At 36.6% G+C, this 121896-nt stretch overlaps 4 protein-coding genes across 4 annotated transcripts; 2 read left to right on the top strand and 2 right to left on the bottom strand.

Moving 5' to 3' along the window:
* Positions 1-9145: 9145 nt before the first annotated feature.
* LOC113058569 (serine/threonine-protein kinase NLK-like) lies at positions 9146-69177 on the bottom strand. The gene is made up of 11 exons (XM_026226576.1): positions 67470-69177; positions 41411-41540; positions 41134-41189; positions 29516-29622; positions 28906-28991; positions 26559-26768; positions 24564-24665; positions 15158-15244; positions 14452-14650; positions 13326-13419; positions 9146-12059 (listed from the first exon to the last, which is right to left on the bottom strand). Exons 1-11 carry the CDS (start codon positions 67946-67948, stop codon positions 12005-12007), a joined length of 1605 nt encoding a protein of 534 aa, XP_026082361.1. The 5' UTR covers positions 67949-69177; the 3' UTR covers positions 9146-12004.
* Positions 69178-77351: 8174 nt separating this feature from the next.
* On the top strand, positions 77352-79340 carry LOC113058911 (uncharacterized). The gene is made up of 3 exons (XM_026227171.1): positions 77352-77486; positions 77670-77740; positions 77891-79340. The coding sequence occupies exon 3, from the start codon at positions 78372-78374 to the stop codon at positions 79338-79340; it is 969 nt and encodes a 322-aa protein (XP_026082956.1). The 5' UTR covers positions 77352-77486; positions 77670-77740; positions 77891-78371.
* An 8614-nt stretch (positions 79341-87954) lies between these two features.
* On the bottom strand, positions 87955-100128 carry LOC113058568 (nuclear fragile X mental retardation-interacting protein 2-like). Its single transcript, XM_026226574.1, has 4 exons — positions 99748-100128; positions 95184-96842; positions 91700-91732; positions 87955-91509 (listed from the first exon to the last, which is right to left on the bottom strand). The coding sequence occupies exons 1-4, from the start codon at positions 99890-99892 to the stop codon at positions 91457-91459; spliced, it is 1890 nt and encodes a 629-aa protein (XP_026082359.1). The 5' UTR covers positions 99893-100128; the 3' UTR covers positions 87955-91456.
* Positions 100129-109867: 9739 nt separating this feature from the next.
* On the top strand, positions 109868-111629 carry LOC113059003 (class A basic helix-loop-helix protein 9-like). The gene has a single exon (XM_026227243.1). The coding sequence runs from the start codon at positions 109999-110001 to the stop codon at positions 110785-110787; it is 789 nt and encodes a 262-aa protein (XP_026083028.1). The 5' UTR covers positions 109868-109998; the 3' UTR covers positions 110788-111629.
* The last annotated feature ends 10267 nt before the right edge of the window (positions 111630-121896 follow it).

Here is a 121896-nt window from a genome sequence, read left to right as displayed (position 1 = left end):
AATTTAGTATGCTGTGATATCCATAATCAGACAATGATTTATCATTAATATTTTACTGGACCACAGTGGTACTTCTCTGGGGCAAACGTGAACTTTGAGGTATAAAACTTGCAGAATAGTTTTATTTAATAGCAACCTCTATATAGATTTAGAATTTCTATTTCATGACATATTTTATAAAATAAACTCTAAATAATCCTTATAAGAAATAAAACTGTAAGTAGATTTAAATCAAACGTAGGCTTAAATTTGTCACTTCCTCTAAATTATGACTATTGTTATTTTAGGTGAACTGTTATTTTAATTTATTCAGTGGGTTAAATTGTTTGGTTCAATATACCTTGTCATCCTAAAGCATTTTTGTGGTGTTTTCTGGAATATTCCTCTCCCTCAGAAAAAATATTAATTCGTCCATCCAACAATTATAGTTATATAATTAAGCTCTGGATGCAAACCTTATTTCACTCAGTTTGTATGCAATGATGGTAAACTACTTAATATTTCCAAAAGTCCAACACAAAATAAATTGACATGAGCTAGTATTATGTGATAGTAACCAAACATTGAAATTTTATATAAACCCGATTCCAAAAAAGTTTGGACACTTTACAAATTGTGAATAAAAAGTAATGGAATAATTTACAAAAAATCTCATTAACTTATATTTTATTCACAATAAAATATAGATAACATATCAAATGTTGAAAGTGAGAGATTTTGAAATATCATGCCAAATATTGGCTCATTTTGGATTTCATGAGAGCTACACATTCCCAAAAATTTGGGACAGGCAGCAACAAGAGGCCAGAAAAGTTAAATGTACATGTTAGGAACAGCTGGAGGACCAATTTGCAACTTATTAGGTCAATTGGCAACATGATAAGGTATAAAAAGAGCCTCTCAGAGTGGCAGTGTCTCTCAGAAGTCAAAATGGGCAGAGGATCACCAATTCCCCCAATGCTGTGCAAAAAAATAGTTAAAAACAGAAGCGTAGGTGTTTTCTCTGGGCCAAGGCTCATTAAAAATGGACTGTGGCAAAATGGCAAAAACTGTTCTGTGGTCAGATTAATCAAAATTGGAAGTTCTTTTTGGAAAATTGGGACCTAAGACAGTTGAGGAGCTAGAAGCCTGTATTAGACAAGAATGGGACAACATTCCTATTCCTAATGGGGTTGCCACACAGTGGTAAACATGGCCTTTTTTTGCAATTTTTTTTGCATTTTTTTGAGATGTGTTGATGACAAGAAATTTAAAATTTTTCCCTTAAATTATACATTTTCTCAGTTTAAACATTTGATGTCATCTGTTGTATTCTGAATAAAATATTGAAATATGAAACTTCCACATCATTGCATTCTGTTTTTATTCACAAGGGTCCCAACAGTGTCCCAACTTTTTTGTAATTTGGTTTGTACTTGTCCAAAGTCTTCTATAATAACATACGCATATCATAAAGCTGGTGACTCCCGTGTTCGGTTTCTTTAAGAATCACATATGAGGAGATCTTGTGGTTTCCTATAGGTTAGTGCTTTGCTAGAGTGTCATAATTCTGAGACAAAAAAAGTCAGAATTGTGAGACAAGAAGTCACAATTGCGAGTTATAAAGTCAGAATTCTAACTTTTTTCTCGCAATTGCGGCTTTTTATCTCACAATTTTCTTTTCTCAGAATTGCATGATACAGACTCAAAATAGCGAGATATAAACTCGTAATTCTGAGAAATAAAGTCAGAATTGTGAGATAAAAAGTCGCAATAACATTTTAAATTTTTTATTCAGTGGAGTAATCGGTTCATGTGTTATTTCAAGATAAAAGTCATCGCTCTGTTGTGAAACTGTACATCATTATAGTTCATCATTATAGTTTGTTCAGTAGAATAATGCTGCAATTATTTACAAATATTACAATAGTGTAGTAGACTCTTACAAAAGTGTACAGTGTAATTGTCCGAGTCCCCTTAATGAAGCACACCTGATTCAGATCATCAGCTCATTAGTAGAGACTCCAAGAAAAGGAGAGATGCAAAATGTGCAGTGTTGGGGGCATGGGCGTGGAAGTGGGGGGAAAAGTGGAACTGACTACCCAGGGCCCCATCTAAGGAGAGGGCCCTTGAAATCCCATCCTTTTTTTTTTTTTTTGTAGCCTAATTCAAATTTATTGGGCCCTCCAATTGATGTCGTTATTCATTTCAAAATGTATTCATAACACCAACTGAGAGAATTAACTCAGTGCCAGACACTCTGTACCCATACCCCCCCAGGTCTAGAGCCTTGGAGCCTGCCTGATCATGCTGCGCAAAAAGCCCAAATAGGGCTTTCAAAAAAAGAAAGACAGGAAGGAAAAAGAAAGGAGGCAGAATGAGGGGAAACAGCTGATGACTGCTTTCTTTCCAAAAGGTGAACTGAGTTTGATTGTTATGCACCTACATCCAATTAAAGTTAACGTAGTCAACTCCAGACAGCTGCTGCTAATGTATGTATGCTAATGTTAAATCTTTAGCTTAGTTTGTCAACCAGGCTGCTTGTTGTTGTAAGTAAATTATGGGCCAAAAAGACTCGTCAGTGGGCATTTACTGGGATGTAGATTACATCTCATTTGACTTTTATTTATTTTTTTATAGTTGAAATTTTTTTTCCATTATGGCAGGCTTAGCTTATTTAATTGGTTTCTGAGGGTACAGTTGTCTCGTTTTCTCCTGTTCAAAAATAAATGTTTTTAATTTAAAACTTGCATCAGTATCATGGATAAAAAAGTTAGTAAACAAACCCGATGTAGCCTAAGGTTTAAATGTATTTGAGCACAAGTAGGCCAAATAGAAACACTATTTATACTTGTTTATATTCAGATAATAATAAAAAAAAAACTTTTTTATTTTGCTAACCCGCATCGTACAATGGCATGTGTAGGGGGCCCACTGACATTGAGAGTATACAGGGCCCAGAATTTGGTGCTATACGCCCCTGGTTGGGGGGCTTCCAGGAACGGGGTTGGGAACCACTGGTGTAAACAGTGGCTTAGCAGAGGGGGACGTGGATCACGCACTACCTATAACCTCCCCATGTTGCGCTGTATCACGTGGCCTGAGATATTGTCAAAAGCATCAAATATTGGCAATAATAAGTTTAAGAAGACATCACATTCTTAAGAGAAATATCATAGGAATAATTCAAGTCAGTTATATGTTCTTAGCAGCATACGTTGAAGTAGATTCTTCTCTGTTGCCTCTGAGAGAATATGCGAGAATGCATTAATGCAGTGTCAAATGATGAAAGTGCCGTCAGTTTTTTTTTTTTTTTTTACTTTTACTTTGTATAATTGACTGAGGTGAAGACGTTCACTGGCACAACCCTTGCACATCAGCCTTCATGGTTTAAAACAGGAATAGTTCCAATATTGCAATGTCTTTGAGCCAGTCACGTGACGGAAAAATATGATTAACATTAGATTACCAAGAGGAACTGTGGAAGCTCTTATTATTTTAAATGCAGAACTTATGTAAATGAAAGTACAGTCACTGCGGTGGTTATCCTTATGTAATTGATGAAACACACGATAGAACTTAACAGATCAGATGAGTCATTCCATGAAATTCTTTTTTAACTTTTCTGAACACCCCACAACATTAATGAAAAACATTTTCCCACCTCAGGCATCAAATCCCTATTATTATTAGTCATTATTTTAAGATATGGGCACTATTAATCTCCAACCCCATTATGGACACTATGGGAGCTCTCTGAATATGATAATAAAATTAATTTGTAATGAAATCAACATTTTCCTATTAATCAGATGTCCCTCACACTAATTCAGTAATTGTAAATATAAGTTACATGAAATTTCACACGTTTGCTATTCTTTTGCCTGAGATTGATTTTTTTATTTTTGTGACAGCAACCTCATCCTTTTTTTTTTTTTATCAAAGAAGAGGGTTAACTTCAGAATTTGAACTGAAATCAGTTTTCTTATTGTTCTGAACATTTCAGACCGAGTTCAACAAACATTAAATTACTTTTTAAAACTTAAAAAATAATCATAATTAAAAATGTAGGTGTGATGGGGTTGACAGCTTAACATATAAATAGATTTTATTTATTTTTTAACTCAAATTCACTGTAAGATTTTCCATGATGTTCTATAAACACTGTATTTCATTTTGTGACCAAGAAATACGACAGATATAAATTGCAACTGAACTGAGTTTGATTAACCCGACTGCAGGAAAAACAACAATAGCATATTATGAATTAGAAGATTATAAACTGAATTGGTCATCATAAGAAAACATAAAACTTGTGTGGCATTCTATATCTGGCCCACATCTCTTTCAAGATCTCCACATGGAGAAGCACGAAGCACACAGGCTCTGGTTTTCCACCAACATACAACACCCCTGTACAGTGCATCCGGAAAGTATTTACAGCTCCACTTTTTCCACATTTTTGTCAAGTTACAACCTTGTTCCAAAGTGGATTAAATTATTTTTCCGCAAAATTCTACAAACGATACCCCATAATGACGATGTGAAAGAAGTTTGTCTAAAATCACTGCTAATTTGTAAAAAAAAAATATATATAATTCACATGTACATATGTATTCACAGCCTTTGCCATGACACTCAAAACTGAGCTCAGATGCATCCTGTTTCCACTGATCATCATTGAGATGTTTCTGGCCAAACTGAGCAACTGATTGAGAAGGGCCTTGGTTAGACTGGTGACCATATCATCCTCCACCTCCATGATTATACATAACGATAGGAGGAACCTACAGAAGAACAATCATCACCGCGACACTCCACCGATCTGGGCTTTATGACAATGTGGCAAGACTCAATCCTCTCCTCAGTGAAGACACATGAAAACACACTGGGCATTTGCAAAAAAGCACCTAAAGAACCCTCAGACTACCTCAGGCAAGATTTTCTGGTCTAATAAACCTCAATATAAAGTATCATGTTTGAAGGAAACCAGCTCTGCACATCACTTGCAAAGTACCATTCTGCCAGACTGGGCAGAAGGTTCACCTTCCAACAGGACAATTACCCTAAGCACTCAGCCAAGATAACAAAGGAGTGGCTACATGACAACTCTGTGAATGTCCTAAAGTGGCCCAGCCAGAGCCCAGACTAGAACCCGGCTGAACAACTCTGGAGAGATCTGAAAACCAATGCACGAACACTCCCCATCCAACATGATGGAGCTTGAGAGAAACCATCAAAAAAAAAAAAAAAAAAAATTTATATATATATATATATATATATACAGTATTGTTCAAAATAATAGCAGTACAATGTGACTAACCAGAATAATCAAGGTTTTTAGTATATTTTTTATTGCTACGTGGCAAACAAGTTACCAGTAGGTTCAGTAGATTGTCAGAAAACAAACAAGACCCAGCATTCATGATATGCACGCTCTTAAGGCTGTGCAATTGGGCAATTAGTTGAAAGGGGTGTGTTCAAAAAAATAGCAGTGTCTACCTTTGACTGTACAAACTCAAAACTATTTTGTACAAACATTTTTTTTTTTCTGGGATTTAGCAATCCTGTGAATCACTAAACTAATATTTAGTTGTATGACCACAGTTTTTTAAAACTGCTTGACATCTGGGTGGCATGGAGTCAACCAACTTGTGGCACCTCTCAGCTGTTATTCCACTCCATGATTCTTTAACAACATTCCACAATTCATTCACATTTCTTGGTTTTGCTTCAGAAACAGCATTTTTGATATCACCCCACAAGTTCTCAATTGGATTAAGGTCTGGAGATTGGGCTGGCCACTCCATAACATTAATTTTGTTGGTTTGGAACCAAGACTTTGCCCGTTTACTAGTGTGTTTTGGGTCATTGTCTTGTTGAAACAACCATTTCAAGGGCATGTCCTCTTCAGCATAGGGCAACATGACCTCTTCAAGTATTTTAACATATGCAAACTGATCCATGATCCCTGGTATGCGATAAATAGGCCCAACACCATAGTAGGAGAAACATGCCCATATCATGATGCTTGCACCTCCATGCTTCACTGTCTTCACTGTGTACTGTGGCTTGAATTCAGAGTTTGGGGGTCGTCTCACAAACTGCCTGTGGCCCTTGGACCCAAAAAGAACAATTTTACTCTCATCAGTCCACAAAATGTTCCTCCATTTCTCTTTAGGCCAGTTGATGTGTTCTTTGGCAAATTGTAACCTCTTCTGCACATGCCTTTTTTTTAACAGAGGGACTTTGCGGGGGATTCTTGAAAATAGATTAGCTTCACACAGACGTCTTCTAACTGTCACAGTACTTACAGGTAACTCCAGACTGTCTTTGATCATCCTGGAGGTGATCATTGGCTGAGCCTTTGCCATTCTGGTTATTCTTCTATCCATTTTGATGGTTGTCTTCCGTTTTCTTCCACGTCTCTCTGGTTTTGCTCTCCATTTTAAGGCATTGGAGATCATTTTAGCTGAACAGCCTATCATTTTTTGCACCTCTTTATGGGTTTTCCCTTCTCTAATCAACTTTTTAATCAAAGTACGCTGTTCTTCTGAACAATGTCTTGAATGACCCATTTTCCTCAGCTTTCAAATGCATGTTCAACAAGTGTTGGCTTCATCCTTAAATAGGGGCCACCTGATTCACACCTGTTTCTTCACAAAATTGATGACCTCAGTGATTGAATGCCACACTGCTATTTTTTTGAACACACCCCTTTCAACTAATTCAACTAATTGCCCAATTGCACAGCCTTAAGAGCGTGCATATCATGAATGCTGGGTGTCATTTGTTTTCTGAGAATCTACTGAACCTACTGGTAACTTGTTTGCCACGTAGCAATAAAAAAATATACGAAAAACCTTGATTATTCTGGTTAGTCACATTGTACTGCTATTATTTTGAACAATACTGTATATATATATATATATATATATATATATATATATATATATATATATATATATATATATATATATATATTTAATTTATATATAAAATGCATATATTTTTAACCCTTATTATATGAGACATTTCAATTAATACAAAAAGGTAAAAATAGATTTGGGTGACCCAATAGATAAAATACACTTAAAGGGGCAGAGGGACTCAAAACTTACCGGTTTCGTGGAATGACTCATATATATTTTTTTTATTTCTGGACAGAGCCTGGAAACTTCCGCACGCATGTGTTACATCATGCAAGACAATGAAATCTCGGAAATTTAACATTTTTTTTTTTTTTTTTTACAATGTACTAAATTTATAATGAATCAAAATGGAGATGTTCCTCATTGAATCTTTTGCTTTCAGTCTGTCATGACCATGCCAGAGACCAGCAAACAAATTACAAAATGTTTTTATAGACCGCACCTTCTTCTTAGTGTTATTATTTATACATTTAAAATGTTTTAATTAATAAAAAAAAAAATGTTTTCATGAAGAATTCCTCATGCATCAGCGATAATATTTTGTAAGCTTTCAAGATATTAAATCAAAAAGTAAACAACATACAGTACATCTCATAATAAGACATTATAGTCTATATTCCTGACCTTATAATAAAAGACGGTTAAGACTGCTTTGTTATGTGTGGGCTGATGGGTGACAGTGTTGTTTTGTACTTAGACTCTCCAAAAATGTAATAAACAACAACTGATTAATAGTAGTCATTGTTAATGTATCCCTTGCACCTTCACAATTTATCTTATCATATTATAGCTGTTGTCTAAAATATATATGACATTAGATCTGCACTGAGCAGATCTACTTCTATCACAAATTCCTTGGTAAAGGAATCTAACAATACTAGCATTAACTGTATAAAAATAATTATCATGTTTCATGATTCCTCTTGACACGTATTGTGATATATTATGGTAACAGATCATGTATTGAGTAGGGAAGAAAAAACAAAACAAAAAAAAACAACAAAAAAAAAAAAACATGACGCATAAATCAAAGTTGTCCTGAAGAAGGATCATTTAGAAACAAAGTTATTGAAAGGGGTGTCAACCCTTATAATGAGCTCAAATTTCTATAAGATGTTCCCCCAGGATCTGATAGCTTTTCTAATCTGTTTTTACTCTTCCATGATCACACTTATACATCTTGATTAGATTGAAACTTCAACAAAACCTGGTTAGACTACAAAAACGTTGCAAAAAAAAAAAAAAAAAAAACCAACCAAAGTTTGGTTCATGTGAATGTATCAGAATTAAGTGAACATTCTATTTTATCTCTACAATTTTTACTTCTTGGATAGAGAACATGCCAGATTATATGTATATTTGCTTTCAAGTTTAATACATTCCTTGAAGTCTTTCCTTTAATCTAATCAAGCTAAACAATTTAACAAAATAATGTTTTAATTCAGTGGTTCTCAACATTTTTCACTCAAAGGCCCTCCATTGTCCTTTATAATATTCATAGGCTCTTGAATTTCCAGTTGGTAACGATTTATTCATTAAGAATACAAATATTTTTACTCACAACTTCTGATAAAATATTGGCATAGCTAGTAAAATGAATATTTATAATATGTATAAAAAATAGGTTACCTCAGTTTCTAAAGAGTGAGGACCCTGGTCCTTCCAAAAAAAAAAAAAAAAAAACACTTGTTGCAAAGCGGACATAAAATAATAATATCTTAATTTTTATGTGTTTATTCCTTTTGACTTATTTTAAATCATTTTTAAGAAGCAGTTTTAATTGGTATTTGTTTTATACTGTTGATTATGTCCTGCCCTCAATTTCAGTCTCCTGACTACATCCTCTAGGAAGTGACATCATTTTGGTGTGAAAAAAAATATAAGCATAAGCATTAGCATTGTTTTACTCTGAAAGATTTGTATGACAATTTCAAAGTATGGTTAATATTAAAATTAACTTTAATTAGGCACCCTCATATAAGCCCAACTTTAACTTTCTATTTCCTTTCTATGAGACATCCTTGTTAACATAAGCACATAACAATAATTTTTTTAGAAACCAATATAAGCGAACACATTTTTAACCCTGAAAAAGAGAAACGAACCACCTTTCCAAATACTACCATTTGAAGTTCACTATTTGCCACTCGATTTAACTTGGTCATCAAATTTCCCCACAATGGAAAATGCATTAGTTTGAAGTTGTAAGCAAAATAAAGACAGAAACAACACACTTTTTAAAATGTCAACATTTAATGAGCTTCACCACTGTACTTCAAATCTACACTCTGAAAAGAGACCAGTGATTTTTCAAAACACACAAAACATCCACAGAGTCCTTCCGGTCCCTAAGAATCACCTCATCCGCTTTCAGGGCATTGAATGTGAATGTTATATTATAGTCATATATGTCGTAAAATGTTTTCAAATACCATTAACTTCAAACTTCCTCATAAAAACTTAACAGCAAGTGCAGTACCTTCCCTGTTTGGCCCGATCAAGCTTGTGTGTTAGTCTCTTCTCACAGGCTCTGTTTGAATCCGCGCGTTATCTTCGGTTCGCCCGATTCTTACGTTCTAACATTGCCATGGATTTTGTATGTTTATCTCATCCGATGGCTCTCGGTGAAGGATACCATGTTAATCGTCGTGGGTATGCTGTGTGATCTAACAGTCAAAGAACACTGGGGTGAGAACATGGTACTTTGTACAAGGGTATGATGATGGGAACCACCTCTAACCAATCGCAATTTTAATGACTTGATTTCTTTATACAGGATTTGATAGGAATATAAAAGTTGGAAGGGACATTCAAGTTTTCAATCTCCACATAAAAATAAAAGCGTGGAGGTAAACAACCAAGTCATTGAGCTCGAGAGGTAGAGACCAACAATGTGAATCCATTATATACATATACACAAACAGTTCAGTGTTTCTTTAAAGGAAGTTAATAATAATAATAATAATAATAATAATAATTAAAAAGGGCTCTACTTCAATACTCGTATCCACAGCTCTGCAGCACACAAGACACAATTAACATAATTGGTTATGTGTTTTTTGTTTGTTTTTGTACTTATACTGATTTGGATTATTTCTTTGTCTACACTTTCTAGTGCAGGGGGAAATAAAACGAAGAAGAAAAGAGAGGACAAAAATATGTACATTTATATTTATATAAGTCTAAAAAATAAAATACAATTTCACAGCCCTAAAAAATGTGCAGGCTAATTCAACTTCTATACAGCAGTATTACATTATTATTAATATTGGTTTTTTTGGCGATTTTTTTTTAGGGTTTTATTTTTCGTGGATGTTTCATTTCTATTGAAACCTATCTGCTACTCATTTATTTACAAACCAAAGTCAGTGGATCATGGGAAAGCATGCCATAGCACATTGAGGAAGAAATAAAAAATTATTCTCTAAAAATATATTAAATATTTTCCATTTGTTTTCTTTTAGTCCGAGACAGGGACAGAAAGCATTATGGGAAATTTAAGCATGGTACAGAGAGTGAAAACTACTCCCGATTTCTTTCCAGGCCAACAATACACGCCATTTCCCAGGCATCCTTTTCAGATCCATCATCGCCATCGGGCTCTGGAGGAGGGCTAAAGTAGACGACACTGAACTGACATCTACAGGATCCCTAGCGTGATGCCACACTCAGTTTTAAACATGCACGGGGGTCCATACATGCACTCGCAATGGCGTCACTTGTCTTCACAGACAAAGTTTTGTAACATACCATTGCAATTATGGAATGGTTTGATAGACCAACAGTTCAACCTATTATTCATAGGTTTGCTAATTTGTATACATTTTTTAGGCTTTAATTGGGTTTGCATGCTATTCTAGATACTCCATCAGGAAGAGCAGGGTTCAAAGGTCATCTGAAAACAAACCTCCGCATGACATTTTGCTACATGCTAGATGGGTTTTCAGTCTCAGTAAAAGACAAGCAACTGCGAGATTGCTGGACACGCTCACTTCAAATAAACCCTTTTAGTACGAGCATTTTGCCTCGGGCCAATTGCGTGCTTTGGTTCCTTTTGAGTCATTGTGCCGTTTAATCACCCAACCAAAGCACTAAATACTGACACAACACATCCAGATTCAGGAGTACTAAGAGAAGCCTATGAATCAGTATCTGTGCCAAGTGCTGCGCTAAGGAATACTCAATTTGTTCCTGACGAAGTTGAATATGAGACTGAACGCGAGATTCGAACAAAGACAATTTGATCGAGAAACAAAGAAATAATGCAGATGACAGCAAAAATGAAAGAAAGTCATAAAAATCACACCTCCGTCGAAGGCAAAAAAAAAAAAAAAAAAGCAATGAGCAGCTCACTCTAGAAGAATGAGTGGTCACAGTTGTTAGGATGCGGTCACATTAGTGATATGACGATTTTTACATTTTTCTGTTTTTAATAGCGTAGATGTATTAAACACACAAAACGCACAGGTTCCTGAAACAAACGGATTTTGCTCTCAAAATTTGGAGTAGCGGTTAATGTGACCGCACCTTTTTAACGAGGGCCGTAACCTTAATTCACAAGGCCCGGGACATATTTATATGGATGGTCCTTATGAACAGGCTACTCATGAGGACAACGTTTTTTTCGCCCCAAGACGGCGACCCTGGTTCTATCATGTCGTGAATGAAAAACAGATTCAGAGGAACTTGTCTTTCCAAACTGCATGAAGCACTGCACTTCCTGTTTCCATGAATAAATAAAGCATGATTACTCGCAAACATAATCATGATGAGATTTCCTTCAGGGATACTGCACAGATTCTGCCACCCTGCTGTTCAAAATACATTCAAGTCCACAGGGGTCAACTTCATCTGCCGAAAGTACAGGTTCGTACCCTTCACAAACCTTTAGTATACTACTACAGAGCAGTGGGTATGTACGAACGGACCCCCCCCGTGACATGGGGGACATGGCTAGTCCTAGACTCCAGTGAAATGCTACGCAGGTTTTGGGGATGTCTGGGGGTCAGTAGTCCGGGGGGCGAGGTGGTGGGCGCGGGGCGGGCTGCAGGAGGGATGTCCACCACCACTGTTATCAATGCCGCCATCCTCAGCTACTCCCAAACTAGAGGAGATGGAGGCATCTCAGAGGGCTGAGCTACTGTTGAGCTGTGGACAGAAATAAAGGGGATTGTTATGTCTTGCTTTAAGATTAAGAGGATGTCTCCATCTAGTGTTGAAACACTGAGAAATAAGTTTTAAAAAAAGCTCTAGATTTGTTAGAACACAAAAAGTTGCAGTAGGTGTAAGCAATAACAGTTAGAAACTATATGAAACACAGTTTTATGCAAAAGGTGTGCCCTAATATTAAACAATGGCATGTTGCTTTCTACCCAAAGCACTTTAAAAACATGGCTCCCCTTCAAAAACTTGACATTCACGCTCACTGGCTTTGATTCGGCATGTATGTTAAGGTGAATCTCACAAAATGTCAACAGCTGTCTGGCTCTAATTTCATTTCAAAATTAATAGTAATAATTAAAAGAGTATGTTGATTATGAAAAATCATTTGTTGCAATAAAGAAAACTAAGCTTATTTTTTGAAGGCCCAATACATTTTTGCATTACAGTATTTTCAAATGGATCACATGTAAACCAATACCACAATTGTCAGTAGCTTTTGTAATGTAAAAAATCGAATTCAGACTTCTGAAATTAAAAATCTAAATGTTTTAAATAAAAATTAAATAACATATGTGACCCTGACAACGCTGAAAGCTGAATAAATAAGCTTTACAATGATGTATGGTTTATTAGGATCTGACAATATTTGGCCGAGATAAAACTATTTGAAAATCTGGAATCTGAGGGTGCAAAAAAAATCTAAATACTGAGAAAATTGCCTTTGAGGTTGTCCAAATAAATTCTTAGCAATGCATATGACTAATCAAAGATTGGTTTTTGATATATTTACAGTAGGAAATTTACAAAATATCTTCATGGAACATGATCTTTACTTAATATCCTAATGATTTTTGGCATAAAAGAAAAGTCGATAATTTTGACCCATACAGTGTTTTTTTGGCTTTTGCTAAAAATATACCCCAGCGGCTTAAGGCTTTGTAGTCCAGGGTCACATATTATAAAAACAACAACAACAAAAAAGTTAATATGTAAATAACAACGATATGTATACATAGAAGCTGTCATACCTTTCCTGAATTACATTTATGTAAATTATGCTATATATATATATTCATATTACAGTGATGAGAAGTTTTGTGATGAAAAAATATCACAGTGCGAACATTTTAAAGGTCCTAAATACAGGACTGATTTCTTTATGCCATTTGTTTTGGGTGCACATTATAACCTGGACACGATCATGAGATCACTCATAAGCAGCAGATTATGTAAAGTGGAGGGTGGCCTCACCTGATAAAGCTTTTGAAGGCAGCTGATTGGGGGTTGATACAGAGCGGTACCCGGTTCCCCTTCTGCTGCTCCAGGATGAACTGATGAATGATCTCTGTGTGGGGAATAAAATAGAAGAGATGATGAGAAATAAGGAATAATTTATAGTTTACAGTTATAAATAACAGTTTAGAAGTTGCATGCTATCATGGTTAGAAGAAGAGTTAACAAAACAATTCAAGCACCTCTGCTGTATTCCTGTTAAATAAAATCTGACATTAGGCTGAGTAAATGACAGCTAGACAGCAAGCCATACCTCAGTAGTTCACACAATTTTGTCATCATTCCTTGTGACAAAAAAAAAAAAAAAAAAAGTACACCTCACAGATTTGTATCTAAATTTAGATCTAGAATTTTGTATTTTTAGGGACAAATCTAAATTATGAATGAAACACTGAATGAAACAAATCTATTCTAGCAGTAACCTTACAGGTTAAAGAGGATTCTACAGGCAGACAATACTATCTGTAATATCTTTTAAAGCTCTTAACTCTTTATTTTAGCATACAAGCGATTAAGCTTAAAACTAGCTCGGCCAATGTGGAAAGTCCTCATGTGTCGATCCAAGAGGGGTTCCCCCCGCATCCAAACACGGTTGCCTACCCTAAAGCGCTTTAATTCTCCAGGCGGTCGGCTCCATCCACACTGACTAATCCTCCGGTGGAAACACGTTGCACACAGGATGGAGGAAGAGGAGGGAGGGTGAAGGGCAGAGTTATTTTGAGCCGACGGCACAGTAAGCCTGCTTTTAGCGACAGGCTCTCACTAATACCCGCTGACAGTGGAAGGCAAGCACAGTTCCAGGGCCCCCGAATGAAGGGTGAAAACAAGGGACAAAAACAACAGGAGCAGCGGGGGATATGAAGCTGGAGACGCTCAGCAAGACTTCTGATTAACACGCGGTGACATGACGGGCACATGCTCTCAAATAGATCTTTAGCTCCTGAACACGCTGTCTACAAACCGAGGGTGGTCAGGACAAAAGGTTAAATGAATAGACCAACAATGCTTGTCTCAAGTGTTGTATAATATGTACAGCAATCAGCACAAGGTGTAATACAATTGAATTGATTATAAGCGCGCTCACCTTTGACCTGCCGAACTGACGTCAGGTTTTTCTCAAAGCCGTCATCAAACTTGGGGTTCGTGACAGGCTCAAAGTCACTGGTGTAGACGCGGCCGGAGGAAGTGGTGTAGCAGCATTTACACATGCAGGTGTGGTACCGCAGACGCCCCTCGTCCAGATATGGGTGTGCCAGTGCATCTTTTGCAGAGATCCGCTTCGACTGTATTGGAAAACAGATTTTTTCGAATTGAACGTTCTTTTTAAAAATGCAAAAAAATTATCTGTTTTACACAGTTTTATATAGTTTAATTTATTTTTAAATGAAAAAAGTGTATATATATTTCATATATTTTAAATTATTTACATAATATATATTTTCATTTTAGCAATATATAATAATTTATAGTAAATTTTTAAATTTCAAAATGAAATGAACATGAGTATAAATCTTAGAAATAGATTAAAATACATTTTAATAATAAATAATCATTATATGAATTTATAATATACATATTAAAATAAATATATAATAATAAAACAGAAATATATATTTTTTATTTAGTTTCATTACAACCTTGTCAAGTAAACAAAAGTGTGTTTTAAAATATGAATCTAATATGGTCTACTGTATATTGATGAATTGTAGCATGTAGTTTGGTTTGTAATGTTCCACCACTTTAGATTGTGATGTTACAGTTTATGTGAATAAAGTATCAAGAACACTTACTGGGTCAAAGACCAGCATCCTGCAGAGGAGGTGAACGGCCTCATGGGTTGCTTGACTGGACAGGGTGTACAGGACAGGAAGCGAGGGCTGCAGGAAATAGCATGATCAGTATAGTCTCCAAGTATCTGACCCCTTTTACCAACCAATATACTCAAAGATTGGCAGAAACAAACTAGTATGTAATCACTGTTTCAATTTTGGGAAAGACCACAAGTAAAAATGTAAAAAACCTATATTGATCAATTCATGTGACTAAACAAATGTGGAAACACTGTATAAAGTGTGGGAACGAACATGATTTAGAAACATGACCAGCTCTGAACATTTTCATCCTGTTTTGAGAAGCGGTCAAAACATACGAACAGCTTCCTATAAGCACGTCATGTGATCCCGAGCGGTTGTTCAGCTGCACGTAACAGTCTCAGGAATGTAAGACATTCCTCTCAGTAGCACTAGCACATGATCCTTGCGCCAATAGCCGCACACTTATCTGAGGATGTAGGACAGCGAAGACAATGTGCCGGGATATTTTTAACTGCGTCTAATTATCCCCCCTCCCATGCCAAGCCCCCAGCCGGCTCGCCAAAGAGTTGATTGAAAAAGCCCACTGGTAATTGCATGCTTTCCCTGGTTAGGTTCTTTGAGCCGAGAACAGATGTGAACAATGTCTGGTGATTCACCATTTAAATAGGAATGACGTATTGTCAGGGCTGACTGTGTAGCTGATGGAGGTGAAGGTGTCGGGCGAGAGATGGAGGAAGAGGATGGGAAAGGACCGAAAGCTCTCAGACATAACTAGAGCCAAACGGAAACGAGGTGTTCTATTATTTAAAGTGATCAGACCTTCAGGGAAGGAAGAATCTGAGTCATATCTACGGACCAAAATAGCATAAAGACTCAAAAGTGGGCAATATCCCATAAATTGCATAGCAACATGCTAAAAATCACTCTGAACACCTTAGCGTGTACATAGCAACGTCATGGCTACTACCCAAAACACCCTAAAGATACATAAATATATTTCTTTACAAAAGAAGGGAAATAAAAACACAAATTCACTGGCAAATGATAAGATAATTTTAATAATATTCAAAGAAAAATATGTGCACACACTACTTTAGGCAGGTGCTCGATCAAATTAAGTACTTCATTATAAGTGAACAAAAATCGGCACATTGTCACTGCTTGCTCCCCAAAATAAATTAAATGTATTTGATTTTAATAATACACTTTAAACATAATACATGTAATACAAATAAAACATAAAACTACTAAAAATAATATAACATAATAAAAATATGAATAATTAAAAACATTAAGTTTCACACTTAATTTCACACTATTGTTCAAAAATTTGGAATCAGTAAGTGCTTTTAATTCCTTTTTTTTTTGAAGATGCTCAAAATATCATTATATTGTAAATTATAATAAAAATATTGAAATTAAAAATGTAATTACTGATTAATACCTAATTACATTTAAATAATACAAATATTTTCCTTAAAAATGCCTTTTTGCGTAAATGTATTTTAAAATGTAATTTATTCCTGTGATGGCAAAGCTATGTTTTTTAAGAGACATACAGATTAAGAAATCATTCTTATATGCTGACTCGCTGCTCAAGAAACATTTCATATTATTATCAATGTTAAAAACTGTTGTACTGCTTAATATTTTGCATAACATGTCTTTGAGTTTTTACAAGAATTTTACAAAAACACAACACAAATCATCAGAACGTACCCAAGACAGGATTAAAAAAAACAAACTAAAAAAGACTAATCATGTATTAATTTACATTCTTAAGTTACATTCTATAACTTCACACATCTAAATATTCTTTCTTAAGTAGACAAAGAGACAAATTGTCTGCTTAAATACTCAATACACACAATACAGGACATAGAGGAATTAGAGACAAAGTAAATTGAGAAACATATCGAGTCAGCTGCTTAAATATTTCAATTTAAAAGTCTTTACTGTCATTTTTAAATAAATTAAAGCATCGTTGATGCAGTATTAGCTTCAGTATTAGTACATATATTTACATATACATATATATATACATATATATATATATATATATATATATATACATATACATATATACATATATATACATATACATATATACATATATATATATATATACACATATATATATATATATATATATATATATATATATATATATATATATATATATATTACTGACCACAAAATTTTGAACTCTAGAAAAAGATCTAAAAAGATCAAGAGTAGTTTAGTAAAAATTTTCTGTACTGTATAGTTTTAATCCACAAAAAAAAAAAAAAAAATGCTTATAAGAGCTACACATACAGGAATTGGACTAGATTGTGTCGTATGATTCTAATATACTAAAAACAACTCGCTCCTTATTTGTGTTGGAGTATCTGTGCCAAACACGAGAAACTGAAAACCACACTAAATCCTTAACCCACATATGTCCAAATTGTGATAAGAATTTTACATACACATTCATAATCTAACAAACATTCTGTGCATGCATATCATTAAGTCTTGGGGCAGTATTTTTTATGATTTTATTCAGGAGACATAAGGAGACATAATATTGTTCAGTCACAGAAAAGACATTTAGAATTTTACAAAAGATGTCCATTTCAAATCATATCTGCTCTTTTGAAATATCATTTGACAATAAGACATGTTTTCTGAGCAACAAATCAGCATATTCAAATGATTTCTGCTCACGTGACACTGAAGACTGGAGCAATGACTGCTGACAATTCAGGTGTCATCACAGAAATAAATTATATTTAAACTCAAGAATTATTTATTTTGAAAGTGACACAAAGAAGAACTAAGACAAAGAATATTGGAATTGGAATTTGGAATTACAAAATTGCGTAATTGCGTAAATGCTGCCTGTATACACTGTGCTTTGTTTATCACCTCAGCAACTGTAACCATCTGGTTTCTACATTCAGTGCTTTCTGTTTGCATGTTAATGCACAGTTCTGCTAACGCACAATTTCTAACCATTTGTGGACTTCCTTCCATGCCTGCATCTGTAATGGCAAGAAATTAAAGAAAGCACTTATATGGGGATACTTAGGGGCGTATATGCTAAACACTACTGCAGGCACACTGTCCCTCATTTACAATAACACTGATTCATCAACAACTCCTGTATGAGACTCTATTCTGTGCACATACTACAAGTGAAAACATTGAAATGCTAAAATGTTTTCGAATGAGACTCATTGTGTGGAAAGCAGAGAGGAAAAAGAGAAAGAAGAGTGGCGCTCTGAGATAAAATATCATTCATCCAAGGCAGGGGTGTTGCTCCTCCAACCTTCAAGCTGTGTGAAAGCATATTTGTTTCCGGTTTCACTAGAATGGTAGCACTTAGCGCTGGTTTGCGAGCGGGAATGGAGACGGCGCTGAACTCCATATCCGATAGAGATATAAGATTAGAGCCTATATGGTAAGGAAGAAGTTCCCTAAAGCCTCTGAAGGATCTCATTTCAAAACAGCCCAAATCAGATCTTCTCTATTTATAGCAAAAAATTAAATAAAAACAAGGAACAGGGCGTAAAAAGTGTTTGAGGCCTGCGACGTTGAAGCCAACATCAAGATGAACACATTAATGACGGGGTCTTTTAAAATGTAAATTAGGAGCTGTGAAAACATCACCTTGTCAAAACAATGTTAGCAAGAGAGCTGAGCTTCAGATGCTTTGACAGAAAAGGAACAATATAGCCGTGGCGAACAATATTAACAATGATTATGTTAACATTTTGAAAAATGACATATTATAAATGTATAAGGGTACTAGAAAGAAGAATATCTATATTCTTAAGAGTATTTTTGCCACTCAAAGAAAACTTACTCAGCCAATGCCAATACATGAAGAATGTATCTTGATGATGTGCTTTATACTGAAAATACTTTATATATACTTTATAATGAAAATTGGGGGTGGGGGGGTCTTTGCTTGACATAATGTAAAGTTGAAAAAAAGTTTATTATAGTTCATTGAAACTGAAACTAAAACCAAGACCATAAAAAAAAAAAAAAAACATTCTCGTTACTTGAAACAAAATAAAATATTTTAAATAGTGATTTCAGCTAGTTACCAAGGCACATTTCTCATTTGAATTTAGTTTAGCTTGTTGTACTAAAATAACTAAATAAAATGTAATAAAAAATGAAATAAAATGAATAAAACTATACATATTTAACTAAAATTTAAATGAAACAGAATATACATTTACTGATTCTGAACTGATTTAAAATACAAATAAAAATACAGATTAAATGTAATTATATATTTGTTAATAAAAAGTGTTAAGAACATTAATTTCAATATGAATAATAATAATAATAATACTTAAAATAATTTTTTCTACTATTGTGTTTTTATTGTTAAAGTGCGTAAAGTAAAATCAATGAAGAAAAGTGCATGTACTGTATGATTATTCATATACATGGCTTATTTATTCTTAATACATTTTTAAATATATAAACGACAAAAAAGACAGTTCAACTAAAAAGCAAATATTAATGTACAATATTATTTGTCTATACAATATGTGTCTCGTCTCGTCCTAATGATGCTAAATAAGTGACAAATTACATACTTATTATTATTATTTTTTTTTTGTGTACTTTACATTTAATGTCCCTTTGTGTTAGTTTATCACACAGGAAAAAGTCAATGATTCATCAGCTAAATAGCATGAATGTGCAAAAAAAAAAAACCTGTGCCTGTCTCAATAATGAACACTGGTTATTACATGGCACTATCACACCAACAGGGGGAAAATAAAAGGTCCACCATCTGTTAGCAGGTGCCACAGAGTTCAGTTTGTGGCGGATATCAGGCTACGCAGCCCCTGGTGACGTAGGATGGGCCACATCTGCTCCAGCTCTGCACTCGGTCAGCATGCAAGACCCCCTATAGCCAATAAACAGCACCCCCTCTCCTCATTCTTCTTCTTTACTGTAAGCCCACCCAGCACTGGGTTCATCACTTTCTGACCTGAGTGCGTATGCGCGTGTGTCCTGTCAGAACGCATGTACATGGAAATCTGATCTGATCATGTTGCCTCTCTGCTAAGGCGGAAAAATCAGCATGGACCCGAGCATACATCTGTTTTCAAGAGCTCCCTGCTGGCTTTTACATCCACAACAGACAGGTGGTGGAACCACATTCAGGTGACTTACGACCAGGATATGTGAGCAGAGCTCCACTCCACTCACCCGGCCTACAACCAACAAGAGCAAAGTGTTAATGTGCAGAGGAGGCACTAGCAAAATCGATTAGAAGTATCAGTTCTGTCCAAGGGGTTTCTCCTACCCAGGTTTGCATCAACGTGTGTTTGTATTGTGTTGTCTTTACCCAACTACACACAAAAGCAAACATACAGCATGACCTGTGCAGTTTAATTTATATAAACGTAACTTAAATAAGCAGTTTCTTTTAATGAATCAGTCAAAAATAATCATAAGTTATCAGTTTAGATCAGCCTACATATAAATCCATCATATCAGTTAACAAATTAACATTTGACTCCATTGCTGACAGGATGTTTATATGAAAAAAAAAACAGTTAAATAAAATGGGATATGTATATATATTATATATATATATATATATATATATATATATATATATATATATATATATATATATATATATATATATATATATATGTTATAATATACACACACACACACACACACACACACACACACACACACACACACATATATATATATATATATACACACATAAAAAAGACCAGTTTTAATGGGAAGAGTATAATTTAATTGTATCATTAATAATTGCATAACAATTAGATCCAATATTATTAATAATACAATTAAGAATTTAAAAAAGGCAATAATATTATTATACTTGAATAATAATAATAAATAAATTATTATTATTATTAGTAGTAGTATTTTTATTATTATTATGATTATTATTATTACAGATGATTCTATAATAAATTATTGAAAAATATATTAAATAATACAATTATGAAAAAAATATTATTTTCAATAATAATTGTAAAATTTTTAAGTTAACTAAATTGGGTCAAGTGTGGTTTAAGGTGTACTTGATGCCGAAGTCTACATCTAATCTTCAACTGAATTAATTGTTGCTAAGGAGGAACAATGTACTGTATATATTAACGGGATCTTATTTATTGCTTGGATTTCTTATAGGAAGAGGTCCTTGATTAACCATTGTGGTCTTTCTGTTAGAGCTGATTGACAAATGCACTCTTGCTGGTTTAGCTAGTTAAGAAGCCTGGTAAGGACACGAACACACTAGCATCCAAATCACAAACTATGCTGAACTTTTAAATAGAGCAGATACACAACAACCTCTCACTTTCTGTCTCTCTGTCTATATGACAGTAAAGGTAGGGTCTCTTTATATCCTCCCACTCCAGCTTAGGCTAAAAGCTTCCTCTCTTTCTAGTAATGCCAAGAGTCTTGCAAAATTAATAGAAGTAATGAGGTCCCTTGTGGAGGCAGCCAAGTTGATCTTAAGAGCGAGACCTCTATTTAGATCTCACAAGTCCTGCTCTCTATCGGACAAACCTCGTCTCGTTCTTCCTCCCGCCTATCCACTCAGGCAAATCCTGAGCGACTGTCTCTATCTTGAGCACAGGCATTAAAGCATAGCACATCTCCCACCACTGTTGTTGAGAACTACGCTACGAAATGCCTCGTGAAATCGCTCTGCCAGACTCTCTGGAGACTCTCCTCTCTCTGCCATCTTTTTCACTCAAAGCCTTCTTGATAAGCTCTTCACTTTCACAAAAGTGGAGGTGGAGGTCTGGTGTGCCATATTCACCAGTCATTAAGACTTCAGCAGAGTTTGCCCTCTGAACAGATAACATGTTTTTCTATTCAAAAACGAACAATATTTATTTTCAGTAAAACTACATGAAATTAAGTAGTTTACGTTTTTAACTACTGCTTATGATTTTTAAGATATTAACATTTAAATAATAAAAAAGTAATTAACATTTAATACAGACGTTTATTACATAGCCCAAGTTATTTATACTGTATATCATAAATAGTAAAAAAAAAAAAAAAAAAAGATTTTTGCAAAAGATTTTCATTCTTAATCATCATCATAAAATTATCATTTATAACAATAAAAATAGTAGTAAATAAAAACAAATGATAACTAGCTTATAAAAAGTTATCAGATAAATTAGGTATTATAATATTTGGATTTATTTTACAAAATATAATAATAGATGATAAATAGGTAATGAGTTATCAGATAAATAATATTTTATTATAATATTTGGATTTATTATACAAAATAATAATAAATATTACTGCTACCACACAAATAATAATAAATTATATAAAAAATAAAATATTTTATTATATTTTTACTTAATATACATTATTAAAAATAATAATAATAATATAATTAAAGTGACACTCAGCCAAGTATGGTGACCCATACTCAGATTTGTCATTTGTGCTCTGCATTTAACCCATTCAAAGTGCACACACACACACACACACACACACAATCACACACACACACACACACAAACACACACACACAGCAGTGAACACACACCGTGAACACACACTCAGAACAGTGGGCAGACATTTATTACACAGTTCTCAGTCTCCAAAACCTGCTACATGTAATGTGAAGCTCAGCTGATCTACATGATTTAAAACATCCTGCTCTAGGGCCAGTTGACCACACACAAATGTCAGTATGAGTGTGTGTGGGTAGTTGGCCGGGATTTAAGGCTGGCGAATGTTGACTGGAGAAACAAGTGCCTCTTCACATATAGGCCTAAATGGTAAAAACTTTCTCAAGCCTAGCAGGTGCATGTCTGTATGCATGTGTGCAAAGGAGGCGGGCTTCTTGGTGAGTCGCCAGGCATCAGGTCGATGCGAAGCAAGAAGCAAAGGTCCACAGTCCTTGCGCTGCAGTTCCTGTTCTCTGCAGGGTAACGCCTTCTCAGCCTAGCTGTCCAGAGCCACAGAGCCAATACCCAGCACCAAATCACACATACACACTCACAAACATGCACATATTCTCACTCGCACACTGAAAACAGCTTTCTATATACTGAAAACCGGGAGCTTTTCAGTTGATCAAATGAGCTGCAAAGAAACGAATAGGCACTTGGAGATGGAAAAAATATTTCTAGACTTTCATAAATTCATAAGGGCACATTTAAGGCATACAGCAGAAGATCAAATCGGAAGTGTGCGACTTGTGAGTCACTATTAATAAAAAGAAATTGCAAAAATAATGACTTTTTGGAAAAGTTTTCCTATTGGCTGGACAACCAGATAAGCCCCGCCCTAGTACCTCTGCATTTTAAACTGGAGGTAAAAGAAAGTCTTTTTAGACTTAAAAATTATATTTTCCATATTATTATTTCACTAGTTTCTTAATTATGTTGTTCATTAATGAGTCATTGGGCCCTATCTTGCACCCAGCGCAATTGACTTTGTACACCAACGCATGTGTCATTCCTATTTTGCACCTGCGCAAAGCGCGCTTTTCCCTCCACAGAAGCACGTCGCTAAACTAGTGAATGAACTTGCGCTCCCTGGGCGGTTCAGCGCAAAAAAGGAGGCGTGTTCCGGCGCAAACGATCCCTGGTGCTATTTTGTTGTTCCATTAAACAATTGCGCCACTGACCAGAAAAAAACTAGTCTAAAGTCAGTGGCGCGTTTGCGCGTTGTTCATTATGCTATTTTAAGGGCGCATGCTGGACCATAATGTATAGCGTGCACAACGCGCATACACTTTGCTCATGTAATCTACACAGATGCAACAGTTATTTTTGCAAATCATAAATTGTTACACTAAAAAAATATTAACACATGAGATGACGGAAATCATTGTGGTGTGCCACGAAGATGTGAACAAAATAGGCATAAATCTAGCTTACAAATTATTCAGGCTAATTATTCTCCCATCCCCATACAACACAACTTCTCTGTCTTTCACTGCTCTTACAAGAACATCAGTCTCCTCGGCTGTGAACCGCTCCTGGCGTGCGCCTGGTAAATACGCCATAATAATAGCAATCCATAATGGAGCTTGCGCACCTGCTTTTAAAGGGAATGTTGGATGACGCTCTGATTGGTTTATTTCACGTTACGCCCAAACCACACCTATGAATAATGAAGCTACTTCAGACCAACCCACTTTAGATTTGCGCCGGGCGCAAGAGCCATTTATCCCGCCGGGAAAATAGCAACAGCGCCGAGACCCGCCCACAAACTTACTTGCGCTTCGCGCTTTGACACTTGCGTTTCAGATCGTTAAAATAGGGCCCATTGTCTTTCGAATGTCGCTTTGAACACAATGTGCCTGGTTTTTGGGACTGGATTTCAGACTCACCTGTTTATGTGGTCCTCTCAGGATGTGAGCTCTGGCCCCCTCACACGCCGTCCTCATGGCCTCCAGAGACGGAGTCCCCAGCAGATCTGTGATCAAGTCCAGCTAGTATATAACAAGAAAAGGAAGAGCAGATGAGTGATGTAAAAAAAGATGTAGAAAACAAGCACTTTATGCATATATTCTCCTGAAATCCAGGAATTCTTTTTTTAGCCACTGTAGCAAATGTTTATATGTTCTTAATTTATTTTGCTTTTCAGGAATACCACATATTTAGGGATGCGATACATATGCCAAACAATAAATTTAATAATAATAACACTTACTATAACAATTATTTTTTGCAATTTACTTTGGTTCTAAACAGACAACATTATTATGCCATCATTAAACAGTTGGGTCTCAGACATAAACTTATGTAAATAAACAGAAAGTTCTGATTTAAAGCACAAACATAACTGAATATAATAAAAGACTAGGAGAAGGACAAAGGGAAAAATAAGAAACTAGATAAATGTTCATTTTCTGTACATTAACAAACTGGAGCAGAACCATGTTCAGGTAAATCAAATTCTTTACTGGAGAGAATTTTATGAGTCTTAAAGGGGATGTTGATGTGCTGTCGGTGCACATTCAGGGCTGTTTGGACACACACACACACACACACACACACTGAGAGGAACAGCCAGTCCCAGAGCCTCTGACACACTGCAGGGCCTGTATTATTAGAACATATGGCTCATATTCTTCTGTGTGAAATACATACAACTAAAACTAAAAAGTTCATCTGTAAAGATACTTCTCAAAGAATTTCTCACTTGCATAATACATGATTTTGAGATTCTGAACAAAATTATAGAAGAAGCCTCTGTGCAAGTGTGAAAGCTAGAGACATGCTGTCTGAGCTGCAAACACACAGGCATGGAGGACAGAGGACTTCTGGGTCACGGCCACACTGGGGCTTCGGTTCAACAGAGCCTTGAGCTGCCCCGCTCGCTCATTAGCACAGCTGTACAACATCTGCCAAAAATACTGTATGTCAAGGTAACATGTTTAGCATCAGTGTCCAAGACGTTCTGATTTCACTAAGAATGTCACAAAGCTGTTTATCTATAAAAGCACTACTAATATAACTTTTCTTGAATTATTAAATATCAAACCATTCTATTAAATTATAGAATTACATTTTTTTTTTTTTTTAAGAAAACCAAAATTCCAAACAATACCAGACTAAGTAATGGTTCCAAAGTGAATGTCAAGGAATGAATATAAATATTTAACACAATACATGTATAGAAAATACTTCTTACTTGTCATGATGGCTGTATTCTTAATTAAAAATATAAACATTTACTACTATATATTTTATATAATAATTTTAGAGGCATAATGTGAGAACTATTTCACCACATAGACTTCTGGGAAAAAAATGCTATAAAGCACATAAGTAGTGAATTTTGATGTAAAAGCTGTCAGAATGTTAACAAGAAAAATCTCTTTGAAAAGATTAGCAACTTTAACAGCTTATTCATTTGCTTGAGTCACATAATTTATGTCAGACAAAGAAGGCAGGCTTCAGTTCTTGCAATTGAATCCATGCAATATGCTGCTGTTCCTAGGGAAATTAATTGGTTAGAAAGATTTTTGTATTTGGTGAGTGTTAATTGTGGACCCTGATAAAGAAGGGTCTACTAAACACATATGAGAGGCCAAAGGATCCACAATCTGCAATGATCCACAAATACCAGAAAGTGAGCAGTTAGATGTTTCCCTTAAAACAGACTGTGAGTTTAGGAAAAGATATACCTTATCAATATCAAATACATAACGTCCTGGATGTTCACCTTAGCTGTTCTACCCCTACAACAAAAATCAGAAGGTTCTAACTGGCTGATAACAATGTTGTTCCAAGTACAATAACTAATGTTGATACAGGAACATGTTGTACTTGATGATTTGTGTGAAAAGGCAGTGCTGAACACGAGCGTAGGTGAATACCTGTTGGATGGGACTCTGAGCCTGGAAGAGGATGCGTCGGCCAAGCAGCTCGGCAAAGATGCAGCCCACAGACCAGATGTCGATGGCGTTGGAATAGTGCCTGCTCCCCATCAGGATCTCTGGCGCTCTGTAGTACTGCGTCACCACCTCCTGGGTCATGTGACGCGACTCGTCTAGCTCCTCCACTCTTGCCAGGCCAAAGTCACAAATCTGTGCAGAATTTAGGATTATTTACACACTTGATAGAATGATGAGTAAAGTCTGATGTGTGCATTTAATGACAGGCATGGAGAAGATCTTGAAAAACATATTTTTTTCAATAAAAGCAATAAAACCAAAATTACATGGAGAGGCTCATTCACCTTTTAAGCAAACAGATAAACAATAAAAGCGCTATAAACACAAGTCCCAAATTTCCAATCATCTTGAGCTGCTTGGGTGCTCCTGGGAAATTAATAAATGAGAAAAATATCTCTGCCTCTTCTCTTCACCCACTCTTTGAAATAAGGCACAAAAGGGCTTATCATGCATTACTAACAATTTACCTAAGTAGCTCCACCCAGTTTTTCCCAGAAGCCTAATTGTACGCATTCCCACAAGATGAATTCAAATTCTGCAAGCAACACTTAAACATGCACTTTATTGAAACAATTTCTTGTGTCTTCTAAGAGTACATACTCATAATAGTAAACATGCTGTGGATATAAAATTACTTAAATTGGAACATAAATCAGACTTGAGCACATTTGATTTAAGGACATGGCCATAAGATAAGGTCTCGCATATAATAGCTAAATGAGAGAAACATTCTTCTTTTTCGGAAATGGGGATTAAGGGCTAAATGAAGCAGTGCATGCTGAATGATTCGCTCTCTGTGGTCCAATAGCACAATCTATTCCCGTTCTCCCCTCAAGCACATTTCTCATGCTGCTGGGTGAAGTCACAACGCACATACACAGAGAATTTCTCTCTTTTTTTCTGTATCTCCCATATCAACCTTGCTTTCACTTTTGCAGCTGGGCTCTCTCTATGGGATCCAAAATGAAGATTTATGTCAGGAACTGAGCAGATGAATCAATCCCAAAGGGGCCCTGACCCCCTGGAGCCAGAGATTGTGTGTTAGTGTGTGTATGCTGGCGCTGTAGACCTGGCCTGGCCAGATAGATATGAAGCGTCCTTGCTCTTTGGAAAAAAGGAATTATAAAGACAGAATTCAAGGCCCAAAGGCTAGAGTATATAATGGTAAAAAAGCAGGATAGCACAGAGACAAAAGAAACCAGCACAATAAAGCTCAAATAGGCAACATCTCACATATATGTACCGGCATATATATATATAGATTTAGATATAGATAGATAGATAAGAGTTCTTTTAATTTCTTATACTTATCACTAGCTGTTACATCCAAATTACACTTTTTCTCAAAATTATATATTAAAAAATACCTGTGTGTGTTTGAGAGACCAAAATTGTCACTTTGAGCCAATTATTCAGTCACCTGACTGTTTAGTATCACACAGAGTTATTTTCATAAACTGAAATAAAAAAAACAATCAAATGTGGATTTAAAATAAAATATCAATATCAATGAAAAACTAAAACTGTTATAAAAAAGAAAAGAAAAGCTGAAGCACTAAAATTACGTTTAATCACCTTATGCTTGCATAGAATACATTTATTTGATAAAGATACAGTTAACATTAATGACTAACATGTGCTAAAACAGTTATAAACAGTTTAAAACAGTTTTTGTTTTAAATATTCAATTTAAAATATAATTGAATTCTGTTTTTAATTTTTTTTTAATTTGTGGAAAGTGGAATTCTTATATAAACCACACACACCCACACATGCACGGACGCACGCACATATATATATATATATATATATACACACACACACACACACGCACACACATTTGTTTTTGTGAAAAGTGGGTTCATCCCATGGGCGTAATGGTTTTTATACTGTACAAACTGTATATTCTATCGCCCTATATACCAACCCTACACCTAACCCTAACCCTCACAGGAAACTTTGTGCATTTTTACTTTCTCAAAAAAACTCATTCTGTATGATTTCTAAGCATTTTGAAAAATGGGGACATGGGTTATGTCCTCATAAGTCACCCTCTCCTTGTAATACCTTTGTCATACCCATGTCATTATACAGAGTTGTGTCCTGATATGTCACAAAAACAAGAGCACACACACACACACACACAAAATAATGATACTTAAGAGTCCAACTACAGGGTCAATTTCAAAAAAAAAAAAAAAAAAAAAAAGCACCAGAAAGCACATTTTAAAATCACAGACACATCAAAAAATTTGAGTATTTCACTAACCTTAAGCACACAGTTACTGTTGACCAACAGGTTACCAGGTTTAATGTCTCTGTGCAAAATGCCAGCTGAATGAAGATACTTCAGTCCTACGGACACAACATTTACATCAGTCATTAAAGACATTTTGTGGACACAAACTGTATTGATATGAAGCAGACTGCGCTGTTATGCTGTACAGATCTCTTGCTTGGACTGAAATGTAATCTAGTTGACATATAAACAGATGATGCCATTTTTTTCTCTAAGATGTAATGAAGCTTTGTGTCACTTTAAAACATTGAAGTTATATGTCTTATAGAGACCATTTGACCTTATTTCTAATGAACCAGATGAAACATGTCAGTTGTCCTACAGTTAACAAAATATCAAAGAGGCCATTGTTTCTTGTTTTTCCCATTCATATTCTTACACTATGAGTGGTCCATCTCTTCATCCTCACTTTCTCTGGTGTGAAAATGGTAGTAAGGAACATGAAGTAGAGAGGTGTGTATGAATTTCTGTGCAGTTCTGTACCCATGAGATTTGGTGAGGAAAGACTCAGCGTGGAGAATGTGTGTGTCTGAACTCTGCAGGTGAAACTTAAAAAAAAAAAATACCAAAAATATCTCACCTCGGAGGATCTGGTAGAGAAAGACTTTGACGTGGTCAGAGCTCAGAGGCTGTGGAGACACGATGATCTTATGGAGGTCACTCTGCATCAACTCTGTCACCACATAACTGCGGTAAGAGTTATGTCAAGGGAAACAAGCATGCCAAAAATAACAGCAGGAAGCTCACACATACAGTAGTGATCCAAATGATGCACTCATCTACAACAAGAGCCAGTGGAGAGGGAGGTCACAGGGAAGTGAGGAGGACTAGCATTTGTCTAAAGCGCCACTCCTAAACTGGAGCACAAAGTCAACAGACACACATTATTACTTTTTTTTTTTTTAATCAAAGATTTTAAAATGTGGTGATGGACTGTACATTTAACTCCTACCCCAAATTTTGTCTAGAGTAAAGTTGTTTATTAGACTTAAGTTACAGGTTTGTGTTGTGACCAGAAATGGAAAACAGCGCTTTCCAAAACAATAACAAGGTAAAAAACTGTTATAAAACTTAGTTTTCAGTTTAGCATGAAACCGGTTGTACAGGGACATTTTCTGTCTTAAATTGCACTGAGAAGATCGAATAATTGCACTGAAGATTCATTTTAGTGAGTTGTTTCTTTTTCTAGATGGTTTGTGATTCATTTGAATCATCTTTTAATCTTCTTTAGGCAATACATATTTATTGCTTTTTTTAATTAAAGAAGTATTCGATTAAATAAAACTACATATTACTTTATTTTAACAAGTCAATAAGCTTTTAATAGCAGCAAAAGCATTGTTTGTGGTTTATTTTAACACAGTATCATTAATTGTTATTTCACACCTCCAAAGAAAAGAATGTTGCATTACATTCTGCTTTCGATAGAAAAGCCCTGGCAGAGCAGTTTTGGGATGCTTCACAAGAAACATCAGGGTGTTATGATGTGGCCATTACACAGTGATGAATGAAGATGAGTTCATTACAACAGCCACTGAGTGAGCTGAATCCAAAAGGGAACATAATCCAATCAAAACAACTACTATTACTATAATTCCCTTCATCACATCGTGACCGTCAGGGCTCAACGAAAGGCTCCGTTTTCACGTGTAATTGCTACAATTCCCAGAATATAAAACACACACACACCGATGAGCTGCTATTTGCCGTACAGTCCAGCTTATAAACATAAACCAGAGAACTGTCACTTCTGAGTCTCTAGGTCTGACCTTTATGTCGAGAAGATTATTGTGTTGAATAATCTTTACCTGGAGACACACATTATGACTCATTCATGCGCTAAAGAACAAACAAGGAGGAATAATCTGCTTCAGCGCGACTAGTCTGTCAAAACAAACGCCAACTTCAGCAATCAACACGTTGCATGTCAGTAAATACAAGCGATGGAGAAAGCGTAGGAGGACTTCCTGGCAAAGACAAATCGCCTGTGATCTTCTTTTTATTAACAAACAAAGATGAGCCGTTTTCTGCCACTCGCTGGCAGGGAGTCACGCACACGAGGCTACACAAGGTTTGACAGATGCAGATCTGTAGTTCAAAAAAAGCTCAACCAGTCATCGACACTGCAGCCGAGTCAGCAGAGGCAACCCTCTCGTGTGTGTGTGTGTGTGTGTGTGTGTGTGTGTGATAACTACAGCTGAGCATGCAGGACTGCTTGCAGATTGACTGTCTGCTGGGACAAGCTCATGCTCTACCCACCCCACGGTTTTCCCTCAAGTTTCTCAGCAACAAGTCACAAGTATTTTCATGCCATTTTTCACAGTGTCACTGCAAATTGACATGGCTTCTCTTCACATCCTCGGAAGCACCTCTCTTCGGCTTTTTGTGTTCCTTAGGCAGGTTTTTTAAAAAAAAAGCTTTCTCAACATATTTAGTGTTTAAAAACATATAACCCTATGTTTTAAACCTGCAAGCAATTCATCTTCTTAAATTATATCTCGCAACATAACTGGGAAAAACAGAAAGTAAACTAAAATTAGGGATGGGCGATATATCACATGCGAATGTCATGCACATTTCGTCAGTAAATCTGGTTCTGTGATTACTGCTAAATCGCCATCAACTGCTCTCAAATGGAGCTGCATTTAATAAGACAGAGCCGTTGATCACTGACTACGCAACGCAATATCGCGTTCATTATCGCAGATTGCCTTTGATAATGAAATCGATATTGTGTAGCTTGTCAGTGATCTACGGTTCTGTCTATTAAATGCCGCTCCATTTAAAAGCAGGTGATGGCGATTTACCGCTAATCAGGGAACCGGCTTTACTGATGAAATCTGCGTGACAAATGCATTCAATATATCGTCCATCCCTAACTAAAATACATTTTCATCACTACAAAGCTGATTTTTTTTTATTTTTTTTATATTTTTTATATTTTTTTTCTTGTTTTTTAAAAAAACAGACAGTAGCTAGCGCATTCATTTTCAAAGCCCATATTAATATAAAAACTGAAACTAGGCATCTAATCACAACTAAAGTAAAACTATCACTTTTTAAGAGTTAAAACAAACAAAAACTAAGTTTGTTCTGTGAAATCCAGTCATTTTAATAGGGATCCATGAGACAAGGAATTCTGCGTGATGGCGAAATATCACTTGAATTTGCCAAGTTGACCAAGAGAAAGCTGCTTGATTTGAAAATGACTTCTGAGTGAGCTGTGCTTCAGACATCCCTACACTATTAAAAAAAGAGACAAGAATAACAAGGATACCTTAGGAAACCATAGCTATAGCAAGTCCCTGACAACCACCAGGAACCCTCTACAATCGTAATGCAATGGATGTTTACATGTTTGTATTAACTTAGTGTTGGCTTTAGTCTAAATATAGTTTTTGCTGTATCCCTAAATGAGGTGTTCACCCAGAACACCCTAGAAATCACAGAGTACCTGGCTAGAAACCACGAATAGCTTAGCAACCATACACCAAGTCCCTGGCAACCACTGAGAATACTCTAGCATTGTGGCGGCACCCTTACATCAGAAAATCTAGTTATGTTGCTATAATTCGACATCATGTGGGCTCTAAACAGCCAAATCTCTCCCCTTTTTCTCCCTGAGATTTTCACATCCTCTATGAATCAAAAGCAATATTTGTTTCACAGCTCTTTGCGAGATAAAATATTACTACACTGCAAAAGGGCAACAGGCCTCTGCTGTCAATATGCCACACAAACTGGGTTTCTCTGAGTATTAAGTAACTTATTTAGTAACAAGCTACACCTAGAAAATGAACCTTGTCGAAAACAGAGTTAACAAGTCAGTAATATCATGCTAAAAGCATGTTAATTTATCACTGCAGGAAGATGGGGTAAAACAGATTCATCTAAAAATTTAAATTCTGACAGAACCTCATGTCATTTTTAAACCATCATGGCTTGTTTTCTTCTGTGGCGGTTTTACAAAAGCTGTAAAGAATATACTGGCTGCGCTTTTCAATATAATGAAAAAGATAGGTTTACTAGAGGAAAATACCAAACTTTAAAGTCATATAGATATAGAGTAACAAATGTGAGTAAATAAATACCAGATTTTTCATGCTTGGGTGAACAATCCCTTTAAAAAAAAGACTTTTTAACCAGGCTGGGAGTCTCAGAAGCAGACTTGTGGAGAGCTCCAGGCAGACCTCCACACGAATATTTTGATATTCGCCTTGAGAACAGGGCTTTTGTCACGTGCCTAATTAGCCTCATGCAAATGACAGCCATGCTTGATTGCTTCACTGAAATGCAAATTACACATCTTCCAAGCTCGGTTCTCTGCATAGTTTAGCACTGACGCAAAAAAAACCACACACATACTGAAAAGCTGAATAAGGACTATGGGGATTGAGGTCTGTGGCGCTCCGTTGGTTCTCTGTGGCCCGTGACTTTCTTTATCTCCCCTATGACTCTCTCTCTCTCTCTCTCTCTCTCTCTCCCCCCCATTAAACTTATGTTGAACCAGTGTTGCTGGATCACTATGCCAACTAGCACAGCTTGACTGTGGGTAGAGGTGGAGAGACACCTGTGGCCTGGAGCTCCCTTCCAGAACGACTAACTGACGGATACAGAAGGAAGTCAAGTGATTCTATTAAATGGTTTCCATGGTAAAGAGCAACAGAAAACAAGAACACACCTGCACCTATAGAGAAATGTGTACACAACTACTCTAACACATCTCAAGACACTGAAATCATACAGAATGAATGCACAAATTTAACATTCACAATGCTATTGAGCATCTTGGTATATTGCTGCAGACTACAGCTCGTTGTTAGACAAAAAATAAAAATAAAACATAACAGTGTTCCTGTAGCTGAACTGGTAGAGCACTGCGTTAGCAAGCAAGCAAGCGCAAGGTTGGGGGTTCGATTCCCCGGGAACACATGATTGGTAAAAATTGATAGCCTGAATGCACTGTAAGTCGCTTTGGATAAAAGCGTCTGCTAAATGCATAAATTTAAATTTTACATTTAAATTATTGGAAGTATTTAAAAATAAAATACTATTGTAGTCATTCTACTTTAAAATTGTACATTTAATTCAATATCGTTTCTTTGTAATTATTTGTGAAATTTACTTTGAGTGATCAGATATAGTTAAACCAGTTAACTGCAAGTTTAACGTTACTAATTTGTGGGGGGGGGGAGTCAAATAAAAACTGCATTTAAATCAGAAGAATATTTCATATCACAAACAAAAAGCATGGATTTTTTTAACATTAAAAAAAAATGTACCCCTCACAGAAAACTTTCTGCGTTTTTCCATTTCAAAACATTTTTTTTTTACCAGTTTCACAAGTCAGGACTTCCCCAAATTGTGGTTTTTGGTGATTTTGGCAGGTTTTGATCACTTTGGGGTACAAATTTGTCCCCAAGATATGGTAAGTAAGTACAATCACACACACGCACAAACACACACAAGCCCACCCCCAAACATGCTGCAGACACACAAACACAGCTTACACATAGCCTGGATACTCTTAGATTCGCAAATTCGTACAAACACATTGGACACACAGAAAGGGGGGCTTAGCCATGTGTGAGACCGAACACGGCTTTCACAAAGTCCTCTCACATAATAGCAAGGTTTAATCGTTGCCAGATTCAGATGGAGGGAAGCGTATTTCACAGCTTTGCTGGGTGCTAATTGACCTGCTCAGAGACCGGGGGGATGTGAAGGGGGGTTCTGCTAATTCTGCTGCTACAGTCTTTTTGGTAATTAAACCCAGCGCACCTTGCTTCTGTCAGCCCATTGGCCATTGTAGCCTTTTATCTACCACATCCTGAAATTCCTGCCTCAGCAACAACCACAGAGAAATGGGACTGGTTTAGCAGGTGAAATCACATTTTAAGCTTCTAAAGAGTCATTTCAGAACAGCATCCACAATGTTTAACGTAAAATATAGGAATATAAAGACTTTAAAGGAATAGAAAAAAAAAAAAAACAGCTGAATACAAAAACAGATATGCCTAATGCACTTTAAATGTGTATCAAAAGCAGCCATGTGTGTTCAGTCACTGACATTAACAATAATTCATCGATGTCTTTGTCCTTTAAGCATACATGACTCATTCTGTAATCATGAAAGCAATCTGTATTTGAGATGAGGAATCTCACACTTTCAGCACGTGTGCCCAGAAAACACTCGCTGCATGATGCCCAGGCAAACGCTTTCATATCGTACCGCATAAATGATCACTGGCTCAACTTAATGCTCAAAAAAATAAAAAAATTAAAATAGAATAGAATAGAATAGAATAGAATAGAATACCTACACATAATATAAGCTCATTTTGTCTGAACTGCTCCTTTAATAACATAGCTGTCTCACCTACACCAGAACTACAAAACTCAGAACCACTTTACCTAATCGCTGCTTCATAACTGAAGACATGGCGACAAACACTCTGAAAAAGCCTTGAGCGGAGTTGACACTGGTTAAAAGGCCCTCTTTCAGACATACCACAGAGAAATCCACATCCTCTTAAACTAGCAACCTTGTGACAACTGTATTAAAGACGAGGAAGATAAAACAAGAAAGTTGCAGATGCATTAAAAAGCTTGACTTGTGCTCAGAACACAACTCTTCAGGTTGCTTTTCTTGACATTCTGAGTTTCTTCAATAATAAATGCATGATAGGGCAGCCAGTTGCTTGGCAGTACTGACTGAAGCCTAGAGTAACTGTTCTTGCTATAAATAGACTGCTAAGACTGCATCAGGGGGCACACACACTCAGTGTGAAGTGCTGTGGTGAACACTACCTGAAGATCAGATATTCTACTGATCATAGCATAACACTACCTACTCTGCCATTGGTTCCACCACAAAAATAGATACATTTTATGCTTAGCAACAAAATTTATGTGTGAGAAAAAAAAGTAAATGTTGAGCTTTCAGCTAATAATAAAAAAAAAAATTACGCACATATTTAATACAAACAATTTATTAGGGTTTTAAAACCTACAGACCTATAATATTTCTATAATTTTTTTTTTATTTATAAAAAAAATTAAATACATTAGAATTTTTTATGGCTATCAAACAGATTGATTGCAATTAAAGGTGCAGTAGGGAACTTTTGTAAAAAAATATTTTTTACATATTTATTAAACCTGTCATTATGTCCTGACAGTAGAATATGAGACAGATAATCTGTGAAAAAAATCAAGCTCCTCTGGCTCCTCCCAGTGGTCCTATTGCCATTTGCAGAAACTCCATCGCTCCGGGTAAAAAACAACCAATCAGAGCTGCGGTCTGTAACTTTGTTTGTGTTCAAAATGTAGAAAAATGTATATAATAAGCGAGTACAGCATGAAACCATTTTCCAAACCGTGTTTTTAGCTTGTCCTGAATCACTAGGGTGCACCTATAATAAGTGTTTATATTCGGACTATTTTAGATTGCTTCGGGGATACCACGGTGGAGTAACCCAGCACCTTTGTGATTCTTCATAGACATAAACAGAGAGAAGTAGTTCCGGCTACGATGTTCTTCCACAAGACGCAAGCAGTTCTGTTTATTAACCACTAGAGTGTCAAAAGTTACCTACCGCAGCTTTAATTGCATAAAAATATATATACGACAAATACACATATATACATGTGTATATATATATATATATATATACACACGCACACACACACACACACACACACACACACACACACACAAACATATATAATTCAAATGTATATATACATATAATTAACACATATATTATGTGAACAGAACTTTTTAGTTTGGATGCGATTTATAGATTTGACAGCCCTTATATTTTTATATTACCATTTGTGCTTCTAAAAAATGAAAACACCCATTTTAAGGTGTAGCCAATGAATGAATGAATGAAGGGGCAAGAAAATAAATGACAATAAATAAATAAAATCTTACGGTTGAACTCTGGTATTTTAGAAATGGACACTCAACTTCTCAGCTCATGGAAACACAATAATAGCTTCTAAAAAATTATTATCATGTGAGATCCTACAAAAAGTTACAATTCAACTGCAAAATTGATCTAATAATTAAAATAAGTGCAGATGGAACTTTCTTCATCGCCCCAAGTACTCTGCTGATTTATCCTTTTAGTTCTCGAGTGCATCCCTAATGCATTTGTGTGTGTTTAACTGCGTCCTGCAGGACTGTGATCCAGAAAAGTAAGCACAGGCTCAAATGGAGGGGAGCCATCCCATCCCATCCCATCCCTGGGGATTCTGTTATGACCCAAGAACATGAGAACACGTGTACCCATGTACTGTGCCAAAAAAACACCTACTACTTCGGCATACTGTACATAGACTGCAAACTATAGGGAAGTATCCTCTCACATACATAGTTGAAGCACATTTGAGTAGCTGGAAACCCAGTTCACGGAGCTAAACCACTGACAGAGCTTTGAGAACAAGCTAAATTTAACTGTAAGAAGTAAACACAAAAATAACAATAACAACCCTCTGAAAGCACCATAAAACCACATAAACAAGAGAAGTTCTGTTCCAAAATCTACAGAGTTGTATTCTAAAGGCCATGCAACCTTATAAGTGACCAATTTAGAATGCTCTACCAAGACACACAAATACAGTCCTTCTCTAACAGAGCACTTACAAATATTGAGTGAAATATTTCATTTTATTTACATTGAGGTATTTTGGGGGATATTTATTTTACCTTGTCTGACATTGTCCAAGTATTATGGATTTCCTTCTTTAAAAAGGATACATACAATGTTGCCTTAAGGCTGGAATACACCAAACAACTTCAGAAACCTGAGTCACGTTTGGCCAACACTGCCAAAGGTTCCTTCACAGAAATAGATGCATTTTTGATTTAAATGTTGAGCTTTGTTTAAAAACAAATACAATTTAATACAAGTAATATATTAGTCATTATTAGGTCTTTAAAGGGGACATCGGATGTCCATTTTCCACAAGTTGGTATGATTCAGTCTTCATGAAATGTCCTTAACATACTTTGGTTAAAATTCCTCTTGCATCACTTTGCTAGGAGATGCAAAATCTTAAACATGTTTGATATCCTCCAACTGGATGGAATCATAGTCTGAAATGAAATCAGAATGTGTGTGCATCACACACAACACTATTTTCTGTGAAATCTGTCGACTCAGACTACCCAAAATCTGACCGGCTCGGACTTTTGGCAACAAGGATCGACTCTTCCAGACTGCAAATCGGGGCAAAAATCTGGGCAAAAGCTACCTTTTGCACAAAACAAGGTATCTTGAGCAACAACAGCCTTCGCATTGTGAGCATACCATAAAATGCTCCCTACGAAGGCAGCAAACCAAGTTTTGAGCAACAGACAAATAGTATGTTCCTGCAACAGAAGGGAATATGCTTGTAACAAACAGTTACTGATTAACTGAAACGCTTTTACCGCAGGCATCTGGTAAAATGCAGCGTATATGAAAATGCAGTCGAGCAGTCAGATGGAGAAATAACAGCCATTATGACAAGGAGCACGGAGCACAATTCACACATCAGTCACTGAGAAAGACGCCATTCAGCAAAAGATATAATTAGCTGGAATACACAGTGGCAGTGCGGTATGAAATAACCTTTTCAAACAGGTCTGCTGAGGACCAGCGAGATCCCTGGGCTCTGGAACATGAACTTTTTAATAACTTTGTGTGTGAATGGTACATGTAGTACATGCAGAAATGTGTGTTCCTCAACATGTCTAACAAAGCCGCTTCAAAATATACGACTCAAGGAGCCGACCGCAAAAAGAATGCATTGATGATTTTGTTTCTTAATCCATTCAAAATGAGAGCACAAAGGTTTTAGTGTGCTGTGAAAAGCAGAAGGATATGAGTCTTTGTTTAATCGGGTGAGTAAATAAATACGTTAGCACTGAGGGGGAACATTATCACAGAGAATTCGAATGTTCCTCTGCACCTGTGTGTGTGTTTGAAAGTGTTTACAATCCCTCATTAGGCTGCTTCTGTAGAAATCTTTCTCTTGGAAAACGTAATGAAAAACATGAGCACTACAGTAGTCATCACATTATGATTTTTTTAAGGGATATATTGTACTTTTTATCATATTGTTCTCTGCAAACCATCCAAAATCAAACAGTCACAAGCAAAATAAAAAAATAAAATAAAAATTTAGGAGTAAAACTGATGGAATTCTGCAGAATGGATATAAAAGTGGCATGTGTTAAATGTACAAATGCTTGTACAGTAGATCTCTGTTTATGATGTCCACACGTTAACACTTTATTATAGTATTACTTAAATACTATTATATTATTTAATGCTATTTTGAATTAGCTCTTTAGTTTTAGCAACTGTACTTTTGTTTTAATTTCTATTTACCTTTAAATTATTATTATTATTAGTATTAGTATTTCAACTTACATTTTTATTTAAGTTGGTTGCCAAGGCAAGGCATTTTTAATGATTTTTTTTATGTTTAAGATGTTCTTCTGCTGTTTATATTTTATCTTTGAAATGTATTTCAGTTAAGGGAAACAAGTTGTCATAATGGTAGTTTTTGTTTGTTAACTATAAAAACACTGGATCATAATTTATACATGATCTTTTTCCACCCTACTATATACATGTCTCCTAATGTCACATCAATGAAGACCACACATTCAACAAGTTTTGAAGCTTTCTTGTTACTTTTACATAAATGTTACATTAAAATCATATTTCAAAAGCGCAAGGAAAATCCTGTTTCCCACGATATACTCCCTTTAATGCTGGTGCCAAAATGGAGAAATGCAAGCGTGCACTATGTCTGAATGTGTATTACCTCTCTCATAGCCATAAGAATGAATCACTGTAGAGATCTTAAAATATAAAACGTATGTTTCTTGGCATGTTCACCCTTTCTTTAGTGGATTTACTTGCACATAGCATTATTTACTGACGTTATACATCTTTTAGATGATTTCAAACATTGGGAAGCGAAGCCGAATCCAGAACACAACCAGCGGTCACGCTGCATGAGAAACGTCTAAAAATACAAAAGCACAGGATAAATCTCCTGGCTAATTAACACAAAAGCCTTTTTTGTTCCTGATTTTAAAGAGCTAAAATTCCAGCTCATTTAAGAGGAAGACTGTTCAGCTCATATCATAGAAAGCCTCTTGGTATTTGATGGGAAAAACACTGTGTATCGGGTGACCGGCAAGAGCGGTAAATGGGAAAGTGTGTAATTCCTCTGATTATATTACATACCAAATTAAGAAGCCGGGGATGCCTTTAGCATCCAGCAGACCACATCTAGGAAACATCAGGGGAAAGAAAAAGCCTGAAAAATAACTTTTTCTGAAATCCATCTGAATTGTCATCCCCATATTCCACTACTAGAGCAAAACCATTACGCGATGGAAAGAAAATCCTTAACCCGCGATAAACAGAAAGCAAGCCAGACCTGTTTTGCCTATATTGTAGATGTCATACTAGTTTCCATAAGTACATTGGATCATTCTTTCCCATCAAAAACTCTGAAGCACAGCATGAGGCAATACATTAGCTCTCTAAACATAGTGTTCATCTTGATCCTACTTTAGCAACCACAAAAAAGCATTTGCACAACAATTTAAGACTTTAAAACAAGCCTTCAGATGACTTCCTTTCTATACCTGAGCTCTGAAATATACATGCTATTGTTATCAATATTATTGTGTTCCTGTAGCTCAATTGGTATCGCAATGCGATATCAAGCGCAGTGTTGGGGGTTCGATTTTGCCGGGAACACATGATATGTAAAAATTGATAGCCTGAATGCACTGCAAGTCGTTTTGGATAAAAGCGTCTGCTAAATGCATAAATTTAATTAAGATAATTAAATTTATCATCATGCTAATAATAATTATAATTATGCACATATTCATTTAAAACACAAAATCTTTAATCAAATCGTTTAAACCAACAAAAACAGCTATCCTGGAGTTTAAAAAATAAATGATATATTAAAATATTTATTTTAAAATCAAAAGTGCAAATTTGTGATAATTCGCAAATCATGCTCATCGAACATAATCATCGGGTTTTACACATTGCAGATTTCAGACCATCATACATGTTATCGGCCAGAAATAATAAGCACATCATATTTTTGAGGTCAGAATCACTTAATCTGACAGCACCTGTTGGTTCAGTTTACTGTTTAGGATACATTTCCTCAAAGTAGTCGATGTGTGGAGGCTGCAGGATATCCAGGGCTGACAGCACCTGTGGAGAAACAAAGACAGAGTCAGAGGTCAGCTTTGATGCCAGAGAATGTAGGCACCGACACCAGCCTTCATGTGACATTTGTTTCCCTGGGACAACCTGAGCTAGCCAGGCTCGCGCTAATGGCACCATGGGTACGACACGTACTGTAGATGGCGAGAGTTAGGTAACACGAACAGATGATAAAACAAAAAAACAGTTGGGGATGGTAGGAAGCTCACATTGTCGTGCTTAAAGAAACAAAGCATCTTCAGCTCGCGGAAAACCCTCTTGCAGGAGACGAGGTTTTGGAAGACACTGGGCATCTTTTTGAGGGCCACGCGTTTGCCGTCTCTGGGGTCAGTTACCGACCTGGGGAGAAAAGATGAGAAATAAGTGATAAGGCAGGGTGATACTATACACCCAAAAATATTTATATATACACATTAGTGTTCAAAAGTTTTATAGTTTTTCAACAAAGTCTCGTGCTCAATAAGGCTGCATTTATTTACTTCATAAAGTAAAAACAGTAATTTGTGAAATTGCATTATACGATTTAAAATAACTGTTTTGTATTTTAATATATTTTAAAATGTCATTTGTCCTTGTGATAGGAAAGCTGAATTTTTAGCAGCTAAACTCTGCAGCGCATTGGCCCTCCAGGACAAGATTTGAATAACCCTGGTCTATACCGTCACTTTTGATCGATTTATTGCATTCTTACACAATATATTATAAAAAAATTTCATGTAAAATTTAAAAGAAACTTTCTGACCCCAAACTTTTGAACAGGTTGTGTTTTTCAGTTGATCTACATCAATTTTTGATGACACAAATGAATCACTGAATGACTGTTATGAATTCGTTCACTAAAACAGACAGTTGGAACGTGTGATTCATCATAATTAAAAGACTGAATCTTACTCTTAAATTAATACTTGCAAGTCACGATCGAAGGAGGGATCTTGAAATTAGTCACATGACGTGAAAACTTAAAGATTCAAATTAAATGTGCATCAAAATAACTGATATTCATACTGTTGTGTAATTTTATTTTTTTTGTCAGCAAAAACTTTTCAAATACATAGAGAATATTTGATATATCGACCAGAACTTATCTGCAATTTAATCATATATTCTGATGAATTTTAAAGAGATAATTTGTTGGGAATAAAAAGGCAAGCGCTGAAGGGCCCTCAGTAATGGCTTTGAATGTTGCCGGTTTGTGAACATCTTTTGTCGTCACTGTACTACGAGCAGCTTGATGTGACCTTACTGAGAGATGCCAGTTGGCATAAGTGCCTCTTCTTCTTCCCTGAACAGTAACACATTTTCAACAGCAATGTTAAACACATTACACAAATGCAGCTATCATTTCTCCAGCATAAAGTGTCATTTCAACTCTTCGCTGTACAATGCTATAATGCCTGTTCATTTTTATGCATAGACTATGTATGAAAAGAAGACATTTTCTCTCTTGATTTGATAACGTGCATGATTATGAAACAAGGCTTGTGTGTATTTATGCAAACTATAAAGTGCACAATAAGCCCCAAACCAATACACAGACAGGTGCACAGACATATCAAATGTATGCATAAGATTTCCATAAAACAGAATGCTTTAGCTGTTTTTGTCATATAATAATAGTCTCAAATGTGACTAGTAAACCTCAGAGGTGTGATCAGTGTGCACAGTGAGTGTGTCCCTGTACACCTCACCTAAAACAGAACGGAACATTCAGACTGAAAAACAATTCATGCTCACGCAAACACACACACACACACACACACACACACACACACACACACACACACAGACTAGTGTCCTTTTTTTGTTTGTTTTACAGTGTAAAACAAACTAAAGCACAACTTAGCTGATTGCTATAAGCCTTGCAGAATACAGTATTCAATTCTTAACAAAAAGCTTTTTAACAGTAATGTATTCTATATAATAAACTATATGTTATATCACACAGAGTGCTTGATATGTTTACTGGAGCACTGCATGCGGCGGGAAAGTAAGACAAAGTGGAACAGAGTGGTGATGACATATATTAGAGATTTTAAACTAAATAAGTTGTTTATTTAGGGTATGATGAAACTGATCGGGAAAATGAATGATTAACTGAGAAAAAGGTCTCTTGGGTCGGCTCTGTGACACACACACACACACATGCTTGGTCACGGCATGTGATTCACAAGCTGGATTAGAAAACAGCACGAGGAAGAGGGGGAGGAGAGAGAGAGAGAGAAAGCGAGAGATGTTTCTTTTAATAAAAAGGCAAACACTTCAGCACTGCCATCTCTCCTCAGTATCAAAACAAAAGCTACAGCAGGAAATGGAGACAAGTTTCTTGGAAAATAGAGCAATAAAGAAAGACTGTCTTGTATAGATATACACACTAAATGAAAATGTGACAGAAAACGCAATATATTTGCACAGGAAGTTATCCAGGGATAAAAATAATGGAGTTTGCTCGCACATTCCAATCAGACTGTCGCAGCAACACAGTTTTAGGGACAGGGATATCTGTGTTTGAAACCTGTTTGAAAACAATCAGTTTTGCAATTCAGTTTGGTGATGCAAGTGGCAACATTTCAGTTTAATGTTTCACATATAAAAATCTGGCGCTAGAATTCAATATTAATCATATTTGTGATGTAAATCAGTGGGTTAAGAAATTATTTCATCTCTTTCTTAGCTTAGTTTCACAGACGTGCACGTGAGGGAATCATCTAATTTAAATCATTTAAGCTTTCTCAGCAGCCTTGCCTCAAAAGCCCTCCTTCCACTGTTTCCAGGTGGCAGGAAAATAATGGCAACATGAGGCCATGTGAGCCCACACTTCAGGACTCACGCAGAAGATACCTCCTGGAGATAGCAGAGCGAAACGTCTACAATAGAAAGATACGCTTCACTCTTACTGTCTATTGCTACATCTATTTCTCACTCTCTTTCCCCTCCGCTTTTAATCATCGGCTATTCAAAGATGAAAAGCCTTTCAGAAAGGGAAAAAGATTATCGGAGTACTTCAAACACGTCTTCAGAAACAAAAATGGCTCTTTTTAACATCCTTCTTTATGTTGTAAAAAGCCATGTAGAGGTTGATTTAAGGGCTAGCTGAATACAAGTGGACAAACCCCTTGGGACTAAAGAGTGGTTAGATCCATCTAAAACTACAAAATGTCTCCTCTCACACAAAATAAATCTTGAGTCTGGTTTTTTTTCTGGGTATGTTGCACTTTTAGAGTAGCATATCAAGTTCACAATAATTCAACGTTCTTCATTCTTTCGAGATTGCTGTGTTCGGTTCCATTTTTTTGTGCGTCGTCTAGATGTTTCTGAATGCACAATTTAGCCTTGCAATGCAGTTAGCGTGCACATAACATGTCTTTGAGTCAGTAAGTTAAGCCTGTGGGTAAACCTTATTTGATGTAATTAATTTTCATGAACAAAGGCTTTGCTTTGTTTTCACATTAGGATAAATGATGGCATATAGATATGAGGTAAATGTGAAGTAGTTTAAGAGCTCCTCACACATTATTCCTTTATAAAAACATTTATTATCAATATTAAAAACCATTACAGGGTTAAAGGGTTTGAAAGGGTAATATTTACATATACATTTAATACACACACACACACACACACACACACACACACATATATATATGACTACATCATGAATTATCTGTTAATCATTATTATTAGTTAATCATTAATGACTAATGAAAGTTTATATGTTTGGTTTGGGGTCAGTAAAATTAATACAGTTGTAATGAATTAAGTAATTCACTTCAATTCATCAAAGAATCCTGAAATACTTTGCATCACAGAATATAAATAAGATTTTAAATAGATTAAAACAGTAATGTTATTTTTTTTAACAATATTTCACAATATTACTGTTTTACTGTGATCAATTAAATGTAGCCTCAGTGAGCATTAGGCACTTCTTTAAAAAAAAAAATAAAAAATCTTATTTAACCCAAACTTTTGCACAGTACTCTGGGATTAAACAAAAAAAAAATTATAGTTTACTTTATATAAAAATTTGCCTAGACCGTTTGATATAGCAAATCTTTTAAATATCCTAAAAATGCTCTGCCATTGACCTTCTCATCAAAATCAACCACCGTTGATCACTCAAAGGTCTTGACCTTGTTACAGCTCTAATGCTAAGACCATTCGCTGTACAATGTACTTTTGAACAAACCTGACTGAATACAAACTTGTCTACATAACAGAATAAATGTAGAAGCTCTCATTCAACACATCCATTGACAAACACAAAAACATGCCATCTTATTGTACTGTGTAATTATACAATTATGCTGTGTAGATGGAGATAGGAACTTGCAAAGCTGGTCTAGGAAACGCAGAAGAATCTCAGGTGCAAAGCTCAAACTCAAGGGGAAATCTGGAAGCGAAAATCCATAAGACAAAAGAAAAGCAGATCATCTCATGAATATTACAAGAGCCATATCCACTTTGCGTAGCCAAGTCTCACTCCTTGAAGGTTTGTTCTAGTCTCAAAGGCTATTGATTCTGCTTGGCTAACACATGCAGATCCGTATCGCAGACAGATTGCCGTATTTTGTATCAATATAATACCAGTTGGTGGATACAACAATGTGCTGACGAAAATCTACCCCAAACCAGGAGAACGGAAGCCATGTAACAAGTGGTTAATTCCTGTTGAAGTGCATCTCGTGATAAAAAGCCTCTCTGGAGAAGTGTTTTTATTTGGGTTGGCCGCTCTGAACTGTGTGAAACCTATAGAGATCAGCCTGTAATCTGAGGCCAGACATTTTACCTCAGTCATTAATAATTCAACATTAACCATATTCACATTGGTAACGAGGGATAATGGCATGTTTGAAAAAAAAAAAAAAAAACTGTATTTTTAGAAACAAAAGAAGATTTCAGAGTGCTGGCAAGGACGTATTTTTCAGTGAGGCTTATTTAACAGTTTCAAGACAACAAAAAGAAGCCAATTCAGATTTGAAAAACTTCATATTTGTTTACCTTGTCCCTAAAGGAACTGTCCTCTAAGTGTTTGGTAAATTGCACAGTGCTTTGTAAGTATAAAAATTCGCACTGTAAACAGAAAATATACAAATTACAAATTACTTTAAAAATGAATAAACAATTATAGCCAATTAAAAAAAAGACATAAATATGCATCTCCAGGTACTGTTCAAAAGTTTGAGGTCAGTAAGTTTTTTTAAATAAATTGATTATTTTATTCAGCAAGGTACATCATAAATGAATCTACAATTCATCTACCTAACCGCCTTTTTATCTTATCCCAAATCAGTATGATACATTTATAATTAGGGATGGGCGTTTTCTGCAAATATCACATTTGAATATTTGAGCTCACAAAAACAAATATTCAAATATTTGTTTATTTAAATTAAGTTTAATGAGACAGACATTATTTTTCAGCAACATTTATTGTTTCCGTAATTCCGTAGCTTGTTCGGGTCGTCTCCGCTGCAGAGTAACACACACCTGCGTGAATCGCCATAGACAGAAACTTGGAGAAGTATATCCAGTTAGAATGTTCTTCTGTGGGATGTGTGCAGTTCTGTTTATAGACCGCTAGAGCGCAAACATGTACATAGTGTTGCTTTAAGCAGCAGTAACTGTTTTCAGCATTAATAATAAGAAGAAATATTTATTGAACAGCAAGTCGGCATGTTAGAATGATTTCTGAAGAATCATGTTACACTAAAGACTGGAGCAATGATGCTGAAAATTGAACTTTCAAACTTGTTGAGCACCAACATGAAAGTTCAAATGTCATATTAGAATTAACGGATCGATGCATGAACTTTCAATCAAAATGAAATCCAAATGTTTAAGAGGAGTTAAGTTAAATAACATGTACATGATCAACAAATTCAAGACTGTAGCACTCGACCGACAGTGAGCTTTCAGTCAGCTGCTTTGAAATTCTCTCAAGGTGGTCCTATACCTATTTTACTGTTGAGCCCTGAGAGTTAAAAGCAAGCAAGTAGAAAACACATTCAATGGCACTTGACAATTAACTGCTTACTTAAGTGCATTAATACTTAATGGCTTCTCTCATGCCAGAAGATGGCAGACGCTGTTTCGAGCGCACACACTCTGAATACTTCATGGGCAACATTTTAAAGAGGAACTAGACACTGTTGATTTATGATACATTGCCTTTTTTGCAGTCGCAGAGGAAAAGCACTAAGAGAATCTGGCTTTTTCTTTGCCAGCCCTGGGAGGATAGAGTGATTGCAGGGTTTTTGGCAGTGCCACACAGCTCTCCATCCCCAGCCGCTTTGATTTTCCTAATTAATCTACAGAGCCCGGCCTCTTTTCCAGCCCTCTGCACAGATTCTTCCCCCTCAACCTCAAATAACACACAGCGTCTGATTCGCTGATGAGTTCAAATCAGCACGTCAGTCAGAGTTTGCGTCAGAGTCGTTACGCACGTTGACTGTTTAACACGCTGCTCCCTTGAGGTGGATGGGGTCTGAAGGTTGTGTTTAAATTAGCCTAGCAAGGATTAGCATATGCCTGCATAATGAATCAAAAAGGCAGCAGCACATCGTGTCAGACGATCTGAAGTCCCTGCACGATTCATGTGACACACTTCCACCAGCTCTCAGAACAAGGAGCCAGTGTGAAACTTCACCTTCTTCACACTGAATCAAAACAATGGTTCTTCTGAAAAGACAGCTTCCTTTTAGTTCCAAATGTGAGCAAATAAAGAACTGTATTGTCAAACTCCCAGAAGAATTGCAATATGAAGGGATATAATGTTGCAGAGCTCAAATTCATATTTATATATAAAATAGTTGTTTATGAAGTAACTGAACAGCTTTATTGTTTGTAGAGCGACACACAAGCATCTCTCTCTCGATTGATAATTCATTCAAATAAATGCTATAATTCACTCAAATAAATGTGGTCTTATTGCACTATTTCATCTCTGTGTCTGATTTAAAGCGTGCAGAATGCTAGAGCTAATGAAACGAAACTTATGAAAATAACCGTCATTTCTACCCTTCCAATCCAATATTGCACTGCAAACATCATTAACAGCTTTAACTTGTCAGTGCTGGCAAATTATTGTGGTATAAGCATGTTGGATGGCTCTCCATGTCACGTATTAAAATCATGCACCATCCCTTGCATATATCCATAAACATTGTATAATATTCTATATGATTTATGATCTTAAAATCCCTTCGATGTAAGGCATAAGCTTCACCTTTTTAAATATTTTTATTGTGTGTATATAGACACACAAATACTTTTTTTTACTATATTATAAATAGACAAATATAATATATATATATATGTGTGTGTGTGTGTGTGTGTGTGTGTGTGTGTGTGTGTGTGTGTGTGTGTGTGTATAAAGAATACTGTACATTTAACTTGGACAGAAAGTGGGACCAGAGATTAGGGCTGCACAATTACTCAAAATTAAGTCACAATCGAGATTAGGCAAAAGCTACGATTGTCATGTGCATCTTGTCAGTAAAGCCGGTTATGTGATCAGTAGTAAATCTCCATCACATGCTTTCAGATGGAGCAGCATTTACTGTAGTTCACTGACAAGCTGCGCAAACAACTTTCATAATCACAGAATGATTTCTTCAATATTATAATCATGCGATTCAATCGGTCTGCGATTATGAATGTGGTTTTGCATAGCTAAATGACGATCACATTCGATTAATCATGCAACCTTATAATGGGGTGTCTTGCAACCAGTGTTGCCCACTAAATTTCAGGGGAAGTTGCTAAAGGAAGGTCAATTCGTTGCAAAAAAGTTGCTAAATGATATTGTGATGACATTGCGCAATGACATCATTACATAACACACAAAATTGTCACTACATCAATTATTATTATTTTTATCAAATTAAACAATTGCAAATAACAACAACTTAATTTATGTTATGTGTTTACTGCTAGACATCTCTGGTTTCCTCTTTTTGTGAGATTTAGATGGAAAATGTGTATATTTTTATTGTTTGAGTTACTTCGCAAAAGTTCCTAAAAGTAGTCAAATAAAATTTTAAATAGCTAAATGTGTTGCTAGGTGCTTTTGGAAGAAAAAGTTGCTAGGGTATACTGAAAAGTTGCTAAATTTAACAAGAAATTGCTAAATTGCAACACTGCTTGCATCCCAGTAAAATTATTAGATATACTCTGGAAACTGCATGACGAATATTTAAATGAACTGAAAATTAGTTTAAAATAGCTTTAGATGAAGGACAGCATGTCACATTGTCACTTGCTACCCAATAACACACAATCTGGATATAATGTAAGCCTTTCAAATATCACTGACACAAGAGAAACAGAAATTGATTTGCCGCGGATCTGAATGAGCCGGGACCCATTCACAGATTGCACACACATTAGTGCATCAGTCCCACAATCCTCCACTATTTAAACAGGGGTTCTAGAATTTGGCTTGTGGGTTTGACAAATCGTTTGCTGGATGGTTGTAGATTTAGGTCAATTAATAGTTATTTGGGAAATTAAAAGTGTTACACAATAGAATGGGGTGGGGTGGGGGGGCATTCTATCGTTCTCACAGACTCATTTTCTCAAATCTAATCTGGCTATAAATCTGATTAAAGAGGTAATTTAGGTGGCAGATACAGAATATTAAAAAGAAGTGAGTCACGACAGAAATGAGAAGATGGGATTACTGAAGATTTATGTATTCTCTCACACAGGCAACAAACTCAAATCAAATGTTCATGGAATAAGCATAAATTATTTGCAGCTTTCCAATCTTACTACCTTGGCCTCAGTTCATTTATGTTACTTCATAGAAAGAGGAAATATGACATGTTGAAGGCTGGATTCAATCCTGAGCACATGCCTGCAGCATGTTAGCCAACCGCTAAAAAAAAAAGTCAAAACCCTGACTCACAATCCATTCTCAGTACATTTACGCATTTCAGCCTCAATTTTACCACAGAGCAACACAATGTTAAGTGATTTGGAGGAAGGTTGTATTCAGATTTACACTGTCTGTCATGCGAGGAACTGGTGGTTTGCAATGGCTTTGGTTTAAAGAAATATTACATCTAGAATATCAGTAATTTAAAGCAGGTACTTTCATTTAGAGAGATTTGAAGTACTTTAGACCTACTTAAGTCCCCATCCCACTACTACAGCTGTCTGTCCATGAAAAACTGCTAGCAGTCAAACATGGGGTTCTGATATTGTGTTGACAGCGCAGTGCAGTACAGTGCAAGTTAAATCACAAAAGAATTGTAATCAGATACATTCCTCTACTTGTTAAAATACAAGTGCATTGGTACAAAAAACTGAGTGTTAAATGATTGGATCTGTGCATTAGGTGTAAATGCAGCATATTATGTTGTTAATATTAATCAAAACACAATATTGACAAGAAAACCAGAAAACCATTTATGGTCTTGGTGGGATAACTGCTGCAGGTTTAATAAGCCAATCGAACATGAACAAAACTAGGCCTACTGTGAAAAAGAGAAAAAAACAACCACGAAAGAAACGGCAGGGCTAATTTTAATTACAGACCTGCTTCATAGGCAAACTGAGCATCAAATCAGCAATGTATTATATAAAATAATCATGCAGTGGAGACTACAGCAATTATTTAGGTAGTTTTGTTCTAAATTTGATTACTTTTGTTCTGTTTTCTATTCTTTTGCTGTTTTGTCTATTCATGATATTGTTGTCAGACACCTGAAAAAAACTTAAAGCACTGTTCACTTGATTTGGATCTTTGTTCTATTGTTTGAATTTTGAATAAGATGTTGCAGGTCTCTGCATAACTGATGTGTTAGGCTGAGGCAGTGAAGTGTGTGTGGGACAGAAGCCTGGACGGTAGCGAGAAGCACCCAGCTCTCAAAAAAGCCTCTGATTCATCGTTACTCGTGTTGTTCCAGGGACCCATTCAGCCAGTGTAAAGAGAGATTGCACACAACTACAGAAAGGTATTAGAGTTGTAAATATTAAAGAAACAATCCTCCCTCCCTTATTGCTCAAATGAAAAAAGGAGGAACTGAACAGAACACAAAAATGGAGAAAGAAAGAAATGATAAAAAGAGAAGAGAAGATAAATAGTTTGCAATCTTCAATCAGCTATATGAAACTATTAAATGTATCTTTATTGACAAAACACCAAAAAAAAAAAAAAAAAAAAAAAAAAAAAAAGGGGGAAGAGGCTGTACAGATTACAGAGAGTGATACTGCACAGTCTTGTCCGGTTCCAATAATGCCAATAATTTTATTACGGAGAATAATTCTATTTTCTCAGAGAAAAATTATTAAAAAAAAAAATAATGTTTTGGTTCTCTTGGAATATGTTAAAACGTGTCTTGAAACTATCACTCAAAAAAAAAATTGTTGAACGAACTTAATTAAATTAAGGAAAGGTTTTCCACGAAATTGAATTACATCGTTCCAACAAGATCTAATTTGTTTGATATGATTTGTTGTATATACTTGAATTAATTTAGTCAAGACTTCTAAAAAAAAAAAAGAAGTGTTATTCCTACTAGATAAAGTTTTGCCATCCCTAATAGAGAAAATCTTTTCAGGTTAACTAGGTCTAATTTTGCCATGCCAACTCTAAAAATTATGCCCTGTTAACTACATTTAATTGTGTCATGTCTAATATATCTAACAAAGCCATGTCAACAATATACATTTTTGTCCTGCCTACTAGATAAAATTGCCAACATTTTAATTTTAGCTAACTTGGCAGGTCCTCAACCCAACCACCAGCTCCACACTTCACCACAATGGTAACTCACACAAAATACACCAATATAAAGTCTTTTAAAATGCCCACATAATAGAGCATTAGACATGAAAAAGTCTCCTTATTATCACATTTTACTAAAAACTGCATAAAATAACACTTTATTTCAACATTTTCTCTCCCCATATGCAGTCCTGTGCAAAGCATGATGGGAAGTGTAAAACGTATTTTGAGGTACTTGATTGAAACATGTTCTTTCAAAATGAAAACTTTATGTTAAACCAACGAGTGACAGTTTTAAGTCAGTTTAACATGACACAATCATGTTGAACTGAAAAACAGCCAAAATGGCATTAATTCAACATGAATTGTTCAGGTAAAGTGAACAAAACTGAAAAATCATTTTTTTGAGTGTATATAAGCTTCAGCCATGCTGCCACCTGCTAAATGACTATTCAAGTTAATCAACAAATGGTGTTTTCGAGTTTATATTTTTATCTTGCATTTGAGGTGGCAGAAGTACAAGATGTGAGGAAAACAAAAGTGCCCTTTCTGAAAACATGTTAATTGTGTCATTCTAAACACTGACAGAGAACAATTTAATTTTGCTCATCTGCCTCTTGAACCGTTTTAAAGGAATTATGCAAAACTGACATGAAACCGAGTTAACTTATTTTGCCCACTGTAGGGTTGAGCAGATAAACAATAGTATTGTGTTTCGCTGATGCCTTTGACAATATAAAGACTATTAATATTATTATTTTTTTAAACTATTATTAATAGTATTATAAGGAGAGTATTATTATCTAATTAATATTAGGGATTATTTGTTCAAATTTCTTGAATGCGTTTTTATGGTGTTGCGCATTATAACCAATCACACACAATTCCGTTGAGTTTATGAATGCAATGGCCAATCAGAGGCATTCAGGTGAGTCATCGCTGAAACACCAGAGTTTTGTTTTTCAGCACGTGCTCTTGCTGACTGATTTGTCTCTCGCAAATTCTCTCATCAGAAACGACAATGTGCAGATGTACATGCGATGCAGTATAGGAGTCTTATTCAATCATACAATGTAGACAGCTTCTATTATTATAAAGGGAGTGTTTTTTAAAGTGAATAAACTCGTGCTAGACTGAAGTCAGTTCTTAGATAATGTAAATGTTCCTTTCTCATTTTCTGTAGCTGCTCAATTTACAGTATATCCAATCTCTCTCTCTCTCTCTCTCTCTCTCTCTCTCTCTCTCTCTCTCTCTCTCTATATATATATATATATATATATATATATATATATATATATATATATAAAATTAGACAGTAACTGATATGCTACGAATATATTATGCATCCCTTAATGGTGTATAACTTTTGTAATAATATTTCATGTTAAAACTGTAAAAGCTACACATTTTGTTGTTTCCCTTTCTGGTTATTCAAAGGCGCTCAATGATAATTTTTTTCGAAACTCCCAATTTGAAACTATTAACAGGCTGAATGAACACTAAATGAATACGCAGAGACAGAACATACAAAACATACAAAACACACCCAGACAGACAAACACACACAGTCTCTCTCTATTTCTCTCTCTTTCTCTCTCTCTCTCTCTCACACACACACACATGCACTGTCAGAATCGATCAGAAAGAAACGGTGGAGGCCCAAAGGGAAGATGGCATATAATGGATTATAGTGCCACACTTTTGTGCTCCCTCCGGCTCGGAAGGCTGAAAAACATAGGAAGACAAAGGGAGGGCTGGGTGCCATTGGAAAATTTAGGGGAAGTATTCATTTAAGGGGGGCATTAACAGTAAGAGAGACATGAAAGTGCTTCTCTAATCCATACTCTGTGTTATTTGTTTAGTTCCTTCCAACCAGAATCAAATATTTTATTTCATCTCTCTTCAAAGCACCCCAGAGGATGAGAAAACAAAGCTCATGAGCAGGGAGGCAGAGTGAGTGAGCATATGCACAGTGGCTCTCTGAGGATGTTAAATACAAAGTGCTACAGTACATGTGAGGCTCTTTCACTGCTCCCTGTATGCGACTGGTGCCATTTTACATAGACCAACTGAGTAGGACATGAAGTTTTCCCATAGTGAAATCTCAGTTTGCTCATCTCATAACTGGAGTGGAATGTAGTGCACGAGTCAAGTTGTTATATGAACAGTGTTAATCCTTTTAAGTGGTAGAAATAAATGCAATGTGAACACTGTACCTAACATCTCTTTTAGTGTTCCACAAAAGAAATTCAGAAGGGATTGGAATGATAAGAGAGTATATGATGATTTTTCATTTTTAGGTGAATAATCACTTAGAACTGACTCATAAATGGTTCGTCAAAATAATGGATTTATTATTCTATTTTTATCATCAGAACTGTTCTCCAGCAATCTAGACATTTCCTCCAGTCAGCCGGAAGTTTGAAACCTCCATGAGCCCATTAGTGGAACTAGAAGGATTCTAGTTGAATGTCCAAGGGGCCACGGTCAAGCTGCAGTAACCAGCGGCTCTGCTGTGGGATTTACATGCCTACAGTGGGAGGTATCCAGCATGCCAGGCCAAGGGTAAGTCCTGCATGTGCCCTTCCAGCTGCTCAGACTCCACACACCACCCTCCCCCCATCCTCCAGCCCCACTCAAGCCCTCAGGTAAACACATTCAAATAGGATCAGAGAGGCGACCATATGGTATCCTAACAACAGCGGTAATTTGGAGAGGATTTTCAGGTTGAAAGAAGGTGGTGGGGGGAGTACGAGCACAGAGAGAAAAGTACACGCTGGAGTATGATAGTCACGTTTTGTTCATGTCACTTACGGTGTTAATTTAACAAAGATACAACAGACGTCTTTTATTTACAAGGGACTCAAATTAAATGAATGTTTACTGTAGGCTTTGTAAACAAATATTTAAAATAAATATTTAAAATATGCTACTTTTTGGAGTCTCTTATCTTGCTACTACTAATTATAATGATAACTGAAATAGAATATAATTAAAATAGGTAACAATTTTAATGATAAAGCATTATTATTATCATTTTTATTATTATTATTGTTATTATGTATTAACAGAATAATAAGAATGAATTACTATCATTAATAATTATAATTTAACAATATAATATATTTACATTATTCTTATAATAAACAACATAACTATAATTTTAATTATTATTATTGTTAGACAAAAATTATATTATCGTCATCAATTAAATGAACTAAATTAAATATATAAACTACAAATTTTGTATTATCAAGAATCAATTCAATATAATTTATCTTTTGAAATAATAATAATAATAATAATAATAATAATAATAAAACTGCTTTGCTGATATTAGAAAATATTCTGACTAATAACAATAATTCAATAAATAAAAGTACATTAATTATCTGTATAAATATTCACCATTAAATATTAATACAAATAATAAAAACAGTATTTTTAATTATTATCGATAATTATTATCAATAATAATAATAATACAAGATTCAAGATTTATAATTAACATGTATAATAATACATATTAATTATAAATCAGATCACTAATATTGCGGAAGGTCTGGCATGCAATAAACTTTGCTGAACCAAACTGCCAATAGAGTTTGGGAGAGAAAAGGGACAGCATGGACCAGGCACAGTCTGCTGCTGGAACATTTTAGTGCATCATGGGAAAAGGAGAGAGAGGGAAAGCAAAGAGACTAAAAGATGGGTTATCATCGGAGGCTGATTGTGTCTTGTTTGGCTTTGAAACTGTATGGTTCGTTTCCTCACAGAGGCCCCAAGAACTCGTTAGACCCGGTGCCAGCCAAAACTTAGGCTCAGCTACTAGATCTGTGCAGGCTCTGGAGTGGGTATGTGTTTGCGTGTATGGCAACTGTGAATGACGATGAAGGAGAATGTGTTGAACACTGATAGCAGTGGCAGTGAAAGCACAGAGTCACACCCTGAGGTGGAGCGGCCGGACACTTTAACTCGCTCACAATCTTTCACGCTCGCAACATCGAGGGTCAGTTGGTGAGACAAAACCAGATCGCATTTTGGAGAGTTTGCTAACAGGACATAGTACAAGGACAGTCAAAAACTGAGAAAACGTTATTTAACTGGGTTAGATCAGATGCCAACCTTGAAAGCAGAATGGAAATGAGGGTTCACAGTAGGATCTGGCTAAAACATGAGCATACTTCTGTTCTTATATCCAAACCATTTAGCTGTGAAGGCCAACTGTTGGAAAAGCAGCCAAAAGAACTATGAATTCTGACTACACTGAAAACTAGACACAAACTACTTAGTATTCTAGACAGGTTTCACAAAACTCAGACTTATGGATGTGGTTAACAGTGGGTAGTGTGATCACAATGACACACTCATTTCATAAGGCAATATTTTACTACTGTTAATTACTGCTGTTAATTACTACTGTTAAGTACTAATTAGGGATGTCGTGGCCTAGTGGTTAGAGAGTTTAACTCCTAACCCTAAGGTTGTGGGTTTGAGTCTCGGGCTGGCAATACCACGACTGAGGTGCCCTTGAGCAAGGCACTGAACCCCCAACTGCAGCATAAATGGCCGCCCACTGCTCCGGGTGTGTGTTCACAAGTGTGTTTTCGCTGCTGTGTGTGTGCACTTCGGATGGGTTAAATGCAGAGCACAAATTCGGAGTATGGGTCACCATACTTGGCTGTATGTCACGTCACTTTCTCTTACTGACTGGGTCAGAAAGAATTAAAAAAAAGAAATTAATTTTATTCAGCAATGATGCAATACATTGATCAAAAGTGGCAGTAAAGACATATAATGCTACAAAAGATTTCTATTTCGCTTCACAGCTTCGTCCTGTGTCCCAAGGTTAAGATCTTTTGGTTTAACAGCTTCAGTTTAATTTCTAGGATACTCAAAATACAACTGGAGCCTAATCCACTCATTATTATTTTAGGAATTTCAGACGATATTAAAAGGTTAAACAGCTACCAACAATGCTTCCAGTCCTATAGTCTCACCAACGCAAAGAAGCTACTTCTCATGCACTGGAAAAATAAAGAAACACCCTCCACAAAGATATGGCTTAGTGATCTTACTAACACTCTCCACTTAGAGAGAATAAAATATATTCTTATGGATAAACTCCCACACTTTGAAAAAGTGTGGTCACCTCTCATTCACTATCTCACGCCAGGCAGTGGAAATGAATGTTTCCCTCTAACTATAATATAGTAGTATTTAGGCGGAAGGATAAGGCTGGGTAGGGTAGGGAAGAGGGATTATTTAGTTTTTTTTTTCTGTACTCAGTATGTCTATCTGTTGATTCTGTTCTTCTTTTACCATTGTTGTATGTTCTAAAAACAAAAAGAGGACAGTAGGTCCTAACTGCACATATTTCTATGTGGATATACATTATACTCTTGTGAATGATGTAGATAATATAATGATGTGAATATGTGCTCTAATAAAAATTTTTGAAACCAAAGATTTCTGTTTCAAATATTTTTTTTTTTTTATGTTTTAGCTGCAATTCCTATTCACCTCCATTATAAGTCTGACAGACTGCAACGTTTGTGTTAAAAAATCTTTGTTCGCGTTCTACTAAAGAAACAAAGTCACCTAAATTTTTTATTACCTGGGGGTAAGCAGATACATATCAAATTTTCATTACTATCCCTTTAAGCCCGACCATAAACTACAGAATCTGTTTAAATATTGTTGTGTGTAAATACCTTGCAAATGCCTTGCTACTGTCAACTACATGAATACTGTGGTATATGTGGTATAGCAGAATCTCTACACACATCACATACAGTCCTACAGTCGATGTGTTCTAATAATGCAGTGATGTGTGGAAGTGAGGTTTTGGATAATTTAATTTTAGAAAAATCAGTCAAGATAACAACAAAGCTCTCAATCACACTATGAACCCAGTTAGGAAGGCCAAAACATGCTTTAGATAAATGGATGCTATTATCCAGGCAGCTCTCCTATTGAGGATGGTTCCAGTAATGGCAGATGCCCTGGCCACTTCCTCCCGCTTTCACCAAGAACCAATCATGCTCAGTCCAGCTAGGCGCAGCTCGAGAAAAACTGGAGCTTCTAATCAAACTGTACAATGACAGGGCCAAAAACAGGGTGGTGTTTGTTGTGCTGAGGAAATGGGTGAAGAGATAATTACACCAAAACGGCAACTTCATCCATTCCCCAACTTCCTACAGTCCATCATCAGTCCCAATAAACACTTCCGGATATTATTTCTTGCTTTCCCTGGAGCATCTCTGCTAGCAGGACTCCAGAACAAGTGTGAGGATCACAAAATAATGTTGGTGATGCCCTGAGGACAGTCATGCCTGAGTGGGGGTATTCGTGGCCTCTCGCCACCACACTCACTAAAGTTTTAAGGCAAACACTGACTGACTCAAGCCTGAGTCAAGCAACCATTCGCTTGCACTCCATGTGATGAGTCCACGTCAGAATTGCAAGCTAAAGCTAGTTTACAGGTAACCTAAAGTTTTGCTGGGAACCTAAAGCTTTGCTGGGATGACCCTCATATAAATCAACCACTGTTGCGGTCAAACTGCCTAGTAGGGCTGCAAGATATAATAACATTGATATTCTGATATGGTTTAATGTGTAGTCAGATTGCAACTCCTGTTCTTTAATGAAATAAATATATGCGCTGCCAGTAAAGCATGGCAATGTGTTCATTTACATGCATGCAGAAGTGTTATTTTAATATCACTGAGACACTATCAAAGATTTTTTTCCTCTTAATTCTAAAGATTGTAATTTTTTTCAGTATTTGTCATTTAAAAAATAAAAATAAAATAATAATAATATATTGCAGAAAAATAAGACATAGTATTTGTCTTGTATTTCCAATATCGTAATATATATAATTTTGAAGAGTACAAAAATAGGGCTGGTTTAGCTAAGGGTGTGTTTCACAAATCTGTTTTGAAAGGATGGCAAACAAACTAGACAGATGGCCAGAGATATATTCAAATTCCTTGTTTTAAAGACATCCTTTCGGTGGATATTGTTTCTATATTCAAATATGACCGAGAGAGATCCAAACCACATCTATAACATTTATCTATACTATGCTTCAGAGGAATCCAGGTAGATTTTTATGCAGAATTGAGAGCGGGCAGCTAATAGGACAGCTATAAATAAGCGCAAGGAGTGTCAGGGCTCTAAATGGAACGGTTCAGTTTGAGCAGAGGGCTTTTTAATTAACAGTTCTGCCCTCGGAGGAAGAGATGGTCTTCACAGTATTAAAGCTAAACCGGTCAGACCTCTGCTCCACCAGACACACAATACACAACCACATCCCCTTTGAAAGATCACTGGTTAAATCTCCATCAGTAATGAGAGAGAAACAGAGGTGGGAACCAAAAATGAGCCAAAGAGGACGAATAGATGAAGAGGAAATGGCTGAATTTCACGAAAACTATTAAGAACGTCTGACTCATATTTCACCCCAAGATTAAAGAAATTATAAATGTGATATGCATAAGGAAAACGAAGCCTGAATTCAGACCATTAAGTCAATTTTACACGGACTGTAATTTGAACTGTATTTAATATTATTTTATGCACTGACAATATTTTCTTGATGATATACTATTAATAAAGACCTTTATTTATAACAGACCTGACTGAAAGTAACATTTAATTTTCATTTAGTAATTTATCTATAAATCACAACCAGATGAATTTGCACTCTTTGTATAGTGTAATTTTTCTGGAAAATCAACTAATAAGAAATATCGCATTTTTAAAGTACAGTTGTATCCATATATAATGGCAGAAATTGTACAGAATTTAGTGAAATAAATAGTCTTAAAAGAGCTGTTCACTCATAAGTGAACATCTACTTGGCCCCAGGTTATCAAAGATGTCGATGAGTTTGTTTCTTCACTGGAACAGATTTGGACAAATTTATCATTTCATCACTTGCTCACCAACGGATCCTCTGCAATTTATGGGTGCCGTCAGAATGAGAGTGCAGACGGCTGATAAGACATCACAATAATCCATAAAATGACTTCATGTCTTCATAAACAAATCCATCAAGGTAGTTTTCACTTTAGACAGATGTCTAAACTTTAGAAGTTCACTATCCATAATACTGTGAAAAAGTCACCTCAACTGAATCAGCAGAGAAATAGGCACAGATCAATCACTGTTTCTGTTTTGTTTTGTTTTTTCACTGGCGGAAGCATTAATATGGATTATGTATTTTGGCCAGAAGCATAGGTTTAAAGTTAAAATACCTTGATGAAATTAAGTGTCATTTGATGGACTGGAGTCATGTGGATTATTCATGAATTATTGCACTGTTTTTATCAGCTGTTTGGGCTCTCATTCTGACGGCACCCATTCACTGCAAAGGTCTGGTGAGCAAGTGATGTAATTTTACATTTTTCCAAATCGGTAACGAAACAAACTCATCTACATCCTGAATGGCATGAGGGTGAGTAAATGTTTAGCAAAATTGCATTCTATTCCTTTTAAAACATTTCTTTTTTGTAAAATGGAATTTCTTCTTCTTCTTCTTCTTCTTTTTGTTTTGGGTTTAAATACAACTTTTGCATGACATTCACCCACACATCAGGCATAAGGTAACAGAGATGTTGACTCAATCTTAGCAGTGCTGTCAGGATGACTACATAAGTGCAGCCCCGATTAGGCTGACAGAGGCAGGTGAGTGAAGGGTTAATGTCCACACTCCTGCACACTTTCACCAACCAACACTTCAAAGGTAAGTCATTTTCTCTGCTCGGTCTCTGCATCTGCCAAACCCAGAGCCTCTTAAGAGCTGCTTTTGACTGTTGTGGTTGTTAAAAAACAAAAGAAACTTGTCCCATCTGTGAGCCTTTCAAGTTCAGGGTATAAAAGCACCAGGCTGCCTGCCATTATAATATGCCTAAAACACACACACACACACACACACATATATATAAATATATATATATATATATATATACACACACACACACACACACACACACACACACACAAAGCTGCAAAAGTGAAAATTTCTAATCTATTCAACAATCATCTCTTTCAATTATGGGAATAAATGATACTGATAAATGATCACATCTGACTAATTAAGACATTATTAGACTCAAAAAACTTTCAGGTTCAATCATGCCGTTCATCACACTGGGAAGAAACACACTCTGCATGACAAATCCTGTTTAATATTATAATGTTTAAAGCATGTTTGATCAGCAGCTAAATTACTTCATTTTCATTTCAGGGAGACTACTGAGGAAGATATGAGGTTCCTCTCCCAACAAAGAAAACGCATTAAATTGAATCATTCAAATTTCATTTAAATTTTACATTTACAATGGAGACAAGAATAAATGAGTGATTACATCAATAGCAGCTACCACTAGCTCTCCCAAAACTCAACTTCATATGTGCTTTAAGAAAACTCCGAGATCTTCAGAGATTTGGACTCTATGCAAACGTAAATTGATCACCCATCTTTTAAAACTCAAGCCTTAATATAATTCGAAAAATCACATTTTGTCTGTCCCATTCATTCAAACTAATGCACTTAGAAAATAAGTGTCATGTTATGTGATGCTTCTCAGAATGCAGAAGTTTCACCAGTCCACAAAAAGAGGAGACTTTGCATATTTTTTGGTGCACCATTCTGCAAGACATCAAGCTGTCTGTGACCACGCTAACAGAGATCAAAGTGGGAATGCAACAGACTCGAATGACACTTTAATGTGCAGCAAAGACTATATTCCTGTGCAGAGTAATGCCTCTTCCCTAAGAGACAGGGGCCAATGGGGGAACAGTTGAGAAATGCATTTCAACCCATTGCTCCTTTAGCTGAACTAAATACTACAGAAAACTGGCAGAACTACACAGTTTGAAAATCAACTAAACCCAATGACAAACAATAGCCTATTATACAGGACACATGCCATAAGAATGCATGTGTCTGGCATGTGTCAGCTCATGGATGGAGGCTGCATGCGTAAATACAAGTAAGTCATGAGGGCTGTGATTAAGATGGAGACAGAGATTATTGTTATCTAGTAGGTCTCTGTTTTTGGATCCGGTTTGAGTAGCAGGAGGCCTGTGTGACACAGGTTGAACAGGCCAAATCGGGTTTTATGAGTTGTATTGTTAATATAAATATGAGCAAACTGTTGGCAACAGACCTGCTGTCTGAGTCATTCCACTCCCTAGTTCCCCGTGTCATGAATCAGCATATCTTTTGAGGACTAGCAAGGGCCTTGATTCACAAAAAAGACATTACCATTACCTGCATGCAATGACATTAATTAAATATAGCTGGGCATACATTAAATACAGCAATAACATTGCTGGATAAAATGTCAATAATTTGTAATAAATGTCAATCAGTTGTTAAAAAGTAAAGTGACAGTGCAAAAAATGTACATGGCCTCCATTTTTATTAAGCAAAACAACTATTCCATATTCAAGGAATATGTAAAAAACAACAACAAAAATACAACTGCAGAATATAATTAAAAATAAATAAATAAATTAAGAGGGATTATTTTAACCTGATCACTATTTTTGACAGTGCTTGCTAGGAATTTCTACGGTTTAAAATTTCAGCTTTACTGTAACAGTTTCGATAGTGAGACTAGAAGTTATTGTTAACTAAAATTAAAATCATAAGAAAAAAAAAAACTCAACTGAAATAAAACATAAAAACAGTAAACTTCAATCTTTTTTAGTATAAGTTGAAGCACTAAAATATCAAACTAAATTAAAAAATAATAATAAAAACGATAAGTATACAATAAATAAACAACTAATAAAAATGACAAACAAATTGACTAAAAAGTAACTAAAGTCCAAATGAAAACAGAAAATATACAAATAGAAAATAATTCAAAATATTTATTTTAAAAATATATATATAACAGTATATCAGTTATGGTAAAATAACTTTGCAGTGAGACAGCCCTAAAAATGTCTTACTCCCTGGGTAGTGTGCTTATTTCAGAATTAGGGAGCAGTTGGAGAAATTTCAGTGCAAGTGCCTTCCTATAGCTCAAATAGTAAAGCGTGGCTCTAAAAATGGCAAGGAAAGCAAGAACTGATAAATGTGTACTTTGAATGCAATGGAAGTTGCTTTTTATAAAAGCATATATTAATTACAAAAATGTCAAATGTGTAAATGTAAAAGTTATTAAAGGGATCACAACTGCATCCTAAACCTTGATTACAATGTCACATTAATAATCCACGCAAAACATAATACAGGACACACATGGAATTCCCAGAACCCACAAATGAGGCATCACAGTCAACTGAAGCCTTCTAAAATGACAGCGGTTAGCATTTAGCGCTCCTGTTTCCCGTAACTTTGTTCACATACACTATGAGTCAAATCTCAAACTACAAGCGTAAACAGTACATGCGGGTCAATAGGTTTCAAAATAAACTTTTTGGCTGAGCACCAAGACAAAGACTGTTATGCCATTATGTCCTCCACACAAGCACTCCATGCTTTTAAAATCATACTAGAGTCACAGTTTAGAGGAGAGTATGAATGACAGATAGGTTTTGTTTTTTTTCCCAGTAAGCATCAGACTCAGCAGTTTGCACTTCATTTCTATATGATCAAGTAACGCTTAGCACACAGGGTCTCTTTAGCATAAACCATAAATTTTATTCTTTTATTTTTATTTCATTTTGCTTTCATTTTCATTCTGAGGACAGGATACAGTCCAAACCTGTTTGCAGATTCACTGCACAATGTGCTTGCATTAATAAAACTAAATATCCAGCAAATAAGCAGATGCCAAATAAATAATTTAGATTATGTATAGTATCAAAGATCATTAAAATCCAACAACATCTGCTTAAGAAACCAAGGATGTGACACACATACTTTGCTGCAGGACCTAAGCCAACTTATCTAAACTTTTGCAGCTGTACGACTGTAAGGGCACTAACTAAGATGTACAACACCATCCAAAACCAGCATTTTATAGATAACACAGGGACCAGGCTTAGTCTTGTCCTCTTTTACTTTGAATTTTTGGTGATACAATTGATATAAAAAGCACAAGCTGAATGAAAAATGTCTTTTTTTAATACAAAAATAAATGTGGTTATATTTGGTTATACCAGAATTGTATTTTATCTTATTTAACGATAATCATAATCGTAAACAACACACAAACCACACCTGAGACTGAAACTCAATAAAAATGTTGGAGCCTTGTTATTTTCACTGTTTAATTTAGTCGAACATGTTTGAAGTACTTAAGTTATCTGCAATAATAGGTGGGTTAATTTCCTCTTAACTTCCGGTGATGTATAGATATACTACATATATTTAAAGAAATAGTTTAACTAAGCATACATTATCAGTAATTATTTACTTCAACTTAAATATTTTTCTTCACAGAAGGAGATATTTTAAAGAATACTGGTTCCTAGGTCTAGGTACTGAGCGCGATACTTTTTAGGCATTGACCGAATTGCCTCGATACCATCGAGCATCAAAAAATGTCTTGTTCAGTACCAAATTTCGATACCTAAGGGGTTAATCACGTCAACCTTAGTGAGCCAATAAGCATGGAGCATGCATGTGTCTAAATCAAGTGCTGGTGATTGGCTCTGGTGAGGCATCAAGGAAAAACAATGTGTGTTGAACTTGAGGCGGTGCTGCTCAGATCTGTGTTTGACATTAATGTACCGCGAGAGCAATTCAAAATTATACAGAGCCGTCTTTGATGTCATACACCAATTATGACTTTGATGTGGAACACACCTACTAGTTTACACCATAGAGTGTTTGTAATAACTTACGATAACGATCTAATGTGTGTTTTGGCCATATAATGTTGCTGAAATATGCTATTCGTAGCCTTTTACATCAAGCATTTCTCATGTTAACAGCTTGTATTAATATGAAAGTAGGCAGAATCTCATGAAAATCACATAATGTCGGAATCATATGTTTATTGTCTTCATGTTTTATCGGTATATATGTTTTTCAGTTTTTTTTTTTTATGTACATAATTGAGCATGGAAGTATAATGGATGTAGGAGACAGGGCAGATGCTCATTAGTAAATAAGTGGAAAATGTATAAAAATAATGATTCTGTCTAAGATACACGTTTTAAAATAAAAACGCACTAGTATAAATGTAACCTAAAGCATGTGGAAACTGAAAACTAGCCTATTTAAACTTTATTAAAACTACTTGCAACGATGTATTGTGTTGGCTACATTGTTTTCTTTGTGCAGTGGCTCAGGAGACGAGTCTTTGGGCCATAGTTTAACGATCTAAGCACTATCTAACGATCTAAGCGCATGGTCCTTAGGGCGTGTCCAAATTTAATGACTGAAAAAAAGGTTTGTGCGCCAGTGCATGGTCAAAAAGGTTGTACCTATTCTCTTAATGAGTCATGGGTGTGTTTTGGGCATAACGTGCAATAAACCAATCAGAGTCTCATCTCCCATTCCCTTTAAAAGGTCAGTTGTGCTCACACCATGGCGGATTCGCTATTTACATGGCACCAACAGGAACTGGTATCGAAGTCAAGGTATCGGTATCAATATTGACATTTTTCTAATGATACACTGCTTGTTGCTGTTCCAAAAAGTGTGCAAAAGCACCGTAAAGTATAAATATGTCCATATGACTTTATTTTAAGTCTTCTCAAACCAAACAATAACTTACATAGCATAGTGAAATTTAAGCACTTATGCACTGAAAGTCAAATTTTTTAGTATTATCTGTAACATGACAGCTACAGATAGCAGAAACCAGAATTGTCATTTTTTTGGTGAACTCTTTTTAATTAAGTTCTGTTCACCCCCCTTTCAGAGGGTATAAACCCTATATGATTATTCCTCTATGACCGTGCCTCTGGAGGACAGCTATAAATATACCAGCAGGCAACAGTGCAGATTAAAAGCAGACAATGAGCAACAGGAAGCGATTTTGAGGAAAGGTCAGGCTAAGATTACATGGGTGGAGGTAGGCAGGATGACTGTCGGTGAAAGATTCCCTAGTTTTGTGGCCCCTCTAAAGACACAAGTTACAGATGATTCCTTTATGCATGAACGTACACAGAGCCTATGGTAGAACATGTACAAACAGAACTAACATGAATGAAAACTGTCCACTTCATTTTGTTAATTTATAGCTAAGTCTATCGCGTTTAATACATTGCTCTCCCAAGAAATTAACCTCTGAACAGAAGCCATGACTGAATTTTTTACAAGACAGGAGGGTGTGTGCTTAAAAGGATATTGCATTTCCTCTGAGTTACAAACTCAATTCTGAGAACATGCACTCTCTCCTTCCTTCAAGTATTACACATATTATTCAACTTTTCATCTTTGGTCTGAATTGTACTCCACTGGAGATGCATCGTTATGAACTGGTTTAATTGCAGCTGAAATAAACTTTTTAATAAGCAACCAACTGGATATATCCAAGTTATTTACTAGGCACTTGACAATGTAACTGCATTTTATATATATATATATATATATATATATATATATATATATATATATATATATATATAAGATACAACCACACACTCAACCTAAAGTTCAGTGTCTATTGCTAACACCCGGGTTAGGAACTATTCTCAAGACACTCAAACTGACATTTGACATTTAAGTATTAAACAAAGTTATTTTAGGCTTATCCCTTAAGCACAGCGATGTTCCCTTAGTGTACATCATAAAAATTATTTGCAAAAAGCTGTTCCTCATTCCCCTTGAACTGTCACACATCAATCTAAAAATACAGTACCTTTCCCTCCCAACAAGCCTGACAGGTGAAACACCTTCAACGGTGCACTCAGTAAGTCTTGGTTTAGGTTTAGCTTGTTCTTCCTTCTTGCAATGGGTCGACTGTCTGTTTATACGCTTTATACCCACTTCTTCTGTTTGACGGATCATTAACACGCTGATCCATCCCATCACTTCTTTGCTGTTGGTACTTTAATGTTTATTCTTTGTAAAGCACTTTTTTCTATTAAACCAACACTCTCATGGCGAAAATATTTATGTTTAGTTCTTATAAACTAATTTGTATTTTTCACATATTCAGCTTGGATTAGAGATGGAGTTGGGGTGGATTGTGATGCGTATGTTTTGCTTTTTTCTTCTAGCAACCTACAAGTTCCCATATGAACCATTGCGATCTTATAAAAATAGTAGGACGTTTTTTTGTTTGTTTGTTTGTTTGTTTTTATTTCATCGAGTTGAGTAAACATTTTTATTGACTTTATTTGTGGCAGTCAAAAGCATGCCACAGTTGGTCATGTGACATTGGCATGGGGCACCCATGAGGGGGAGACCAGATCTGTGTGGAATAACAGCTTTTTTGACTAGAAAATTTTGGGACTGCCTCTCATGAGAATGATTACTATTTTAATTATGCATCCCAAAAGTGTCTTTATTTGTTAAATTAAATTTGCATTAAAATGATTGCGTTCAAAGTCACGTGCTCATTTCCAACATTCACTTGCAGAAGTTGTTAGAATGGTATTTAAACGCTTACCAAACCACACCGAAAGCTCCGTATCCGATCGGTCTGTCCGGCTCTATATCCAGCTGTTGTTGTAAGTGATGTGAGTGCTGGTGGTGGTGGTGATGATGCGCCTTCACAGCGGCCGCGGCGGCGGCTTGAACTTGCGCTGGGGCTGCAGCGGCCGCCGGCCCCGGAGCTTGTCCAGGAGCGGGCGAGGGGAAGTACGACTGCTGCTGGCTCGGGTTCAGCATCACCGCCGCCGCGGCGGCAGCAGCAGCGGCCGCGGCCGTGGAAGCGTGCTGCTGCACGGGGTGCACGGCGGCGGCCGAGCCGGGGTGCTGGAGGTGATGCTGGCCCGGGTGGTGATGGTGGTGGAGGTGAGCGGGTGGTGGGAGATGAGGCAGCTGGTGGTGATGGTGCGGGTGATGTGCCGCCACTGCCGCGGTGCCGCCGTTGTACGCAGCCATCATTTTCGCGGCACTGGAAGCCGTCGTTCCGCACAGAGCCATTCACTCACTCAACAGCCCGAAATGAGAGGTGGAAAAATAAAACAAAGAGGCGAACGAGATGGAGAGGGAGGCTGCCAAGATGTCAAACTCTCATTTGGCTGTCATCGAGGCAAACGACGGGTCAAATCAAAGCAGAAATGTCCGCCATACATAAAGATGAGTGTGAAAAGGTGTCATACTAACAACTCTCCAGCTTTGATCTGACCTACTTCAGAGGATCTTTCGCGTTATACGTTCCAAACTAGCAAAATAACAATCTCGGACAGCCAAGAAACCTCTCTCGGAGGGTAAACAAAAGAAAAGTAAAAAAGGAGAGAGAGATCAAATCAAAATAACACGTTCCCCCCATACTAAATCAATTCCGCACGGCCTTAAACCTCCTCATGTTGGAGGCACGAGGAGCACCTTGCTTCGCTCGAAACTCGTGCTTGTATGGAAATGGAAATTAGGTGAACAGTACAAGTTACGGGGGAAATGCAACATTCATCTTATAGATTTCTTCATATTTGCCATCTTGGGCACATCCAGCCCCGTTTCCACCGCCAGGGCTGCATGCAGTTTGCAGAAGTTGCGTGGATCTCAATCAGGCCACCGTTGCTGATTTGGTACTTGCTCGCCAGCTTACTTGTTTACATTCACATTAAACGCGCACTTCTCCCCGGCGAAAACACTGCTACACTGTATCGACCCGGGAAGCTTGTTTTGCAGTATGGCGCTCTGTTGCCGCTTTCAGTTGCGCTCAAGCTGTAGATGGATAGCCCCAGATCCTCTCCAAATGTCAAAATCCCTTCGAAACACCCATCACACAGCTCAACAGAGCAATCCGTTTTCCTGGAACAAGGAAAACATTCTTCCGAAGCTTTCAACTTATTTTCCCCATCGATAACGTTTTGCTCGTTCACCGGCGTGCCGCTTTCTCGCGCTCAAAATCGTGGGCACGTATATCCAGTGAAGCAGAAATCAAAATAAAAACATCCAGTGTTCCTCGCAGTCATAAAACAGGCGGCCAGCGTCCTCGCCCCCTCGCCGGATGGTGCTGCCAGGACCTGGGAAGGCACACGCGCAACCCTGCTGTCTTGGGTACCCGTCTATTGCTCGTCCGATTGACGGGTCTCTGAACCAATCGCGTTTCGCTTCTGAAATGGCACAGCCAATCAGCAGATGAGAGGAAGAGACGGAGCTTCAGCCATAATAAACAGGCCCTTAGTGCATGTGGAAGCTAGCGCCATTACGGCTACACGATACTGTAAAAAGATAGTGACAGTCTACGGAGGCTTTGAGCCAAAATGGAGAGCGAGGGGCCCCTCTTACCTATTACGCGAGCTATTACGCGAGACATGCCATCCAATTAGCACCTGCCATTGAAGTGAGTCCCTTGTCTGAAAGGAGAGCCATGATTCGTTGTCCAATCGTTTTTCAAATCGAAGGAAAAATGCACAGTAACAAGGAAAGTCACACATTTAACAATATTATAGAAATATATTTTACTGTTTACATGGTTTATAGTTTTGAGTTAGTGTAGATAAAAATAGGCTTAACTTTGAAAGATAAACGAAAGTTTCATTTTGAACTCAGTATGGGAATATAATTATTTGTTGACTCCAAAAATTAATTGTAAAATCTTTAATCTCTTTTTGTTGTTGTTGTTGTTGTTGTAGGAAACTTTATCGCGGAATCAATTTCTTACCATTTAATAGAACCTGTAGGAATGTTTAGTGACACTTAAATTTGGTTGTTCATTTGATTTTATTATTTATAATTTATTTTTAAAATAATTTTTTTTAAATTTATTATTAATATATATATATATATATATATATATATATATATATATATATATATATATATATATATATATATATATATAATGTCAAGTCAAGTGAAGATGTCATGTGTCTACAATATTTTAACTAATTCATTTCAATTTAAGTTGGGCAAAAATATAAAAAATATTAAGTTTTTTTATACCTTTTATATGTTTGCTGTTTCATGTTAAGTAAACAAATTACTGTACCAGTATTCCCAGCATTCCCATTGTGATAACATGCTCCAGTATTCAACATGCCACATTTTCTAGTCAATAGATTACTTTGCAGCATCAGTGTTTAGATATGTGTCTAAACATCAACTGACATTCTGAGAATAATTCACTGGAGTAAAGTAGTGTGACAATTAGCCCCGTCATCCATAATTGAATAAATCATCTTATGTGTACATTTTACATGCTTATTTTCTTTCTATTTTTTAGAGTTTTCTTGTTTATGAGACAAGAAATCTCAAATCAAGTTGACTTGAGCAGTTGTACAGCTGTACATTCCACACCTTTGACCTCAGCTCTTATGTATTTGCTTAAGGATAAATGCTTCATGTCAGCTTGCTCTCACAGCACTGGCAGTGTACTGAAGCATGCAGGTGATGTGTTTATTTGTGATATAACTTAATGCTCTGTTGAAAGCATTAACTCGGCAACGGGTCCACTGAGACTCAGAATCTTTGATTGATTTTCAACAATTATTTGATAACATGGCGGAGTGAGGTTATAGTCTTCATTTAATCTGCTTTTAACCCTTAAAGACCTAGAACATTTTTGGGGCGCCTGACACACCTGTACTTTTCTTTGTTTTTCAGAACCTGTTCCTGCAGTCAGCATCAAGTGCCATATGTCATTATACATTTACATTTACATTTATTCATTTAGCAGACGCTTTTATCCAAAGCGACTTACAGATGAAGACAGTGGAAGCAATCAAAAACAACAAAAAGAGCAATGATATATAAGTGCTATAACAAGTCTCAGTTAGCTTAACACAGTACACGTAGCATGGGATTTTAACTAATATAATAAATAAAAAGAAAAAGAATAGAGCAAGCTAGTTAGAGGTCTTTACACATACACACACACACACATACATATACAATTGCATAATAAATGAAAAGAAAATAGAATACAAAAGATTAGAAAAGTAGTTAGATTTTTTAAAGAATAGAATTAGAATAGTGAGTGTTAAAGTTAGAGGGTCAAATAAAGATGGAAGAGATGTGTTTTAAGCCGATTCTTGAAGATGGCTATAAATATATTATAAACAGGAGAACTTACAGTTTAAGTTTAACTAATTTAAAGTCTCAATTTTACTTTAGTTTTCTCAAAGAATTAATTAAATTACATATTTTTAAGAAAAATGCAAGCGACAGTTGGGTGTTTTTTTTTACTGTGTACTCAAACAGAAACTCCTAAAGTTTTGATATTTTTCTTTAGAAAGTTGTGTCTGGGTGTTTTACACTTCCAAATAAAATTTTGTTTAGATATACCATTCCCCAAGCAAGTTATAGCCATTTATTACAATATTGTTATCTACGCTTTTAAGTGAAATGACCTTTTTAAAATTTTTGGCAAACCAGTGTTGCAATATTAGGCTGGCTGCTATATCTAATTGTTGTAGTTTCCTTGGATTTAACCACCAGTTCATTAAAGGCTAAAACTAAAGCAAAGTGATCAGGTGGATAATCTTCCCGAAAGAGTAACTGCTGTACATACTTAATTAAACACTGGAAATATTTTGAACACAATAATTAATCTCCTGTCCTGTTCTAAAATAAACTGGTGCCCTCCTTTAAGTGCAGGCCTAGTTCTTATGTATAAGTGGGATGTCCTCTACATTGAATCTGCTTGTACTGGAGGGAAGTTGATAAATGTCCCTCGAAAGAAAAAAAAAAAAGACTACATAAAGGACTAAATCAGGCCCCTTTGATTTGGACATTGTACTGTCTTAAAGTGTAATCCGTAATGGCAAGGCATCATCTACAATGAATTTGAGTTGAAATTATCATTAATTTGCACTTGCACACACATGTAATCTATGTAAATAAATCTCTGCATTCCCAATTGGTATAGACCTTAGTCAGGTTAGACATCATATTGAATATAACGTATGAAAATGAGTTTTATAGAGTTTTATTAATTCATAATAAAAAATGAAAAAATTCTGGATAGACATTTTGTCAGCTGAACATTCAGTACAATCCACTAAACGCAGCACTGTACTTCTATCCCTCACAGCCTCATTTTTTATTCATTTAAAAAAATTAATACGGTGCGACCCCGTCCATGGCTTTTCAAGAAAGCAGATTTTCATGAGTTGTTCAAATTTAACAAAGCTTTTGGATGCTAAATTTAAGTTACAGTTACAATTACAGTCTATTATGATGATGCCTGTATTCTGTATCTAGTCTCATCTTTCTCAGAGCTTCATCTTTTCATCAGGCAGCATACGACACATGAAAACTTCCAAAGATTTAGTTCATTCTTAGTCACAATATGCATAAATTAATTGATCACTGTATGTTCAACAATTCATCAGTGACCCTGAAAGATTCAAAGTAAGATATATTCAATCAAAGAATATTTTGTAATTTAGTAATACCTGCAACTGTCTGTTTTTAGCTGGCAGAAACTGTACTAAAGGTGGTTTTCCATAACCCAGGAGTAGTCCATGCAAAATGAAAATTCTATCATTCTTTCTTCTGTTGAATACAAAAGAAGAGATCTTGAAGAATGTTGGTAACCAGACAGTTTCATTTCCTATTGTTTTCCATTGTGTTTTTTATCCATATGGGGGACAATGGTTACCAACACTTTTTGAAATCACTTTTGTGCTCCACAGAATAAAGTAAGTCATTACAGGTTGGAAACAACATGACGGTGGGCAAATGTTGACATAATTGTCATTTTTGTTTGAACTATCCCTTTAACCACTAGATTGAATTATAGGGTTGAGAGCACTAAAGAAGATACAGAGCAAACCTGCTGATTATTACTGTATAGATGAAGATACAGCAGTTTCTTCGGCTGCATGTTGTTATACTAACATCATGTAAAATCAGTTACTGGGTACATTGATGAATGGGACATGTCCAGCCTTGCCTTATCAAGCTTTTACAGCAAAGACTATGGTCTTGGAGACCAAGACAAACACATGGAGGTGAATGCATCTCAGCCTGAAATAACTTTTAGGCTGGGAGGTTATTAATGAAGTAATGAAGGAGGGAGATAAGAAACATTTTGTCGCTGCAGCAGGAGTGTTATAACCCAGGGTCAATGAGTCAAGAATAGCTTAAATTCGAATATCACCAATCAATATCATCAATATGAATTCTGAGTCATTGCAATATGTGTGATTATTTATGGAGTGATTTCAAATATTACACTGTAATATGTGCTTTTATTGTATTGGACATTTGAGACCACAGATATATCTAAAAAATGATTTCTGCAGTATTTCTGTAGAACATTCCCAATCGGAAGGTGTAAGGACATTCAACTGATAGTTCACCCAAAAATAAATATTATGATCATTTATTCACCTCCATGTCATTCCAAATCTTTATGATTTTTTTCTCCTGTGGAACACAAAAGAAGATATTTTGAAGAATGTTGATGACTTAATAGTTCTTCCCAGTGACTTTAATTGTACGAACAAAAATGACTGACTGCCGACATTCTTCATACCATGCTTCTTTTGTGTTCTGCAGTAGAAAGAAATGCATACATAGAACCACACGAAGGTGAGAAAATAATGACAGAATTTTCCTTTTGGGTGGACATTTGTGACATATATGTGAATTTGCTTTTAAATGGTAAACCTTTTGTTTATTTTTTTACTGTGGTTTAAATAAACCTCATTATTTATGCACCATGTTTAAATGCATTAAACATGAAGTGGTATGCAAAACGCAAGGTTTTGTGTCCATGGGTTTTGATGAGAGATTGTCAGGCAACAACCCATTTTGGACATTCTGTATGCATAAGATATCTGTTTGATGTTTGTTCATGCCAAGAAAATATCTTCCTCAAGTACACTTGAGTGTGTCTTTGCAAGTACAATGCAGAAAACAGCATAATCCAGAAAGATAAAGCTATTTTTTAATTGTATTCTGATTAGATTGTGAATTCTGTACTAAAAATAATAATAATAAAAGTTTTGAAAGGTGCATGCACTCTGTATTTATGAACTATTAATAAAAGGATTGTAGAGATCGAAATTCAGCTAATGGTTTGCTGGCTAATACAAGGTCTGACACCTACGGGCATGGATGAAAAAATGTTCTAATACTTTGATAGGCATATTTTTGGCTGCACAACCCCTTTATTCTGCTTAATACATATTTTTAAACATATTTCTTAAAATCTTCTAATTAATTTTTTTAAGGTGTAAAACTTTTTGTTACTAAGTGCAGGGTTTGACATATTAACTAAAATATCACAAGAGCAAAAAGTTGCTGTCATCAATACAGGCCATCATTTTCCACACCACACATGATCAATAATTCAATAACATGCAATTTTCATTGTTTATTCAGTTTGACCAGCTACTCAGACACATAGAGAAATTCAGTTCACATCCTGTTGAAAGAATGAAGGATATAAAGGAAAAACATGATAGCACTCTTGACCATATCCCATAACGTCTAAGCTTTTATCCACATAAATCTAATAGTGGACAATGATATAGCGTTATTCTCTTGCTTCAAGAATTTACTGGATAGTTGAGGGTAACCTAGACGTGGGGATCTGCACAGAGATTCGCTGTCCTAATTAGGCCCTGGCATTGACAGTGAGTACTGCTTGGGGCACTGTGGAGGGGAAGCTGCAGGAATGCAGTGCTGAATAACTCCAGGCAGAACATAGTATGTAAGTGGAGCAGAAAACAGATGGTCCTGAGCATGCAAAAGAAAACACATCAAAACACAGAGCAATCCATTAATAATCCAAAACGGTGGAGCATCATGATAAGGAATGGAAATAGCAAAGATTACTAATCTGGATTCTAAACAGTTTCATTAATCAATATTTTACTACTTATATGGAATAAATATTTGGAAAAATAATTGAAGTTTCATAATTTCATTAATAAATGCATTTTTAATTTTAAAATTAAAGAATTTAATTCTGGCAATATGTTTTTACCCAGATGACTTTTCAGGCTCTATGGTGGTGGTCTGAAAATTTGTGCCACCTATTCATGATGTGCAGTTAAAACAGGTTATTTTAAATTACGACATTCGTAGAACATGTAAGGCATGGGAAAAGCTGAAGATGATGGATGCAATATCACAGTGTGGAATGTGTTAAAAATGGAGATAGAACATCTTGTCAGGAAATAATGTGCTATCAGCATAATGTTCATATGGTGTGATATGGCGTTAGGCTTTAATACATGCTCTAACCTAACCTTAAAACCATGCGGACAGTGTTGGAAGCACATACTGTTATGCAATGCACTAATTGGCATTGTACTATTCAACAATGCTGAACAAAGAAAAAATGTAGTAATATATTTTATAATACAGGCATCTCATAATGTCCATCTTTAACTGCATAGTATCTCATAACAGCCACTAATTTAAGTTAGTATATGAGCTACTTTACCATTTTGGGGACAAATGTGTACAAAGAAGTGAGCTAAATCTGATGAAACCTCCCAAAGGAGAAGGTTTTAGGTCATATAAATCTGTATAAAAATATGTTACCATACAAAACCTATATGGAATATGGAATGTCTACATTTAGAAAACTTGAAGTTAATATCTGATAACTGCTTACACTCTCATTGGAAGGATTTTCACTAGAAGTCAGAGCATGGCTGCAGGTGTTTGATCCCATCCCGCTGAGGTCAGGTTGGTTTTATGGCATGCACATATTCTTTTGGCCATCTGTTGTACATGTAAGTCATTCAAACATAACATGTTGTAAAGATTACAGAACGAAACATGAGAACATAATTCGTACATGCCTCGAAAACGAAGAAAAGACCACATGAGGAATGTCATGGAAGTATGTAATTGATTTTTTTAATTACATGCGTGTAAATTATTCATGATTGGATTTAATGAATCCTATACTCTAGCTACAAGTTTTAATTGCAAAATCAGGTTGTATAATGAAGAAATGTCGCCGTTCATGCAGCTACAGTCACAGAAGCCTTCAGGCCTTCTTTCAGAGCGAAACGTTGTGTGCTCGACACACATCACAGTGGTTCTGTGTACACAGTGACTAGGCTGCGACTGTCAATCTGGTGAGAGACTGAAGCATTGTTGATCAGCCTGTGGGAGAGAGAAAGGGAGCAGTATCTGCTTGGTTTTAGTCACAGAAGCATAGAATAGAGCCTACAAAGACATTCAGTGACACTGACCTCAACTCTGCGAGTCAGCTCTATTTAAAGCACGAGGATTCTTTCTGCTGTCTACTGTATTTCTACTCTCCTGTCTTGAGCATATTTCTGATGGGGGATGGGGGGAGGAGATTGAAAACACTGCCATTTGCGACAATTCAGTCACTTTGGAGGAAGCACGCTTTGCTTTTATTAGACTTGTCGATCACGGTTCAAACATGGAGCGCTGTTTTGATGCAAGAAGGCTTGTGTGATGTTTAATGGTATTATTAGAAACTAAGAAAGACCGAAGCATTATGTTCCCCTTTCATCATCAGCAGATCTTCACGGGAGATGCTGGGACGAGTCAGGACCCCTGGGGGCTTTATACATTCATCTTTAATGTATTTCATAGTGGATCTTCCCTATAGGCATGAGAATCAGGATCATTCTGGTCTTTTTTTTTTTTCTCCACAGGCATCTTTGTTCTGCATAATAAATGCCTGCATACGTATAGTTGGCAAAGATTCTATTTAAATCTAATGTACATTTTTATGCTGACACTTTCAATTTTAATGGATTGGAATGGCTGTATATACAGTACATATACAATAAAAAAATAAATAAAAAAAAACATATACTTTTTTCCTTAATGTTAATTCTACCACACAATTTTCAACCTGATTCTCGGATCCTTATATGTTATGAAACACAAACTCTTAAATTGACCTTCCAATGTGATTAAAAGCACCAAAATTCTTCTTTTTACACTGATGTTCTTATAAACAGTGTTGGGTATAGTTACTTTGGAAAGTAGTTAGTTAGGTTACAACGTTACCATCAATTAAAAGTAATCAGTTATGATACAGCGTTACCTATTCATAAAAGTAACGCGTTAGAGTACTCATGCGTTACCAAAAATTAAAAGCCGTTTGCAGAGGCTCACACATGACAGACACAGCCCCCGGCCCCTTTAAATGCACCTAGAAGTCGTGAATCCCGACAATGAATAACGTCAGTCATCCGACTAAATTAACACTGCAGGATAACAATAACAGGAAAGACAGTCAGCAATCGGCTATTCCACATGGCGTTTTATTTATTTATTATCACAGAATATATTATTAATCAAAATTCGCACCTAACGTTACCCAGCCCGGGTAGCCTAGGCTACTGTATATTATGAGCACCACAAGATAACTCCTGATTTTTCTTTAACTTTAAATAATGCAGTTATCAAAGTACAAGTATGCTTATGTAGCAGTTGTGTATTTAGGAAATTATTTTGTGATTCCACTTGCCATGACCATATTTGGGGTTTCCTGCCGCCATGCTGACTTGGGGGGTTGGCGCACTTTGCTGCTTACCAGTCTGCATGAGATGACACAGCGGTAGGTCACGCAGGTTTTTGCAGCGAGTCAATTAGGGCCATATTTCATGTAACAGATTAATTCAAATGATATATCTGTATGATTGTGATCTAAAGCCCCTCTGTAATGCGCAGCCACATGTTTTGTTGATAATTTTTATTTATTGAAGTTTATTTTTAATATCTGTCATTTTCCCTTTCTCAGCGTCGTGCATTGCTGCCGCACGCTGGCTTATGTGCTGCAGGAGTCCTAATATTTCCATTTGTGTTATACAGGTACATGTTCCATTGTTATGTTCGTAAAATGTGCTTAAGTGAATGTAAATTGCACCAGTCTGCATGAGATGACACAGCGCGTCGTGCATTGCTGCCGCACGCTGGCTTATGTGCTGCAGGAGTCCTAATATTTCCATTTGTGTTATACAGAATAAACGAGGATCTGCTGAATTTTCGTAGTCTGTCTTTCGTTTAAACACAACGCAGAAAACACCGCTACAACTGGTGCCGTGATCGTCGCTTCACTCTTCGTGGGATCGGACATTACACGCGAGTGGAGAAGCTGCTGGGGTGTTAGGCCAATGAGTGCACCGCTGCAATGTGACTGAGTGGATGAAAGGTTCGCCATTTGACAATATAAACTTTGAACTGGATACCTGATTCGTGAAATCTTCTTAAGTATTTAGTGGACTGAAATATATATTTTTTTGTATTGAATTCATTCTTTAAAGGACTTTAAATACTACCTTGGGTTAATTTAGAGTGTTGATCGCTGGAATTCTGAATTATATTGTTGATTTAAATTCTATAGATTATTTTTTTTATTTACTTATTTTTGTTATTGCAAAAGAAAAGAGAAAAAAAAAAGTCAGTTACAAGAAGCATTGTGATTTGAATAGTTGATTCAGATATGGATGGATTTAATAGTCAGAATGGTATGGGAAGGGGGCGAGGAGTACTGAGGTTTGTGCATGCACATCAGATTGGTGGGGCTGATAAAATAGGTCCACTTTTCTCAACCCCTATTCACACAAGAAGTGTTGATGTGCAGACACCTATTGTGTCACAGTCTTCTGCCATCTCGGATGATTCTGTGCAATTATCTGATTTGAATGCTGTGCCGCTGAATCTGATTAATGACATAGTGAAACAGATAGGCAGCAGCATTGGCCAGAATATTGTCACCTGTCTTGAATCTGGGGTTTTTGGCCAAAACAAACAAAGTGATTCAACTTTTAATATGAGTGAATTGTCAAAAGTTAGCTTGGTTGTTAAGCATGATGTTAATGAGCCTGTATGTTTCAGAGGTAATGGGGAGGAGAAAATTTCTGTTGATGAGTGGGTGGAAAGTGTAAAAGTGTACTTGAGGAAGCGTGAAGTGCCCTTAAAAGACCAAGCTGACGAAGTACTGACTAAGTTGCAGGGCAGAGCACGTGATGTGGTGAAGGTTGGACTGAGAAGTAACCCATTGATCGACCTCAGTAAGGGTCCAAAGCCAGTTTTTGACCTGCTCAAACAACATTGTGGTGAAACTGTGTGTTCGTGCATGCCGTTGGCAGATTTTTATGCCACATTGCCTTTGCAAAACGAGAAGCCATTCGACTATTGGATTCGGCTGCACAATGCTATTGACGTTGCCGTGGAAGGACTGAAGAGACAGGGGAAAACTCTAGATGACCCCTTTCGTGAAGTTACTGTAATGTTCATCAGGAACTGTCCGGATCCAGAGCTGTCTCTTATATTCAAATGTAAGCCACTGCACGAATGGGCTGCGGCTGATGTGCAGGTTAGACTGGATGAGTATCAAAGGGAGAATAAGCTTCAACAACGCAAGTCTAACACATGTGAGTGGCATTGCATGCCATGCTCAGTCAACTGACGTTTTGTGTGCCTACGGTCGTGGTTTGGAGACTGCTGCTGCTGTGGTTCCTCCATCCCAGGTGACTGAGCAGTCTAATCAAGATCAGTCATTGAGTCGAGTGATCAGTCTTTTGGAACGAGTTTTGGATCAGGGATCTTGTCAGCAGACAACAAGAGTGTTCAGACCTCAGTATAAAGGAAGGACTGCTGTACCCAGACAAAATGCAACATGCGAATTATGTGGTGATGCAAGTCATGATACTTTTTCGCACTGTCGTATAAACCGTCTTTGCTTTAACTGTCATGCCTCTGGCCACAGAGCATCAGCTTGCTCTGCAGGGACTGCCAACAAACCACAAGCTCAACAGAGTAGTCCGGACTCTGGCCAGCTGGGAAACTAGATGGCCCACATGAGGAGGGGACTAGTGGAGGGCCATGTGTAATGTCCCCTGACATTGAGGATATTGATTTAGAATCTGTTTATTCTGACTTTTGCAGTAATGTTGATGATAAGACAAAAGTGATTTTTCAAAATGTGCAGAGACTAAACACAAATGATGAATTGTTCTTTACTGATGTCTTAGTACAGGATGTCGTTTTGCTTCGAGGGATGCTTGATAGTGGGTCTATGGCCTGCACTATGAGTTCTCGTGCCCTTTCAAAACTCATGGAAGCAAATGTACTTTCCTCCGACGATGTGTTCCCAACAATGCTCACACTAATTGGCTGTGGTGGTCAAAGAACTAGCCCACAGGGAGTATGTGACATCCAAATGAAGGTATTCAACTGCTCCTTCTATGTTCCTGCCTTAATTGTTGATGGGCAAAACGCTGACCTAATTTTGGGAAGTAATGTTATAAAACATCTCATTCATGACATGAAAGTATCAAGTGATTTCTGGGGGAAAGTATCTGATTCACAAGGCAAAGATCCAGATACAGATGCTTTGATGCAACTCTTGTGTAATGTTGAGTCATGGAAAGGAATGGATCCCCCTACGAAAGTCGGAACTGTAAAACTGAAGCATGCTGTCACTTTAGAACCCATGAAAGAACATATAGTGTGGGGAAAGTTGTCCAGTGACAAAACCCTTTCTGCAGGCAGTACAGTCGTTGTGGAGCCTAGCACAGCTCGCACTGCACCAAGAAATGTGTTGGTGGGCAGGATAGTCGTGTCTTTATGGGGTGATGGCAGTACCCCAGTTAAAGTTATCAACCCATCAAACAAGCCTATCTGTCTAAGACGCAACTGCAAGCTGGCGGATGTTTACACCTGCATGGCGCTTGAAGACTTTGACATTGACTGTTTTGACATGTCATTTCAAAAGGGGAAAGATCTGCAGTGTAATGAAGTGGACACTGAAAGACTGGCAAATTGCAGTAGTAATTCATGTGAAATGGAGAGACAACACTACATGCTGCATGATCTTACTGGCTCATCACTGTCTAGCCTGGGGCTCCAGGATATCGACACTGACTCAAACTCTTTGACACCTTACTGGAGAGGGAAGTTGGTTGAGCTGTTGGTTAAGTATGAATCAATATTTTCTCGTCATGGTTTAGACTGTGGCAAGGCCAAAGGCTTTGTTCATAGAATCTGCCTAAGCGATACTAAACCCTTCCGACTTCCCTACAGAAGATTGTCACCATCACATTATGAGAAACTGCGTGAGGCCCTGGATGACATGGAGGAGCGCGACATAATCAGAAAGTCAGCAAGTGATTATGCGTCACCTCTGGTGTTAGTCTGGAAGAGGAATGGTGATCTGAGGCTGTGCACGGACTTCCGCTGGCTAAATGCGCGCACAGTTAAAGATGCACATCCTCTTCCACACCAAGCGGACGCACTTGCAGCTCTGGGTGGTAACGCATTCTTTTCTACAATGGACTTGACATCAGGTTATTATAATGTGGAGGTGCATGAGGATGACAAGAGATTCACAGCTTTTACTACGCCATTTGGTCTCTATGAGTATAACAGGCTTCCTCAGGGGCTATGTAATAGCCCTGCGACATTCATGAGGATGATGATGAGCATATTTGGTGACCAGAACTTTATGAGCATGCTGTGTTATCTCGATGACATCCTCGTTTTCGCCCCTGATGAACAGCTTGCTTTGGAACGACTAGACATGGTATTCCAAAGACTTCAGGCTCACAATCTAAAACTGTCCCAAAAGAAGTGTCACTTTATGAAATCGTCTGTTAAGTTCCTTGGTCACATTGTGAGTAGTGATGGCGTGGCCACAGATCCTGAAAAGGTCAGAGCTATTGTTGACATCACAGAACAGGATCTTATGGAAGATGGCACTAACATTCCATCACAGACGAAAATAAGGTCGTTTTTGGGGATGGTGGTTTTCTACCAGCAGTATATTGAAGGTTGTTCTCGCATTGGTAGGCCCCTGTTTGCTTTAACATCAGGCATGAGAAAACCAAGGCATAACAAGGGCCAGAAACGTGTAACAGCAGGCAGAAAACTTACCTCTACTGACTGGACTCAGGAATGTAGAGATGCTTTTGGTGCGCTGAAACAGGCTTTACTCGAAAGAGTTATTTTGGCCCATCCTGATTTTGATAAACCTTTCTTGCTGTCTGTTGATGCTTCCAGTAATGGGCTTGGGGCGGTGCTTTCTCAGGTAGGGGTGGGTGGAGAGGTCGCTCGCCCCATAGCCTTTGCTAGCAAGTCACTTAATTATGCCCAATCCAAATATCCAGCACACAGGCTAGAGTTTTTTGCTCTCAAATGGGCAGTTTGTGACAAATTTAGTCACTGGCTCAAGGGTCAGCAGTTCTCAGTGTGGACGGACAACAACCCACTGACCTACATTCTTACAAAACCAAAGTTGGATGCTTGCGAGCAAAGATGGGTTGCAAAGCTTGCTCCATATAATTTTGACATCAAATACATCCCTGGGCCTAAGAATGTAGTAGCAGATGCCCTTAGCCGTGAACCGTTTGTGCGACCCAGTGTGTTCCACCGACTTACCAGAGTGCCCTATGGAGCTTTATTGGAGGAGTCTCAAGTAGTGAACCCAGAGAATGTCCAGGATGTGTTCCGCTGGTCATGTTACCCTTTCGAGAAACAAGCACAAGAGGAGCCATGTTCAGATATTGAGGTGAATCATGTTGTTTCCTATGAGAAATCTTTTGTCTCTCGGGAGGACGTTTCTGCCATTTTGAACAGCAGTAGGCAACAGGAAAATCATGTTCAACAATATGCTTACCTGCTGCCACAGTTGATTGAGTCAATTATGCCATCTCAGCCATTGGATCATCCAGTATTGTCGAGGCAGGAGCTGACAGAATTACAACATGCTGATCTTGTTCTGAGCAGACTGTTTTATTTTGTGGAGCGCAAGCGTAGGCCATCTAGGAGGGAGCGGAGTAAGGAATCTCCTAGGGTACTTCGGTTTCTGAGACATTGGAACAAACTATCAGTCAGAATGGGTTTGTTGTATCGTGTGTCCAAGGATGTCGTCTCCAAAAATAAAACTTTTCAGTTTATTGTGCCTGCTGCCCTTCGAGATAAAGTGCTTAAGGGGGTACATGATGAAGCTGGACACCAGGGTCAACACAGGACACTCTACCTCACTAGACGTCGGTTTTACTGGCAAGGAATGGAAAAAGATGTGAGACAATATGTGCGATGCTGCAGAAGATGTGTAGTCAGTAAGTCACCAGAGCCTGAGGCAAGAGCTCCACTTGAGAGTATTAGGACATCAAGACCTCTTGAGCTTGTTTGTGTAGATTTTTGGTCTGCCGAAGACTCCTCTAATAAGTCTCTGGATGTCTTGGTCGTGACGGACCATTTTACCAAGCTGGCTCAGGCTTACCTCTGTCATAACCAATCGGCAAAGGCAGTAGCGAAACAGCTATGGGACAACTTTTTCTGCATCTACGGCTTCCCTGAGCGAGTAAATTCTGACCAGGGGGCCACTTTTGAAAGCAATCTGATTTCTGAAATGCTTCAAATTGCAGGTGTTCAAAAATCCCATACAACCCCTTACCACCCAATGGGTAATGGGGCGGTCGAGAGATTTAACCGCACATTAGGAAACATGATTCGTGCCTTGCCACCTAAAGCTAAGCACAGATGGCCTCAAATGTTGAAGTCGCTCACTTTTTGCTATAATGCAACGATTCATGAAACGACCAGTTATCCTCCATTCCAGTTGATGTTCGGTAGAACTCCAAGGTTGCCTGTTGACATGATGTTTGACTCTGCACTTTTTGATGAACAGGTGGTTGACTATGACCGATATGTGCAGTCTTTCAGAGATGATCTTGCACAGGCTATGAAACTGGCCCAATGCTCTGCTTCTAAACAACAACAGAGGCAAGCAAACCTCTACAATAAGAAGCTCAAAGGTGCTCCAGTGAATGTTGGCGACAGGGTACTCCTGGCCAATAAGGGAGAGCGTGGCAAGAGGAAGACTGCTGATAGATGGGAGAGTCACATCTACATAGTGACAGGAATGAACCATGAAGTCCATACATTTCGTATCCGAAATAGTGTGACTGGTACTGAAAAAGTTGTTCATAGAAATCTCATTATGCCAGTGAACTTCCTGCCTCTGCGAAAGGACATGTCTGATGATGATACTTGTAAGAATTTCGCCTCAAGCAGCTCAAGTCTGTCTATGAATGGAAATGTAGAGCTTGGTTTACCTGTTGATGAGCTGGACGAGAGAACTGTGTCATGGGTGTCTGAGCTCCCAGTTTCCCAAGACGCTGGCCCCTCTGAATCTGATTCTGTCCAGTTAAGTATAGCTGACCAGCCTACTTCCTTAACTGTTTCATGTGATGCAGCCGACAGTAGAAAGACAATTGAGACTGACTGCAGGTCTTTGACACATGAAACTGACGATGACAATAACATCGTTCAGGCTGATGAAGGTGTAAATACTGATACTTTAGCCGCTGACCATTTACAGCGATATTCCAGAGCACTTTCCGGTCAGGGTGGGTCACTGACAGTCAGAACCAGATGTGGGAGGGTGGTTAAACCAGTCATTAGACTGATTCAGAATATGCATCAGAAGGTTTTGTCTGGGTTGTAGTATTTTTTTGTTTGTTTTTTTTCCTCTGGTACGGTCGTTTCTGTATATAAAACTGATTAAATACGAGGGTAAAATTGTGATTGAATTGAGATGTATTAAATATTTGTGATTTATGGTACCTTGTGAGGAGGAAGAGTATTTAAAGAGTGAATCCGGAGATGGATAAGCTCTTATGAAATACTGTGCAAAAATGAACACTAAGAGTATGTAATGTGTGACAGGCATGTTATTCCTGTGAGTGTTTAGAGGCTTTGCAACCCTCTTGCATTTCTAATTCTGAAAAGAATAGTCTTAAGACTGGAGAATTAAGTGTTTCATGTGACATTCAGTATGATCATTTGGTACCATGGTACAAATTATTTTTCTCCCTTTTATTGTTATTATTTTTTTTATTTCCTTGTATTGTTCTCTCATATTTGGTATATGTACCTGTTTTTGTTCTTGGGTGACTGCAGCATTTTGTTTTTATGTTGTGCTCTTTTATTTTGTCATGTGCAAGTGGAAGTCAGCAGAGGGGAATGTAGCAGTTGTGTATTTAGGAAATTATTTTGTGATTCCACTTGCCATGACCATATTTGGGGTTTCCTGCCGCCATGCTGACTTGGGGGGTTGGCGCACTTTGCTGCTTACCAGTCTGCATGAGATGACACAGCGGTAGGTCACGCAGGTTTTTGCAGCGAGTCAATTAGGGCCATATTTCATGTAACAGATTAATTCAAATGATATATCTGTATGATTGTGATCTAAAGCCCCTCTGTAATGCGCAGCCACATGTTTTGTTGATAATTTTTATTTATTGAAGTTTATTTTTAATATCTGTCATTTTCCCTTTCTCAGCGTCGTGCATTGCTGCCGCACGCTGGCTTATGTGCTGCAGGAGTCCTAATATTTCCATTTGTGTTATACAGGTACATGTTCAATTGTTATGTTCGTAAAATGTGCTTAAGTGAATGTAAATTGCACCAGTCTGCATGAGATGACACAGCGCGTCGTGCATTGCTGCCGCACGCTGGCTTATGTGCTGCAGGAGTCCTAATATTTCCATTTGTGTTATACAGAATAAACGAGGATCTGCTGAATTTTCGTAGTCTGTCTTTCGTTTAAACACAACGCAGAAAACACCGCTACACTTACTTGTAAACACAACCTTAAACAGGCTTGCAGATTTAAATCCATTTAGAAATGATGAACAACCAGCCAGCCAACGATCTAACAGAAATTAACAGCTGCCTGTCAAACAAAAATGATAACAAACCGAATTAAATCCTTCACTGCCACACAGGCAAATGACAAATTGCTTAATAGCCGAACTAATTATTATTAAAGTGTCACTCACAGTCACAAGCCTAAATTCGCTTTAACACAGTCCTCTTACATTTACTCTTCAAAGTAGTGATTAAAACGTAGCGTTAAATTTGAGGTAGAATTTTTGGCGGTCGACAGAAGCTTTTCACCAAAGCAGATTGTGCATTTTACCGTTATGTTCTTTTCTTTTTCGCTGACAAATTGAAAATAATGTGCGTACTTCCATAAACCAAACGCGGTCCTCTCTGCTATCTTGCCGGGAGTTCAAAAAAAAAAAAAAAACCACACACACACAGGGTCAGGCGCAGGGCACAGACGCATCACAGCCATTGACTTTACGATCACAGAGCTTCGGCTCCGCTGATACATCCGCAGGTGGCACAGTAGACCTAGGACTACTGTCTGACAAAAAGCAGGCTGCAGTCGGGATTTTCCTTTCCTTAAAATAACGGATTACTTTTTTTAAAAAAATAACGAAGTTACTGATTACGTCCGCACGAAACTAACGCGTTAAGTTACAAATTTCAGGAAAAAAGTAATTAGAGTACTCTAACGCGTTACTTTGTAACGCGTTACCCACAACACTGCTTATAAATGACTAATTTCAACAATATTTAAGTCTGATAATTATTACAGTGGTGAAAATCTGAAAGAACAATGGATTTAATATAAAGTCATCATATTATGCATAGTGTTTTTGCATGCGCATGGGGGATTTGTGTACTTAAAGACCATTTGTGACCCTGGACCACAAAACCAAATTCAATGTAACTTTTTTTTTTTAAATTGAGATTTATACATCATCTAAAAGCTGAATAAATAAGCCTGTATGATATGACAATATTTGGCTGAGATACAACTATTTGAAAATCTGGAATCTGATGTTGCAAAAAAAATCTAAAAACTGAGAAAATCACCTTTAAATGAAGTTTTTAACAATGCATATTACTAATCAAATTTTTTTTTGATATATTTACCGTAGGAAACTTCCGAAAATATCTTCATGGAACATGATTTTTACCTAATATCCTTATGATTTTGTCATAAAAGAAAAATCGATCATTTTCACCCAGTGTTTTTTTTTTTTTTTGGCTATTGCTAAAAATATACCTCAGAGACTTAAGACTGATTTTATCGTCCAGGGTCACATTTGTCTTCCATTAACCATCTAGTAGTACACTTTTCACTCTCGATGGTGGTTTATGTAGGCCCCCTTAGGCTTACCCTGGACATTATGATGGGCAACAGCGACATCTAGTGTTACGATTCTAAATTATTACCGAGTTGGAGCAGAAACAATACACCAACAACATAATTAACTTGAAGCAGTAGTTAAAATTGTATGGTTTCTACATTTCGAGTGCCTCAAACAATAACTAAATGCGTAGACAAATAAAAATAGCCGATAATCAAATTAACCACCAATGTTTTAATTTAGTGTTATATTTTAGTTAGTTCAATGTTAAGCTACCACACACTTATCCCGATGTCCTTATTCTTCACCCTCCAGCATTCTCTTTACTTGACTCACCTTTATAACAGTGCCAGTTCTGAAACACCAGAGGGATGCTGGGACTTTCCCTGGGAAAACACAGTTTCCGTCTGTCCTGTTTAAATGCTGTAATAACCGTAAGTCAGGGTTATAAAGATGAAGACGGAAATACAAAGTGTTGCTGTATCAAAGGAGCAGGTATGCATCGCTCGAGAACTATTTAATTAAATTTTCCGAGTTTAATACTAATTGAGATAAATCAAATAGGATTTTTGGTATAATTACCACCTCAAAAATATTTTCTACTCTTTTCTAAAATTATAAAAAAATAAAATAAAAAAAATAAATAAGAAAGAAACAAAGGACACGGAGAGGCATTTAAAATGGAAGTAAATGGAACCAGTTTCTGTGCAGCTTACAATTTTACAAAAGCGTATAAAAACTAATTATTTGAGCTATTGTTTAAATCTTTAAGTTGTAAAACTGAAGAATAACAGGTATTTTATCACAATTAAACGTGTTTACATGCATATTGTTTACAATTTGTTGGTGTATTTTTGAAAAAGTGTTTTTTGTTTAAAGTATTGTTTCCCCTTACATTGTAAGTAACTCACTGTAATTTGTATTTTTGCGTTTCTTTAATAGGGTGTGAAATACATTTTTGGGGAAATCAACATTAGGCCACAGGCTGTCTTGTATTGAACCCAGTATATTCCTTTTTCAACAATAGTCATATTCAACAGAGAAATTGAAAAGACGACTAAGAGAACAAGATCTTTTTCAACAAGTTTATTAGCAGTGACAAAGATTCTTGAGACAAAATGTAACCCCCTCTTCATGTCCACTGTAGGAAATTTAGAGGGAGCAACATAAAATGAAATATTAATCCAAACTTTTAACATTCAAAACATGGCACAACTGAAGACTGTTGGGTGGAAATGGGGATGTAGGGACAGGGGAAAAGGAAAAGCAAGAGTTTTTCATGTTATGATGTGGTTCTGTTTAATATATCGCTTAAAACAGGCACCCTGAACTTGAAAAGTTCGCAATATTAACTTTGCATATAATTGAGCGTTTGAATGAAGACAAATACACATGCTTGCACACGAACAGACACACACATATCCATCCACACACACAAAAAGTTGAGTTGTCAGGACAATAATCATTCACACATCAAGAAAACACGTGAAATTTGAATATGCCGACAAATATGCATTTTCTTCGTACAGATTTCGCAAACACACCATCTAAGTATCACTGTAACTCTCTCCCATCCATGCGTGCTCTCATTGCTCTTAAACACTAAAGGGAGCGATTTAAGATTCATGGAAATAATTTATATTGCAATTATAATATAATTTGTGGGGTAGTAAGTGCTTATTTAAAATGAGGAAATTAAGCTAATGTGCAACCCCCCAAAATATAAAGTCTGTTTTGTTTGCATTCTGTGCATAGAACCTCTATATGTGCATTTGACCCCTGGAGTTGAGTTTTTTGAAACAAAGACCAGGTTCAATTCATTCTGCTGACAACATTTACAAAGACATATCTGAGTTAAGAGGACAGTTCACCCTAAAATCTGAATTCTGCTATTATTAACTCACCCTCATGTTATTCCAAGCCCATTTCAACTGTTTTCATCTATACAGTGATAGTCAGCGGGGTCTGAAAATTTTTTAGGTTTTGGAATGACATGATGTTGAGTAAATTATGACAGGATTTACATTTTTATGTGAACGATCCCTTTAAGCGGAAACAGGGATACCGGGACAATACGGTGTTCAAAAAGGTATTTCATAATTGACTTAATGTAAAAACAGATGGCTATAAATTATGCCTACATCATAACTCCTTAAACAAATACACTGGATATCAAAAAAGCAGCTCTATGGGAGTTGTTTAAAGACAAAATTTAGATAACTACAATAAAACTCAAGTGAAGCAATAAAGAGATATGCTTCTAAAAAGCCAACGAAAAGCTAATTATCAATTGCAGGATTTCTCTATCTTGCACAAAGCTTTTAAGTGGACCAAAATTAGAAAAGATGAAGCAGAATTTAACAACTTTGCATCCGTTTCATCGACAGCTTTTGCAGTATCTTTTGAACTAAGATATCGGACAGACTTCAGATACATCAAGAACAGAAACGGAAATAAGAAATGAGTAAGAAATAATCATGAAACATCCCACGTTTTCTGAAGACTGACTACTGAAACCATTACATGCTGCATTTAAAACATGGAAGAAAAAAAAAAAGAAAAAAAAAAAAACCTCTGGCAAAGGAAAGACATACAGATACGTAGTGCGGTTAACGTCTTCCATGTGTACTTACATTTTTTCACCTGGCAGTGTTTCATTGTCATGTAAAGAAAACATTGATGCCAAATGATACATATGAAGATGCAAGCATTGGCTTTTCAGTCAAAACTTAAATCCCTCAAAAGTTACAATTAAAACAAAACAGCTGTTACAAACATGGGACGTCTTTTCATATTTGGCAATAACACTGTTGGTGCATTTTTGTTTTATTTTTAGATAGAAGAACACTGCCCTAATTCTACCTGAGTGTCTTTTTTTATTTTCTTTCTTTTTTCACTTTTTTTTTACATTTTGTTTTTTATATATATATTTTTTTTTTATTTTGAGATTGTGGACTGACAGTCCTTAGGCAGAGGTTAAAGTTAGTAACCTATGATTAATTACTAGAATTTCAAATATGTACTGATATGTCAATGTTTAAGGACATACAATTCAAGAACATAATACGTAAAGTGCTACTGATTCTTATGTATAAATCAATTAATCTGTGAAATGATAAAACAGAATAGACTTTAAGTTTAATATGCATTTTCTGACATTAGAAAGAGAAACATTTTTACACAACGGCAGAATTCCTGTCAACGGTGGTTCTATTGATGAGGCTCATGTGTACTTTATCAACTGCTTAACCAATAAGCATGGAAAAGGTACAAATTAAACAGTCAAGAAATAAAAAGCATAAAAGTGTGATTGTGGTGCTCAATAAAAAAAAAACTAGGGGCTTCTAGTCTCTTGAGTGAAATAAAAAGTCTGATCGTTCACCAGCGACTGCTCTCTAGGTTCCCTCTAAATTGTGGTGTAGTTCCAAATAAAGCTAAAGTAGTTGCTACTGCCTTTAGGGTCAAAAACAAAACCCTATTTTGAAGAGCAGCTCTGCAGAACAAAACCAAACTGAACTAAAACCTCCATAATGTACCTATAGCATTGAAGCTAAAGCAACTGTGTGGTGTGGCACATCTTATTGATTAGTTCCGGGTTCTAACAGCTACTTAAAAAATTAAAAACATAAAACACTCAAGATAAAGGAATATAGCATGATCTCTGCCCCGCCGTTTACACACGCACACGACGAGCAAGAGACTTGAATGGCTGTCAGGTGACGGAAGCGTGAAGAGACGACAATAGCACTTTGAACTCTTCCAAAAGAGGACACACGGAGCAGCGTACTGCACATGTACACGCACACTACAGGGCGTGCGCTTTCCCAATCCGAGTGTACCTCGTAACCTGCCCTTGGAGTTTTTAAGTATTTCAATGAAGAAAAAAAAATTAAATCAAACAAACATACGAAGTGGAGACGTGTCACTAACAGGACTGACCCAATATTGTCCAGAAATTAAATTAAGACAATTATTTAATTCCAAAGGCTTGAACTAATGCCTCCCGCACATAAATGGAGTTCGATTCCCCCGAATCTCCTAAAAAAAAAAAAAAAAAAAAAAAGCTATGTAGTTCCTCTGGCCACAGTATGTTAATTCACTCCGGTTCTGTGCCCAAATGAATTCAATGTGACCACTTCGAGGCTACTTGATTATTTGAATTCAAGAGGGGACACATAGTGATCTCTCTCTCTTTAGGTCCATGAGTACTTAAAGGAGAAGCTTCCGCCCAACCGAATGCCATGACAGGGTTATCATGAGTGTTTGACGTGTGAGTTATGTCCCCAAAGTCATTGAAATTGTCTTTAGCAACATATCCACTAGACGCATTAGAGTTGAGTTCCACAGCTCCTGTTCTTCCATTCTAATATTCTAAAACCAGCTAACCCGTTTTCCCAAGCGCACTCTGTTCCTCTGCGCTCAGCCTCGACTGCTGATGGGTAACAAGGTCCATTCTAAACCATCTTAAGATTGGATTAGTTCTGATTCAGGATGTTTCGAGGCTGCAGCCATGTTCCTCAAGCACATCTTTTTGCAGCAGAGTTCATCTGAGATATAGTGTCCAGACACAGCTTCACTGAGCAGGTCCGTCCCATGACTCACTGTAGAGAACTACTCGATTTGGATCTACGAGAAATTGAGGAAGACGTACGTAGGTGAGAATTGGGAACTCTAAATGATATGGGAAGAGCTGAGGGATGTGAGAAGACGTTGGGTTGCAATATCTAAATTATGAATCTTTTAGGGTTTAAATCACATGCTGAGGCAAGAGTTGTCAATAAAAGATGTCAAACACAAGAGGTAAATGGTAGCTTACCTTGTTTTTGCAAATTCAAAATATATTCCATTTCTGCAAAGAAGAGAAAAATTCAAGTTCAGTGTAAAAATACCCACGTACAGCTACAATTCAATGAAGATCTTACATTTTTATTTTCATCTTTATAGTATACACTGATATGTGTAATTATATATATAATATATTATTATATATTTCAGTCACACAATATCAGTAACAACCTTAACATTCTAATTTGATAAGGCTAGTCTAAACCAATTTATCTGCAGCACACAAACTGATAACACAAAGCCCAATTTTTATACATTAGAGACTGATAATTAGTTTGAACAATATTTTTGAACAGACATTTACACATTTAAGTTTGGTTGACCAAAATGATACAAATCAGAAGTGCTGGGTAGTTACATGTTAATCTGGATCACGTAATCAGATTCCAAATATTAGAGAACTTGTAATTAGATCATATTATGTGATAAAGTTCTTATAATAAGATTAGTTACTTTCAAAGGATTACATCTTCAAACATCAGCAGCAAATAACTCATAATTTGATCCACTCCAATTCTTATTTTTTCCTTTCGGAATTAACTTCCCACTTACAGTATTGTTCAAAATAATAGCAGTGCAATGTGACTAACCAGAATAATCAAGGTTTTTAGTATATTTTTTATTGCTATGTGGCAAAAAAGTTACCAGTAGGTTCAGTAGATTGTCAGAAAACAAACAAGACCCAGCATTCATGATATGCACGCTCTTAAGGCTGTGCAATTGGGCAATTAGTTGAAAGGGGTGTGTTCAAAAAAATAGCAGTGTCTACCTTTGACTGTACAAACTCAAAACTATTTTGTACAAACATTTTTTTTTTTTCTGGGATTTAGCAATCCTGTGAATCACTAAACTAATATTTAGTTGTATGACCACAGTTTTTTAAAACTGCTTGACATCTGTGTGGCATGGAGTCAACCAACTTGTGGCACCTCTCAGCTGTTATTCCACTCCATGATTCTTTAACAACATTCCACAATTCATTCACATTTCTTGGTTTTGCTTCAGAAACAGCATTTTTGATATCACCCCACAAGTTCTCAATTGGATTAAGGTCTGGAGATTGGGCTGGCCACTCCATAACATTAATTTTGTTGGTTTGGAACCAAGACTTTGCCCGTTTACTAGTGTGTTTTGGGTCATTGTCTTGTTGAAACAACCATTTCAAGGGCATGTCCTCTTCAGCATAGGGCAACATGACCTCTTCAAGTATTTTAACATATGCAAACTGATCCATGATCCCTGGTATGCGATAAATAGGCCCAACACCATAGTAGGAGAAACATGCCCATATCATGATGCTTGCACCTCCATGCTTCACTGTCTTCACTGTGTACTGTGGCTTGAATTCAGAGTTTGGGGGTCGTCTCACAAACTGCCTGTGGCCCTTGGACCCAAAAAGAACAATTTTACTCTCATCAGTCCACAAAATGTTCCTCCATTTCTCTTTAGGCCAGTTGATGTGTTCTTTGGCAAATTGTAACCTCTTCTGCACATGCCTTTTTTTTAACAGAGGGACTTTGCGGGGGATTCTTGAAAATAGATTAGCTTCACACAGACGTCTTCTAACTGTCACAGTACTTACAGGTAACTCCAGACTGTCTTTGATCATCCTGGAGGTGATCATTGGCTGAGCCTTTGCATTTCTGGTTATTCTTCTATCCATTTTGATGGTTGTCTTCCGTTTTCTTCCACGTCTCTCTGGTTTTGCTCTCCATTTTAAGGCATTGGAGATCATTTTAGCTGAACAGCCTATCATTTTTTGCACCTCTTTATAGGTTTTCCCCTCTCTAATCAACTTTTTAATCAAAGTACGCTGTTCTTCTGAACAATGTCTTGAACGACCCATTTTCCTCAGCTTTCAAATGCATGTTCAACAAGTGTTGGCTTCATCCTTAAATAGGGACCACCTGATTCACACCTGTTTCTTCACAAAATTGATGACCTCAGTGATTGAATGCCACACTGCTATTTTTTTGAACACACCCCTTTCAACTAATTCAACTAATTGCCCAATTGCACAGCCTTAAGAGCGTGCATATCATGAATGCTGGGTCTCATTTGTTTTCTGAGAATCTACTGAACCTACTGGTAACTTGTTTGCCACGTAGCAATAAAAAAATATATGAAAAACCTTGATTATTCTGGTTAGTCACATTGTACTGCTATTATTTTGAACAATACTGTATATACAGTTTGAGAAACCCTGCTGTAATGGAATGTTCAAAGCATTTCATGATGCTGATAACAAACAATGGAATATATTTTCTTTCGCTTTATGCATCAACATGGCACAAAAAAATCCCATTCAAATCTATGTCATAAACGACTTAGGTCAAAAATAATCTAAAATTAATAAAAGATGTAGTAAGACTACATTACCTAATATGTGTAATCCATTCAATAACATTCTCATCATGTTATATGTAATCAGTTATGGACTACAATCTGTAAGTCACTTACCCAGCACTGCCAATCAATGTCTTTAAAGCCATGTGCTCCAAAAATGAAATTATTTGAATTATGCCTTTTTGGATAATTATTTACTTTTCTTTAGAATCTTAAAGTCACAATGAAATGGAAGCAGCAACAGAACTTTTCAGATGAAAAGAAATTGTCCAAAAAAAAAAAGTGAGGCTGGGACTTCATGCTATTAATCTGTTGTTGCCTTTACAATATAGATTAAATTAAATAAAATTTTATAAAGACTTCAGTGATTCGAAAACAAAAAACAGATTTGAAATACAAATTAGAACAAACAACTTTTTATAATTCGTCCCATTGGAATTATAAGGTTCTATCTGACATGTTTGTCAAAATTGAGTTATTCACATATTCTTATTCTGTGACAATTTATTTACATTATGTGATGTTTTATTTTAAGTTGTGTACATTCTGGGATTTTTTATTGAAAAAACAAAAAGGTTCTATCTACAGAAGTCCATGGAACACAAAAACTTTAAAACTCAATATCTCAAAACTACTCAGAACGCAGATAGAACCTTATAATTCCATGGGGACGAATTATAATGGTAGCACTTTATTTTACAGTCCTGTTCCCTATGTACATACTATGTACTTATTATATAGCTAGGTAATAACTAGGTACTAACCCTGAACTACCCCTAAACCTAACCCTACCCCATGTATTTACCTTGTATTACCAGAACTTTCTTAGATAAATACACTGTAAGTCCACTATAAGTACATGTTAATACACGTAGTGTAAAATAAAGTGCAACCATTATACTGATATAACTCTAACCCTAAATAAATAAATAAACATTATTATCAGTAGTAATAAAATATTATGAATTTGTGTTTTTTGTAGTCTAATGATCACAATTTTTTTTTTTTTTTAATAAAACCTTTACTGTACTTGTCCTTCTTTAGTGTACATGCATAATCTACCAAAATGGATGCAAAGTACTTAGCAAGAAAATAAAATAGAAAGTTACCTTTAGTGTGGTAAATTACAGCAGCTTTTAGATCAAACGACCCCCAACTAGACCTCCTGTCAAAGCCCTTAGTATGGCCCTGGTCCTTGGCCAAAGCCACCTTAGGTGCTGCTGGGGAGGTGGGACACAGCTCGGCACAAATGTCCTTAGAGGAAGAACAAAATACTATTGCACCAAAAACCCCCGTCTCGTCTCTCTGGGCATCCAGGCTGGGTACAGAGGTCTCGGGTACGGCCCCGCTTGCCACCGTGGCACCACCACTCACTCCTCGACTGAAATTCTGAGCATTAGTCCGTTTTTCTGGCTCGTGAGCCTTGGGAAAGGGGGGTGGATCTGGTCTCTCAGAGGCACTGGAAGTCTGAGTGGCCACTGTAGCAGGACAGCCTCCCTGAAAGCTCACCTCCACCGGCACCTCCTTTCTGTTCGAGCGGCACGCCATGCTCTCTGGTCCGGCGCTAGGCTCATTGATAAAGGACAAGCCCCACTGATTCTGAAAAATGTCCCCCAGAGACTTCTGATTTGTCGGAGCAGCAGGGGGATCGGCTTGGCGGCCGCTAGGAAGTGAGAGTTGCATATTGGGGGGGGTGACGGGGTAAACAAACAGACTGGGCTTCCTGGGCTCAGCCACAGAGGTTGTGGAGGAACTTCCGATGGCGGAAGTGCCGCTACCCAGGGGAGATGCTACATTCTCAGCGGCAACAGCTGGGGTCGCCAGCAGAGGACTGGCATTAAAATGGGGACCAGGCAGGGGGCAACCATTCCCTTCCCCCAGCAGGGGACCGTTGGTAAAGCTAGCCGAGGTGATGGTTTTCACCGCAGACATGGGGACCTGTGGCGGTCTCCCAGGCACCTGGGGAGCAGGAGTGAGAGCCTCCCCGCCAGCTTGGGCAGTCTTATTGAGGTTCTCCTTCACTTTGCTTGCATAACTAATCTTAGGCACTATCTTAGCGCTACTATTGTCCACAGGAAAGACAGGCGGAGGCTTGAACAAGGTCCATGAGTCCTCTTTGGTGGAGGTAGACACCTTAACCTTGCTGGAGCGATCCTCAAACCGTTTGCCAGCCACTTTGCTGTCTGAGTTCTTGCGCTGAAGTTCAGCCACCAGCAGAGGAGGTGTGGTGGCAGAGGCAGTTGGTTCCTTGGCTTTTAGGTGCAGTTCGGGTTTTGAGTCCTGTGCCACAGGGCCGTGGTCTTGTTTGCCGCCCTGCTGCATGGCTTTTCCCTGGGCAAAAGCAGTCACATTGTCCGCGGCTTTGCCATTCCTCTGGGCCCGGCGTTTCTTGGGAGAAGTGTATCCGCTCTCGGAGCCACTGCCATCATTGTCAGCTCCGGGTTTGCTAGGGTAACCATTGGCAAGTGGTAAAGAGTTGAGCGACACCACACCATTCAAAGTAGCTAAAGCCTCCTTTTTGCCCTCAAGTGTGTTCAACTCTGAGGACTTGTCATTTTTGAAGTCCATGCTGTTCCTGCTAGTGTTTCTACCTTTTCTGTCCCCTGTTGAGTCAGTGGTAAAGGCCCGTCGGGTGGGCTTATTTTTCAAGTGGATATCTAGCAGGTGTCTGTCACCATTGCTGTTCACAGGGTGCAGGGAGCTGTCTGGGTTAAAAGAAGTGGGAGTCACCTCTCCCTCCTTCAGAGTTCCATTTATTTTGCCATTTTCTGCACGGGGGAGAAACAAAAAACAATAAATAAATGAAATGCAAACTGCAAATTTACATCAATTGATCCACTGAACCCATTTTTTTGGGGGGGGGGGGGGGGGCAAAAATCCAGATCAGATCTCAAGTTCCATAAAGGGAACAGGTCAAATCTAGTGAATGTTTGCGCAAGATTGAGGAATATTTAGACTAGGTATGTTATGTGGAACCAAGCCAGGGTCAGGCAGATGACAAGCTGACTCTTTTATCTCACACGGAACAACCATGCAGGATATTCTGTGTGTTTCCAATTATAACCAGATTAAAATAACTCAAACTTTGGAATATCTATGATTAAATAGTCAAAACAAAATTAGATCTGAACAGAGCTAATTTATCAAATTAATTATTTGCCAATAAAGTGAAATCAGAGATCAGCGGTTTTCACAAGGGTTCTGCAGAACATTTGTCAATAAATAAATAAATAATATAAAATAAAGAATAAATGTGTGTGCGTGATATAACAAATATTATTGCAATTTTAAATGACTGTTTTCCATTTTCATGTACTTTAAAAAGCCATCATGATATCATTTTAATATGCTTGGTCCTCAAGAAATCAATTATTATTATCAATACTGACAAAGGTTGTGTTGCATAACATTTATATGATAACTTTTTTATTTTTCCTGTACGCTTTGCATTTATTTCAAATAGAGTTTATTGTGAATTTCTCTGTGCTATATAAAGACATTTGAATTGAAACATTGTACATAAAGCTAAAAATATACAGTAAACTTGTTGTCCTTTTTTTACCATTTGTTTACTAGTTCCACAAATTAACAGTAAAAACAATCCATGTGCATTTTCTGCAACAGGATCGTTATATTTGGATTTCCTTGAAATAATAACAATCAAAAAGACATAAATGTTTTTTTGTTTTTTTTGTCAGGCAAGTGTGCATAAGACTGTCTGCTAGACTTCATGGTTTCTTTGGAAACTATTTATGGCAGCTGAAGGAATGTCCTTACAGGAGCTTAAGGCTGACATCAATAATTCCATTCTGGCAACCTGGTATACAGACTCAAATTAATTCACACGGGAGAAAATCTGTCTTTGTACAGTATATGTAAACAAGCTGAACCAACAAGGCAGTAGGGCAATGTAGTCTAAAACCCAAATCAAGGGTGGAATGAATTAATGAAGTAAAAAGTGGTTTGAGCATTAAAACGGCTCTTGACGACCTGAAAATATGAGGCATGAAGAGAGCACCCCATGCAAGTGTGCTTTCATCGGCCGGCTCAAGTCTGACATCGCCCTATTTTTAACCGGAGGTATGACGTGTCAAAATGGAGTACTCAGTCATATTTGGGTAGTTCCCCAGGACTGTTGGACCACGTCTTAAGATCCCGATATTAATGAAAAACACATAGCTGAATACAGAATGTGAACTTTAATTTGTGTGGTGAAGTCACACTAGTTGAATTGGGTTAATCGCAACATGGCAGTTGGCAAAGTTTACACTGCATGAAATAAACAAAAATCATTTAGCGGTCTTATTGGTTTCCTTGAAACCAAGTTTACACCATTTAGAACCAACTATGGGCTACCAGGGCACACTCGGTCAACAAACCGACCAAGTCATCAGCTAGCTTAGCATGCTAACTGGGCAGCCTGCATTTTTAGCCGCAGGAAGATGTTATTGTTGGTACATCAACAGGATTATGTGCAATACAACAGTAAATATACATTGCAAGAGGCGCTTGGCATTTTAAGCATTACATATGAACAGTTTTAGCGATAATTATCGGTGTAACGTCACAATAGCCAACAGAACCGTAACAACAAATAGCTTGATATCAGCAGTTAACGTTAACCCGACGCCTGTTGTGCATTATTGAAATGGCTCACAGTTACAGGGGATAATGCACACAATAAAGATGTTTGTCACTTTGTTTTTTTAATGAAATCAAACATATACGAGAGTTCTACAAGAGTTGGCAGCCTTCGTCGCGAGGCATGAGCTTCTACAGACGTTGCATATATGTATAAACAAGGCAGGTTTAACGGAGTCAATAAATTGCACTTTAAAATAAAAATAACAGAAATGTCATTCTTTTATCAACAGATTTTGTAAATCTACACGTCAACGCGTGCATTGTGACAGCATTTATGTACAGGATCTCCAGGCTGTTTGTATTTACGGCTGTGGAACGTTTGTAGCCGTACAGCTAAAGTTAGCTGTAGAATTTTCCGCCGCGTTCTATCCAGGCCACTTGGTGCCGAATTCGAATAGGTGGTAAGCGCGAGCCCAATCACTGCCAGGCCCACTCACATGACTGTCAGAGAGCAATAGGCCGCGTTTCGAGCTAAGCTGGCCAGACATCCACCTCTAAGACACCATTACTAGCGACTGTGACAGCAAAAGCTAGCATAGCTGACTGCGTTGCCCGAAATGTATTACCAAAGGTTTTGTATGAGTGAAGTTTGAGAGATTTGCTTGTCCATCATGGCGGACAGGAAATAACAGAACAAGCTTAAGCTACGAGCAGGAACATTCCACAGGAGCCGGTTCATGTTGCTGTGGCAGCGACGCGGCAAGAGCTAACAGGCTATTCTGGATCTCGACGAACCCATTCCTGTTAAAACGACCCAAACTGAGAGGCATGTTTGCAAATTAATTATAAGTCAGGGAAATGTGTAATGCGCGCTGAGAAACCGGTGCACAAGGTCAATGTCCCTTCACGCTAGCTAGCTTCGCGGCTAACACTGGATATAACTCTTCCAAACAGTACAGTCAGCCAAACATGCTCCTCATTTGAATGAACTGATGCTGTATTACTGTAAACAATCATGCTACGACATGTATTCGAAGCTTGTCAGAGGAAAAAAAGAAACAATTAACGTTAGTTTTGCTGTTTTCCAACCTGTTTTCTTCGTCTGCGTTTTCTCGTTCTGGAACTGACAGTGGTTCTGATCATTGTTTACCGATATGTTCGATCGATCAGGGCCGTTCTCTGCTCCATGACTGATATATACTCCGGTTGCCCCTTCGCAGGGACGTTTCTCCATTTAACGCTATCGCAAGTGACAGAATGTGCTCAACCGGTGCTCGATGGTCGAGGGGAGTTGAGACATTTGCACTGCCCAATCACCGCCTGCGTTTGGGGGTGCAAGCGAGAGGCGGGCGGTGTTTAGGTGCGTCGCGATGCAAGGCGTGGAAGCCTCCCAGTCGAGGCCACAGGAAGCTGTCACGCAAACTCATGCAATCAATCACCGTAGTGCTGCGTCGGTGCTGGCTGTGTGGTGTGCTGTTGGGAAGTTTTTTTGATTAGTGAGTGAGTGGAATCTATTTGGTCTGTACTTAGTGACCCTTCCTTCCAGAATAAATGCCAGAATAAATAAATTAATGTGTGTTATGAGCGAGTCCTTAATCGACTCACATTCAAGTCCAGTTGTGGATTCCTTATCAAGCAACACACTTAATTTGTTCCCAGATGGCAAACATTAGTTTTTAAATATATTTCTAAATATATATAAAAAATGTATTTTCTGTTGGCCATTTTAAGTATATTTTTGAAAATATATATAAAATAAATAAATATATATTTAGAATTTTGCTCTCCATATATTTTAGTCCAAGATTACATTTTGAGAAAAACATTATTTGTTGTATATGTGAACAAGAAGTAATAATATAATATAGTTCTATGTATATTTGACGTATGGTTTCTATATAAATTAATTAATATTTATCACATTAAAAATAAAAGTTTAGATTGTAAATGTGTGTACTGTCTGTGTATATTTATATGTACATATACACACATACAATATATATTTCGAAAATATTTACATGTATTTATATGAATATAAACATATAAATGTAATTTATATTAAATATAAATACATTTAGTATATAAACATAATATATTTTAAATGTGTGTATATATATATATATATATATATATATATATATATATATATATATATATATATATATATATATATATAATATACACAGTACACACACATGAACTGTGTAGAATATATATATTTTTTTTATTTTGGATTCGATTAATTGTGATTAACCGTTGCCCAGAACTAAAATTAATAAATACATTTTATTAAAGTAAATAAGCCATTCACTACACAACTTTCAAAGTGGTCGGTTTGTTGTTGTTTTTCTCGCACCTTTTTGCATCTTTGTTCATTCAAACATAAGAATTGTTTTGGTCAGTGGTCTCAATTAACTGTCAGCACTCGGCAAGTGGAAAGTCATGAATAAAATTGTGTAGCGTGTGGGCCACATAAACAAGTCAAGGAGTCAGTGTGTGGAACTAATTCGTCACTTAAAGAATTTATTTAAATCCGTTTTATGCACAAATGAATTTCTGTTGTAAGTAGATGAAAATGGTACAGATTTGCACTTTTGGCTGGAGGCATAAACGCAGTCTACAGTTGTTTGGTTGACACATGCACATTTCTTATACTGACCCACATACCTCTGACCTCAGAGTGCTTATCAAAAAGCAGTTACCTGCCTAGTGCCTATGTAAACTCACAGACGTCAAGGTGAAAGAATATGCCACAGATAGCCATGTCTATCCTTCTAGAATGTTGCACTTTGGACCAACACTCGTTTAACAAGCAGAGTGGGGGTAGAATGTATCTGGGGTAGGTTCTGTTCTCCGAGGATATGCTGACAGTTAACTGGAATGAGGATCAGCATTGAGATTTAATCATATAGTTTCCCCTGAGCCCTTTCTGACAGTTCTTGAATAGAGGTGAAAATTCTGTTATATACTACCATTCAGAAGTGTGTCTTTAAAAAAAAAAAAGTTGAGGATGTATTAAATAGATCAAAAGTGCCAGTAAAGACAAAAAAAAGCAAAAAAAAAAATAAAATAAAAAAAATAATTATGTTTAAAATAACTGCCGTTCTTCTAACTTTTAAGAATCTTGAGAAAAATCACAAATATAAATAAAGCATTACAACTGTTTTCAACTGTGACAATAATAAAAGTTGAAGTAGACACCAGTTATTTAAAATAGTAAAAATATTTTACAGTGTTACTGTTTTTACTGCATTTTAAACAAATAAATGCAGCCTTGGTTAGGAGAGTAAACTTCTTAAAAAAACATTTTAAGTCGTACTGACCCTAAACTTTTATTTTTTTTACTCAGATTAACCCCTTGAGTTCAGATAGTCTCTCAATATATTATAATTTATACTAAATTCAATTTAAATGTTTCCCCTCATAGAAACCCATTTGATAGATGCTATTTGCTATTTTTAGATGCTTTAAATTCCATGCATTCTCTTAAATTAACCAGAGGGGGGCAGACAAACACTGTTATGACAATTGCTATCTTTAGTGTAGTCATACTAAAAATAGCACCATATTATGTGCATTGTTAGATCACATTTTTATGATTAAGTTGTATTTGTTTTTTAAACAGAATCATAAAAACAGCATTGTCTTTATTTATTTTTTATATAACAGGATTATTTGTTATTGCCCAGTGGCATACAGAGATTAACATTCCATTCAATATATTAAAGCAGGGGAAAGTTTTCAGTTATCTTTAGAATGTCCGAATCCTTTGAAGTGGTCAGATTTCTTAGGATTGAATGACATGGATAACAACCTCTGTGAACTCCTGTTTGAACTCTTGAACTCCTGTCCTGAGTGTTGGGGCTTGTTGAAAGCATAAGTTACTAAGCAAGTTCCACATTTAGGTGAAACCAAAATAGCAGTTACAAATCACATTTTCGTTCAGAGAGCCCTTTTGAAAATCTCTATAAATCACTGTATTTCCACTTCTTTTTCATGTTTGTAGGTTGAGACTTCTCTCTAGCCCTCCCATACTGCTTTGACATTGGTGGACCTTTGAGCAAAACAACTCAGTTATAGCACATACAGTTGATGCAGTGTTTGTTTGACACCACTTAAAACACAGTTTTAATAGTGTTTTCAAAACTTTTATGGTTGAGCATGTCAGAATTATGTTTTTCTATGAATCTCTCGGACTATCACAGCTGAAAATTATAGGATATGTCATGTGTTTTATAAGTTTCAAAGAAAACAAGTCATGCAAAAGATATTACATAGATGTATGTAAAACAATCATTCTCATTCTTAACTGATATTTGAATATGCTTAGACATGTAATGTTTTAGGCAGAATTGTTAACTATAAGGCAAATATCTCCAGGGCAGTCTGAAATATGAAAGAAAGGTTACAGCTTGCTTTCCTAGGACATAATAAGTAGTACCTAAGGGCCATGTCATCACATCTTAAGTTCTGTTAAACACAGACTCCAGCCAGAGCATAAATCACATAACTTGGCTCTAGTGATCTTGCAATCTAGCAATCCTTGAGTGAAAGGCTGGCTCTTTTAATTGCAGAGTCACTCAAATAATAATCCTAGTCCTCTGTCTCTGTAATGTTGCTATACAGGTACTGGGGCGACTAGCCTTGAGCATGCCTTCTTACCTTTGAAAGGCCTGGAGTGATTTCATTTCCATTGCATCTTGTCAACACGCTTTCATCTGAACGCCAGTTAGTGTCATTAACAGCTCGTATGTCACTCTTCTGGAATGTTCTGATACAGTACCATTTCAAAAACAGGCGAATATTAAGAATTTGCAAGACTGTATGGATCTGATGTTATGGTGTGCTCGCTTTAGTAAACCTGAAAGACAAATCATTAGGGTTGTTTACTTGATTTCAGACATGGAAAAAATGAGGTGCAGGCTGTGAAAAATCGGTTTGACTCTTGCACCCGCTGGCTGTCACCATGGAGACGAGCCCTTCTTAAATATAGCAGAACTTAGTAAGACAACTTTCATCTTAATCCAGGTAGTATCGTCTCCATGCACACAAATTTTGATGAACAAGATCAGATTTCATTTTACAGCAGCAAAATGTATAAGGCCTGTATGCATTACCAATGATACAATGGTAGGGTATAAAACCCGTACACACACACACAACTTATTTTTCTTCTCTGCATTTCGCCTACAAAGAAATGGCAAGTAACACATTAAAGAAAAAGCTCACTCAGAAATGAAAATTTGTATCAAATTTACTCAGGCCATACATGATAAACATATTTTTTTTCTTTGAAACAGATTTGGAGAAATTTAGCATTACATCAATTGCCCACCAATGGATCCTCTGTTGTGAATGGGTGCCGTCATAATGAGAGTTCAAACAGGTGATAAAAACATCACAATAATCGAAAAATCAAGAAAATGTCAGCAAATTTGAATTTTTTTTGTTGAACTATTCCTTAAAAAGACTGAAATAAAAAATATATTCTTGTAAAATATATATTTAAAAAAAGTTTGTTTTATTTGCAACTAAAGAAAAAAAAGAAGCTTTTTACAGTGTAGTACAGTAAACCTGCCATTGTATATTGGAAATATTGAGGATTTTATGAAAAAGTGCTTTTATTCTTCCTTTGCAAGTCGCGCTGGATAAAAGCATTTTCTACAAAGTTTCTAAAAAATCTAAAAAATATCCACAAAGATTTATCTTCAAAGAAGGATGTTTAGCTAAGAGTGGTTTTCTTTTCTAACTGTCTTGGAGTGATTTGTTTGTGGGCCGCCTCTTTCTTTTACATCTGTAGATGGAATGGAACACAAGCAGGCAGTGCTGTGGATGGTGAGTCAGGGAATGAAGAGATATATCTTCCCAGACACAATCAAACCTCAGGCAGCCGTGCCAGCTAACAAGGGGGAGTTCAGATCAGGAGGCATGTGTCAACAATGTACTGTTGTACTCTTTTACAAGGGCTTGAATGGAGGGCCAAGGAGGTTCCAGACATTTCCATTACACTGTTACATGCGCCTGCAGCGATCACAGCATATCGTTTGGGAACCCCCTACTGTAAATGAACAGTATAGCTAATCAAAACAAACTAAGAAATAAATAAAATGCTGGAAGCCTTTCTAAGCCTTTTGTTGTATTGAAATAGATGAACTTAGACTGTGATGTTAATTTTGTGTTTCTTGTACTGTTAAAGCTTCAAGAATGTATATGAGCATCTGACGTGCTGTAAATGTATTTTTCCTGCAAAATACTTTTTTTTATTGCATTTTTATTTATTTATTTTTAAATGCCATGAAATTTCTCAACACTGTCTAAGATAAGATTAGAATATTGATGGTTTGTTGAGTGGCATGTTCATATCCAGTGTTATAGCATACTATCTATCTAAACTGAAAACAAGTAATGATTTGGAATTTTTATTTAGTTTTTTGTTATTTTTGGAGTAATTGTATTTTTAGTGTTTTTCCCAGCTAAAATATTCTTTTTTATTTCAGTTAACAATTTGTTTTTGCCTGATATTATTTAATACTTAATATCATTAGCGCTGGTTGTGATGCACAGTATTAACACTGTTTGTGGGAGACATGAACAAATGCCAGCACTTCCATTAAAGCATTAGGTGCCAGTAGCCTACAGTAACATAGAGCAAATAATGTTCAAAAGAATGTTGTCATGAATTCATGTTTCCACATGGATCTCTAATTTCCCTGCATACTTCTCAAACCTCACCACCCCTTTAAAATCATATACAGTATCTAAGTAACTGTGTCAGTGCCTGCTAACAACTGCCAAAATGCAGCTTCTTATTAACTAACTTTAGACTTTTAGACAATTCACAGTTATGGCTGCTACAGAATCTTTCCCAGAGAGTACACGGCTATCTAAAAGAACCTTGATTTATACATGGCGACTGATAATTACTAGTGTCTTCCCTTTTTTCAAAAATGGACAAGGCTGGGATGGGTTTTAACAGCATGCTTGAAGTCATCTATGCAAACAAACTGCCAACCCTTCTTGTAAATCATCATTGTTTAAGTGCTGGACTACATCACTTAGACTGGGGCAGTAGGTGATTCAAGTGTGCAAATGTTTCCATTGCAAATGAATCACACGTTGCTGGTTTTGGAGTGCAGAGAGTCACACTCATGGAATAGAACAACTGACTTAATATAGATGCAAAAAGGTCGAGAAAATGAAATGCATATTTACTGTATCTTGTGAACTAGTGCAAATACTGCTTCAATACAGAGCTGCAAAAAAAAAAAAAATTCAGACCTGAAAAAGTTTCTCAGTTTAAATTCATTTAGTATACATTTTACTCCGTCTTTCTTACATTTCATTGATCTATAAGTTCTGCAAACTTTTAAATGTGATTTTTTTTTTTTTTTACTCCCAAAAGCTTGTAAACTTGTAAACTTTTTAACCTTTGGCATGACCATCAACATTTCAAAGCCATTATTGTCATAAACCACTGTTTGGCTGACAGGTTTAATACTGGGTGAAAAATTGGACAGTGAGGAAATTATTATTATTATTATTATTATTTATTTAATAAGCATTTTAGATATAGCCAAAGGCTGTCTTTGCTGTATTGTTTTTGATGGTATAGTAATACCATCAAAAGAAGAAAATAAATTCTGCTATTTTAAGTATTTCATTTCCCAGACCTTGCAAACAAACCCCTCAATTACCAAGTACATCAGCCTCTCCTTTCTGTGCTCATGACCCCTAATTTTTCCTCTCATGACCACTGAGAGAAAGCAACAAAAAAATTACTCAGACATTCCCACGCTCTCCTCTGTCTGGCTGTGATACATCTGTTTTTTTTTTTGTGTTTACTTACCTTGGTGTTTTCTACCCGGAGGTGTTGCATCCAGGGATTATTATGTGTATTATGTTTATCAGGTCAACAAAGCTGTCCGACCTCCAAAGTTTCATTGATTTTATTCTCATTTGAGTGTTAAGGTTGTGGCATTTTATGACTAATTTCAAATTTAAAGAGCAAACACAATCATGACATAATCCAGAGCCATTTGGATTATAATTGCAGAACAAGAAAACGAAGAGGATGTTGTTGTTTTTTTGTTCACCACAATGTAAGATTGTAAATGAAGATGCAAATATATGCTACATTTTCTGTTTATGTACGTCTGTCACTGTAATAGGTGTCTGAAGATTTGGTCCGGCTAATTGTCTAATGTTAAAAACTAAGTTGAAAAATGGCTTAGTCACTCTAGTTTTGGTCTAACATGAGCAAATGCATTGCATTGTGTGCAAAATATCAGTCAGCCACCTAAACCTATCTGAAGTCATGATTGGGCAGTAAAACTGAACAGGGAGGAAGCAATATCTGAAATGGCATCTCATTTCTTGTTTAAAGGTTATTGCACTGCCACCCATTGCTGATACGATCTTAGCTGTTAGAAAGCACTTTTTAGCCACTGGTTTGACTGGAGGCTTGAAAATGGAAATTAGCCACAGAGAAGATGAAACACTTTAACATTTTGACCTGACAGCAGGTCTGTCAGCCTGGTCTAGTGGCTTCTGTAGTTGATTGTGAATTTATACCATTCAGTTAAAGGGATTGCTCAGTAAAAAAAAAAAAAAAAAAAAATCTGTCATAATTTACTCACCCTCACGTCGTTTCAAACCTGTAGAGACCCCCCCCCCCCCCACCAACCTGCAGAACATAAATGGTTCTCTTTTGAAAAACAGTTTCTATTCCCATTGGTTTCCATCGTAACTTTGTACAGAAAAAATTAACAACATTTTACTGGTCCCAACACAATAAATATTTTTTTATTTCATTTATTTTATGTGTTAAAAATAAATATTTATAGATTTCATTTAATGTTTGCCTAAACAGTAAAATATTTGGGAAAATGATGGCATAAAAATAAAACATTTATTAGCTGAATGGTTCCAAGGCTCCTAAAAGTCAGGCCTTAATTTAAGGTCATGTTTTTGGCAATGTTTTGAGAGTATTTATTTTATCTTTTTAATAAATTTTGTATGTAATTTTGGCTATAATAACCATATAAACTTGACTTGTACATTTTTAAAAGGTATGAGAAAATGCTGACCAACTTTTATTTTTGACATCAAACACATATTATGGTGAAGTTGTGGCCTAGTGGTTAGAGAGTTTGACTCCTAACCCGTAGGGTTGTAGGTTCGAGTCTCGGGCTGGCAATACCACGACTGAGGTGGCCTTGAGCAAGGCACTGAAACCCCAACTGCTCTCTGGGCGCCGCAGCATAAATGGCTGCCCACTGCTCCGAGTGTGTACGAAGCACGGATTCTGAGTATGGGTCACCATACTTGGCTGTATTTCATGTCACTTTCACTTTTTTTTAATACTGCATGAAGTTTATTAATATGAGAAAAAAAAAACTAGTGTTTTGACGGACATTACTTTTTAATTGTAAACAATTTTGTTTTGGGTCTGATGTAAAATCTTTGTCCTGAAGCAAAACCTTAGTGTATCTTGAACCTTGCAGTCGAAAAAAAACTGAGCTGAAGATTTTTCTCCTGTAATAAATAATGTCAGATTTGAGACCACATTACAACGTGGTGGTTGGGAAAAAAAATCTTTTTCACACCAAATGCTGAATAATAGAGCGAGGTTGGCTAATAAAAATTTCACACTGTTGTCCACTTTTAGTAAAAAATATTTCTGGATTACAAAAGCACACCTGAGTTCAAGTAGGGGATACACAAGCTGTTTGCGAGTGACAATAAAAAGGCAACCGAAGCCCTTAACTCACAGTCATCACGGTAATAATTGTAAAATATCTGTCCCTGTTCCCCAACTTTGAAGTAAAGTGGCTCTTGTCTGTTTTTGCCCCGTGGGAAGCACACATTAGATTTATGACTTTTCCAGACAACCAAAATTACACTGTCCCTCGCTGCATCCCAGGAAGGCCAGTAATGGCTTAATGCACAACAGCTAATTATGACCATGCAGACTTTATGTGACACATGATAAGTGTTTTTCCATCCCTCTGGCAGAGAAAAGGTGTAAAGGCAAATTGCTAAAAGAGGCTCATCTGATAAAGCTGTAATTTGCAATTAATGTTCCTATTTTTTCTCTCAGCACCAGGACACAGCTTAGACAATCCACCTGGATCAAGGTGGAGGAAAAGAATGCATTATAAGTGTATATGATTGGTCAGTCGTGACATTCTGGGGTATGTTATCCCTTCATAAAAAACGGTAAAAGCTGATAACACAGACTCATCCGGGTAAGTCAACACTGTACTCTTGCTAGGAACAGTTTTACTTGGTGGAAGTTTTGTGTTTGTTAAGTTAATAAAATATTTAAACTCAATGGTGTACAATTATTTAATTTTGTTATTCTGGTATCATGGACTCGCTCTTGTTTCATACAAATGCATCTGCTGCAATTTTGCAGGGTTTATTCTTAGACAACAACCGGCTGGATGTACATTATCCCTTAATAATGAATTAAACACTGCACTTCATAGTAACGCTCTAACAAAAGAGGGTTTAGAGGTTCTTGTAATCTTAATTCTATTTAGAACATTTGCTCCTAAAATACCCTTTTATGCTGAAAATGCTCTTTATGTAGGTGATTACGGTTCTTTATTCCCACCCTTTTGTTTTTTAATCTGTAACTGTCCAAAAAAAATCTGCTCAAATCTGCAGAACATTTGATAGATTGGATACCGCTGCCTTAGAAGAATCATTTCGGGTTCCCCAAAGAACCTTTCAGTAAAAAGTTATTTTTAAAAGAACCGTGTACTGTTAAATGTTCTTTGTTAAATGGAACCATGGATCCCAATAAAGCACATTTATTTTTAAGAGTGTATCCCTCTACGGCTTGTTTATGCTGAATACAAATATGAATGAACACTGATTCCATAATATTTATAAGAAGGAAGCATCTTTAATATCAGTACATAACTGTCAAAACCAAACATATAATCTCCCATTTTCACAAACCTTAGAGTGACATGCATCTGTCAGCTTTGCAAATGCCATTCCTCATTTTCGGCACGGTTTAGTTGGAAAGATCAGATCCTGTGTGCTGAAGAGGTGTGTCAAAGTCTGTTGACTGATGTCTAAGCTTGCCTGGAGGGCACTTGTAAACACAGAATACAGCTTTGCTGATAGGCAGCTGGCTCACGTGACACATCCTTTAAAAACCCCTCTCGCCCAGATCTGACAGATCTGATCTCGAAGGTGAGGAGAAGATTTCAACATGTGGCTGTTTTGCAAAGCTAACTGTTTATAGTTCACACTGGAAACCAATAACTCTTATCTCTCATACCAAAGCTAAGATCTGCATTTTACAAAGGGCAAAAGTCAACAACGATGAGTCCGGGCAGCACCAGTACTGAATCTGATATTTCAGAGGAAGAGTTGGAGGATTTTCCTTTGGGTCAGGACGATGACTTTGACAATGAAAGCCCAGCAAAAATGTCTTCAGAGCGCTTGATATCAACCAGCCCCAGTGACACAGTTAAGAGGTGTCCTCGGCCCAAGCGGTCCAAAGCACGGAGAGTCGCCGCCAACATCAGAGAGAGGAAGCGCATCCTGGACTACAACCAGGCCTTCAACACCTTGCGCACTGTCCTCAATCATGATCTTAGCAGAAAGCGTCTCTCTAAGATTGCCACCCTCCGCCGAGCGATCCATCACATTTCAACACTGTCTTTATATCTGCGGACACATGCAGACACTGAGCCATACGCACCTCTGTGTACACAAACGGAGTGTGATCGGCAGCCAGAAGAGAATGTTTCTCTGCCCAGGAAGACAGAAACTTTCCAGGAACCGATGGAGAACTACACTACCAAGGAATCAGAGGCTCTCGGAGTTTCTCAAGAGACGCCTGGGATTATGCACCAGGACATGACAAACTCTGTACCATCTCCTCACTACAGCCACTGCGCAACCAACAGCCAGGTACACATGAGCCATGGATGCTCCTCCGGTCACCACTGGGTGGATTACAACAATGGAGGATGTGAACATGGGATGAGGGTCACCTGTCATCAGAACCACACGGACACTTATGCAGAATCTGCTAGCCCATCTTTGGCATGGCAGCTTGGCTACCTTCAATATCATGGATACCAGCAATCCCTGAGTATGCACTGACTTTTCTCATGCTAGAGTTATTGAAAAGCGTTAGCAATATGTACATATAATAAGGGAAAGATTATGTTGGGATCCATTTCTAAGGTAAAAAAGTTCGCCAAATAAAGCAGCTTATTATAAAACTGATGTTGACTCTTTTCAACCACTAGAAGTATAAAAATCTTTTAAATGTAAATGTAATGCAGTTTATATACTCCTACCCAATAAGATTTAACTTAAGTGCAATCAAATGCATTTTAATTAAACCATTAGAGCCTTCAACAACAGTAACATGTATGTTCCTATAAGTGATTCTTTTTTGATTTTTCACAACTGAAACTTTATTTTTTCCCTAACTGCAATTTTATTTCTTCCAATATAACTTTAAATCTCACTATGCAACTTTACATCTTGCAACTGCAACTTTCTATCTTTCAGTCGTTCCATTTATTTCTAATGATTTTGTGAATGTAAATCCTAAACTTATTTTTATCACCAGTTTAATTTTTTACTTTGAGGTGGTAGCAGGGTTTCATTGCTGCAGTATGTAGAAAAGTCGCGAGTGCCAGTGCAATGCAACAAATGTAACAAATTTGAAATTTCAGAAAGTTTTTCCACTCTTGTGGGTGGGAGAGCAAGACTGGTTAATCTGCAAAATTCCTTTATGGAATGTCCTAAACTGGTAAAACATCTATAATTACTGTCAGCGTCAATTATACATTTGTATTACATGATGCAAAGCTGCAAGCTGCAACACTCAATAAATGGTTACTGACAAAGAAAAATAGAAAATGACAGCAAGTCTTGTATCTATGTTACAAAAAATACAGATAGATATAAACTTGTAACCTAATATAATTGAGTGCAGAGCACGGTCACTGATACATGATGTCACAAATAGGTTTCTATTGTAGAATTTCCCTGTTCTGTAATTCTTGATTTGCATTATCAAGGTTTGTTGCGCATCTTTGGAAATTTGACTTTAAAGCATAATTTATGCAGTTGAAGATTTCAACACCAAAATTCATTTCCTCCTTAAGAAACTGAACACTCTTTGACTCTTTGAGATATGCTAATTAGCAAAAGTGTCTTTGTTTAAAAAAATAAAAATAATAATTAGTAATAGAGAAGTTATTCCAGCAGAACGGGGCAGTGATGGTCTCCCCCTCAGGACTGATAAAGGGAGGTGATTCCAGTAAGATGGGGGAACGAGGAACAGAAAAGAGCTCAGCACTCCCTCAAGGCAGATATGACTTGATCACATCCAGTCAGGGGAACTTTGTCAGATTCTGTTCCTCTCCGCCCTTTTCACATGGTGTGATGACATGTCTCTCACTCTTGACATAACCAGCACCCAAGTGTAGTGACAACTGCCTGTTTTATATACAGTAATCTCAAAAACTTTGCCATTTGAGTGAAAAGAGGGTTGAAATAAGAAGGAAGAGTTATGGGAAAGCATTTTTAAATGAAGTCATTCCAAACACCTGGAAGGGGTGTCAAGCTCAGTTTCCGGAGTTTCTGGAGCCCTGCAGAGTCAACCCTAATTAAACACACCTGATCAAACTCATCAGGTCCTTCAGGTCTATTTGAAGCTACATGGTATGTGTGTTGGAGCAGGGCTGAAACTAAACTCTGCAGGGCTCCAGCTGTCCAGGAATTGAGTTTGACACCTGTAATACTGTATGTGCAGGTTATGGTTTAGGTTGTTGCACAAGTGGGCCACTTGAGGGCAGCAAACACATACAAATCCAGTCTTCATCGCAGTAAAACAGATCTGTTTTTTTTTTTTTTTTCAAAAAGGCATATAGTTATAGTTTGTGTGTGTATAGTAGTTGTGTATGTGTGTGTGTGTGTGTTTCAAGCAGGATGTGAACTCAGTCAACCCGTATATTTTGGGTTAATCATGCTTAGATTGCAAACTGTAATTGGATTAGCATCAAAAATGATAAAATAATTTACCCAAAAATGATAATCTCCTTAATCCTCTTGTATTTATTTATTTTTTACATTTGTTCTGATGTGTAGAACATATTGAGTTATTTTTCTAACTTCCGTTTGGATGTCATTAATAGATATTTGAGCACAACAAGTCTGAAATAACATGACAATGAGTAAATGATCAGAATTATTATTTGTGTGTGTATGTGTGTGTGTGTGTGTGTGAGAGCTATCCCTTTGACCTTTAGATTTCCCCTTCCCCCCTAAAAAACAAAATAAAACTAATGATTTGTATTAAACTCCCACACTTGAATCCCATGATACCATTAGCACAAAGTTCACATTTATTTTTACTTAAAAGTCAGACTGCCCACACGTCTAGGGCTTATTATAATTTCATCAAATGGCAGGGTGGAAAAGTTCATGTCTTTGCCATGAATCCTTTAAATGTCTCTGTTCTCCGAGAACCTTCTTTCAGGCACTTTATATGACTAATACAGCATGGCAATGCGAGCACACACAGTTTAAGACTAACAAAAGGCAGCTATAGAAGACAGATGATTCCATCACCACATGAACAACCCTGTGAGCAGAAAGTCACATGTTTTTTTGTTTTTGCTTTTTGATTCCAGCTGACATTGGAGCACACACACTCCCTGATGGAGTGGGCAAAGGCTAACTGCTAGCCAGCTAACTGACAGATTACACAGTGACAGTGGAGGTGATCACTGCTAGGTTCACTGTTCTGTACAGAGGAGTTTGCTTCATCTAGTCTAGTCTAATGAGCCCATTATAGGCTTGTGCAAATTAGGCTCCCGACTAAAAAAGTGACCCATGTGATGGAAATAAGGATATTGATCAGAGTACAGTAATTTTAAAAGGCTGTTTATACTGACAACGATTTGCAGCAACGTTTTTTTGCTGCCTATTTTGCAATGAGAGTATTTCTAACAATATGAGTGACCATAACCGGCACAATAAAGTTTAAAAGATTTTAACTTCATGCAAATTAGTAGCAATTTGATGTGGCAAAGTCAGTCAGTTCACGTAATCCATCTTCAGTGAGAAGCAAGTGTTAGCAAGACGATTACCGTGAGCAATATATGATTCAATTCTGCAAACACATCTTTAAAAAGTTTGGGCTCAGTATGATTTTATTTTTAGAAGAAATTAATACTTTTATTCATCAAAGATGCATTTAAATAAAAGTGACACATTTATGTTATAAAAGATTTAATTTGAAGTACTGTAAATTTCAACTTTCTATTTACCTAAAAAGGGATAGTTTCCACAAAAGTATTAATCAGCCCAACTGTACTAGAGTAATGGCTGCTGAAAATTCAGCTTTGCCTTCATAGGAGCATATTGTATTTTAAATATTAAACATATATATTTTTAGCTGTAATTATATATATATATATATATATATATATATATATATATATATATATATATATATTATCAAATAAATGCAGCCTTGGTGAGAATAAAACATTAAAAAGTGATCGTTAACTATTGAACAGTAATGTATAGCGATTTTAAACTAATTTATATACAAATAAATAATGCATAGAAACCTTTGTCAGACACTGACACCATTCTGAGTGAGTTTCATCCACACACTGATAATCGTTCATCTTGTTTATGATATGTACAATATGTGCTTCATTGATTTATGTACAGACGCTGCTTCTGCATAATGTAAGCTTTTAGCTGCAAGAAAATAGTTTTTTTTTTCAAAGCGAGTGACGACCCCTTTTTTTGTCCAGTTATTCATCCAAACAATAATTTTAGTGTATCTAGCAGAAGGAATGTCTACTAATACATTATATTTCCGTCAGTGTGAATGAGGCAACTGTTCTGGTTACTGATGCTGTTGGTCTCTCTTTGTAGAGACTCTAAACTTATGATTGGTTATTACTCCAGAATTCACAGATTCCTATTTATTTATATTTGTCTCTTTTATTAGACAGATTCATTAATTAAAGTAAAAGGAAATCACTGGGAATGCACTAGCCTCAGCATTTATTTTCAATTAAAATATTCTTTACTTTTTAAAACACTTTTCTATTTGAAGTTTTTCAAATCTCTGAAAGATAAAAGCTAATGATAAATTACAAGCATCAAGCTTAATCAACTGGGAGAAGAGGTCACTTCAAAATCACAAGGTATTTTCAATGCTGTTGACCGCAGTTCTGGCACAATGTCTAACTTAATTTGCAATTTGCTCCAAAAATAATCCATGGATGAATAGAGAGAGATAACAGAACAAGGCTATTTCAAGTCTACAGAGAGATATTAAGTATTTCTATCTCTTTTTTTTTTTTCACAACCCCCCTCCAGCTCCCCTTCCATGAATTTATGGAGGCCAGTCAGGAGATTTGTGTGAAAGCCTGATACAGAAAATCTGTCTGTTCTGCTGTAAGTTTGTGTGTGTGTGTGTGTGTGTGTGTGTGTCCTTCCTTTACCTCCCACAAAGTCACTCTTGTCATTGAGCTCCTGTGACATATCAACACTTATTCCCACACCTCAACACACACACACACACACACACACACAGACCGCTGCACAGTTATACATACATAAAGTCAATTCTTTGATTTATTGCCTTGAGGGTAAGACACAAAAAATATGCAGAGAGAACTTTTCTCCACAGTGGTGAATAATTGACGGCAGGAGACAGAAGTGATGTGCCCATCAACCTGTTCTGTCTGCACATATCTTACCCTTCACTGACCACTAACCTTTATCAGTTACAGGAGATTGTATTGAGACTGATCTGAAATGTTTGTTTCCATAATGACACATACACACTGTAAAGCGTATTGTTAGGTAGCCTAAAAATGTGATCTTTGCTAACTTATAATATTAGATTATATAAAACATGTTAAATCATTACATGTAACTTATCATTAAAGTGACAGTTTACCCAAAAATGAAGATTAAAAAAAAATTCTGTCATCATTTACTCATCCCCAAGTTTCTTTAAAACTATGTAAGTGAAACATAAAAGAAGATGTTTTGAGAAATCTCTATCTCTTTTTTTTTTTAATTCAATGGAAGTTAAAGGTCACCAAAAATGAGTTTGTTTTACTCATTGAAGCAGATTTGCAGCCAATCAGGATCCACCTGGAGAATTTAAAGCTGCAGACGGTGAAACTCCAGCCTGTGCTTACAGTGTAATAAGCAGCTAATTATCGTCCATTTGTATGGTCGCTAATATAGTTATCGTATTGCAATCAAGGCTTAACAGAGGTAAATGGCTGTTGCATTTGCATGCATTATGTAACAAGCTTTAGCCTAACATAGAGAGCAAATAGTATTGATAGTCCACATCCCAAAGTGAAACTCACCATCAGTTACACTGGTCTGTGATTGCTCACTGAGAGTTAAGTGAGCGTGTCAGCACAACAAAGCCCAGTTTGTGCCCCATCATCACAATAAAGACAGGGTCTGTTAATCATTAAATAACAGAGGGATGAACACACGGCCAATCCACAGAGACATGTCAGATCTGGGCTGACAGACAGTATGAATTAGTCATGTACAGGGAAACGGACTTTGTACAGGGAAATGGACAACGTGTTATTTCAAAATGACAATTGTTTTCAGAAATTTGGACTGGGCATGTGGCGTTGATGCCAGCCCAGTGTGATATGGAAGGTGTATAGGAGGAGGTGGAGGATAGGTTTAAAATGTATTTAAACATCAATGAAATCATTTATAATTCATCTTGTCATTAGCATGTCACATTTGGTAAAAAAAAAAAAAAAAGAAGAATGTTTGGTTAAAATTGTGTTACATTACAAACACACATGGCAGTGCAGCATTTTGGGACGATGTCAAAGGTTATTGGGATATAAGAATTAGCCTTTAGCCTTTCAAATTTGATTGAGAATAAAGTTGTTGTTTTTTTTTCTTTGGGGTGGTTCACATATACTACTTTTAAATCAAGTCCCACCTTAGTCCTGTTTCAACAGGAAATACATCAACAAACGATTGTGCCTGTGAAAGTAATTTTTATGGGACTTTGTGTTGTGCTTCAGGCAGCATTAGTTGATTCAATCACAGAGACAGCCGGAGTCGTTCAGCTCTCAGTCTGTTCAGAGCAGCGCAGCAGGAAGAGAGTCAGGCTGAAGATGTGTTCCTTTGATGCCCGCATGGCTCCAAAGAAAGCCGACACCTGATCTTATATCAGCCTGACTGATATCATTACCTTCTTTTCTCCATTGCCTTTTATTTTTTTCAGGGGTATTTTAAAGATCCATCCAAACTATAATTGCAGTATCCTTGAATCTTACGTTTCCTTTTCTCTCTTCCTTTATCCCTGTATCAAAACGGCAGGTTCTTCTTTATGCTGTTGCAGTTTTCGCGCTCTCTCTCTCTGTTATCATTCTCTGTACTTTACAGCCATTTAGGAACCATGAATATACAGTGGAATCAATGTATTTGGATATTTAAGTCACACTTAATGTTTGAGTGTCATTGCATTAATTGACCAAGTGTTATCTTTTTAAAAAAAGGATTGCTCAAACATTGAAGTGATGTCTCATTAAAAGGTTTTAACTAGATTTAAACATTGCTCACAATTCTCCAGCAAACCTTTGAGTAATACATAAGAAGAGTTAGATATGTATATCAGTAAAATAAATTCTCCCCGTCTTTTATGCTGACCAAATATAGTAAAAACGGTATTTAATTTAATTTAATTGCAAGGTTGGCTCAGAAAAGTCAAGATAATTCTGAGCTCTAGCTTTATTTGTTTGTTTTATTGGTTTCATATTCTGTTTCTCATGCAATGACATTAAGAAATGTGGATGTTCCTAATGTTTTTTGGGACACTGTATGGTGACATGGGCTGCTTGGAGGTAGCAGGTGTAGAGCTGTTGAGGCCAGTGCTGGCGGGCGCTGTGTGCAGCCTTCTGCCGCCTCTCCTCAAGTGCAGATTCATATCTCTCTTTTCTGCCTGGGGACATCCAACTTTGCCTATCTGCCTGGCAGGCAACACCGAGGGGATGAACCCAGCTGCTTGGTGTCATTTGTAACTGTGATATGCCAACCAGAACAGCATTTATAAACAGCCTGCGGTTGAAATACTAAAGAATATAAGTAAACGGCTACTTTAATGACCACCACTGCTGTGTACTTGTACATAATTATATTTATATTTTGAACTATCATGAGGTCATTCTGTGATGCAGAATCAACACTCACTTAGAAATTGCTAATTAATTGTGCAGCAATAAAACAGTGATTAAAATATGAAGTAGAAGTAGAAATTCTGAAATACTATTAACTACTATAACACTCCAATAATCTATCAAAATCATTTTTTAAGTATACATTTTGAGAGATAAAAAAGATCAATAAAGCAATGAGGACATCAGGTATCAGCATGTGCATAAATTAATTTAAGAATCTAGAATTTGATATTCAAAACGAATCAATTGCTAGTCATAAACTGGTCATTTAATACAAATGTTGTTGTTGCATATTATGCTTTGTGTTTTCAGTCTACTTATTTTTCTGTTTTGTTTTTGTTTTTGTTATTTTCGACTCATATTTCTTCATCTATTTATCCAAATATTGGTAATTGGTTGTTTGATTGAGTTATTAATTTGTCAGTCTCTTATTCTCACTTGATTTCTTGATGAATTTATCTACACCGAAAAACAGAATGGTGTAGAAACCGTTTTCCCTGATTGTTAGAAAATTAAAACAACAACAACAACAAAAATAAAACATTGAATTTAATGTGAAATTTTGGAGTAGACAAACTAAATTAGTATTTTATTATAAAACATAATATTCTACAGTGTATTTGTTGTGGCTCACTTCCTTTTTGTTGGGGTATGTGTTTTTTACTTCATTAATTCAGTTGTCTTGTGCACCTTTGGACTGTTTCTTAAATGATTAATAATTTTCTAAAATGATTATTGAGTGTCACATTGAATAAAACTGATAAAAATGACAAAACGTGTTTCATAAGAATCAAAAATCTTGTTTACAGGTTTTTTTCATAAGATATCTAAGGAATAAATCCTTGTATAAGTACAGCTGCAGCAGATGATGCAATGCAGTTGAAGCAAAGAGGGTTTTATCTCTTTATTAGATTCAAGGACTTTACTTTTTTACTTGCTAACACTAGACCCTCATTCTTTTCTCAGTGCTTATTTACCACAGAGCTGCTAGTGACCAGACAAAGTTCTGCAATCCAATTTTCCTGTAGTCTCTCATTTGCATGTGCTGCGCCTGGCCTGATATGCTAGAGCATTTGTTAGTCTACATATAGACACAACTTTTACTGCATCCTCATAGTGTAAAGCACAATCCTCAGGGAAAAGCAGCTCATGCCTCATCTGTCCATGAAATGCCACTGTTCCCCAGAGTTATTGTCTACAGGATGCTATGTCTATGTTAATTAAAACCAGAGAGTAAAAACAGCTTGTTAGCACCCACTGGCAAGCGGAGGGCTTGTGGTCATCTGCTTGACATAATCTGTAATTGTAAGCAAGGTTGAATCATGAGATGCAGTCATGTAGAATTGTGTAATTGACAATAACCAGTGCAGACACAGTGTGGTTATTTTTGTGTTCTCAGGTCAATTAATACACAACAGGAATCATGAGACTCCAGCCTGGTAAATTGTTCTGCTAGATTAAACAAAGATGCAAGTGACTCTCCAGAGAAAATACATCCTTATTATTACCATCACTTCTAAGACAATGAGGTCTGCATCTTATTTCTTGGGCTTAAGGCACTAAAATCTATTTACTCCCAATGTAGAGTCCCAATCCACAAACTATTACCAATATTGAGAAAATGTAGGGATGCACTGATATCACAATTCTGGTTGATAGAGACGAGCAGATAATTAGTTTCATAGTATGATATATATTATTATATGATATTGAATTTCTACACTCAAAAAAAGAAAAAAAAAAAGAAAAATTCATAAAGTAACAGACTGAATTAAACATGAAATTTTGAAGAAAAATTAAAACAGTATTTTCTTGTAAAACGTGCTTTGTTTTATCTGCAAAATGTACAGCGTATACTATTTAGTCTAATAATGTAGTGTAATTATAATGTAGATTATGAAAAATAGATGTACATTTTTAGTCTTGGTTAGTTAAGTCATTTTAATTGAAAAAGAAAAAAAAACATTAAGATTAACATTAAGACAGAATTGGATAATGGCAAATGTCAGTGTACACTGTTGTTCAAAATGAATGATTTTTATGCCTTTTAAAGACATTTCTTATGTTCACCAAGGCTGCATTTACAGTAAAAACAGTAACACTGTTAAATATTGCAATTTATAATGACTGTTTTCTTTTTTAATAAAAAGCTGATATTCAGCAGTTATTACTCCAGTTTTCAGTGTCACATGTTCCTTTAGAAATCATTGATATACTTATTTTTTGCTCATGTACAGTAGAATATCCAATATCAGCTAATATGTTAAATCATAAAATGTCTAATATCAGCTAACTGATATGGTGTAGATACAGTATATTATGCATTGAGTGTTTCGAGTGTTTTGAGTATTGAGTGTTTTGAAGTTATAATCTGGCTTTACTAGAGTGGCCTGTAAGACTAGGGAAGCATTGAGAGAAGATTTTTGGAAAGAGAAAGTGATAAAGTTTGTATCAGTGTAAGGGAAACAGGTCAATTTAGCTCAAAGGGAATCATTTAATAATTTAAAGGGAATTTGAACAGAATCACTGTTTCACGGCTGATCAATGAGACACCCTGCGATTCACTGAACGAGCCGTTTAACATCAAATCTGCGCTGGATACTAATATCCAAACTATAGTGAAAACACTATCAATTAGCACAGTAACAAGATCGGCAGTTTAAGACATTAACTTGTAAGCACAAAACACAAGATACTTCTCTTTTCAATATGAATAAGGCTTTATTAGATAAATCTAAGACATATAAACTAATCTAACACATAAACGCACGCACTCACACATTCATACAAGTTGCAGGAAGATCGAAAGTTAGGAAAAGATGAGTTTAAGAGAATGGAAATGTGAAATCCCAAGTTTACAGCAATACGTTAAATTGCATAGACATGAACAACCATCAATCACGTAATTAGCCCTTGCATTGACTTCCTCAATGAGGTTAAAATTATATTAGATACACCAGCAAAGGTCACAGTCTGGAGGTACTTGCGTCTCCTGTGAAGAAGGAGCCTCGGTGAAAGGGTTATCCCGAGGTCGTTGATTGGCTGGAAGTTCAGTCGCTGAAGTGACGTCTTGGGAAGCCCGTGGTTGTTGGGCGTTGGCTGAAAGTGCAGAGTCGTGTGGGCTGGTTGAAGTTGAACGGGCACCCGAGGTCAGGCGTCGGAGACTCGACGTTAAAAACTTAACTCAGAACAAGAAACTCTCAAACGGAAAAGAAAAGAAATAAAGTTTGACGAGACTAGGTTGTGTTCCTTCTCATCGTGGCTAAGTAGCAGCAGCTAGGGACTAAAAGCCAAGATTTTACGATGTCCTCAGCTTTTAAACTGGCCTGTTGGCCACACCTCAAATGTTGTCTTGACCAATCAGATATTGTCTTTGCTCGGGGGGTATCATAAATCATATGTTTATCTTACCAAGCATGTGGTCCGAATTTTCCTGCTCTGGCAGGGTCTAATTTTGGACATGATTCATATAACACGAATACGATACATGGGACAAATAAATTATTGTCAGGACAATATCAAGCAAGAAAATTCAATCACAGACATACCAAACACAATTATAAATAGTTAAGCTATGCCATAGTTATTAAAAAAAAAACATACACAATAAGTGATTATACATGATAGTCAAATGTGTGGGTTACACATAAATGAATATGGAGTGAAGCGATGGACTGATTCATTTATGAGTCTTTTTGAGTTCATTCTGGTCCATATATATGTACAAAAGCAGTTTCTTTGCCATTCTCATGACAAAAGACTTTTCTGTGAAGACAGAGGTTTAAAGCCCTTCCCCCTTAGGAATTTCAGTCTGGTTCTGCTGGGTGGGAAGTCAATGGAAGTGTTTAACTTGATCTCCTGGGTTTACATGTGATGTCCAGCATTGCATTTCCATTACGAACAACACATTTTTGACACCAAATTTATCTTCTTCGAATTGAAATTGTAAATAATTGTTCTAGTGGTGTTAATGTTCAAAGCTGTTGTGTGA

This window comes from Carassius auratus, chromosome 40, assembly GCF_003368295.1.
Source record: "Carassius auratus strain Wakin chromosome 40, ASM336829v1, whole genome shotgun sequence".
NCBI lineage: Eukaryota > Metazoa > Chordata > Actinopteri > Cypriniformes > Cyprinidae > Carassius > Carassius auratus.
This window is presented reverse-complemented; position numbering and strand designations above follow the sequence as displayed.

Coding starts and splice junctions, on each gene's coding strand:
- LOC113058569 (XM_026226576.1), bottom strand. CDS start 67,948: ATGGCTCTGTGCGGAACGACGGCTTCCAGTGCCGCGAAAATGATGGCT. Junction 29,623..41,133: donor ATCGACTACTTTGAGGAAAT/GTATCCTAAACA, acceptor CTCTTACCGCAG/TTATGTGGTGACAGAGTTGA. Junction 15,245..24,563: donor TGAGAGGACCACATAAACAG/GTGAGTCTGAAA, acceptor TATTTCCTGCAG/CCCTCGCTTCCTGTCCTGTA.
- LOC113058911 (XM_026227171.1), top strand. CDS start 78,372: ATGGATGGATTTAATAGTCAGAATGGTATGGGAAGGGGGCGAGGAGTA.
- LOC113058568 (XM_026226574.1), bottom strand. CDS start 99,892: ATGGAGAAACGTCCCTGCGAAGGGGCAACCGGAGTATATATCAGTCAT. Junction 96,843..99,747: donor AACGCAGACGAAGAAAACAG/GTTGGAAAACAG, acceptor TCCCCCGTGCAG/AAAATGGCAAAATAAATGGA. Junction 91,510..91,699: donor TTTGAATTTGCAAAAACAAG/GTAAGCTACCAT, acceptor AATTTCTCGTAG/ATCCAAATCGAGTAGTTCTC.
- LOC113059003 (XM_026227243.1), top strand. CDS start 109,999: ATGAGTCCGGGCAGCACCAGTACTGAATCTGATATTTCAGAGGAAGAG.